Raw genomic sequence first — 143690 nt, forward strand, 5'->3', positions numbered from 1 at the left:
AGAGAGAAGGACAGCGCATGCTGGGCGGGGCGGGCACTGAGGGCGCCGGGCAAGGAAGTGTCAGCAGGGAGCGGAGCTGAGACGACAGTGGGAGAGAGGAGGGAGCAAGGGAGAAAGATCAGCCCCTCAAAAGCTTTAAAGGCGCAAATGTATTCACAGAGTTTGAATTTCTATGGGAGAGCAGAATATCTTTTTTAAAGTAGCTTAATATTTCCTAGCCAAGATTCCAAAGAGCAGTGGTTCCTAAATAAAATAAATTCTGACTCAAAGAAGGAAGTAAGTTTATAAGGAGAATTAACAATATAGCAGTGTTACATGCCGCATAGCGATATGTTTATTCCCTCCTTTTATGGCCTGTTGAGAAGCTTCTGAAATCTTTGAGGCCTCAAATCCATATATCAATGAAATAAATCATTCAGTAGAATGTAAGATTTTAATAAAAGTATGATACCATGTCCACTGAAAACCATCGGTTATTGCTCCACCCAAGGTGGATAACTAAAAATGGATTAAATTCTGGTCTTTCAGAGGAATTCAGGTTTTATTGATAATAATAAACATACACATGCATGTCTGAGCAAACACAGTGCACACATACACACAGTCTGAATAATTCACGTAGCCAGAAGCCTGGAAAAATGTCAGAATTACATGAGTTAGCTAACTGTCATAATAAAACATTTTTTAACCAAACTTCCAAAACACTTCATTAAGATTCAGTTAGGTATGTAAGGAGGTAATGACCCAGTTCTCCTGTGGTCATAATCAGTAAATGACTTGTGATAATTTAGAACTCACAGAAGTTCTCAATGTAATCTGGTAGCATTTCCTGACACACTATCTTTGACATCACTCTTTTCCTGAAAATGTGCAAAAACTATGAACTGTGTGGTTTCACTGGAAATGTGCCAAATCTAAAAATTCCCTTTCCTTTTCTGACACTTCTCTAAAAAGAAACAAGCATCACACATTTTATTAGTGTTCTATATCTTTCCTGCTTTCCTATTAGGTTGTGATTATAGGTATTTGGTAAATTGTCTTACCTATATTAATCCTGAGAGAGGATTTTTGGTGTGGTGTAATAAAGAATGAGTATTTAAAAAATTATATCTAAAACCTATACCAATATTTGTGAGGAGAGAAGTAACTATTCCCACCGCCCTCTGAGAGCATGTAGTGATGAGAAGCAAGAAGCCCCTGTGTGGCCACAGTGTGGTTGGCACTAGAGGGAATAATGTCATGGCTGATTCCCCACTGAAAAGCCATCCCAAGAGAGTCGATTTTTGGAACACTGAGAGAATTGAAAACAACACAGCACTTTCCCTACCCATTGCTTCTGATGTATTTCCTTAGACCTGGCAGTAGATCTTGTGAGGGATTTAAATGCACCTGTTTCCTTTTCACAGAAGATTGTTAAATTATCATCAATTTTTTTTCATACCAAATCTATATTACTAGTATCCGGTTGAAGAAAGAAGGAACAAAGGAGAAGATGAGAAGAGAGAATGTGCCAGGATTAAAAAGAGGGATTAGGGTTGAGTGAGAAAATGAAAGGATCCTGGACTGGGGTACACCCTAGGCTCTATCATTTAAAGCTTTGGAAGTTAGAATTAGACCATGGAATTTTGTGGTCCCTCCCAGATGCATTTGTCCCCTGATCTGTTACCCCAGATGTGGCAGAAGCCACAAGAGGTTAATGGAACATTTTATTGCCCACCCACTATGTGCAAGAGGTACAGAGAAGGTTGATATGGTCCCATCCTCAGGAGCTCACTGTCACAATCCCCTCCATCACCAGGTGCTTATGTCTTGACTCTGATTACCGCAGAGCCTGTTGGAGCCGCTGGCTGTGAGGGAGGCAAGGCCCACCCTGCAATGCGAACCATCATCTGATCATCTGTGGACATCATGGCTGTTTGGCAGCCTGTTCAACTACTTGCCACTATGAGGCTGGCCCTCCTCCACACAGCATTGTTTTCTGACAAAGCTGGATGAGTTACAGATGCTGGCTCTTATGGGGAAACACTTCCCTCATTGTGCTCAAGAAGGCCTGCCCCACTGCTGGCCTTGGGGACACAGAGTAGCCCTGCCTCTCACCCAATAGTGCCTCGGCCATGAGGACTAGAGGTGGAAATGGGCTCACACAACAGGCTCGCACTGCCCATGTGGGCACTTGTGTGTTCAGCCTACCTGCCTGCCTGCCTCCTTTTCCTCTCCATCTCATTTCTGTCACTTTCATTGCCTTTCTGCCTTGCACTGTCCTTTGAAAGGCATCCACTTTAACACTGTTGATATGTCATAGGCCTTTTGAGGAGTTACCACAAGCTAATGATCTGTGCCTCAAATGCAGCTCTCAAAAAGAAGCTGATAAAATCTGGCTTTGATGGCACTCTGTTAGGTAGTCATCACAGTGGAAACACAGGGTTTCTGGTCCACCTGCATTCTTGTCATCCACAGCCAGAGCCACTCTCCCAAGCAGGCCACAGGCTGCAACTTCCATAGGTGGTATGGAGTAGCAAAGGCAACTGGAGGTTAGCTAACATGAATGGGAACATGGAGCACTTCACCAAAGGTGGCCCAGTCACGCAGGAAGCTAGAGGGCCCATCACTGGGTGAAGGAGCCCTGCACCCTCTGATTGACCCTGTCCCCCTTTATCAGTTTCTTAATGGCTTATCTTGATATCGAGCAATTTCTGGGGGTGACGCGTGAGTGAAAGAAAAATTGTGAAAGGTGCAACGATGATGTTGGTGGTTCTCATAAGTGTCAAGATTCTTTTGCAGGATAATCACTGGGGTTTCCTAATCCTCATCAGGATGCAGAGGGCTCCTGGTCATGGGGGTTGGCCTCAGGAGCAGCAGATCTCCTATACATCATGGACAAAGGGGCAGCTGTCAGACCCTTGGATCTTTATCCAACCCTATCTTCCCTAATGTCCTTCATGGTACCTGTACTCGGTGCCTGTGGCTGCTGTAAAACTGGGTGGATTAAAACAACAGGGACTTTTTTTCACAGTTCTGGAAGCTAGAAGTCTGAGTTCAAGGTGGTGGCAAGGTTGGTTTCTCCTGAGGCCTCCCTCCTTGGCTTGTAGATGGTCATCTTCTCCCTGTGCCTTCACTTCAACTTCCCTGTCTCCCTGTCTGTGTCCACATTTCCTCCTTACAGAACATCAGTCAATTTGGATTTAGGGCCCACCCTGATGACTTCATTTTAACTTAATTACCTCTTTTAAAGACCCTGTCTCCAAATACAGTCACATTCTGAGGTACTGGGGTTTCGGACTTTAACACGTGAATTTGGGGGAGGGGGATAAAACTCATTGTGTAGGCAGCAGCAACAGAACCCACCGGTAACAATTCATTCTAACAGGTCGTGCATCTCTCAGGTTAATACTGTGTCTTAAGTTATATGAAGTACTTTCACATACATGAACTCATTTAATCCTATAAATTATCTAAGACAGGGATTATCATTCCACCTTTATAAATTATAAAAGCGAGGCTTCAAGAATGACTGACTTGGGGCTGGCCCCGTGGCTGAGTGGTTAAGTTCACGCGCTCCGCTGCAGGCGGCCCAGTGTTTCGTTGGTTCGAATCCTGGGCGCGGACATGGCACTGCTCATCAAACCACGCTGAGGCAGCATCCCACATGCCACAACTAGAAGAACCCACAATGAAGAATATACAACTATGCACTGGGTGGCTTTGGGGAGAAAAAGAAAAAAAATAAAATCTTAAAGAAGAAATGACTGACTTGCCTAAGTTTATAAATTAGTAAAAGCAGTAGAGCAAAGACTTGAACTTACAACTCTTAACTCTATTCTTTTAGTTTCAACCTTGATGTATCCTTATATTTTATATGTATTTCTTGTAATCAGCATACGGTGGAATAGTTTTTCCAGCCTGACAATTTAGTCTTTTAATTAAAACATTTGGTCTACTTATATTTACTGTAATTACTGCTATATTTGAGTTTAAATCTACCATTTTATTTTGTGCTATTAGTTCAACCTATTCAAAACCTAAAATTAATCAATACTTTTACCTCCTTGGACAATACAAGGCCATTTGAGGACTGTCAATCCATCCATTTACTCTCCTCCTGACTCGTTACATATTTTCGTTCTATCTTTTAAAGCCCCCAGATGTTATTATTATTTGTTATGTATCAGTCACAGTTTTAACCTCCTCAAGATTTTATAATTGTTTTATACAATTTAGATTTGCTTGTATATTAACAATTTTCTTCACCCATTTCTTTGCCCTACAGGTCCCTTCAAGGGGAATCACTTTCCTCCTGCTTGAAGCACAGTCTTCAGAATTTCCTTTTGTGAGGGTCTGTTGGTTGCAAAATCTCTCAGTTTTCGTCTGTGTATGCCTTTATTTCTCCCTGATTTTTGAAAGACATTTTCTCTGAATATAGAATTCCTGGTTGACAGTTATTTCTTTGGGCATATCATTGGTTTGTAAACTGGCTGTGTATACAAAGGGCAAGGAGAGACTAAAGAAAGAGGCAGCCACTCTAGATGGGTAAGTGGCAGGTTCAATAAGCAAGGAAACTTACATACAAGGCTTGTCTTGGGTGGCCACAAGACAAGTAGATCTCTGTACCCACCCACCAGAATCTTAAAAGTTTATATAGAGGCCTTAATGGGATTCAGTCACGTATACCGTCCAGATGTTCTCAACACCACCTTACTCTCTCCAGGTTGAGTCCTTGGGGCAGCTTCTAGTGCAGGGAAGGCAAGTGGAACGTAGAGTCCAATCCCTTCAGAGAGCCATTGTTGTTGTTGAGAAGTTAACAGTCTGTCACTTCGAGACAATCTGCATTTCCCTCTCCCCACCTCTCAGCTGTTTTATTTTTAAGATTTTCTCTTCACTTTTGATATTCTGCATTTTTTCTGTGATGTATGTAATTATGGATTTCTTTTTACTTATCTCATTTTGGACTTATGACCTTTTTGAATATGTGTATTGGTGTCTTTCAATAGGTTTGGAAAATTACCAGCCTTTGTTTTTTCAAATACTGCCTTCAGTCCCATTTTTTTCTCCTCTCATTCTGAAGAACTGACAAATTCAGCTTCACCAAATTTAAAATAGCTGCTCATTAAGGGACACCATTAAGAAAATGAATAGTCAAGCCACATACTGGTAGAAAATATTTGCAAACCATATATCTGACAAAAGACTGGTATCTGGGCTATGCAAAGAACCCCCATCATTCAATAACAAGCACATTAAAATGCAGTAAAATGGGCAACATATTTTGAACAGACACTTCACAAAAGAAGATACACAAATGGCCAATAAGATAAGCACATGATCATACTCATTAGGATGGCTATTATCAAAAACAAACCAATAGAACAGAACAGCAAGTGTTGCAAGACTGTGGCAAAATTGGCACACTTGAGCATTGCTGGTGGAAATGTAAAATGGTGCAGCATCTGTGGAAAATGGTATGGCAATTCCTTGAAAAATTAAGGATAGAATTGCCATATGATCCAGCAATTCTACTTCTGGGTATACAACCCAAAGAAATAAAAGCATGGAGTCAAAGAGATATTTGCACACCTGTGTTCACAGCAACATGATTTATAATAGGCAAAAAGTGGAAGCAGTCCAAGTGTCCATTGATGGACGAATGGATAAATAAAATGTGGTATACAATGAAATATTATTTAACCTTAAAGGGGAAGGAAATTCAGAAACATATTACAACGTGGGTGAACTTTGAGGACACACACTAAGTGAAATAAACCAGTACTCCAAAGACAAATACCGTATGATTCCACTTATGTCTCGTATAGGATACCTAGAGTAGTCAAATTCATAGAGACAGAATGTCGAAGGGTGGTTGCCGGGCGGGGGGGGGGGGGGGGGGGAGGATTGAGGAGTTTGTGTTTAATGGGTCAGAGTTTCAGTTGGAGAAGATGAAAATATCCTGGAAATGGATGGTAGTTATGGTTGGACAACAATGGGAATGTGAATATACTTAATGCCATAGAACTATACACTTACAGATGGTTAAAATGATAAATTTTATGTTATGTATATTTTACCACAAGTAAAAAAAAGATAAGTGCATGAAAACATGCTCAATGTTTTTAGTCATCAGAGAGAGGCAAAATAAAAGAACAATCAGATACTACTATATACCTACTATCCTGGCTAAAATTAAAAAGATTGACAACACTAAATGTTAGCAAGCATGTGGAACAACTGGAACTCTCATACTTTAAGTAGGAATGTAAAATGGTACAACCACTTGGGAAACATTTGGCAGTTTTTTATAAAACTAACCATACACTTACTCAAATACCTGATAATTCTATTCCTGGGAATTTACCCATGAAGATTAAAAACATACATTCACATAAGGACTTGAACAAGAATGCTAGTAGCAGCTTTATTCATAATAGTAAAAACTGGAAGCTACTCGAGTATCCATCAATAGATAAATGGGTAAACAAACTATGTGTAGCCATATAATTGAATACTATTCAGCAATAAAAAGGCACAAACTACAGATACACACAACATGGATGGATCTCAAATACATGCTGAGTGAAAGAAAATTTACGCAGAAGCATATATATTGTAATAAGCCATTTATATGATATTCTAGAACAGGCAGAACTAGTCTATGGGATAGAAAAAAACAGAACAGTGGTTATCTCTGGGGAATAGGGTGGAGATTGAAAAGTAGTATGAGGAAACTTTTTGTGGTAATGGAAATGTTCTATATCTTGATAAAAGATTTTGTTACACAGATCAAATTCAGTGACTGCACACTTAAGTTTAGGGCATTTCGTTTTATGTACATTTTAAAAGAAAAATTGCAAGCAAAAAATAGAATGTCAGAATTTCAGATATCCTCTTACATTAAAAAATTTTTTGTATTTTTCATTTTAGGGGGTTCATCTGAATTGCATTGTGAGTAATTTCCCCTAATTGGTCTTCCAACTTACTAATTTTCCCTTTAACTTACTTAATCTATTGTTAAATCCTTTTGTTCAGTTTTAAATTTCTGTTATTGAATTTTTCACTTTTAGAAATTTTTATAAATTCCGTTTCATTCTTTTTCAAGCCAACTAGGTCATGTTTTTATACTTTTCTGTCCCCTGTGCATATTTGTTAGCTTGTCTCTTACTTCTGTAGAAGTAGAGCAAGCATGGTTTTTATAGTATAGATCTAATAATCCAAGTAACTGACGTCTTGGAATTTGCTTCTGTTACCTGTTGTTTTGGTTCTTGCTCATACACCATGTTTCCATGTGTACTTGACAGAGTCATATTCACTGTGCTTGAAAAATTACTTGTAGGACACTTGGAAACCTAGGAAAAAGAGGCTTTCTCCAGAAAGGATTTGTATTTGTTTCTGCCAAGGATCTCCTAGGAAACCACTAATTTTAGACGATGTTAAATGAAATTCACAGCCTGAGGTATCTTGATTCCCCCAGGTGGTATGAATTTGGGCTGGGGATACACGTGAGGACTCAGCTTGTGTTTACAATTTCCCAGAAATCTGCACCCCACATGCTCGGGGCCATGTGAAAGGCATTTTACCTCTCAGATCCTTGAGCTGCAGTGTGGGTAGGGTTTACTTCTGGTTTCCACCTTCAGTCTTACCCTGTGGTGTAGCCCTTCAGGGTCCCAGCTTCATGTGGGGAGGCCCTAAGCTTTACAGAGCTGTCAAACCCCAAGTGCAAGGTAACTGAGATACGCAAGCACTGTAAGGGCTAGCGCACTTTCTAGAATTGCCACACTTCTGGCTTCCCTCAGATTTTGGCCTAGTAATGCCTGACTATCTTCTCAACTCTTCAGTGCTTGTAAGAGTTTTACACTACTTTATTCAGCTTTTTTAGTTGTTTTCAACAGCGGTGTTGACTCTGAGAAGTTAGCCTGCCATATTCTCTAAGACTAGGACTCAACATCTCTTACTTCTCAGGCTTGGCTTTAGCTCCCCCTGAAAAACAGCTCAAATCTCACATACAGGCTTAAGGAATTTTGCCCCAAATTCTGCTGTCTTATATTAGAGCTGTTGTTTTTTCTCTGCCTACCAGTGCACTGGGTCTGAAAAGTTCCACAGGATAACAGGGCACCCGCTGGGAGGCAGAGGTGCCTGGAGCCCTCGCAGCTCAATGCTAATGTGCCATGTGTCAACAGGGATCTGCTGAACCATGAAAACAAGAAGAGTGAAAGGCCAACGGGACAAAGGAACTAGGTCAAAGTGATCAATCACCACGACAGCTTCTGTGGGTGGGATGATGGGGGATTTTCTTCTGCCTTTTTATACTTCAATATTTCTTCTAACTTTATCTTTTTTTCAAGAAATGTGTGTTATGTTAATATTAAAAGTATTTAAGTGAAAAATTAATAAAATAAACAGAACAGAAAAGGCTCCACTAGCCCAGCAGCCCTGAATGGTATTTCCAGTAACAGAGCCGAGTTTGGGCAGATCCATTTGCAATCCTGCTGGAGACCAGAGGCTGGGTTCCTGAGACAGGTGGAGGAGCTTAGGATTTTGGGCTGGGCAGCGGATCAGACAATGGCTGCGTCATGCATGATCCCAAGGTGGCACCTGCTGGAAGGAGCTAGACTTGCTCCTCTCATTTCTCTGCTCTGAGCTCCAGAGGAGTGCCCAGTGAACTCTGCAGCCAGCAGTGGAAGAGAGCCTCTGGTTCTAGAGGCATTTCTCGTCTGGCTCTGCTGTTGGATTTCCATCTCTGATACGAGGAGGATGACCCGCTTGTTGCTGGTCCCTTGTTCCTCTGACGGTGTGTGAATCTGCCCTACTCACCCTTCCTGGTGGGGACACATGGGAGAGGAAGGAGAGGATGTTCTGAAGCATCTCAGGATGCAGGGCAAGGTGGTGAGCAAGGAGAAGCGGGAATCTCAATGCCACTAAAGAGCTTCTCCACGCCCAAGTTCTCTGCAAAGTTCTGAAAAGCCTCCCGTTTTACACTTTGCCCTTCCTAAACCAGAGTGCTCAAAATTCTCCCCCCTTGCCCTCCCCCCATCCAGTCCATTCATCAACACATATTTATTGACTATCTCTTCCGTTGCAGGCAATGAGGTACTATATGGAATATCTTGACTGTACTTGAACCTCTCCAGTAAATACTTAAAAAATTTGCCTGGTACACTTCATCTCTGTCTCTGGAATCCAGATTTTCCTCTAAGATTTGTTTCAGCCTTCTAGTGCTCGTGCAGAGCAGACAGGTGGAGAGCAGGACCATGAAGCAGAGCCAGGCCCAGGCAGAATGTGAGCTCAGGCCACCAGGGATACTGAGGCTGAACCTGCCAACCTGGGCCGTCTCTCTCGGGAGGAGTGGCGCATTTCTTCCTCTACAACACTGACATTGGAGGCCAGGAGTTTGAAAGCTGAGGATCCGGCACCTCTGAAATTATGGAGAGTCTCTCACTCACATGGAAAGACACACCTTGGTCTGGCTGGGACGAGGTGGTGGCCGTCGTCACACCTGCACTGGACCGCCCTCACAGCGGCTGCTTTCTCAAGTCTCTGCACTCTGGGCACCTCACTTGCTGCACCCCAGCCCCTGCCCTGCGCTGATGGCTCTATTTTTTCCCAAGGGCAATCTAGGTACTGTGAGGCAGACAGATTTGTTCCAGGCCACAGGAGAACACAGGGTCATGGTTCACAGCCAGGGAAGTGTCCTTTTTCCTCCACCCAACTTCCCGGTTATCCAAGGACACAGGAGTGGGAGCTGTCTTTATCCTCAGCCCGAGAAGTCAAGACATCCAAAATCTAGTCTTCTTATTCTTTAACTCATTTTCCAAAAGGATCCAGAACTCTGTCACTCCACTATTGCCCTGCTTATTGGCACACCCTCCAGTCATCAATTAATTGGCTGATTTATTCAACAAACATTTACTGAGCTCCTACTGTGTGCCAGGCCCTGTGCTAGGGGATGAAATATGAGTCAAGAGAGTCAGGGGCTGGACAGTCAGGGAGCTTACAGTGTAGTGGGGGGACAATTATTTATCAAACAACACAAATCAAGAAAGTCTCTAAACTCAGGACATACTACAAAGGAGAGGCATGGCATTTGGCAACATAGGATAGGCCAGGGTGCAGGGACGGGTTCTGTGAGCAAGTGCAGGTCGAGGCACCTTTGAAGAGTCAGTAGGAGTGAGCAGGTGAAGTAGGGAGGGCACAGCTCCTGCAAGGCCAGATGAGGGGTGAAGGTGAAGCATCCCAAGGCCTACAGGGAGGGGGGTGCGGCTGGGAGGGAGTGGGATGGGCTAGGGCGATGTGGGGTGAGGCTGTATTTTTCTTTATTCTAACAGTGATGGAAAGCCATTGAACTATCTTAAGCGGGAAGGACAGAGACAGAGAGAGAGAACCCAGCATCTCTGGGGCAGGAGGGAGATTCCATAAAAACTCCCAGGTCTCTGATTCATATTTGGATGTTCACTGAAACATGGGGTGCCGGGAAGAAGTTTGTGAGCATGCCTAAAGTGTGGAGCCAAGCTGACTAGGAGTGCAGAAAGAGGAGCTGCTGGTGGGGAGGGTAGAGCAGGCCTGTGTCTAACATGCAGCATGTGGGGCCTGGGCCTGAGATGGGGAGTGAGGGGCCTGGGCCTGAGATGGAGGGTTGGGGCCTGGGCCTGAGATGGAGGGTGTGGGACCTAGGCCCTGAGATAGGGAGTGTGGGGCCTGGGCCTGAGATGGGGAGTGTGGGGCCTGGGCCTGAGATGGGGAGTGTGGGGCCTGGGGCTGAGATGGGGAGTGCGAGGCCTGGGCCTGAGATGGGGAGTGTGGGGCCTGGGCCCTAGATGGGGAGTGCGGGGCCTGGGGCTGAGATGGGGAGTGCGAGGCCTGGGCCCTAGATGGGGAGTGTGGGGCCTGGGCCCTAGATGGGGAGTGTGGGGCCTGGGCCTGAGATGGGGAGTGTGGGGCCTGGGCCCTAGATGGGGAGTGCGGGGCCCGGGCCTGAGATGGGGAGTGGGGGCCTGGGCCCTAGATGGGGAGTGCGGGGCCCGGGCCTGAGATGGGGAGTGGGGGCCTGGGCCTGGGATGGGGAGTGTGGGGCCTGGGGCTGAGATGGGGAGTGTGGGGCCTGGGCCTGAGATGGGGAGTGCAGGGCCTGGGGCTGAGATGGAGGGTGTGACTTGGGCTGCAGCCATTTCACTTCCTCTCAGTCCAGTCCAGCATAGGTGCTGGCAGGGAGGGTCATTAGAACTGGAGTGTTCCCTATAGAAAATCAGGAAAGACCACAGGAGAATGAGAGTTTGCGCCATTTTGGCGTTTCCTACCATCTCAGGCACTGGCAGTGGAGTCTTAAGTGGTAAATGAGCCTTGGAGAAAGCTCCCTCAGACAGCATGGCTTTGTCTAGTGTCTGCTCTGAGGACCTGTATTCTGGGTGCTGGGAATGGGAGGGGAGAAAGAGGAAAAGGGAGAGGGGAGGAGGGAATGGGAAAGGGGAGGAGGAGGAGGAGAGAGGGGAGGAGAGGGGAAAGGGGAGGGGAGAGGGGAGGAATTGAAAGGGGAGGGAAGAAGGGGATTGGAGGCAGAGGAGGAGAGGGGAGGGGAGGAGAGGTGAGGGAGTGGAGGGCGCAGCTGTCTGCCCTGCTCTGCTGCCTGCCTGCTGCTTGCTGGTGAGTCACAGTGCCAGCTCCCACCGCCTGCCTCTATTTTTATATCAGTGCCTGCTCATATCTGACTTGTTAAATAAGCCTCCTCACTGGTGGAGGGGAATCTGATGGCAGAGGATGAGGACTAAATAGTCTAAATAGGAATCATAAAGCTATCCCTCTCTCTTATTAGGAGATCTTCACCTTTTTAATAACCAGGTGCTTTAAGCAGCTGCACAGGGGTGTGAAGAGTTGCCAGGCCTCTGGCAGCAACAACGATTCTGGGAAGGGGAGCAGAGAGTCAACCAGAACAACAGCCTGGGCTTTGGCCCAAAGGGCGGTGGCAGCTGCGGGAGGGGTTTGGGGAAGCTGTGCTAATAGGCACTTAAATGTGACACTCGGCATAATAGGGCTCCTCCACAGGCTGTAGGAAGGCCGCTGGCATCATGCGGAGTGGAGCGGATAATAGATATTTAGAAACAAGCGTAAGAGACTGAAGTTGGCAGTCAGATGCCAGGGGCTACCATTCTACAAGCCATTTTACCTTGTGCAAATAGTTCAACGTCAGTGAGCCTAAATTTCCTCGTCTGTGAAAGGGGGTGGTGTGTCCAGGCTTGCAGGGCTGGAAGATTACAGCAAACTGACCAGAGGTGCTCAGTGTCAATGTCAACTGTGGTGAGAGGGAGGCTGGGAGCCTAGTGCTTCCTTTTGCTATGTCTTAAGGAGGGCTCTTCCCCCGCCCCCCCCCCCCCCCCAATGCCTTCTAGAGAATTGGTGTTGCTCTTTCTCTGGTCTGTGATGGGGACACAAACCTTTTTGAGGTCATTGACAGGGGTCAAGGGTAAAAGGTGCTCTGCCATGTGCCTTTGAGCCTCTCTGGGTCTCAGGCCCGCACCTGGGAAAAGAAGACATCTTGGCTAATCTCCCAGATGACATTCCTCCTCCGAGGTTCTATACTTCCAACAACTCGGTTATTTGTGCATCTAAGTCAGGGACTGCTATTTGGGTCCTCACTCCTGAGTAACTGGTTTGCATCAAATCATGGGGTGAATATTATGTCAATGCTGGTGCCTTAGAGGTACTCAGAAGAGGAGAATTAGGGTTTACTCTTGCGGGGAGGAACTGGGTGAGCTGGGAGCATGTGCCCTTTTCTCCATGCTTTGTGGAGGGGTGGACAGCTAGAGCTGATGTGTGCCCTTGTCCCCAGGATGGATGCCAGCCCTGCCATTCTCTCCCCAGCTCTTCAGCCTGGTGGAGAAGAAGCATGAGCATCTCTGATCTGTCCTCTAGAAGAATCCCCATGTTCAGAGCAACATTCTGGTGACCCAGGGCCCAGGGCCTGCCTATGCATTGAGGCTGGGGGCTGGACAGGCTGAGCCCCTGACCCCGGCACAGCTCCCCCTGCCCTGAGGGTCACACTTATAGCAACAGGCACCTGGCCACTGGCACAGGCTTCTCCTTCCTGGGGACTCTCAGGCAGGCAGCTGTCCTCTCCTTCACACACTGCTCGACCCTAGAAGGAAGCAGGGAGACACTGACAAGTGGCCTGTTTTTTTTTCTTTCTCCTTGGGCAAGTAAGCATGGCTTTAAACTCAAACCTTAAAGCCAAGAGTGGCTTTGGTGGGCCCTGGGTGAGAGACAAGAGCATCTAGACCCCACCAGGGAAGCACATGGGGCCAGCCAGGCTCCCTGCACATGCTGCGCTCTCCTGCCCCATCTCCTCCGATCTCCTGCCTCACCTCCTCCCTCAATTGAGCGCTGAGGCTCATTCTCCTGGACACCGCCTCTCAGTGCCTCAGGTGCCCGCCTCCCACATGCCAGGGAGCTCATCCCCCACCATGCGCCTCCACATTTCCAGTCAGGTGTCCAGACTGTTTCTCCTTTCCTGAGCACGTGGGGAGCTCATGTGTGCCTGTCCATGGCCCTGGGCAGATGGCAGTGTGCCCGTCCTAGGGGAAAAGGCAGCTTGGCCTTGAACTGCTGAGACACTCTCCACCACCCAAGCCTGACTTGGGTCTTCTTAATCTTGGGTGCTCCTTAAGAGCGGTGACTAAGCCTCTCTGAGAATGGGGCTCCCAGAGCCATAGTTCCTTCCACTGGGGCTGGTTGAGTGAGTCTCACAGCATCTCTGCCCATCATGAACTGGAATGAGAGGATCTTCCCTCCACAACGAAGGAGCAGCTGGCTCAAGAGGAAAGCTAGAAGTAGACCCATTTTGCAGATTTGAAAAACCAGGCAGAGAGTTGATCATAAAGTCCCAGGCTGCTGTTGCATCAAGAAGCCTGTGTCTCTAGACTGTTACTTTCTCCTGAGTCGTGGAATGGCTGGGGGACGTAGTGAGGGGGTGGGTAAGTCTGGGCAGCCCTGGAAATACGGAGCTATCAGGCTTCTTCCTGGGTGAAATGTAAAAGAGGGCATTGCCCTCTTAGATCCCGTCAGTCAGAGTCAGCATTGAGGACAAAGTCTGCTACCTTCCTTAAGCAGGTTTTTAAATTTTCTCTTTTCAAAGTGGCCTCCACTCGTTCTGTGTACCTGGTTTTCTGCTTCACGGGTTTCATTATTGCGTGAACTGAAAGCGCCCGGAGTGTCCATTGCTGGCCCTGGAGCCTGAAGGCAGGAAGGAGGGTGCTGGCAGAGAGCAGCCTGCCTGGGCTGGGCTCACTGTGACAGCTGGGCCACATGCCTGCCATTCCCCCCTGCACGCTCATCCTCTCAATATAGGGTGCTGCTGGTGTACCCAGGCAGGGGCCTCTGGCTCCAGGGCGGCTGCCTGGCTGCTTTAGGGCCAGGCCAGAGGGGCCAGGCCAGGGCAGGTGTCGGCTTTCTTCCTCTCCTTGCATGGCCAGGGCCTGCAGCCTGCGTTCTGATTTGTGCGTATTATTAGGTCCCTGGGACTCCTGAAGCCGTGGGGGAGCCTCAGAGGGTGGGGCCCAATCCTGTCTGTGGTGGGAATTTATCCCTGAGCCTGAACTTTGTTGGGGGTCCTCCAGACTGGCTGAGAGCAGGCCACTGCCTGCTCCAGGCAAAACGAAGAAGGTACCTCAGGTACTTTTAGTGCCTTTTTCTTGCAGTCCCCCCAACTGCCCCTGAGCCCACAAGTGGGCCGGCCTTGCTCAGCTCCCCCTTCCTACACCCCTCTCCCCCGACCCAGTGGCTCATTTATGTTCTATAAATTAACCGAGTTCATGGCTGAGGGGCTTAATTGCTTTCTCTCAGTGGTAACATATGGGTATGTTTACTAGGGTGATTAATGCCCCAACTCTGCAAGGAGAGTTAATTTTGGAAGTTGGGACCACACTGCTCTGGAGGCATGGGTGGAGGTCCCATTCAGGGCACAGAGCCCTGCCTGGCCCCCAGGGCAGGGCTCTGTACAACTGAGCTCTGGGGAGGGGAGTACACGTCCCCTTCTCTTTCTGCCCCAGCCCCAACGCTCTTTGACAAAGACTGGCGAAGGAGAGAGGCTGTGCAGCTTTGCCACAGAGGTGATGGGAAGTGACAGGTATCTTTAGGCAATTGGAGAAGAGGATGTGGGCCCTTCACTTGCTGTGTTCAGCCAGAGACAGCAAGCCTGCCTTCTGCCTCTGGGGCCTCAGAGCCAAGGCCAGGCCTAGTGAGCAGGTCTGGTTTGATTTTATTATTATTATTTTATTATTATTACATTTTACTGGCAAAGAACTTTATTAACCTTTGTTTCAAATTTTATTCCCAGGCTTCTTCAGCTTAATGAGCTGACAAGAATGAATTTTGCCTAAGGAGAAACTGAAAAGGGCTGCAGTGTCCAAGGGGCTTGGGCATAAAAATATTAGAGATCTAGATTTTACCAGACCCATGAACAGAATTCCTTTTTTGAGGAAGATCAGCCATGAGCTAACCTCTGCTGCCAATCCTCCTGTTTTCGCTGAGGAGATTAGCCCTGAGCTAACATCGTGCCCACCTTCCTCTACTTTATATGTGGGACGCCTGCCCCAGCATGGCTTGATGAGCGGTGCCATGTCCACACCCGGGATCTGAACCAGCCAATTCTGAGCCGCCAAAGCGGAACGCGCGAACGTAACCATTGCGACACGAGGCCGGCCCAAACAGACTTTTATAAAGCAGTCAAGGTATAAAATAGCTGTTCCCAGTAGCTTCAAGTTTTATCTTTCTTCAGAAGTTGACTCAATTCAGTTTCCCTTATTCCTGGAAGCCTCATCAAAATTCTCAAGACCTGGCATTGATCAGCATCGTCTTCACTGAGTCTGAACACACTATGAAGAGCTGACCTGGAGGCCGATGCCTGAGAGGCCGCAGGGGAAGCCACGTCTGTGGGAGGGAACAGCGAGATGTGCACACTGCGATGACCCTTTCCTACCTGGGATACATGGTGTGATGCCATGTCTTTCTTAACAGCCAGCTTTCCCCAAAGCAGCCCCCCAGCGGGTCCATCTCATTTGCTTTCATGCTCTCACAATCCTTGGTGTCCCCACCTTCTCCCAAGTGGTGCCCCCTTCAGCCCCCTCCAGGCTGGGGCATCCTGGATCTGCTGATCTTGCTCTGGGAGAGTCCCTCCTGTGACCTGGTGCTCCCCTCTTGAGACCTTCTGCACCTGTAAAACAAGGACAGAATAGTCATTTCCAGGGCCCTTCTTTGCCCTGAAGCTCTGAAATCCTGCTTCAGTCACTGTTCATAGCTCTGGGACTCAGTGGGCTCCTGGATGCCATCTTGGCCTGTGGCCATCCTGGTGGATCCTCACTGGCCCCACCCCACCCTCAGCCCAGAGAGAAGTTCTGTGTCTCCTGCCTTGCAGTGCCCCGGCCTCTAGAGCGAGTTAATTCAGGGTCTTTCTCGCATGCAGGGCCGTTCCTCTGTACTGTCCAGCTGAGGGACTCCAGTCTCAGGCCAGTCTGTGTACTGTGAAAAAAAGTCAGTTGTGAAAATCTGTTCCCTCTTCCCATGGATTGGGCAGGGGACAGTAAGTAGGAGTGGCTAAATTCCTCAGCATAAGCCCTACCCAGGAATCCGGCTGGGAGGGGAGGAGGGAGGAGGAGAGGGGGCAGAGGGAGAAGCTCTGCATGGTGGAAGTGGCCCAGGCACTGCTTTTAAAGATGAGACCTCTGGGGGCCGGCCCGGTGGTGCAGCGGTTAAGTTTGCAGGTTCTGCTTCTCAGCGGGCTGGGGTTCACCGGTTTGGATCCTGGGTGCGGACCTGGCACTGCTTGGCAAGCCATGCTGTGGTAGGCATCCCACATATAAAGTAGAGGAAGACAGGCACAGATGTTAGCTCAGGGCCAGTCTTCCTCAGCAAAAAGACGAGGATTGGCAGTAGTTAGCTCTGGGCTAATCTTCCTTAAAAAAAAAAAAAAAAAAAAAGATGAGACCTCTGATGCTCAGCTTAGAAAACGTCTTGTGTGAATGGGTTTGTTTGCTTTTGTTTTGGGGAGTTTTTTTGCTGAGAATCCAGGCAGGGCTGAGGCCAGCCTTGGTTGATATGGTGCAGGCCAGGGCCAGCAAGCCGAGCTGAGATGTAAAGTGGTGAGAATGCGCGCTGGAGCCGGACAGCCACGCAGATTAGACGTGATAATAATGATCACATCAGGAGGAGGAGTTTGTATTTGCGCTTCGCTTGGAATAGTGCCGAGTGGGGTGAGTGTGATGTGTGTGTTTGTTGAATGCATTAGGGTGTATTGTTTAAAAACTCAATTAGAGTTTTTTAAAAAATAAGCATTATTTTGAAAAAATTTTAGATTTATAGGAAAGTTGCAATGGGAACACAGAGTTTACCTGTACCCCACCCCCAGAGCCCCTGTTGTTAACATCTGACGCTACCCTGGTACAGTTGCCACGCTGAGGAACCAGCCCTGGTGCATTACTATTAACAAAGCCCCAGGCTCTATTTGGGTTTCAGTCATTTTCCCACTAATGCCCTCCTTCTGTTCCTGGCTCCACTCAGGTATCACACTGCTTTCAGTTGTCGTGTTTTCTTAGTCTCCTCTGGTCTGTGACAGTTTCTCAGTCTTTTGTTGTTTTTCACAACCTTCGCAGTTTTGAGGAGTACTGGTCAGGTATTTTGTAGCAGTTCCTTCAATTGGGATTTTTCTGATGTTTTTCTCCTGATTACACTGGGGTGATTGGGTTTTGGAAAGAATACTAAAGAAGCTCTTCCCATCACATCATACGGGGGGACACAGGAGATCTGCATGACACTCCTGGTGACATTAACCGTCATCATGTGGCTAAGGGGATGTCTGCCAGATTTCTCCACTCTAAGTCACTATTTTCCGCTCTGCCTACAATGTTCTTTGGAGCCCAGGTTTGGAGCTTGGAGGAGCGGGGATTGGGCTCCAGGCCCTGGCGCGGGGCGTGTCTCCATGTGCCGCTTGGAATCTCTTGCAAGGATGAACTGCCCCTTCTCACTCATTTATTTACTTATTCAATCGTAATTCGCTTCAGTGTGGATTTATAGACATGTATTTTATACTTTGGGTTATAATCCAATGCTGCATTTATTTATTTATTTATTATTGTTTTTTGAGGAAGATTAGCCCTGAGCTAACTACTGCCAGTCCTCCTCTTTTTGCTGAGGAAGACTGGCCCTGAGCTAACATCGTGCCCATCTTCCTCTACTTTATACGTGGGATGCCTACCACAGCATGGCTTGCCAAGCAGTGCCATGTCCGCACCCAGGATCCGAACCGGTGAACCCCGGGCCACCGAGAAGCGGAATGTGCACACTTAACCGCTGCACCACCGGGCCTGCCCCAATGCTATGTTTTTTATTTTGTTGCTTGAATCGTTCTGGCTTTAGCCATTAGAAGCTCTTTTGGGTTGTGTGAGATAATAGAAAATATATATATTGGTGTCTGCCTCCAGTTCCTGGCACAAGGCTCCTAAAACCCTGGTCATTTGCTGTCTGATAAGTGCACTAGGAGCATCTCTTGTTCTAATACTGTTCTTTGACCTCTGTTCTTGATGCAGAGCTCCTGAAACCCTTCTAATTTCCTGGGCGACAGGAGAAGACCTCTTTTGTTCTAATGAGGTGGCTCTGGGGGGCGCTCCTGGATGACAGCTGGTCACCGGAAAGACCAGGCTTAGAATTTTCTGCCCCGCACCCTATTCTCCTGAGAAGGGAGAAAGGCTGAAAATGGAGTTAATGATCAGTCATGTCTATATGATGAAACCTCCATAAAAATCCCAAAAGTATGGAGTTCAGAGAGCTTCCAGATTGGCGAATACATTCATATACTGAGAGGATGACACACCCCCAACTCCGTGGGGACAGAAGCTCCTGTGCTCAGGACCCTCCCAGACCTCCCCCTGTATATCTCTTTATCTGGCTGTTCATCTGTAGCCTTTATCATATCCTTTAATAAACCGGTAAATATAAGTGTTACTCTGAGTTCTGTGAGCTGCTCTAGCAAATTACTTGAACCCGAGGAGAGGGTATTTGGATCCTTCCATCTATAGCTGGTCGGTCAGAAGCGCAGGTGATACCCTGGGCTTGTGATTGGCATCTGAAGTTGGGGGGATCGTGTGGGGAGCAGTCTTTTTTTTTCTCCCCAAATCCCCCCAGTATATAGTTGTATATTTTAGTTGTGGGTCCTTCTAGTTGTGGCATGTGGGACACCGCCTCACCATGTCCTGATGAGTGATGCCATATCCGCGCCTAGGATCTGAATCGGCGAAACCCTGGGCCGCCGCAGCAGAGCGCGTGAACTTAACCACTCAGCCGTATGGCTGGCCCCCGGGGAGCAGTCTTGTGGGACTGAGTCCTGAATCTGTGGAACCTGATGCTATCTCCAGGTAGATAGTGTTCAAATTGAGTTAAATGTAGGACACCCTGCTGGTGTCACAGAGAATTGCTTGTTGTGGGGAAACACCTCCACACCTTTGGTGACCAGAAATGTCAGAAGAGAAGTGTTCTGTGTGAATAGTACAGGAGAGAAACATGGTAGGGAAGAATTGGGTTTTTCCCAACACAGGAGGTAGGCAGAACTGAGTTTTTCCTGAGCAGGTTGGTTCCTGTGTTCCTTTGACATGCCCTAATACTTTCGTTTATCAAGCACTTCCTTCTTTGTTGTGTGTATGCTCCAGGCTGGTGTTGTATTTTCCCTGCTCTAGAGTCAACCATTTCTCCAAGGAGCCCTGGTCCCTTTTATCAGAGAATGATATTTAGAAACCAAGATCTAGACACTGGGTGTGCTCTTTGCTACCGGGGTGTTGTTGCTTCTCGGCTCCTTGCAGCAGAGCTAGGAAATAATCGTGTGTATATTAACTGGTGTATATACATATCTATAACTGTTTCTGTATCTATACATCAGCATATATATTGGGTTAAACATGAGTTCATACTGAGATCTCTGACTCTATTCCAATACAACAGAGTTTTGTTGGATACATTTTTAATTGACCCATAAATCAAACTAATCTGGTAGTTGACTAGCACAGAGAAAAATATGAACATGAAAACATAAGAATCTTCATTCCCGAGGTGAGGGGGGAGGATATTGGATTTCCCACAAGGAGGAATGAAGGCCCAAGCTCATCTTCTCTCAACCCTAGGAGACCACGTGACCCTAGCTGACATCTAGGTTACAGAGAAGACATTTGATTACTCTGCGTTTCCACTTTTCACCCAGTTGTCTGCCATCATATAGCTACCAATAGAGACAGACTCAAATGGCACCTCCTCACATAAAGGAAAAAAAAATGCTCCCTCATTCCAGGGCCAGCTCGGTTAAGGTGGGAAGGCAGTGCTGTCTGGGCAGTTGGCCTTGGTCTTCTGGGGCATCTTTCTCTCATCTCTAGGCACTGCCCTTTCCTCCTTACTATGCTTGTGTGGCCTTTAGATGCTAACCCCTGACTCAGCGCCTCCGGCAGAGTTTCCTTGCTCTGAATTTCTGGGTGCCCAGGCTGGGTTGTTAGAGCCTTTGGGGCCCCCTCTCCTGAGCAGGGAAGTGCCTACAAGGTAGGAAACCTGGTCTTTGCTCCTGCGGGGAAAAGGCCAGTCCAGCCCCTGACAGCACAATCCTGCCTCAGCAATGGAGCTCCCCCGGCCCTCACTCTGAAGTGGCCGGTGCTTTACCACGGCGGGTGAGCTCTGCCTTCACCCTTGGGGCAGATGGCAGTGGCTAGCCGGCAGCCACCACGGCCTGTCTGAGGGGACTCTGTGGAGGGTGGTGGGAGCACGCCTGCAGCAGGAGCTCAGCTCCCTTCACCTGCTCCTCATCCTCTGCAGGGGCACAAAAGGGCTGCACTGCCTGAGCTTTAGCTCTCCCTCTTTAAGTCAGGGCAGAGGACACATCTGAGGGACATGTGGAGCTTGTAGATCCTGGAAGTATTTGATTAAAGGGAAAGGAATCTTGGCTTGAAGCACCAAGAGTCTTAAGAGACAAGACAGTTATGAAACAGAGAAAGATGCTGAGACTTTGCCTTCTGCTTTAGATCTTTTACAGGTGGGCCCGGGAGGAGGGCACGCCAGGTGTAGTGCTCAGTGTGTGCTGATCCCACAGGGAACTTGATGCTCTCTGGGGAGAGAAGTAGGATTGAAATCTAAGGCACATAAGGCAAGAAACAGGCACTTATTGGGCACTCACTGTGCACCTAGCACTCTGCTGGACACTAGGGGAGAAAGCAAGGGAAGAGGAGGCATCTCTCCTGTGCTGAAGAGCCCACCATCTCCTAGAGAAAGTAAGATGCACAGGAAACCACACCGGGAGTATAGGTCCTGGCCTGTGACACCTCTGTGGGCCCGCCAGTCATGACTGGGGCTTCCCTGAGGCAGTAGGAGCGGGCAGGGCATGGTGTTTGGGAGCAGACCCCAAGTCTGACAGACATGAATCCTTCCCAGATGTGTGATGTTAGGAGTTCACTTCCCTCCTCCAAACCTCCACTTCCCTGTCCATAAACTGAGAAGAATACTGGCAAGAATATTGTGAGGATCCACGTGATGATGTCTGCACAGCCTCAGCTGGATGTGAGGTGTACAGCAACCATTTAGTTACTGGTAGTAGCTATTGCAGTTATTTAAAAGGGAGGGCCAAGTCCAAGGCCAACTGCCCTGGCTGCTCTGCTCTTGCATGCTCTTAGGGCATCTTCCAGAGTGAGTGGTCATGCTCAGAGGGGTGGGAGATGCCGCAAGGCACTGCCCTGCCCGGCTCCAACAGGCATCCTCTCGATAAGAACACGTGCACGAGCCTGCGCCCTTCTGCTCTTGCCTCAAATTGGAAGAGGCCAGGCAAACTAGGCTCCTTATCTGTCCGCTTGGAAGCAGAAAGGGCTACAATGGCTCAGTGGAGAGAATAGCAGCCTCCAAATTAGTCCACGCTCTAATCCCCAGAACCTCTGACCCTCCGATCTTATGCAGCAGAGGAGATTTGGCAGATGTGACCAAGGTAAGCACCTTGAGATGCGGAAGTTATCATGGATCAGTGGGGTGGACCCAATGGAATCACAAGAGTCCTTATAAGACAGAGACAGGGGGTCAGAGTCAGAGAAGGAGATGTGACATTGGGGGCAGAGGTGGGAGTGACACAATTGAGAAGGGAACCATAAGCCAAGGAATGCAGGCAGCCTCTAGGGAAATGGACTCTCCCACAGAGCCTCCGGAAGGAATGCAGCCTGCCAATACCTTGATTTGAGATCCATTTCAGACTTCTGACATTGAGAAATGTAAGAAGGTAAGTTTGTGTTGTTTAAGCCACTAAGTCTGTGGTAATTTGTTACAGCAGTGATAGGAAACTAATACAAGTATCTTACGAAAAATGACCCTTTCTGGGGCTAACTTCTTTCTTCTTGGCATGACTGAATTTTGTACAGAAGCAATAGAGACCATGCTGTAAAGGGGGCTTGTTTTTCTTTTGATCTGTATTACAAACATACTACCCCAGGGTATTGAACACTGATGCCTGTGCCAAGTTCCCACCCCTCCACATCAAAAGTGAATTTCTTATCTGCATCAACCGTCCTCGGATGGAAGCAAGCTTGCTTTTCTTTCGTCGAGGTTCTTGCTGACTGCTTCTTGGAAAGTAATAATTATCTGCCTTTGCTGTTTAGAGCATCTTCCTTTCCTGAACATCAGGTGACAACGATATCCTGTAGATAGATCTTCTGCAGCCTGAAGACTTATTTTCACACATTACTTTTCCTTTCTAAATAACAAAGTGTCTCGAGGGAAAGGCAGCTTCCCAGAGCTGGGCGTGCAGGACTGGGACATTTCTGTGGGTACGCGTCTGTGAGAGAGTGGGTGCCACGTGTTCTGACCCTCTCCGGAAATGGACTGACTAAACTCTCCATGAGATTGAGGAAGCCTTAAAAACAACAACGAACCCACTCTATGCTTTGTGCATTGTAGCTGATCTAAGATTAAACCAAAAATATGTCTCTTCAGGTAAGGCTCCTCTGCCAGCATGACTCTCCACAAACAGAAGTCCTTGGTCATGTCACAGATGAGGCCAGTGAGAAAACAAGCAGAGCCTAAGTCCTGCATCCTGCAGTTCATGCCTATCCGGAACGGCACTTTAGAGTTCATAAAGACGCCCTTGCACATATACCATCTTAGACCTACTCTCACTTCACAAATAAGAGCTACTTTTTTGTCTTTCTTGAGAGCTTGAGAGATGGCAGGCACTGTGCTGGCTCCTTACCTGGTGTAGTGGTTGGGAGCTCAAGCTTGGAAGCCAAACTGCCCAGGTTTGATTGCTGGCATCCTCCTCTTCCCTGCTGAATGGCCTTGCCCAAAATGCTTAAGCGCTCTGTGTCTCAGTTTCCTCCTCCGTGGGAAAGAATAACAGTATTTACCCTCGGGGATTGCCATGAGGGTGACAAGAGCTGATGTCTGTAAGGGTCTTAGAATGCTGCCTGCACATTAGAGGCCCTCATCGCATCCCTTTGAGGCAGGTATTTGTCCTGAACCCACGTCAGCTGTATCCCTCGCCTCACCTTGGGGCCTAGAACTCTAACTGGATAACTTGTGTCACGTGACTCCTTGATTGATGGGTCCACTGATTTTCAACAACAGTGCCTAGTTAATGGAAGAAAGAATAGGCTTCTCAACAAACGGTGCTGGGACAACTGGATAGCCACACGCAAAAGAATGAAGTTGGACCCCTAACACAATACACTAAAATCAACTCAAAGTTAATCATAAATCTAAATGTAAGACCTAAAATTATAAACCTCTTAGAAGAAACAGAACAGCAAGTCTTGTTGTCCTTGGATTAGGCGTTAATCTCTTGGTTGATGCTCAAAGCACAAGCCACAAAAGCAATAGATAAATTGGACTTCATCAAAATTAAAAACTTTTTTCCCCCAAGTTCTCTGTCTTCTTTCTTTTTTTTTAAATTCAGGTACGGTTGACTTATAACATTATGCTAGTTTCAGGTATATAGCATAGTGATTCAATATTTGTATACATTGCAAAATGATTACCACAAAAAGTCTATCTAGTTAACATCCATCACCACAGATATTTACAATTATTTTTCTTGTGATAAGAGCCTTTAAGATCTACTCTCTTAGCAACTTTCAAATATACAATAGAGTATTATTAACTACAGTCACCATGCTGTACATTGCATCCCCAGGACTTATTTATTTTATAACTGGAAGTTTGCACCTTTCGACCCCTTCACCAATTTGCCCCACCCTCTACCTGCCACCCCCACCCCCAAGCAACCAGCAATCTGTTCTCTGTATCTAGGAGTTCCATTTTTTGTTTTTAGAGTCTATATTTAAGAGAGATCATAGAGTATTTGTCTTTCTCTGTCTGACATTTCATTTAGCATAATGCCCCCAAGGTCCATCCATGTGGTCACAAATGGCAAAATTTCCTTCTTTTTTATAGCTGAATAATATTCCATTATATGTATATGTATATAATACATATACATATATATATTCCATTGTGTATATATATATGTATATATACACACACACACATATATATGAAAACGACTGTGGTTCCGTAAGATTAGTACTATATAGCCTACATGTGTAGCAGGCTATACCATCTAGGTTTGTGTAAGTACACTCTATGATGCTTGCACAACCATGAGATCACCTAACAACACACTTCTCAGAACGTATCCCCTTTGTTAATTGACACATGACTGTGTGTGTGTGTGTAGATATATATGTGTGTGTGTACATATATATTTTTTTATATCACATTTTCTTTATCCATTCATCCATTTATGGACACTTAGGTTGCTTCCATGTCTTGCCTGTTGTAAATAATGCTGCAATGAACATGGGGATGCACGTTCAAGTTAGTGTTTTTGTTTTCTTCAGATAAATACCCAGACTTGGAATGGCTGAATCATATGGTATTTCTAGTTTTAATTTTTTGAAGCACCCCATACTGTTTTCCATAGTGGTTGCACAAATTTGTAGTCCCACCAACAGTGCACAAGGCTTCCTTTGCTCCGCATCCTGTCCAATACTTGTTATTTCTTGTCTCTTTGGTAATAGGTGTGAGGTGGTATCTCACTGTGGTTTTTGATTTGCATTTCCCTGATGATTAGTCATGTTGAGCATTTGTCACGTGCCTATTGGCTATCTGTATGTCTTCTTTGGAAAAATGTCTGCTTAAATCCTCTGCTCATTTTTTAATTGAATTTATTTTCTTGCCATTGAGTTGTATGAGTTTTTTCTGTATTTTGCTTATTAACTCCTTGTCAGATATACGATTTGCAAATATTTTTTCCCATTCAGTAGATTGCCTTTTCGTTTTATTCATGGTTTCCTTTGCTGTGCAGAGGCTTTTTAATTTGTTGTAGATCCATTTGTTGATTTTTGCTTTTGTCGCCTTTGCTTTTGATGTCAAATCCAAAAAATCATCACCAAGGTCGATGTCAAGGAGCTTACCACCTACGTTTTCTTCTAGAAGTTTTGTGGTTTCAGTCTTACATTCAAGTCTTTAATCCATTTTGAGTTAATTTTTGTGTATGCTGTACCATAGCGGTCCGGTTTCATTCTCTTGCAGGTGGCTGTCCAGTTTTCCCAACACCATTTATTGAAGTGTCTTTCCTTTCTCCATTGTATGTTCTTGCTACTTTGTTTTAAATTAATTGACCATATGTATGTGGGTTTATTTCTGGGATCTCTGTTCTTTTCCATTGATCTATGTATCTGTTTTTATGCCGATATCATACTATTTTGATTGCTATAGCTTTGTAATACAGTTTGAAATCAGGGAGCATGATGCCTCCAGCTTTGTTCTTCTTTCTCAAGATTACTTTGGCTATCTGGAGTCCTTTATGGTTCCATACAAGTTTTAGGATTGTTTGTTCTATTTTTGTGAAAAATGTCATTGGAATTTTGATAGAGATTGCATTGAATCTGTAGACTGGTTTGGGTAGTATGGACATTTTAACAATATTAACTCTTCTAATCCATGGAAATGGAAAATCTTTCCATTTATTTGTGTCTTTTTCAATTTCTTCATCAATGTCTTATAGTTTTTAGTGTACAGGACTTTTACCTCCTTGGTTAAATTTATTCCTTAGTATTTGATTGTTTCTGGTGCAATTGGAAATGGGGTTGTTTTCTCTTTTTTTATTATTTTTAAATTTAAAAAAATTTTTAAATTTTTCACTGAGGAAGATTCGCCCTGAGCTAACTCCGTTGCCGACCCTCCTCTCTTTGATTCTTTGATTGAGGAAGATTTGCCCTGAGCTAACATCTAAGCCAATCTCCCTCTACTTTATATGTGGTTTGCCACCACAGTATGGCTGACGAGTGGTATAGGTCTGTGCCTGGGCTCTGAACCTGCAAACCTGGTCAGCTGAAGCAGAGTGCTGCAAACTTAACCACTAGGCCATGGGGCTGGCACCAAGATTGTTTTCTTAATTTCTCTTTCTCATAGTTTGTTCTTAGTGTGTTGTAATGAAAAACTCAAATTTTTCCTTCCTATGTGGGGAAAAACCCAGTTCTTCCCTACAGTGTGCTTCTTCCCTGTAGGTCTTCTTATTACTCACACAGAACGCTTCACTTCTGACACTTCTGGTCACCAAATGTAAGGAGGTTTTTCCCCACACCAAGAAATTCTCTGAGACACCAGCTGAGTGTCCTACAATTTAACTCAATTCTAACACTATCTACCAGAGGATAGTGTCAGATCCCACAGGTAAAGGGCTCAGATCGACAAGACTGCTCCCACCTTACTTCAGATGCCAGTCACAAGTATTAGGTCCTCAGGCAACCCACAACCTCTGTCCAATTTGGCTGCAAATCACTGGTTCCAACAAGCCCCTCCTCAGGTTCAATTAATTTGCTAGAGTGGCTCACAGAACTCAAGGGAACAGTTACTTACACTTACCAGTCTGTTAAAGGACATGATAAAGCATGCAGATGAACAGCCAGATGAAGAGTTACACAGGGTGCTGTACTCAAACAAATACTGGTACATGAGTGTTCCTAGAAGCACTATTCATAATGGTCAAAAAGTGAAAATATCCCAAATGTCCATCAACAGATAAATGCATAAACAAAACGTAGTCTATCCATACAGTGGAATATTATTCAGCCATAAAAATGAATGGAGCACTGATACACGCTATAATGTAGATGAACCTTGAAAACCTTATACTAAATGAAAGAAGGCAGGCACAAAAGGTCACGTATTTTATGATTTTATTTGTATGAAATATACAGAATAAATAAATCCATAGAAACAGAAAGCAGATAGGCGGTTGCCAGGAGCTAGAGGTGCTGGAGTAATGGGGAGTAGCTGCTTAATGGGTATGGGGTTTTATTTTGGAGTGATGATAATGTTTTGGAACTAGGAAGACATGGTGGTTGCACAGCATTGTGAATGTACTAAGTGTGACTGTAGTGTTCACTTTAAATGGTTAATTTCATGTTCTGTCAATTTCACCTTAATAAGAAAAATTAGGATAGTGATTATCCTTGGGGGGTATAGAGACTGAAAGAGAACTCTGAGGGTCTTCCTGGTTGCTGGTAATGTTTGTTTATCAGGCTGTGGAATATACAACTGTGTTCAGCATGTGAAAACTCATTGAACTGTACTCTGAGGATCTGGCACTTTGCTGGATGTATATTATAAATCCATAAAAAGTTAAAATGGAACCAAATGCCCAAGGCAGTGCCTGAAGCATAAGAGGGGCTAACAGCGCCATCTCCACCACCGTCCTCCACACTCCCTCTCCAGGTGCCCCCTCCCTTGCCTTATTGCTTTCAGAAGTACAATTTGGAGAGGGAAGAGAACATAGCTCAGTCTTCTCACGAATAGCGGATTTAATGTTAAGAGAGTTCCATTGCCCACGCTGGAGACCTTACGAATCGTAGTTTAATCCTTAAAGACTGCTCAACTGCCAAATCCTAATGAAGAGTGCAATAGGTAATATGGGCATGTATCACTTAACGAAGGGCACACATTCTGAGAAATGCATCGTCAAGCCATTTAGTCACTGTGTGAACATCAGAGAGTGCACTTACACACACCCAAATGGTATAGCCTACTACACACCTAGGCTACATGGAACTAATCTTATGGGACCACTGTCATGTATGTGGTCCATTGTTGACCAAAATGTCATTATGTGGCTCATGACTGTATACTGAGGGAATATTCTCTGAGAAAACAGATGGCAAGGAAAATGGGCATGAGTGTTTAATATTTGAAAGATTCTTTCTGCCCATGGCTATTAAACACCATGCTAAGTAGTATAAAATGCCCTCTTAAATCATTTTCATGGAAGTTTTTTTTTTTAAAGATTGGCACCTGAGCTAACATCTGCTGCATACCTTCTTTCTTTTTTTCCCTTCTTCTTCTCCCCAAAACCCCCCAATACATAGTTGTATATTCTAGTTGTGAGTGCGTCTAGTTGTGCTATGCGGGACGCCGCTTCAGCATGGCCTGATGAGCGGTGCCATGTCCGCACCCAGGATCCAAACCGGCGAAACCCTAGGCCGCCGAAGCAGAGAGCGCGAACGTAATCACCTGGCCACAGGGCAGGCCCCTATTTTCATGGAAGTTTTAAAAGAATTTCCTGCGGTGTCAGGTTGTGCAGATGGGCTCGTGCAACATCCTGTCCAGGGTGGGAGGCACAGAGATCCTTCCCATCATCACGGTTGTGTGAGGAGCCATGGTGGCCGTAGAGCCCAAGGAGGACCTCTATGTGGATTGGTACTGCAGCTCCTCACATCAAGGACTCCAAAAAGGAGCTCTGGGTACCACAGGCATCCCAGATCTCAGACAGAAAGTGCATGTGGAGGATGCACCTCGCTGGATGGCCCCTTCCCCTTGCTCACCGTGTCCTGGCCACTGAGGTCTTTTCCAGACCCTCAAATACGCCAATCTCTTTCTTGCCTTAAGGCCTTTGCACATGCTGTTCTTCCTGCCCACGGGCCCAACCTCCCCAGCGTCTGGGCATGTTGGCTCCCTCATCCTACAGAAAGCAGTAGAAGCATCTCTTTGTAGAGATGTTGTTTTAAGGGGACTCGAGATTTGTTTTAATCACTTATGGTAGAACAATCAGACTTGGAAATGATTGTCACAAAGAAAGACGTTTTTTATACTTACAGTTCTCTAGAAATAGGAGGCATGCCAAGCTATGCAGGGCCACATGGGAAAGTACCAGATTTGGTCAGAAGGCAGAGGGAACAAGGGGAAATTGTGAGCAAGAACCTATGTTATGGTTTCTGTGGGAAGGAAAGGGTGAGGCAGGATAAGCAGACTCCAGGTTGGCTGGTTCGAATCCTTTCAGGGGACTTTGGGCATTGGGGCTGTCCCCAGTTGTCAGCCATGGAGTGATTAGAGGAGGTGGTAGTGATCCGAGTGGGAGAGCCAGATAGAGGTGGTGGTGGGGGCTCTGGGTTGGTTGGCGTGCATTTGAAAAGCACACTCCTGGGGCAAGTTGTTTGTTCTCTCTAGGCATTAGCTAACCCTGGGAGGGTCAGGCCCTCGAGGGTCAGCAAGGCCCCAGATGTCAAAACATCAGATTATGGAAAATAAAAGGCATGGTTACTACAGAAGCCTTCCCAGAAACAATAATGTTTATTGTATTTTCTATCTCTCCTCTAGTTCTATCTGTTTCCTTTGCTGGAATGCAAGCTCTGGGGGAAGGGGCCATGTCTGTTTTCTTTACCCATGTATCCCTAGTGTCTATAACTTAGGCGATGCCCAATAAATAGTGAATTAATGAATAAGTGAATGAAATTATGTTTGCTTTAGCAAACTCTGAAATTTTAAGATCTACCCCGCTAGTGCCCTAATTGTGCTTAAGTGTGCAATTCTTTTTTTAAGTTGGACACAATGTCTCAGTTGCTGACAGTTCTGAAATGAAGTGTGTTCTTCCTCTGTTGTCCTGACCTGCCTGCTGTCAGATCTCCCAAACACTTTGACAAGTGTTTGCATCCGTGACGTCAGCAATACAGTGCTGCCTAGAGGGAAAAGTGTGGGATGAAGTAGGCTGCGCACCTATAGCCCATGTCCTATTTTCTTACCAACTCTTTTTTTTTCAATTGGAATTTCTTGCTTTGAAAATGACAGGAGACCGGGAAGGTTGCACTTTTACTGAAAGGATGTGTCGTCTCCAGATGAATTTTTTTCTAGACTAAGTCTCTACCAGGCAATGATATTTGTGCTAATTCCTGTAGAATTAACTCCCTGACCACATCGTTTTCCAAATTGGTCTAACGTGCAGCTGGCAGGTCCCCAAGCATGGATGAGTTCCCTTTGGCTGTGGAGCCAAATCAGTGACTTCTGGGGCTAGAAGAAAATGAAGACTCAAGATAGGTAGGCTGCCAACCCCTAGCTGCATAAAAAGAGAAGAAAAGAACAAAAAAAGTGAAGAGAAAAGGTGGGTGGAGACGTGTGGGGCCAGCAGGGGACTGAGTGGGGCCCCTCCCAACACTGAGTATGATTACTTGCTTCTTTAGAAATTTTGTGGGTGAAAAAAGGCATTAATTATTGAATTCATTTGTATTTCTTTGTTTAGTAGTGAAGTTGAACTTGAATTTTTGTGGAGTATGTGTGGATTATGCTTACTGGCCAAATTTTTCCTCTTTTGACTGGCCTATTCATATCCTTTGCCCATTTATTGAACAGCACATGCATCTTTCTTGTTCGTTTGTAAGGACTCTGCATTTCAACTTCTGGGTTGGTTTATACGTTGCCGTCATTTTTACGGCTCCTCACTGAGAGCAGCTTCTTTCTGCACAGCAAAGTGGGGATGGATTTGAAGTGATTTACGCATTATCAGTTAGCACGTCTACGGTTGGAGACTAGTTTTGAATTTCACACTGGTAAGAAAAACTCTTGTCACTGGGGGTGATAAACTTCCTTCCCTAAGTATCTCCCATTGAAAAGGGCTGAAGGTACTTCACGACTTCAACAGCTCTACAACACCCTTGTTGGATGGCTGCAGACAGGCAAAAAGCAGGCAGTCGGAGCCCTGGGTGACGGGGAGAACAGTGAGGGGGACTTGACTGCAGGACAGAGGCCTCCTAACCTGCAGGGAGATCTTGGCAAGAATGTGAATTCTCCTTTGATATCAGCATTAAAAGGATTTTTTGGACAACATGTCTTCTCAGGCAAGGGAAACAATAGAAAGAGTAAACAAATGGGACTTCATCAGACTAAAGAGCTTCTTCAAGGCAAGGGAAAACAGGATTGAAACAAAAAACCAACCCACTAATTGGGAAAAAATATTTGCAAGTCATATATCCAACAATGGATTAATCTCCATAACATGTAAAGAACTCACACAACTCAACAACAAAAAATCAAACAACCTGATCAAAAAATGGGCAGGAGACATGAACAGACATTTCTCCAAAGAAGATATACGGATGGCCAATAGGCACATGAAAAGATGTTCATCACTGATCATCAGGGAAATGCAAATCAAAACTACACTAAAATATCATCTTACATACTAATTTGGCAAAAATAACTGAAACAAAAAGTAACAAATGTTGGAGAGGTTGTGGAGAAAAAGGAACCCTCATACACTGCTGGTGGGAATGCAAACTGGGCAGCCACTATGGAAAACAGTACGGAGATTTTTCAAAAAATTAAAAATAGGGATACCATAAGACCCAGCTATCCCAAAGAACTTGAAATCAGCCATTCCAAAAGACCCATGTACCCTACATTCATTGCAGCATTATTTACAATAGCCAAGACGTGGAAGCAACCTAACTGCCCATCAACTGATGATTGGATAAAGAAGATATGGTATACACACACACACACACACACACACACACACACACACACAATGGAATACTACTCAGCCATAAAAAGGAATAAAATCGTCCCATTCACAACAACGTGGATGGACCTTGAGGGAATTATGTTAAGTAAAATAAGCCAGATAGAGAAAGACAAACTCTGTATGACTCCACTCCTAGGTGGAATTTAAACATGTAGACAAAGAGAACAGTTTAGTGGCTACCAGGGGAAAGGGGGGTGGGGGGTGGGCACAAAGGGTGAAGAGGTGCACCTACAATACGACTGACAAACAATAATGTACAACTGAAATTTCACAAGGTTGTAAACTATCATAATCTCAATAAAATTTAAAAAAAGAAAGAATGTGAGTCTCTCTTTGCCTCTGTGACCTCATCTAAAAAGTGAAAGAAGATATTTGTGGGGTCATGTTACAAGTGTACAGAGGCCACCTGTGGGGAGAGGCGGGAATGAAGAGTAGATGGAAAGGGAACTTTTACTTTTTTCTCCATCTGATTCTGCTTGAGCTTTGAGAACCTCCTTGTTTTCATGAATTTCCCCAACATTTTATTATGAAACACACCAAGCATAGAGAACATTGCAAAGATTGCACATGAGCACCTGTATACTCGCCACCTAAAGTCCACTGCCGACATTTGACTGCACTCGCTTTACCGCCCGTCCACTCATCCAGCCATCCCACTACCCACCCTTCAATCTACCTGAGTTTGGGATGCATTTCAAAGTAAGCTGCAAAAAGATATTCATAGAATATTCTTGTAATTACTTTTTTAATCTGTTCGTAGAGAAATGTCTAAATTAAGTGATCCTAAGGTTATATCTAGCTTCAAAGATTACCACGTGGCACTCTTTCCAAAATGTCTCTGTCTAACAAAAAGATTTCAGGCCCCTCACTGAGGACTGTATTTTCCCTTAATTTCTTTGGCATGAGTAATATGTTGTAGTGCAAGAGCCTGTCGGTAGGGTTTTTTATTGTAATACAAGTGCCCGACATCAAGCTTTTGATTGCTGAGGTGTCACTTCAAAGACATCCATCTGGAATAAACACAATGCCTGCTAACAACTAGACAGAGAGCCAGGCTGCCTCACCTGTGAAGTTCCCTTTTTTGGAAAGCTCTAGTTGACCTAGATAACTGACCATTTGACAGCTTGCTTTTCCCTTCCCGTGCTTTAGTTCCCACTCTTATGTTTTAAATTCACTAATAAAGAGCAAACCTGTGAAACCCTATGCTCCCTACCCTTGACCAGAATAAAGACAGAACCCCAGGTCTGCTCTCTCTCCCCCCAAGATCTCACTATGTGGCCCGAGGTGTGCTGTGTATCCTCCAAGACCTGCACATAGTAACCGTTTTTTTCAAAGTTCCCTGATGGTTGTTGCTGAGGGCATCTTGCAATCATAAGAAGAACCACAAGGGACGTTCCAGCCGCAACGTCAGTTCTGAAAGGGGCAACGTCTGCAGGATCACAGAGGGCCCAGGTCAGCACCCACCCTCAGGCATTTCTAGCCAATAGCATCTCTATCAGTAGGCTGAGACTGGCACAAAACATATGTATTTTGTTGAAAAATGAGAAAGCAGAGGTAAAAAGAAAAATGTAAAAATCTCCCAGAGATCCAATTTTGCTGTGTTTAGTTTTTTTCCGGTGCAAATATATATAAGTAGTTAAACAAATGGCATCACACTTTGCAACGTTGTCAGAGATAACTGAGAAGAGTGTGGAGGGATCTCATCTACCACACTGCCTGTGAAACTTGCTTCTCACAGCAGCTGTCGAGGTCAGCATGATTACCACCTCCGTGTTCTCGATGAGGAGACTGAGAAATATGTCCAGCGTCACATGGCAAGTAAGTGGTAGAGCTGAGACTGGAATTCCCGTCGGGCTGGATGCAAAGCACATACACTTAGCTATTATATTTATTTCCAGTCAAAGGAAATGAGCATTCCTGTACCTGTACCGAGAAATGGATGAATGTTTTTGGATTATGAAGATTGTTTTCAGTTCTAAAATTAGTGTTTAGAGGCATTTAGTTACATAGAGAAGGAGATATGTTAGAGGTTTGGTAGCAAGTACGAAGAAAATAGCCCAACTGGCTAAAGCAAAGGTGGAGAGGGGTGTCTGGTATTAGGATGTGGGAGATACAGCCAGGCCTTGGCACCTCTCCCTCTTGCTTGCTGTCCTTCTCCTTGAATGTCTGCTTTGTTCTTCCCTTCCCGCAGGTGGCTTTCTCTGCTTGCCTGGCCTACCACAGAGAACAGACACCCTTCAGCTCCAAATTTACACTTACAGGTCCAGCCATAGGCAAAAGCTCAGATTCTCTCTCAGTTCTACCTGACAATTCCAGGAATAAAAAAGTCGGATTGGCCCAGCTCGAATCAAGGTTCCATCTCTGGCTCAGTAAGCGACGGCTGGAAAAAGGGGTGCCCCATCATTAATGAGGCCAATGGGCATTATCTGTCACTGATAGAGGGAGGGCAAGGAGGGGAAAGTTCCCACAGAAGAGGATCACTGGCTCATGGGTGGGCAGACACCCTACAGATACCCCTTAAAACAACTGGTGGAACAGAAATTCTAGCAGTCCAAAAGCCACTCAACTCCACATCCTGCCTGCCCCATCCACTGCAGGAGACCTCTTCATTTGCAGGGAAGGACGAATGGGACACACAGAGTCTCAGGGGACGCACAGATATTGAAACAAGGACAGACTTTAGTGTGCTTTGGGGCATGAGATGTGTCATGAGACGAAGGGTTTGAAGGGCTTGGTTTGGCTCCTGTATCTGTCTGCTTGGGCTACTGTAGCAAAGTACGACTGACTGGGTAGCTTAAACAACAGAAATTTATCCTCTCACAGTTATGGAAGCTAAAAGTCCACGATCAAGGTGCCAGCGGGGTTGGTTCCCTCTGAGGGCTGTGAGGGAAGGGTCTGCTCCAGGCCTCCCTCCTTAGCCAGTAGACGGCCATCTTCATTTTCACATGGCATTCTCCCTGTGTTGTGTCTGTCTCTAAATTCCCTTCTTATAAGGACACCAGCCATATTGGATTAGGGCCCACCCTGATGACCTTGTTTTAAACTCAATTACCTCTTTAAAAACCTGATCTCCAAATAAAGTCCTATTCTGAGGTACTGGAGGTTAGGACTTCAGCGTATGAATTTTAGATGGACGCAATTCAACCCGTACAGTTCCTCTCTTGGTCTCCCTCCCAGCTGAGTGGAGGCACTGGGGCCAGTTGGCTTGATGGGAGAGTGGACTCCACATCAGCGTCACCCTCAGAGTGAGCTCAGAAACTGCTCTTCACTGTTCCATGGTGCGACCCAAAGCCATCACTGTCTCTGTTGTGGAAGGGACAAAATAGATGTTTCAATAACTGTTTGTTTAATGGATGAATGAAAAAGGCAAGGACTGCTCAGAGGCTGCAGGATAGGAAGGGCAGGGACTACAATCAAAGCGAGTCTTCTCGGCAAAACAGGATCAAGTTCACAACCCAAAAAGGTTTCTCTCTTCTCAGAGTGGTGGGAAAACAGGCTGAGCATGAGCTCTTCTAAATGCGTGTGTGTGTGTACGTGTGTGTGCAAGCGTGTGTGTACAGGTGTGTGTGTGGCCCTTTTGCTCTGAGTCCTTTATGAGACTCCAGTACCCTCATTATTCTTACTCAGAAATCAGTTGCTTGCAAATAAAAGCCTTGACTTTGGATACTGTGTCTCTGGTCTGGGTTTCAGGACCCTGGCTTAGGAGTCAAAGCCAAGGATACTCTGTTCTCTAAGCTCCCTCTCGGAAGCAATAAGCCTCAGCCTCCTTAATGAAGAAAGAGTCACAGGGCGGAAAGGAGTACCAAGAATAATGTTACTGCAAGATATTCCTCTGCTTCATAAGATCAACAGATGTAATGATTCATGTGTCTCAGAGGGTGTTCAGGGAATCAGAAAAAAGCTCAAAGAAATGAAATTAAGCAACCTTGGAACTACTTTGTCTCAACTTCTTTACTGTGAAATGACATTTGTCATTTCTGTCACTTTTCCTTATGGCCCTAGGAACTTCCTGATTGAACAGAAGAAAACAAGACCTCTTAGGATGCTACTGATCTTGCTCACATCTTTGAAGGGCCTGAAATGACCTTCTAAGGAGAGAAACAGATCAAAATGCAAACACAATGCATCACGTGGGACCCCTAGGAAAGGCCCCCATCAATGCGTGTGCAGACCATTTTTCACAGCCAGGGAGAAAAATGCTTTGTACTTTCATACAACATAAAAATAATACAATCACTCTGTCAAGTTTTGGTCTCCAAAGAACAAAATCTTGAGCATTTCCTCTAAGTCTAGACTCAGCAGAAACAACTTCATCCCTGGCTTTTTTAGGGTTGATGTCTGAGGACATAACACATGTGGATGATAAGCATGTGAGAAGTTGATGCTTTTCCACCATGAAAAGACAGAGGTAAACATGGTAATCTTGTGGGTTTTTTTTTTTTAACATTAGCTACTTGGATTTTTTATTGGCTGAGCTAGTTTTACTGAAGTCTGGCTTCCTTGCCCCTTTTTGCACGTTAACTTTTGTTTTCCCTTTTGAAATACTTTTTGCCTCTGAAACTTGCATCGACAGATATAATAAATTAATTTTATTTCACAGTTTGAAAAAGCCATATACACATGTCACTTTTTGTAGAGCCACACAGAACATCTAAGAGGCCCAGAGCCCTGGTGGCTGCTTTGTCACGGCTCCATTTCAGGGCTAGCACCCTCCTTTCCCATCAAACTGTCCTCAGGGTCCTTGTCCACTCAGCCCCACCGGACAGAGAGGGCCTCATCAGAAGCATGGAAACACCATGGGTCTGTGCCACTTGGCCTGTGTGTATTCCTTTCAATCGACAGTTCTCAGCTTAATCTCCTTGCAGGCGTGTCTAACCTTGAGACTGCAGGTGGGCAAGAAGTGTTGTTGTGGGTCCTGGAGGACTTTGGTGACTTTCAAACTAAGTCTTCATCACCTAGGGTCATTTGTAGGACATGCATGTATTTAGAAGAAAATTTGGGATTCATGGCCTGATCCCTGAGCCAGCCATAATGTATTTGAAGCCACCTCTGCACAGAAAATTCAGGGCTGTGGTCACTACAACTGTCTGTCTGATTTCCATCTGGGGCCCTGAAACCCCTGAGGCTGCCTTCACTAAAGGAAGCTGTACCAGGAGGCGTCTTAGCTCTGACGGGGAGCCCTCACGTCAATGTGTCTCTGGTTCAATGTCAAAGCCCTGAGGTTCTATGGGCAACTTCACACGTGCCCATGGTCATCTGGCAGTTGTCTTCGTTATGCCTGTATTACACCTTAATTGAAGAAGCAGTGGTGAGGGTTTGCCAGCAGAGCACCTGCCACGTCCGTTGTTGAGCCTCAGTGACAGAAGCTGAGTGCTGAATTCCCCACATATGGACCCGTCCACTGAGGAGAAAGGGTGACAGTTGTGCAAGACTTGGGAAGGTGTGGGCGCAGGTGCCTCTCCAGTGGAGTGCACTGCTGCGCACGTGGGCCGGGGCTGCTGGGTGGAGGGGTTTTGGTAGTCATCTGTGTTTTAAGTCTGTCGACACCCTTCTTTCTTCCTGGGGACTGGCCCTTGATGCTGCCCTGCACTATCAATCACATTGTTGTGCATGGGCTCCCTGCCACTCCCCCAGCAAAAAAACTGGGACTGGGCACGTGACCCAGGCTGACCTAAGCTGGGAACAGCAGTTGCTCCTGGATGAGCCCGTGATCCAAACCGTCCAGTGAAGGTCCTTGCCCAGACTGGTCTATGGAGTTCAGCAAGGGGGACTCGCTTCTGCTGGGCCTGGGCATGCCCAACTAGGGGGGCTGTGCAGCAGTGGCCTCCCCGCCCCGGGAGGGCCCTAGGAGAGGGAGAGACATGGGGGTTTGAATTGCGTGTAAAGACCCAGCCATGCCTGAATTCATTCCTACTATTTGAGTCTACAAATTCCTTCCCACCTTTGTTTGTTTGGCTTGAGCTAGTTGGATTTGTGTTTCTGTCACTTTCAAGTAAAATAGTCCGGGCTTAGAGTCCCTTATATCGAGTCAGTTACCCTAGTGGTTAAAGACACAGATTTAGGGTCAGACTGCTTAATTTATGATCTTCGTTCCACCTCTCCAAATGCGAGACTCAGGGCAAGGCGCTAACGCTCCCACGTCTGTTTCCTTGGCTGTAAGACAGGCCAGCACCTCCCTAGGAGAGTCTGTTGGTCATGCCTAAGTGACAATGAGTAAGTTAAGCATCCAACATCCCTTGATTACTGTGACTGAGTCCTTTTAAGCCCTCCAAACTGTTGGATGCTCCAAACAAAAGCTTTTGTTTGGAAAGAATGTTCTTATCTTTGAAGCAGCTTTAAGTGTTAACTGTATAAATCTGAAGGCCTCTACTTACTTACAGGGAAACTTATCCAGAGAAAAAGACCACCACCATTCCCATTTCTCCAGACAGCTCTTTAAGAAAGAAATCCTCCTCATCCTAAACTTTCTGCTAAATTCCAAGGTAGAGTTATTTTAAATTAAGTGTGTGATAAGTAAATCCTTAGTGAGGCGGGGACGGAACCATAGGACGTCACCCTCACGGTCCAGCCACAGCGCCTCTTTGCTGAGCTGCAGGACGTGCGCTGTGGCGTCCATGATCGCTTCTTATACAATTACACTAGGCTTTCATTCACAGTGTGCAAATCCTTGTGGGAGGCTGCAGTGTTGTCTTTGTTTATTCATACACTATCTTGTTCCAGAAAGGATTTCTGATAGCTTATATAAGATTATAAAATAAAAACAAATAAGTGAAGAAATTGGGGAATAGAGAGTTGGAAAGCAAATTTAAGAGTGAGGTGGGTTAGACAGGCAGGTATAAAGTGAACCATAAATTTAACTCTGAGCTTTCTGACAGCTTATGGAAAGAGGGAAATACAAGCAGGGGTACGATAACCACGTCTTTGTATTCTGAAGCTTGGATATCTTGGGACCATGATGGCCCTGTGAAGACAGCCCCAGCTAATTCCTAGAGATGGTAAACCACTCACCCTCAAGCATCTTTCACAAACAAACCAACCACTCCCAAACCCACACCCCAACCACCTCCTCCACGGGGCCCTCACACTCCAAGCCACCCTCCCCCTATTCACCCAGGGCCAGGTATCAGACAACTAGGGACAGCCCCTGTGCCCAGGGCCCACTGAGGTTATTCACACTTACCAATCCCAAACCTACTTACCCTGTCTGCCTGCGCCTTTCCCACAGAAAGCACAGGAAAGGCGCGCGGCTGCATCCCCACCGCCCCCCTGCCTCCTAACTGTGCTGGTGCTTCCCTGCAGGGCCTGTGGGATGGCCCCATTTCTCGGGATCTGTGAGTTTACAAAACTTCGTCCTTCATGACAGATCTTTCCATGTCTGTGTGTCTTACCATACCTGAGTAAAACCAACCCCTGGTACGTTCTACAACAGCGATTCCTGGCATCCAGTGAGGAAAACAAGCCAGTCGCTCAGAAGCACAATTATTCACAAAAGTGAGGCAGAGGTCATTCCTCCCATGACCCTCTTAAAGAAGATGTTGTGTCACAGAGTAAGCAAGGTCTTCCAGGGCAAATCCACGGTGGAATGGCTAGTCCTGGGCCAGGATGCTTTCCACGGCAAGTGACCGAAAGCTGAAGGAGGGTTAAACACCACGTTCGGAGGCAGCACGGCTCCACGAATCTACGGCTCCAGGGGAGCTTGGTTTCTTTGTGATTTTGGGGTTTTTCTGCCTCACCTCTGAGCACTTTCTGAGACTCAGTAGATCTGTTTATCTTAACGTTGTAGGAAAACATTTTGAAAAGTTAACTAATCATTTTTATTCTTGGTATTCCTTTCTAGCCCATGGCCCTGCTTTCCAACATTAGAGGACAAGTTCAGAGCCAAAAAATGGAGTCATATTCTTAGCCTTGACTCTAAATAAAATAGGTTTGTGAAAACCACAGCAGAGATAACGTCTTGAAAGCTAAGGATTTCAATTGGCAAAAGCCTGGCTTTTGGTGAGGATCAAAAGGCTAAGAAATAAAGAGCGAAGTGTATGCAGTTTACCTGTGAATTGATGCGGGGTCGCCAAGCCGAAGAGTCAAAAGAAAGATTTCTTGGACTCTCAAGGTCTGGCAGTAGTGCTCTTTTATTTAGAGAATAGTGTGGAATAGCATGGGGACAGGACCCATGGGCAGTAAAGAGCTGCTGCCCTGTGTTGAGGGTTAGGGCTAAATTTATAAGGCATGGGTACGTGACTTATTTTTACTGGAAAAAGAAAAAATGATGTAAAAAGTCATTAAATGGTTTCACTGCAGATGGGGTCTGGTTATCGTGTGGTCGTATAACTTTAGATATGAACCTGGTCATACAGATGGGCATGTAGGGGAGGATGCCGTGGGCTTCTCTCCCTGGGGCAGCCCTAATCCACACCATAGAATCCATCGGGTCATATAGGTCGGCATGTAGGCCAGGTCACCTTGGGCTTCTCTCTCTGGGGCAGCCTTGATCCACATCATGAACGACTGGTTGGAAGAATACTCGCCTAGCCCATTCTCTTCACCATCGAGTGAAGGGAGGAAAATTCTTTCTGGGCTGCAGGGAGGAGGGTAAGGTAGTAAGCAAGGCCACTGGTGCTGTGAGTCTCTGAGAAGGAACTCTGTGTCGGGCACACTCAGGCCAAATGAGCCACAAGAATGATAAGCTGGGGGACCCCTGAGCATCGGAGCCCTGCACTGGGGTGTGGCCCACACAGGCCAGAGCTTGGAGCAGCACCTAAGGGGGTCCTGGGTGGCCAAGGCTATGGTGCTCAAGATGGATCTTGGGAAGATGGATGGATGGATCAGGGAAATGGATAGATCAGGGAAAAGTCCTAAGACCCCAGGAGATCTTAAAACTGCTGAGAGGGTGGGGGGTGGGGGGTGCCTGGAAGAGCCTCATGGTTTTGGTGAGGAGGACATAGCTACTCGTAGAGTGGTGGACCTGGTGTCCAGGGCTATGGAAAAGCCGTGGAGGGTGCAGAGGCATGGCAATGAGGACCGCACAGAGGGGCCACGTGGGCAGAGATGGACTGAGGCCCATACTTCCTCCCCACAAGTGTGGCACTCCCGAGTCCCCCAGAGCCTTGATGCACCCCCAGGGCAGAGCAGGGAGAAACATCAGAACTTAAGTCCTGAAATGACTTCATAGTCATTAACAGAGTTTATTTGGAAACAACAAGATTATTTCTGCTCTTGGGAGAAGATATGGGCTCACGACAAAAGCAAAACATGATTATAGAAAATACTTTGGAAGAAAGTAGTCAAAATGTGCAAACTTCCAATTACAAGAAAATTAAGTACTGGGGATGCAATCAATGTACAACATGATGTTAACAGAGGTAACGCTGCTGCATGGTATGTTTGAAAGTCGTTAAGAGAGAAGATCTTCAGAGACCCCATCACAAGGAGAAAGACATTGTTTTCTTTTTTTTTGGTATCTATATGAGATGGTGGTCGTTAATTAAACCTGTGGTAATCATTTCACAATACATGTAAGTCAGATCATTATGCTGTACACGTTCCAGTTATACAGTGTTGTATGTCAATTATAGCTCAATAAAACCGCAAAAATATAAAATAAGATAAATAAAAATTTTAAAAAAGAAAAACGTTGTTTCCTTTTTGCCTGGCTCAGCTCACGGGCTGTGGGGAGCTCGGTGTGAGGCACTTTGGTATTTAGTGGAGAAACAGTTGTTTCACTCCGGCTTATACCTAGTTATTGATTATTAGCTCTAGGCAGGATAGAGCATGAGTCTCAAACTCTCTTTTATCTTTACAGGAAAATATTTTGTCTATATTTCCTCATTTTTATTATTTTTCAATAATAAACATTACTGCTGTGGCATTTATTCATTCAGCAAACAGTACTGAGGACTTCTTGGCACCCAGAGGCATGGATTAGGGTCATTTGTGAGTAAAAGACACAAAATATCAGTGACTTACACAAGATAGAAATATATTTCTCTTTCTCATAAAAGTCTGAGGACAGACAATTCAGGACTGGTGTTGTGGCTCTACTCCGCAAAGTCCTCAGACACCCAGGACTATCTATCTTGCTGTGCATGGCCTCAAGTCACACAATCACTTCCTGGTCCAATATGGCTGCTCAGGTCCAGTCATCACACATACATATTCCAGCTAGCAGGAAGGAGGAAGACAAAGGACATGACTAGCTGTCTTTTATGGAAAGCTCCTGGAAGCTTTCATGTGATACTGCTATTAACATATCATTGGTCCAAACTTGGTCAAAATATGTTGCTTCAAGGGTGACTCAGAAAAGTAATTTTTATACTGAGTGGCCCTGTGCTCAACTAAAAAGTGGGAGCTCTATAGAGATATAAAAAAGGAGACTGGTTTGGGGGGCTAACTAGCAATCTCTGACAAACACAGTACTTTAGGGATGTTTTATTTATGTCAATTTAATTCAATAGACATTTATTGGGCATCAGTGTGTGCCAGGCATTGGCAAGATGAGGTTTGGGGGTGCCCTCCTCACAGCCTTCATCCTATCATGCCGCTCTCCCTCTGAAGAGGCCACCACTTCCTCATCTCCTGATCTGACTTGGTTTTGCAGACAGATTTCTTTAAAAAATATCTCCCTTTAGCGATGTTGCCTGAGGCTGAACTCTGAGGGTAAACAATTCTGTTTTACCTACTTGATACTTTGATTCATTATGAGGAATCACCTAGCTCCAATTACCTCTAGGCCTTGAGTGTGAATCATCAATCAATATTCAATTTCTCAGACTCAGCATCACAGACTCTTCAAGCTGGAATGGTCCCAGAGAGCACTGAGACCAACGCCTCATTATGCACAAGTGGACACTTAAACCCCCAGTGGGGTGCAGAGGCTTGTCAGCACTCCCGGGTGTCTGGGGTTGGCGGCCCTCCCCAGCCCCCTCTGCCTCCCTCCACCATGGGAATGCCAGCACCCTGGCAGAGGTCTGTTACACATCACCAGGCAATGCCCAGGGAGGTTGTGACTGATGCTTCATCCTGTTGCTTAGTCCCCACGTGACTCGTCCCAATTCTGCAGACACACATTTCTGAGCCCTGCTTGAGGCGAAACTCAGGCTTGGATTTGTGTTGTCTTGCTCCCTGTGCCTCTCCCCTTCCTCCTCTCAGCTTCTCCTCTTTCCTTCCTACCCCATTCTCACTCCTCCAGCACTTGCCCACCTTTTTACCTGTCGCTGGGTGTAGGGAAAGGGGGCAGGTCTCCCGTGCACTTGGGCAGTCAGCGTGTCCTGGGTAGGCCAGGTGCATATAATCTTTCACCCTGATAGTGAACTTCTGAAGAGATACATGATTGGGTGGGTGTGTGAAGAGTTCAGATTATTCCTCTACTATGCCACTCTTACCTCTATGCAATGACCTTTCTTGAGGGAGGGAATGGCTGAAGTTACAACCAGGGGGCTGGGGATTGGCTGGGCCCTGGCACACATGAGGAGGCTGTCAGAGGTACTCTTGGCCTCTCACCTGAGCCCTTCCAGGAGGCAGGGTGCCAACCCCTGGTCACAGCCTCCAGCCTTCATGGAATCATGTGGAGCCCCATGCCGGGCAGAGGGTGGACCCTGCTGGGATCTGGAGGGGCCAGGCCCTCCTGAGAAGTTCCTCTCCTCCAGCTCCTGCAGCCCCTGTGCCCAGCCGCCGCCTGCCATGGGCCTCGCTGCCTCCAGTGTCCCAAGGTCCTGGGTGGTGTCCTCCAGCGGGGCCCGCTCTGGGAAGCAGGCTGCAGAAGCGTGGCCTTTCCAGGTCCAGGGCACTCGGGAACCATCTACCCTCCTGTCCTGAATCTCTGGGCGTTGCAGCTGGGTGGCAAGAGTTTACTCCTCCTGTGTGTGAGTAACTGAGATGTGTAAACAAGGTAGCGGAAAAAGTACAGAAAGAAAAAGAATCTGGGACCATCTTACCTCGATGGATACAAAATGAGCTCCCTTCTGGCCCACCCTTGGGGAAAGTGAAGATCAGATGTCTCTTGATCCAGGAATCATCTGAGTCAAGGTCCCAATCGGCACATGGCAGGGGGGTGGTCAGGGCCGTCAACACCCTGGTTTTGAACCATCCTTTAATGCACTGAGGTGGGTTATGTTTAGTGTCAGGGAAGGATTGTGTCCATTCTGATCCACAATGAGAGTGGAAGCTTTGCCCGATATGATAGAAGATCTTGTTTTTCACATGCTTTGTTGCTCTGCGTGTGTGTCTCCAGCGCATTTCAGAATTCCTCACAGAGAGAAGCAAATATTCAATCCTGAAAAAGAAAGGTGCTTCCCAGAAGTTCTGATGTCATTGCATCTGAAGTTAGTGCTGTCCTTATGACGTGAAGAAAAAGAATGGTTATTATTTGTGTTAGATACAGACTGGTGGGTGGCCTATTTCTTTGCAAGTCATCCCAAATGGAAGGGCTAACTGCTTCTCTGTCAAGCTATTTTCCTTGAATTCATTTCCAAAAACTTGCTCCTAGAGTTCCCCATCAGAAAAAGAACACACCATATTATTTCATAGAAGGGCAAGCATGGACCGAGAATTCCTGGTCCCCTAAACCTTGTCTACCACACTCTTCCCCGTCCCTGGCCACGTGCCTGCCAGGGTGGTGCACAGTGGTCCATGCTCACCATCACAGGAAGGCTGGGGCAGGGGAGGGCATTCTCCCTTCCAGACCCCATGCTCGCTTACAGGTCTCTGATAGGGCGCAGATGAAAGAGGGAGGAATTGTGGTCCGAGATCCCCCCTCCCCAACACACAGGTCCCAATCTAGTGCATTTTGGGTGTGGCTATGAGTGACATCATAACTATGTTTACAAAAGTGGCCCCTGGTCACCAACAGACAGAGCCCAGGGAGGCCCTTGAGATGGGGGTCCATTTGGCCACCCGTGAGATCTGCCCTTAAGGCCACACACACACGGCTTCCGTGGGACCCACTGAAGCCTGTTCTCCCACTTTTTCTTCTTCTGTCCTCCACTTCCTATAAGAGACTCCATGTTTAAGGTGTGGGGAGGGAGGTGGAGAGGAGGAATTAGACTTGGTTAGTGATTCTTCATTTTAGTCTGAGAAATAAACGAGGATTTATTTCAGTTCATCCTATCCTGCCTTCAGGCTTCACAAGAACTGGCCCTCTTATTGCCACAAGTGGAAGAGATGTTATTTGCCAGAAGCTCTCTTAGGGAAAGCACAGTTATGCATGTGGAAGCACATGTCCATAAGCTGCTTGGCCCAAGAGTGAAATCCCAAGGGTACAATCAACTCCAGAAGCAGATTTCAAAACTGATATAAGACCACAGGTACTTGTTTTGCTGCTGGTCTATGGACCACAGTTTGAGTGGAGACTCTCTGGACCCCAATTCAAACCACTCAAGTGAGTAAGGGCAGTGTCTCCCAAAGTGTGGTCCTCAGGCCATCTGCATCAGAGTCCCTTGAGGTGCTTGTGAAAATGCAGATCCCTGGGCTCCAACCCAGTCAGAATCTAGGGCAGGACACCTGGCATCTGCAGTTAAATAAAGTCCCAGATGACACTCGTGCAGACGGACATTGGTGAGCAGCTGTTCCAGGAACAGAAATGCTTGCAGCCCACCCCAGGAAAAGTCTAGGTTGCGATGGCTTGTGGGCTTGTGCTGCTGCTGTGTGCATGGTCTCCTCCTTCTGTGCCCCCAGGTTTTGGCCTTCCGACTCCTGGAAATAGGAGATTTGTATCATGGAATGGCTACAATAGTTAGCACTTCAGATCTTGGCATGAGGAAGTCCTAGAGGGAACTCCACCTAAAGGAAAAATACTCAGGAGGGCATTGGAAGGGGCAGGTGGCGAAGGACCCTCGCTCTTTGTTTCACGGAGCCTCCCTTGCACCTCCAGCTCTCGGCACAGAGCCCTCACCTGAGGGAGCCACAAGGCCGGGAGGCTGGGGAACCATGCAAAGCTGGACTGGCAGGAACCTGGACGCCCCACAGGAGCAGCCTCAGGCAGCAGCAGCGCCCTCTGTGGTGAGTCAGCAGGGCCTCCCAGCAGATCCACTGTCACGCGTGGCAGAGAAATGCGACTTAGCACAGCACACGCTGCTTCTGGCCTAGTCGCCAGTGGAGCGTACACTGGATCCTATGCCTGAAAAAGGCAGGTGACAAATCACGTACAGATCTAATCACATGAGCAGATGGTGTGGTCCCCTTGACATTCACACCTGGTGGCTGCTGAAGCCCTAGAAAGGGAGTGTAATTAGAAAATAAACCACCCTTGCTTCATATATTCATTTCTCTTGCCAAGTGAGAAATTTCACCTTTAAGCAATGATTTTATCTTCCATGAAGGCTGTCTGCCTGCTCAGTGTGAGCTGCAGATGGTTTCCAACTTCATTTTCATGTGGACAATAATGCGGACCCTAATGTCACCCATACCTCCATTAGCAGCTATGATGTCCTTCATGTGCGAAGGGACTTGGACTTTGCAAAGCCCTTTTCTATGGTGCCAAATCTACAGAGTCATGGAACCGCCCCCTCCCTCTTCCTCTCTTCCTTCCTCCCACGAACAAGCAGTGTGTGGAGTGGGCGTTACAGAGAAAAGAGATAGCTCCTGGTACCAGGGAGGTCACAGAGCATTGGCAGAGACAGACAGACAGACAAGCAGTTGGAATCACTGTGATGAGTGAAACAAGAGTGTGACGGGGGCGGACCCTGTGGCCGAGTGTTTAAGTTCGCGAGCTCTGCTTTGGCTACCTGGGGTTCGCTGGTTTGGATCCTGGGCGTGGTCCTACACACTGCTCATCAAGCCATGCTGTGGCAGCTTCCCACATAGAAGAATTAGAATGACCTACAACCAGGATATACAACTATGTCCTGGGGCTTTGGGGAGGAAAAACAAGAGGAAGATTGGCAACAGATGTTAGCTCAGGGCCAATCAAAAAAAAAAAAGAAAATGTGAGGACGAGCCTGGCGATGCAGACGGAGGGAGGCTTCTGGAAGTGGCAGCGCCTAGAGCAAGCCCTGAAGTTGAGCAGGAGTTTCACAGCAACATCTACTGAGGCGAGGTCTTTCCCACTCAGGGAACTGCAGGCACACGGCTTTGCTGGTGCTAGGATAAGTATGGGCCGGGGGAGATGAGGATAGAAAGGCAGGCAGGGGCCAGATTGGGAAAGGCTTTCTAAGCCCTGCCAAGGGGTTTGACCCCCTCTCCCCTGCTCCCTGGCAGGAGCCCCCTGTAAGGTCTTAAGCAGAGGAGGCTTTAGTAGGATCCCTGAGGCAGCCGTGAGGAGGAGGGGCTGGAGGAGGCATGGGGAGGGCAGGCCATGCACAGCTGCCCGCCTGGGAAGAAAGGCCTTGTGGATGAACTGGCTCTGTGCTTGAACCAGTAGAGAGACTCTTGCAAACTTAAGTGCCCATCGTGGGTCTGTTCTCCCAAAGCTCTTCAAGCTCCACTTGATGAAAGATCTCGGTGCCCTGGATAGATCTAGTCAACGGAGACAGAGAGGCTGTCGGTCCAGCACATGCCTGAGCTGGAGGTGGGAGACTGATGAAAGCCAGCCATCACACTCATTTTCAAACAATGGATGGGGAAAATACTCACCAAAATCAGAGAGAGAAATGGTTAACATAGTCATACCTAAAGAAAACAGAATAGTGACCTTAAAAAAAAAAAGTAGAAAAGCAGGCAAAAAAGTATAAACAAATAATAATTTAAGATAAATAATATATAAAAGCACAAAGAACATAAAATAAATACACAAACCAACACACATGAAAAATATTTAACACTGTTAATGATCAAAGTAATGACCGTTTAAGCAATGAGAGTTGCCACTTTTCAGGTATCAAATTGGCAATATTTAAGGGCCAAACACACCTTAGTGCTGAGAACGCTGGTGAGGTGGGCTCCCCAACACTGCTGGGGGCATGGAAATGGGAAACTTTTCTAAAAGTAATTTGAAAATTAAAACCAAAAGCCATAAAATATGTCTCGTTCTCTAATTTTCCTTTCAGGAATCTATCTTAAGAAAATAATACACGAGGCAGCAGGATGTATACACCAGAACATGCTGGGCTATTTCTGCTATGTCTCGCTTGGAAGCGACGAGTCATGGAACGAAGCTAGCCCCCTTTGACAAGCTGCGGCTCGTGGTGTGAGGTGGCCTGCCGAGCGACCGCTAGAAGTATGTACGCAAAGATTCTGAAAATCCTGGGGAACATGAACATGATACAGTATCACATAAAAAAGCAGATGAGTAAACCGTAAAATTGACATGGTCCCAGTTTCATTTTTTAAAATGAGTATGCACTTAAATAAATGCTGGAGGGCTGTGCATCCAAACGGGGAGGTTGTGAATATTTCCTTTTAATGTAATTTCTCTGTTTCCCTGTATTTTGCCAGTTTTCTACAATGAATACTACTTTTATAATAATTCTTTTTAAAAAATTAGCCTAAAAAGCATGCTTGGCCCACGCAAGTGACTCTGTTCCTGAAGGTGCTGCCCACAGCTGTGGTTGGGGCAGATGGAATGGCAGGAGGCCCTTTGTCGGCCAGGTGCTGGGAACACCCTGTGTCACTGTCTCATCCGTGCCTGCAGAGGGCCTGGCTAGAGGTAGCCCCTCCAGGGTCACCTCGGGGTAGGGGAGAGACTGCCCTTCTCCAGGAGAGGAAGGTAGGGGCTCAGGTGCAGTTGGGCAGCACGTGAAAGGACCTCTGAGGCCCTCTTGCCTCCCTGTCTCCGTGTACTGTCCTACCGCACCCTCTGGCCATGGGACGTTTGAGACGCCGCCTGGCTGAAGAGCACCCTCCAGGCTGTATGGGTGTACCCCATTTGCCCCAGTGGGCTGATCTCAACCTCTAATCACAGAGAATAGGGAGCTGATTGTACTAGTTCATGCTAAGACACGAGAAATTAACAGACTGACTTTACCTGCCAGGGATCTTTATGTTTTAAAGTTGAGCGTTTGAAAAAAAACCCGACACACACACAAAGTCATCTGTATGGAAGCAGTTTGGGCTTTGGGACAGGCCAAAGGGGAGTGCAGGCCATGGGCTACCAGCGTACGCCTGGAGGGAAGCACTTCTCCACCTGTGCACCTTGCAGAGGGAGGATCAGCTGATGTCAGCCTGGCCGTATACATGTCTGAAGGTGTAGGGGCTGGTTCTGAGACCTGTCTCAGTGACCCTGGGTGCCATCGGGGTCAGCCCTGGGCCTCTCTGAGTCGCTGACTCCTTCTAGGGTGCAACTGGGTTTAGGGGTTTAGGTCAGTGTTTATGAAGTGCTTGCCAAGTGCAGGCACTGTCCTGGGCACTGGGCAAACCTGCAGGGCGGGCATCTTTCTGTTCTGCTCACTGCCGTACTCCCAGTGCCTGGAGAGTGTTTGCGTCAGCGCTGGGTTCCACGGGCCTGAAGCTTATATGATTTAGGAGGGCCGCTTTTTAGGAAAAGCATAAAAAATTTTTAAAAAACTGGTTCCAAATAAGTTATTTATTTAGAATGAGAAAACATAATAAATTACAAGATTTACAAAGCCTGCAAATATCACAAGATATAGGTTATAAGTTTACAGGGTAAGGATTTTTGTAGTTAGAATCAATTCTGCTGGCCACTCTTCAAATAAATTCCCCAATCAAGTCCACTCCTGTTTCTTCCAAGAATCTGGGTCTGGACCTTCAGGCCGCGTCACTGAGATTCAGACCTCCCAGCTGAGGCGCCTGGAGGCACCTGCCTTACTTTCTTATATTCTTTTCAGCCTCTTGGTCCTTTACACATCCCCCAAGACTTAGTTCTCCAACCTCTAAGAAATTTTCCGGTCAACCGCTGACCACTTTGTCATCAAATCCCAAGTCTAACTCTAAAGGAAGTCCGTCTGAAAATGCTTGCTTCTTCAGTGGGCTTGGTTTGATGCTTTCACTTCATGCAAAGCAACCGCTGGAGAAGAACTTTAAAAATTCCCCCTTTCTCATCCCAGCTGTGCCCTTTATGCCCAGGGGCCCCGAGCCCTTCCAGAGATGTTTGACACATGATGATGCCTGCCTTGGCAAGCGGATTAGACAGAACTCAAAGTTTTGGGAAGAGTCTGAATCTGGCCATGATAGCATTTTCCTTCTAAAGGACGGTTGCCTGCTGCCCAGGGAACCATGGCCCCACTGGAAAGTTGAGTCCCTGAGGACCCCCGCTGGCAGGTTTGGAAATGTCTGGACCTGTAACATTCACTGGGGTTGCAGCAGGCTCCAGCACTCAGTTTTCTTTGTCAATTTATGCCCCAGAGAGATTCTCACATGTTCTAAGAGAAATGAGAGTTTCTCTTTGCCTCGCCAGCCTCTGCATTGTCCTTTTAGGCAACAGCATAATCCAGGACAGAGCAGGATGCTTTAACTGAGTGTCAGACTCCAGACCCAGATCATCTACAACTGGGCATTCTGAAGATGCTGCTGGATATAACTGAAACCTTATTTTGGTGATTGTTAAGGAATCACAGAGAATGGTAGAAATATCAGAAAAATTGGAATTAGGCAGGCATTTCATTTTTTTAAAAAAAGAAAAATGTAGTAGATCTTAAAAAATTTTAGGTCTGCTTGACATTGCTTCCCAGAATACTCCTGGAATTGATGGTTGAATATATGATTTGTAACCGTAAGAAAAGGATTCAGAGATCAGCAGGACTCTGCGCTAGTTTGGCAGGGGCAGGTCATGCCACACCCACACCACTCCTTGTTCAATTGTGGTACTCGGTTAACAGCTCAGTGGAATTCTGCAGAGAGTACTTTTTTTTTTTTAATTTCATAAGGCATCTGACATAAAATCCTATGTATGAAATAGAGAAATAGGGGTCAGGCAGTAGTTCAATTGGACAGAAGAAAGATGAGTTGATTGAAGAATTATATTAAAAATCGGACTGATATCATAGAGGAGAGTTGAGCATTCTATTCTTGCTTTTCAGTGCTCAGAAAGGGACAATGTGCCTGCCCAGTCTCTAGATACTGCAAAACTGGTAGGGAACGCTGGTGTGTAGGCGACCAAACTCAACATATAAGCTTGACAGCCTGGAATGGTGGGCTCAGATCAATGAGTAAAATGCCAACCGGGATGAATGTCAGGTTTGGATTTAGATTTTTAAATATGGGAGAAACATCTTGGCAGTTCATATGAAAAATAATTGGGCAATTAAATAGAGCACAGTGTGATGTGATTTACAAATATACACAGTCCTGCACTGCCTTCCTGGAGCGCCCATATCGGGATCAGTCTAGGCCATCAGACATGAAAATTAGTTTTCACCTAGTTTCTCTTAAGCCACATCTCAGTTCGATTGTGGGATCTGCATTGTAAGATGCAGAAACAGTGACAAACCAGAGAACATTGAGGGAGGCGCCTGGAAGCATGTCATACAAAGAAATGAAGGAAACTTTTTAATGTTTTAAACATGTACGTTTTTAGTCTTTTACTGTTAAAAAACCCCAAAGAAATGCACATTTTAAAAGTTGGAAAAAACTAAGGAGCAGTGGAGGAAAAAACCACCTATATTGCCTTGAAGGAGCAGTCATTTTTAACCATGAGAAGGTGAGGCTGGGGGAGAGAGGAGTACGCTTGGTTAGGGCTCAGGAGTACGGACTGGGCCTCTGAGGAGCGGTTTCCTTATCCCCAAAATGAAGGGCTTGACCAGAGATCCTTCAGGCCACGCCACTGTTACGAGCAGCCTCCTGATAGGGCTGACTGTCTCCAAATGGCTCAAAGGCTGTCAGGTGACCACAGGGAGCAGATTGATCACCGCTGTCCCAGGTTCCAGAAGATAAAACCAGAATCAGTGCATGGAGTGACAGCTAAATAAACTAAGAAAACTTTACTAAGAAAAGCTTACTAATAATTAGAACTACCCAAAACTAGAGAGGACTACTTGTCAAGCACAGAGTAGCCTGCTGTGGGCTAAACTGATGTCTGTCAGTCTTAGCTTGGCCAGCAGCAGAGATCTCTACATTTTCCTCTAAGTTCCACAAGCCCCAGCCCGGACACAAGCCCCAGCCCCGACACAAGCCCCAGCCCCGACACAAGCCTCCTTCATCCAGATCCCATTTATGAAGAAGCATTTACACAACTAAAATATACCACTGTGTCCTGGGGGGATCTGGGAGAAGAAGCAAAAAAGAAAAGAAAAAGAAAAACTGCATTATTGAGAAAGGAAATTCTTACCGGCTAGAACTGTTGAAACAACTTCTTCCTCTGCATTTTCAGAATCTTAAACATACAAAAGGAAAAAGTTATCAAATTGCAAGACCTTTTAGAAAGGTGAGCCTAATGAATTGAAGATCTTTGCCACACAGCTTCAAGTTGCTGTTTAAGCTACAAATGTGCACACATGGAAGGTTTTCTGTTTTTCTAGCATATCAGAGCATAAAGCAGTCTAATTATGAAATCTTGGTAATGGTCATTAACCACATACCTAGCTGTACCTGGATGCATTTTATTTTGCAGAATTTAATTTAATTGGCAGAAAATTATAGCTCTTTAAAAACTCTGTAATTCGACAACTTTCATAACATTTCCCCTCTTTTGCTGTCCTCCTTCTTGCTCCTTCCTTTCTGCTTTTAACTTTCCAGTGAAAAGGGACTTAGTATATTTCGAAATCTAGCATGACTTATGAGGGCGCTTGACACTGCACTGCTGGCGTAGCTGCAGGGTTGGGCGTGAAGAACTCCTCAGTGAGGCCCAGGGAGAATGACTGCGTGGGGTCACCGGGCTTGGTCCCCGCTCTCAATGAATCACAGGCTGGTGGGGAGCAGGCAGCCCATCAGAGCTGCCCTCCTGGACCTTCCTGGCCCGTCCTCGCCCGTCCTCAGCCATCTGTGGCCTTTTCTTCCTCAGGCTTTTCACTCCTGTCATCTCTGCCTGGGGCACATTTCCTCAAAATATTTGTGCAGCTTCAGTTTCTTCTCAAACGTCCCCTTTGCAAAGAAATCTTCCTTGCAGTTTATATTTTCTTCCATAGCAGAAATTATCCTATCGACTTGGCTACTTGTTTGTTCTCTGTGTCCTTCTTGAGGGCAGGTTTTGTTCCCATTGTAACATCTGTTCCTATACCAGTGCCAGGGTTCAGTCTGTATCTGCTGAGTGAAAGTGTCTGGTTCCTGCCTCAGGGACTTCGTGGTCAAGCAGGGAGAGGAGACAGCTCCACAGGGTAATTCCTGAAACGCAGGTGCATGCTGCGCATCCCGGAGGAGGAGTGCTTGTGGTCTCCTGTGAGCGGCAGTGCAGTGGTCTGGAGGACTGAACACCTGAACTGAGTTGAAGGACAAATCGGAGCTTGCCCAAGTGACAACAGGAGGAGGGGCTCCAGGTGGAGCAGTGGGTCCACAGTCTCAGCAATGTGCAGACGGTTGACCTTGGCAGACGCAGTGCTCAGGGCATACTCAGGTGCTCCCATACATTTTTCTTTGCTGTCGGTTGAGTTCATGTGACCAGATCTAAAAAGGATGTGTGTTACTTCATGGCCATAAGATGTTAAAAGCTGGTAGGTCTCCTCCATCCCTGTGAAATAATAAATGTATATATATTGGCCTTTGTCCCTGGTTCCTGGCACAGAACTCCTAAAATTCATGTAATTTTCTAAGTGATGAGAACACTAGGAGTATCTTTTGTTCTAATATTTGGGTCTTTGGCTTTGGTTCCTGACACAGAGCTCCTAAATCCCTTGGAATTTCCTGGGTGATAGGAATGTCTTTTGTCGTAATGAGGTGACTCTTAGTAGGCTGCTGGATAGCTTCGGGATGGAGGCTGGTCACCAGAAAGACCAAGTCATGATTAGAAGCTTGGAAGTTCCAGCCCCTCCCCCGATTCTCCAGGAAGGAGAGAGAGGCTGGAGATTGAGTAAATGATCTATCATGCTTATGCGATAAAGCCTCCATAAAAAATCCCCAAGTTTTGGGGTTCTGAGAGCTTCTAGGTTGATGAACACACATCTATGTGCCAGAAGGGTGGCATAGCCCAACTCCATGGGGACAGAAGCTCCTGTGCTCAGGACCTTTCTGGACCTTGCCGCATGTGTCTCTTCATCCGGCTATTCATTCATATCTTTTATTATATCCTTTTTAATAAACCAGTGAATGTAAGTAAGTTCTGTGAGTCTTTCAAGCAAATGATCGAGTCCAAGGAGAGGGGTCATGGGAACCTCTGATTTGTAGCCAAGTCGGACAGAAGTTGTGGGTATCCTGGGCATGGACTAATTGTGATTGGCCTCTGAAGTAGGGGCAGTCTTGTGGGACTGAGTCCCTAACCCATGGGATCTGATGCTATCTCCAGGTAGATAGCGTTAGAACTGAAGAAAATTGTAGGACACTCAGCTGGTGTCGCAGAATTGCTTGATGTGTGGAAAACCCACACATCTGGTGTCAAGAAGTGTTGTGACTGTGGTAGTAGTGTGAGAGTAAAGGAGAAACACACAGAGTGTTTTTCCCAACTTAATCTCTCTCTTCCCTTCTTGTGACCTGGAAACTAGGGCTTGGGGTGGCCATGACACAGATGAAGGGGTCTTGGATCTCTGACTCATTGCTGGGAGGACAGCCCCCTCTTTGTCTGAGTGAGAAATAGACTTCTATTGCTTTCAGATCCTGAGATTCTGGAATTTGTCTACTGTAGAAGCTCGTGGTTACTTGTCCCAAGTAATACAGTGACCAAGTAGGAAATGCTCACAGGGACTACCACCCTTATCCAGAGGAGATGAACAGAAAGTAAAAACTTATCAGATTTCCCTACTTTCCTAGAAAGCGAAGATTGTCATCTTGGCTTCAGTTAAAAGAGCTCTTTCTCTGTTTCACTTCTTTAAGTTCCTTTGACCAGATTTTTTTTAATGAAAGGCTTCCATTGGTTTTTTTTTTAAGGCATAAAATAAAAAAATATAATTTTCTAGCATTTATGGAGTGCTTGTGAAGCCCTCAGTGTGCATCTCGCTTAACCCTCACAACTCTCTGACATAGGTGCTGTTACTATCCCTATTCTTCAGGTTTGGAACCCGGGGCTTACAGAGGCAGACGGCTAGTGAAGGCACACTGGGAGTAGACGGGGAAGCTGAGTTTCCAGCCCAGGTCTGTCTGATGGCCAAGCCCTGGCTCCCACCTGGGAAGTAACTCCACTGATCTAATTCAGTCCTCCACTAAACAGCTGAATCCGCAACAAGGGTTTCCCACGGTCGACCTGGTGGAGCAGACAACCACATTTCTGGTCCACTTTAATTTGTAAAAAACTTATTCTTTATCTTGAGGTGAAATCTGCCTCCCAGGCCTTCAATAAATGCTTAATGAATCAAGTCATCACTGTCCCCTGTGCTGGAATCACTGTACTATGTGTGCTCCTTTCCGTTTGAAGAAGACAAAGGAGCTGTACGGATAAAAGAAAGAGCTGAGGAAGAGTTTCCCACTAGCCTTCCCCTTCAGAGAGAGGTATTACACAACAGTAGTGATCATTATAAAATAGAACATTTCAACTTCAAGGCAAGAAATAAAGCATGGTGTTGGCCACTGATTTTAGGATCTACAGCTCCCCTTGTGTTGTACTTTTGTTGCTATTTTAACATCCTATAAATTTAAATTATATATTTGAAACATCTTTATTATGAGTCATGGACAATAGTATTTTCCAGAATCATCTCTGGGTTTATATCAGGTGGGCTCTCTCAGAATACGTGGTCTTTCGTGTGAATGAGGAATATGAAGGAGTAAATTCTGGCCTCAGCTCTGTCAATACATGTATGATTTGAGAAGCTCTCCTTGCCTGAAACTTTATAAATGTGTTCGCAGCTTTCAGGACTCCAGGAATGTAGCGTAGCCAATGTCTAAGCAGCCTCTGAATTTCAGGAGACTCACGAAAGAAGGTTTGTTATATCTACTTCTCCCGCCAATAGGGATTCTCATTTAACTTTGTAGCCCAGATCAGATACTTTTTCTTTAGTTTCTATACTTTTAAATCAAGATTTCTTGATAAACTGTGTACTTGTATTTAATCTCTAGTAGTGAAAAGTTAGGGGACACAGTCCACAAGACCACCTTTGTGGACTTTGAACACCAGTTGCAAGTTTGGGACTCCCCAAGTCCACCTTTTGGTTTGATGATTCTCTAGAAGGACTCACAGAACTCATTGAAAGCTGACAGACTCACGGTTACAGTTTATAACAGCAAAAGGATAAAGATTAAAATCAGCCAAGTGAAGAGGTGTGTGGGGCAGAGTCCAGAAGGGTTCCAAATGCAGAGCTTCCAGTTGTCCTCCCTCCATGGACAGCGTTAACTTCTCCCAGCAATGATGTCTGACATGATGCACAGAATATTGCCAAACAGGGAAGTTCACCTAAGTCTTGGTGTCCAGGGTCTTTACTGGGTCTCCATCTTCAATTGCCCATGTGGAGCTTCAGTCTCCAGACCTTCTAGACATTGAGCTGATACTGTGTGACTCAAAAGCCCCCACCAACAACCACATTGTTAGACATTCTGCTTGGTCAAGACCCCCAGGTAAACAAAGACACTTATGGGGGGACATTCCAAGGGTTTAGGGATTACCCATCACGGGCTGAGGGCAAAGGTCACATCTCCTTTTGAGCAAGGTTAAAATCCTTACTACACATGTAGAAATGTTTTCTTTTAGATAAGCTTGCAAAGACTAGTCTTTTTTTTTTTTTTAAATCTTGTTTTCTATTTGAGATAAACCAGAGTCTACTGTATTATCAATAGCAAATGCATTTGAACATCTACTACTGAGCTTGGAAAATCCTGTGTTACTTGTTGACATCTTTTACCCTACAATGGCTTAGCTATGTCTTTCCTATTGGCAGAAGGCCATGGAGTGTGACATGCTTACACGTACCAGGAGCACAGGCTGGATGGAGTTATGACCACACAGTACTAAAGGTTTAACCTGGCTTCTGACCAGTGCCATTATTTTTGTCATAGTTGCCAATCCCCAGGGTTCTGAAAAGAAGGCATGATGAGATGTGGAATAACATCAGTAGCCTCAAAAACTGCAGTTTATTTGTCATTGTCACTCAATTCTCTTTAGTCACCCACTTTCTCCTTCTCTCCAGGCTTAGGAAACGGGTGACTCTCTGAATTCCAAGGCTAAGTCCTCTGCCTGTGCAGGAGGTCCCATTTTGCCCATTTTTAGCATCTTTATCTCTTCAGATTCTTCCCCTTCACCAAATATGGGCAAGCTACTCCTGTCCTTGATAAACATTTTTATTTAAACCAATGATGTCCCAATTTTTCTGTTAGACTCAGTTATTTGTTTGTTTATTAGACTAAACACATGTCAAAGACCTATTTAACTCATGATTGAGGGAATGAGCAAGCTGAGAGAGCTGGTTCAAAGGATTATGGGAGATACAGAAGTATGTATAGTCACAGAAAGAATGCTGGAGTAAGATTACAAAATTCAGTACAAATTGCTTAATGTTCTAGTTTCTTTTCCCATAAAAATAAATCATTTGCATCTCTATAGGACAAAATTCCTTGCATTTCTATTAGATAACAATAATTTGTGACAGATCTTAGCAAAAACTTTTTGTACCTAGTTTCTGTGAAGCCACATACAAAATATCTTTTCTGATTACAATGGAATGAAACTAGAAATCAATAACAAAATGAAAACTGGAAAATACACAAATACGTGGAAATTAAACAATACTTGCAAAAAAACCAATGAGCCAAAGGAAAAATTACAAGAGAAATTAAAAAATATCTTGCAACCAATGAAAATGAAAGCAAAACATACCAAAACTTATGGGATGCAGCAAAAGCAGTGCTAAGAGGGAAATTAATAGCTACAAACACTTGCATTAAAAAAGAAAGATCTCAATTAAACAACCTAACTTTACACCTTAAGAATGAGAAAAAGAAGAAGAAACTAATCCCAAAGCTAACAAAAGGAAGGAAATAATAAAGTTCAGATTGGAGACAAATAAAATAGAGAACAGAAAAACAATAGAAAAAAAATCAATGAAACCAAAAGTTGGTTCTTAAAGAAGATCAATAAAATGGACAAATCTTTAGCTAAATTGCTTTAGAACAAAAGAGAAGTAGAATCAAATGACTAAAGTCAGAAATGAAAGTGGGGATATCACTAGTGATTTTACAGAAATAAAACGAATTATAAGAGAGTAATGGGAACAACTGTATGCAAACAGATTGACTAACTTATATGAAATTTACAAATTCCTAGAAACACACAATCTACCAAGACTGAATCATGAAGAAATAGAACATCTGAATACCCCAAAACTAGGAGGGAGATTGTATCAGTAATCAAAAATCTCTCTATGAAGAAAAGCCCTAGATCAGATCACTTCTTTGGTGAATTCTACCAAACATTTAAAGAGGAATTAACACCAATCCTCCCCAAACTCTGCCAAAATATTGAAGAGGATGGAACACTTCCTAACTTATTCTATGAAGCCAGCATTACTCCGATACAAAGCCAGATGAAGACACTACAAGAAAACTACACACATTTACTTATTAATATTATGCAAAAATCCTCAACAAAATACTAGCAAACTTGATTCAGCAGCATATTATAAGGATTATAAACCATGACAAAGTGAGATTTATTCTCAGAATGCAAGGATAGTTAAACACATGAAAATCAATCAACATAATACAGCACATTAACAGAATGAAGGAAATAAACCACATGATCACCTTAACTGATTTAGAAAAAACCTTTGGACAAAATTCAACACCTTTTTATGATAAAAACACTCAACAAAATAGGCATGGAAAAACAGCTCTTCAACATAATAAAGATCATATGTGAAAACCCATAGTTACCATCATATTCAGTGGTGAAAAATTGAAAGCTTTTCCCCCAAGATCAGGAACAAGACAAGAATGTCCACTTTCACCATTTCTACTCAGCATAGTGTTGGAAGTTCCAGCCAGAGTAATTAAGCAAAAAGAAAAGAAAAAAAAAGAATGAAAGAAAGAAAAAAAAGAAAAAGAAATAACAGATGTCTGAATTAGAAAGGAAGAAGCAAAATTATCGCTGTTCACAGGTGGCATGATCTGATATATAGAAAACCCTAAAGGTTACACAAAAAACCTGTCAGAACTAATAAACAAATTCAGAAAAGTTGCAGGATACAAAATCAACATGCAAAAATCAGTTGCATTTCTAGACAACAACAATCAGCAACCCCAAAAGGAAATTAGGAAAACAATTCCATCTACAATAGCATCAAAAAGAATAAAACACTTAGTAGTAAATTTAATCAAGGAGGCAAATTTTGTATGCTTAAAATTATAAAACATTGATGAAAAAAATGAAGGAAGACATAAATAAATGGAAAGACATCCCGTGTTCACCGATTGGAAAGACGTAATATTTTTAAAATGCCAATATTACCCAAAGTGATCTACAGATTCAACGTAATTCTTATCAAAATCCCAAAGATATTTTTTGCAGAAATAAAAAAAACTCAACTTAAAATTCATATGGAATCTCAATGGACTCTGAATAGCCAAAGCAATCTGACAAGGAAGAACAAAGTTGGAGCACTCATAATTTCTGATTTCAAAACCTATTACAAAGCTACAGTAATCAAAACAGTACGATACTGTCATAAAGACAGATGCATATACCAATGGAATATAATAGAGGACCCAGAAACAAACTCTCACACATAAATAAACCTTGGCACAAGGGTGCCAAGACCATTCAATAGGAAAAGACAGTCTTCTCAACAAATGGTGCTGGGAAAGTGGGACATCCTCAGGGAAAAGAATGATGTTGGACCCTTGCCTAACACCATATACAAAAATTAACTCAAAATGGATTAAAGACCTGAGTGTAAGAGCTAAAACTCTAAAATTCCTAGAAGAAAACGAGGAAAGCTTCATAACCTTGGTTTTGACAACAATTTCTTGTTGTCACCAAAGCACAAGCAACAAAAGAAAACATAGATAAATTGAACTTCACCAAAATTAAAAACTTTTGTGCATCAAAATACACTGTCAACAGAGGGAAAAGGCAACCCACAGATCAGGAGAAAATATTTGCAAATCATACATCTGATAAAGGGTTAATATCCAGAATATATAAAGAATTCCTGCAATTTAAAAACAACAATAAAAACAACTCAATTAAAAAATGGGCCAAAGATTTAAATAGACACTTTTCCAAAGAAAATATGCAAAGACCAATAAGCACACAAAAAGATGCTTTACATTCTACTTCACTCATCATTTGGGAAATATAAGTCAAAACCATTATGAGATACCACTTCACTCCCATTAGGAGTGTTGGCAGGGAAATGGAGAAATTGGAATCTTTGCGCATCACTGGTGGAATTGTAAAATGGAGAAGCTGCTATATAAAAAATTGAACAGAGAATTACCACATGATACAGCAATTCCACTTCTAGGTATACACCCCAAAGAACTGAAAGCAGGGACTAGAACAGATATTTTTATACCCGTGTTCATAGCAGCATTATTCACAGTAGCCAAAAGGTGATAACAACTCAAATGTCCAAGACGGATGAATGGATAAACAAAATGTATTATATTTTCAGCATTAAAAAGGAAATTCTGACACATGCTATGACATGAATGAACTTTGAAGACATTATGCTAAGTGATATAAGCCAGTCACAAAAGGACAAATACTGTATGATTCCACTTATATGAAGTGCCTAGAATAGCCAAATTCATAGAGACAGAAAGTACAATGGTGGTTGCCAGGAGCAGTGGGGAAGGGGAGAAAAAGGATTTACTGTTTAACAGGTATTTAGTTTTGGTTTAGGAAGATGAAAAAGTTCTGGAGATAAGTAGTGGTGATGGTTGCACAACAATGTGAATGCACTTAACGTCACTGAATTGTACACTTAAAAATGGCTAAAATGGTAGATTTTAGGTTGTTTATATTTTACCACAACAAAAAATCATTTGCACTTTTACAAGTTAACACCAATCTTTACAGAATTCAAATTTTTCTAATCAACAGAGAAGCAAAGATACATACTTCAGAGCAGGTTTTCCCAACCGTGGCACTACTGATATTTGGGGCCAGATAATTCTTTGCGATGGGCACTGTCCTGTGCACTGTAGGGTGTTTAGCAGCATCTCTTCCCGCTTCCCACTAGATGCCAGTAGCACCCTTCTCCCCAGTTGTGTCAACCAAAAATTTCTCTAGACATTGCCAAATGCCCCTTGGGATGCCAAATCTCTACCAGTTTAGAACCACTAATAAGGGTTCTGGAAATTCCGACTCAATCCCTGATACTGACAGTTGTCTAAGCAGCATCAGCTTGGAAATCTATAGCCATGAATTTATTCCTTGAGGTATCAATATTTAGAAGCCTCTGGTACAGTGCTTTCCACCAACACCCTGAGATCATCATTATCTGTTGCGATCAATTTCAAGAATCTGTAACTTAGAGCAGAGTCAGTCAGTACCTCAAAGAACTGTTATCCTTCATGGTGTGCATGAAATATTTTCTTAATTGACTTGAGTTCATAAATAGACAGACAAACAAAAAAACAGGACTATTAACCCAATTCTCTATTGTATTTCATGTGGCAGAGAGTAGATCCTCATCATCCTGATGTACATCACAAAATGATTAGACCATAAAATCAGATTGCTAATAATTGCTGCCACTAATGGGGAATAAATTATTGGCCACGTGCAAATCAGAACTGGAAACAAGCTTGTGCAAGGACTAGAAACAGAAACAAAAATCATGGGGCAGGGTGGAGGGCAGATGAACAGAGAGTCAAAGATAAAATCTATTACCATGGGGCTGGCCCCGTGGCCAAGCGTTTGGGTTCGCGCTCTCCGCTTCAGCGGCCCAGGGTTTTGCCGGTTAGAATCCTGGGCGCGGACATGGCACTGCTTGTCAGGCCACCCTGAGGCGGCATCCCACACGCTACAACTAGAAGGACCCACAACTAAAAATATACAACTACGTATGGGGGGTCTTTGGGGAGAAAAAGGAAAAATAAAATCTTAAAAAAAAAATCTATTACCACTTGGGATTCACTCCAGGTGCCAAGAAAATATGTTCCTGGACTTAACTGGCCTAGAAGGTGCACTTTTTTGGGCAATGATATTTAACTGGTTCTGAAAGCTGTGTCCACTTGGATATCACAATAGGATCTCCAAAACTGTCAAAGTATATGCCATGGACTGAATTTTGTCCCCTCCAAATTCATATATTGAAGCTCTAACCTCCAACATGACTGTTTTTGGAGATGGGGCCTGTGAAGAGATGATGAAAGGTCAATGAGGTCATAAGGGTGGGGCCCTAATCCAACAGAGCTGGTGCTCTTAGAAGAAGAGGAGGAGCCGTCAGAGCTCTCTCTCCACACAGTGAGAAGGTGGCCCTCTGCAAGTCAGGAAGAGAGACCTCACCAGAAGTTGATCATGCTGGACCTTGATCTTGGACTTACGGCCTCCAGAACTGTGAGAAATAAGTTTCTGTTGTTTAAGCCGTGCAATCTGTGGTATTTTGTTATGGCAGCCTGAGCAGACTAATATAATATAGTTGCCCAAAAGCTGTCAGCATGACTTTTTTACAAATACAGAAAAAGCATGCATCAAAGCTTTATTTAGCCCATCAATGAGGGAACCAGCATGATGGTAAAACTGATTTTCCGTTAAACTTTTAAAATGAGTGACTTACATTGGTTATACTCATTTTCTCACTACTCATACACTTCTGAACTTCCCAAGATTTGGCTTTTATCCCATCACTTCATTGAAACCTCATTCTTTTTTTTTTTGCTTGAGAAAAATTCTTCCTGAGCTAACATCTGTGCCAATCTTCCTCCACTTTATATGTGGGTTACTGCCACAGCATGGCTGACGAATGGTGTACGTCCACGCCCAGGATCTGAACCTGCAAACCAGGTCTGCTGAAATGGAGTGTGCCAAATTTTTACCACTACCCCATTGGGCCACCCAGAAACCTTGATCTTGAAGCTGACCATTAAACCCTTCCATTGCAAGTCCAGTTATTTTTTCATCCCTCACTATTCTAAATTACTTGATACTGGTCCCCACTGTTCATTTGCAGTTTGAAGACATTAAGGTGGTTCTCTGCCTGCCTCTTTGCCCACATCTATTCTTTGTCATTCTTCCTCTGACCTTGACTCATCCCCAAGGCAGAGGATCATCCTGCTGCACTGCTTTCTAATTACAAGTGCTACCATCTATTGATTGCTTATTAAATGCAGGCACAGTTCCATCTACTTCACAAACTGTAACTTTATCCAATCTTCACAAGAACTGCTATTATGCCTATTTTGTATCTAGGAACACTGAAACACAAAGAAGTTAAGTTTCTCGATCAAAGTCACATCGCGGCAAAGCCAAGATTCAAACTTAGGCACTCTGGCCCCAGTGCTTGGCATACTTACCCCCTACACCACATCGTCTCCATCCTCTCTATTCTCTGCCTCACAGTGCCTAGCTGATTGTCCTTAGCCAAATTCCTTTTGCCTTAATCATCTCTCCTAGCAACATGAGTATTAACTCTGGTGTCAGTCATACGTGGGTTCCAGTTCTATCTTCGCTACTTACCCACTGTGTAACCTTGGTCAAGTTATTAGGTCTAGTCCTCAGTTTCATCACCTGTAAAATGGGCAGAATAGTAGATTCTATTTCACAGAGTTGCCGTGAGAATTAATTGAGATAATGTGAGTAAAATGCCTGATATATAGCAGATATTAGATATCTAATCATATATTGTTTGTCTCTTGAATAAAGGATAGGGGTTCTTTTCCTGGGATCCACAAGCCAGCATGGGGAAAAGGTGACAGGCAAATGTCCTGTGTGTACATTTATTTTTTCTGGGGAGAGAGTTGATAACTTTTATCACATTCTCAAAAGAGTATATGTGATCCCTCCAAAAGTTGGGGTCCACTCAACTTTAAATGAGCCTGGAGATTGAGACCTGAGTCCTTTACACTTCCTGCCCTCAGCACAGCTGTGCACACGGCAGGACCTGGGTCTTTTAGGCTTCCTCCCCTGAGCACAGTGTTGGGCATATAGCAAGCTCTCAGGGATGAGGATTGAATTGAATTTCACTGGAATTTAGCAGCTATGTCAAAGCCTTGGATGGTGGGTCCCTGAGGTTGCCAGCCTGTCTTCATCCCATACAAAGATGCCCCAGTGAAAAGATTTCCAAAATCACTTCTTTTGTCCAAAAACAATATGTGAAAGCTGAGTATTTCAAATGTTGCACTGGAAAAGGATGCTGATTACATCACTCAAGCTGCACTATGACATCCACTGCTGGCTAACTAGTCTGCAGGTGGAGGGATGACTGTTTATATGGCAAATCTGTATTAGCTCTCTTTGCCCTGCCTTCACTCAAGTACCTTAAAATAATAGCAGCTGCCTTGTAAAGAACGGAAACACAAACTCTTCATTTTTATTTTACCCATATACTCATGGTTTGTCACACCAATCTTCAATTCAAAAAGTACCTAAGTCTATTTAGATATTGAATTCCAGTTAAGATATTTAATATATCTTGCTTTCCTATGTGAGATCTGTGTAGTTTCATATTACATTCTCCCGCAAGTCTCATTGAATTAAAAATATGTTTATACATAATTCTGGAGAATTAATAACAATTTTCAAACACTTAAAAAAAGATTTAAGTAAGCTTCCAAAATGCATGTAATACAAGAGGATAAGATCAATGAGAGAGGAAATCAGAGCAAGAATAGAACAAAGTTGTGATAGGTTGGTGCACAAAAGGGGGCCAGAAATTTGACTCTATCCTTTATAGCAGGTGAAGCAAAGAAAAAAACACAGAATGTTCAGTGTCCAAAAGGTGAAAAATCAGTCAATCTAGGACCGACAAATTTCTCCTCTGGGTTTTCACAAGGGGATAATGGGTGATGTGGGAGACCACGTCATTGCACCTCCCTTGCATAGATTTAGCAGAGAGCTTCGCCCAGCTGTTTCTTGTAGAGTGCCTCAATGAAGCCAATGCTCTGACACCAAGTGCAATTCAGAAAAAGCAAGGCTGTGAGGCGCCAGAGCCATGCTCTTGAAGGATATTGTTTCTAATGGATTGGCTAGAAGACAAGGGGAAAAAATTAGCATTTGGAATCCCTAGAGCCATGGAGTGAGTGCACATCCATTAGGCAATCCTCCATGAAAGGAATTTTCCTGCTCCCCAGCCTATAGAGTCAGGAGCTCTATTCTCTGGGGGGGAAACCTGAAGTGTGGATATTCTATGCTGCTTAACTAAGTGGACAGTAGAATGTCCATCCTTTCTTGAGAATTATGAAGCCTCAGAAAAAGATTGGTATCCTGATCTGCCTTGTGGTGGGCTGATGGAGTATATGCAGATAGGGCCAAGAACTTCTTCAGAAATGCACACAAATAGGCAACCCATGGCCCAGCATTCCACACCACAGAGCAAGACAGCAAGAACTGCAGTGTGGGCACACTTTCCAAGAAGGCTTTACAATGCAGCCAGAGGGGACTGCACAGAGAATTCCATGTTCTGACAAACTGCCAGGGTAATCACGTGTTTCTGGATTTGATGGCTTATTATCTAGTAGTCAAGGTAATTGGGGATATTTTTGCTTCTTTATTAGACGGAACCAAGAGTGGGAACATCAGGGAAGGAGGACTGTTCTGGAGGGTGATAGAGGCACTGTGGGGGAAATGACGGTGTGCAGTTATATGAAAAATGCAGAACACAACCTGTTTCCGTTAGCTTTGGTGCATGGTTAACCACCCCAAAACTTAGTGGTTTAAAACAACTAACATTTATTATTTCTCCCGATTCTGTGAGCTAGCCAGGCAGTTCCTCTGCTGGTTTCACTTTGCTGGTTTTGACTCACTTGTCCAGATGCATTCAGCTGGAGGAAGAGTTGGCCTCAGAGGTTCAAGACAGCCTCACTCACAGGCGGCAGCGGGGCTGGCTGTGGGCTGGGCTGTCTTGGTCTCTTCCCTGTGGCCTCATCCTTCAGGAGGTTGGCCTGGCTTCTTCACATGGCCCTCTCTTTCAAGAGGGTAATAACAGAAGCTGGAAGGCCTCTGAAAGTCACAGACACCTAACACTCAAGTAAGACACAAGGCTAGCTCAGACTCAGGGAGAGAGAAATAAACTCCACCTCTGCCTGAGGAGCAGCGGCAAACTTGCACTGCAAAGGGGCATGCATGCTGCATGAAAAATGGGCGGCCACACTTGACAGTCACACAACCACACACACAAAAGAATATAAGGTATGAGACTGTTTTTTGTATAACTGAAAAATAGGATTAGGAATGATTCATTTGTTTGTTTTACTTTTCCCTATTTTAAACAAGTATATTACTTTCATTCTAATTTTTAACAGTGTTATTATTAGTCAGGGCTCATCCACTAGGGAGTGACAAAACCCCAGTTCAAGCAGCTTAAACAGAAGGAATATTTATTGGCTCTGGTAGAGCTGGACCCAGGGATCCAATCAACGTCGTTGGGACTCTATTTCTTTCTGTCTGTGAGCTCTGCTTTCCTCCTGGGGGCTGGCCTGTTATTCTCCTACTGCAAACGGACTTCCTCTACACAGCTGGAGAAAGTGCCACTTCTAGCCCCAAGCTTATGTTGTCATAGCTGAGGACCACTAGCAAAAGAGAACTTCTTGGTATGCCAATTATAGAGAAAGATTTTTCAGTCATATGCTTAGCTGTTGCCACGGGTAGGAGGTGATGTGATTGGCCAAGCCTGGGTCACATGCCCATCCCTGTAAATGGGGATAGGGTGGGAGGCTGAGATTGACAGCTCCACGGGTACCACACGGAAAAGGAAGGCATGGCTCCTCAGCAAGACAATGTATGCAGACAAAACAACATATGCCATCTATATATTTGTCTTTTGTGTTTAAATAAGAACAGGATGCAAAGGATCTAATTTGACAGCAGTTGTGTGTAGGGAGGAACGTTCTGGGATGTCGTTGGCCGTAGTAAGTAAACTGCCAAGGAAACTGGGAAGCTGTGGCCACAGTGCTTAGGGAAACTCTGAGGCCAACTCTCCCTCCAGCTGAATGCAACTGGACAAGTGAGTCAAAACCAGCAAAGTGAAACCAGCAGAGGAACTGCCTGGCTAACTCACAGAATCGGGAGAAATAATAAATGTTAGTTGTTTTAAACCACTAAGTTTTGAGGTGGTTAACTATGCACCAAAGCTAACCGAAACAGGTTGTGTTCTGCATTTTTCATATAACTGCACATCGTCATTTCCCCCACATGATTAATATATTTATTAAGTTTCTTTTGGTTGCAACCATCAGAAACCAACCTTGGCCAGGTTAAACAAAAAGGAAATGCAGTAGAAAGTTCCTGGGGGTATCTCAAGGAACACAAGGTAAAGCTGAGGGGAGGGGAGAAGTCAGGGCCTCTGTGGGGCCGTCAACAACAGGGGGTCACGTAGTGTCTCTCCAGAAAACTGCCATTAACAATCCAGTGCTAATGACTCCTGGACTACAGACTTCAAGTTCTCAGAAGATCTGACCTGTCCCAGCTGGGCAGTGTCCACCTCAGGGTCATTTGGCTATGGTGGGGGCGGGGGCAGGACGAGGCGACAGAAGCAGTGGAAATCCCTATGAAAGCTGGAACAGGGTAACTCACTCATGGCCCAGGCCTGCTTTTCAGCTGCTGTTTCGATTTTCAGTAACTTCTTTTCTTTCACATCTTTTTGTAACGCATGTATCAAGTCTCCTTTTAAAAGGGGGGAAGAATCTGTATGCGGCCACTTTTGAAACTGTAACGACAACCAGGGTAACATTGTATACTTTCGCACAATACAACTGACTATCAAGGTTTTAGGTGCACTCTGAGAGGGTGGGTTGGCGGATTTAATCAAGTTTAAAAAATATTTGGGGTGTGGACAAGAAAGGAACTGTACTAAAAAGGAAAAAGGGGTTAAAGCCAGAGTAACGGCTGTTGTGAACGGAGAGAGGAAAGCAGCAAGAGCCAACGTGTGGACTTGGGGTTGTTTCCAGCAAACAAGACCAGCTCAAGGGTGTCGGGAAGGGATCAGACTGTGCCTGGCGTGGGGGCTGCCTAGTTCACCGGACTGGGGAACGACTCCAGACCCTAAGTGACGCCGCTTGCAGTGCCGGGTGCCGCGGACAGCGCCTACTGGGACATGGGTGGCTGGCGCCTCGCACGGACGGGCGGGCCCGGGACCTAGGCCTGGGGCCCCGGCCTGGCCGACTCCCCCGCCTCCCCGCACCTTGCGGTCTCACGGAAGCGGCCGCCCCCGGAGCGGGGCGGAGGGCCGGGGGCCGGCAGCGCGCGGGGAGGCGTCTGCTCCCGGGACTGAGGCGGCGCCTTCGCGTGCCGGCTGCCGCAGGAACGCAGGCCGCCGCGCCATCGGCGACATCTTGCTCGGGAGGAAAGCGCGGGCGGGCGCCGAGCTGCTGCGCCAGGCGCGGGGACGGGCGGGCGCCGCGGGGCTGGGGCGCAGGCAGGCCGGCGCGGCGGGAAGCAGGTAAGCCGGGCCGCCCTCCTGCGCACACGCCTCGCTCGGCAAGGCGCTCCGGCGACCCGAGGCCACCCGCTCGCGAGCCCCGCGCCTCCTCCCCGCGCTCCTCCCTCCGCCCGTCCCCGCCTCCCGCCGCTCGGGCTCCGACCTCCGGACCGCTCTCTGGGGACGCCCTCCCGCCCGCGCAGCCAGGCCGCCCCGCCCTCCCCCGGAGCCGCGCGCCCGAACCCCGCCCCGCTTCTCGGGACCGCGTCGCAGGGAGAGCCGCCTCCGGGCGGGCCTGCCCGGGACCCCGCCCCTCCCCTGGGCCTGGCCGCCCGCGCCCTCCGCCCCCTCGTCCCCGCCCGCGCCCGCCCCGTCCGGGCGGGGCTCCGGGTTTAAACGTCGCGGCGGGTCGGGCAGGCAGAGGGGACGGGCGGGGAGGGGAGGGGCGGGGCGGGCTTCTGTGTCGTGTCCCGGTTCCGTAGGCGGCGGCGGCGCGGAGCGGAGGGCGCTCGGGCCGGCGGGCGGCACCATGTCCCCGGGGAGCGGGGTGAAGAGCGAGTACATGAAGCGCTACCGGGAGCCGCGCTGGGACGAGTACGGGCCGTGCTACCGCGAGCTGCTGCACTACCGCCTGGGCCGCCGGCTGCTCGAGCAGGCGCACGCGCCCTGGCTCTGGGACGACTGGGGCCCGGCCGGCGCCTCGGACGACTCGGCGTCGTCGGCGTCGTCGGGCGCCGGGGGCCCCTCGCCCCAATGCACCCCAGCCTCGCCGCCCCTGCCCGCCGAGCCCACGGCGCAGGAGGGTCCCGATCCGGCGGCGCGCGGGGCCCCGGAGGAGCAGGGCGCGGAGGCCGCGGAGGCCGCGGATGTGGAGGCCGCCGAGGCCACGGCTCTGCCAGGTACCGGGCCCGGGAGGGGGGCTGCTCGGAGGACTGGATTTACTCTTGGCGTCTTTTTCTCCTAGCGCTCCGGACAAGCGCTTCCCTTTTTTTTCGTAGACCGAGAATACGCCTCCCTCGACCACGTAAGGAAGGTGTCAGCCCCGCCTCTGCCCTCCTCCCCTTTATTTCCATCATTAGGTGGCTCTGGGTTAAGCCAGCTGTGAACTTAATTGAAGTGTCGCTGATGAAGTCCTGGTCTTTACCCGAGGGCAGTGGTGGCCTTAGTGAGTCACTGAACCCCCGTCTATTTATTTCTAAGCACCCATTTTTTAATGAGAGGAACCCAGCTTTCATGAGATTCTTCATCAATGGTGACACCAAGAGGTTACGAACCACTGAGCTAAGCTTTCTGTCTCGTGAATGGGGCCCTTGTTTTCTGTATCAATTCTCTGACCTCGCTGCGCTCTCTCTAAAGAATATTTTGCATTTGTTTACGCAGGCTGTTGTGTAATTCCTGGCTGCTGGGGGAATATTCCTTGTAAATGCTAGGTCCTTGCCGTTTCTGCCCACCCACTCATCGAAAAGCGCCCATTCTCAGGCTGTCGCTGTCTGCAGGAGGAGCAGAAAATGCTGGAAAATGGCTCTTGGGTGCTGTGCGTCTGCTGTTTTGGCCATGGCCTTACACTTTCTTTCCTGCCCAGAGGGTGCGGAGCTGGGGACTCTCAGCAGGAGGGGCCGAGGGGATGGTGCTCGCGCTGAAGGCCAAGCCGAATGCCTCGGTACAGCCTTCAGGAGCCCACGGTTCCTTCTGTGACTCTCTAACGTTGGACCGACACCACCACGAGGTCACTTGATTTTAAAGAAGAGCTAGTGAGAAAAATAACTAAAATTTATTGAGAGCTTATTATACATCCAGTCACTGATCTTAGAATGTGTATTTTCTTATTCAATGTTTAAAACAATTTTAAGAGGTAGGGTCATCATTTTTATCTCAATTTTACAAAGAAATGGAAGCTCAGGATAAATGATCAGCGGCTTTATTTTCGTTTCTAGCATTGTATGCAGTGATCAACCAAACTCCCCTCAGATGTCACCCTGCCTCTCGGTGAGAGGCTGAAGAGAGGAAACGTAGCTATGAGCCAGGCTGTTTTGCCCTTGTTCTACTGTCTGCAGCTATTCTCAGGTCCTTATCTGTGGCAGAGCTGCCTCTCCATCCTGGTGTTACTTGTGAATTCCCACAGATTCCTGAATATCTAGAAGCTGGATTCCTAGCTTCAGTGATCATTGCTAGAAATGTGACTAACAGAAGGTAGGGAACTTGTCTTCCAGTTTGTTCCTGTGGGCACTGAGCTACCAGCCAAATTAGGAGATGCGCTTTATCAGACTGAATGGGCTTTTCTTCTCCGGGCTCTTCCCCTTCATTGTTTGTGAAAGAGTTGTCAGTTATTTCCATGCATATGTATATCAGTGCAGTTTTTAGACAGCATTGTAGTATGGATGGTGCCTGTGTTTGCCCGACTTCATGATTATTTTGGTTTCCTTAGAGATGCTGAGTCCGCTCAGTGGCTAAAGTAGTTATTTCTTCTCTGCTACTATTTCTGGTTTAGGCGTCAGGGAGAAGAAAGGATGTTTCTGCTTTCAGGACTCCCAGTCACAGAATCTTTTGCTTTGTTCCTGCCTGTCACAGCCCCTGCTGGTTCTTGTGTCGGGCAGGATTGAAAATCCCTGTTTTCAAATGGACGGTTTCATATACTAGAATCACGAGCACTCTTTTGAATTTCTATAGAACATTTCTTCCTTGTTTTTACTGAAGCCATATACACACATAGAATCATATAGGTCTGTACTGCATGTTACAGAAGTACGGCAGTTCCCCTGCCACACGCACACACCAGCTCCCTATCCCTTAAGTGACCACTTCCCATTCCTCTGGTGTTTCCTCTGGTGTTTATTTCCCTTTCTCAAAGTAACATGGCTTTTATTGACGCCTGATTTTCTTCAGTTTTTAGCATTATCTATTGGCTTTAATTCTTTCTACGGCTCTCCTAACCCATACACATGGCTCATCCCCACACCCTCTCAATACAGTCATCATAGATTTGTTAGATTCACAATTAGTATCTACAATATTGTGCCTTTGGAAAATGTTGCTCACAGCTGTCCTATATTGTTTGCCATGATTCCCTTTTCCTTCTTTCACAATACAACCAACACATCAGGTTCACTGTTACTCTTGACATCTTCAGACAGCCCTCCCAGGCCTCTGACCCACTTTTACCTGGCCTGGTTACTGCTCTTGTGGCCTGCTGCCTGGTTGCACTGGTTGCATCTTGGGAGGGCCCTTCCACCACCCCAGGGACTCCCTGGGGCTCTCATGTCATCTTCTTCCTTGGTTTACGCCCTCTTGCTGGAGCTTATCTTCTAGTAGCGTTCTGAGAAAGGGTGTTTGAGAGGTTAATTTTCTGAGACCTCGCATGTCAAAAGATGGCTTTATTCTGCCTTTACAATTCAGTGAGTTTGTGGCTGGGCCTGGACTTCTAGGTTGGAAGTAACTAATTGTCTCTAAAACATCTGGAGGCATTGCTGTATTGTGCTGTACTTGTGATGTTGCTGTTACAGTTCCGTGTCATTCTGATTCTTGATCCTTTGTACCTAACAAGTTCCCTGCCTAGGAAGCTTTTAGGGTCCTCTCTTTGTCCTTTAGGTTCTGAAGTTTCTCATTGATCCAGGTCTGTTTTCCTCTGGTGTGTTTGGTGGGTCCTTGCAGTCGAACTCATGTTTTGTAATTCTGGGACGTTTCCTTGAATTGTTTTCTCATTTCTATTTTTTTCCCCCATTCCTTTCTTTCTAAACTCCTTAGTTGGATGTTAGACATCATGAATTTATCCTCTAATTTTGTGACCCTGCCCTTCCCCCAGTTCCCATTATTTTTTTTCTTCTATTTTTCTGGGGGATATTCTCAATCTTATCTTCCAGCTCTTCTCTTACATCTTTCATTTGTGGGATCCTATTTATTCTTTAATTTTAGAGCTCTTGAATTGTTTTCTGAGCCAGCATTCCTTCTCCCTCGCTTTCTTTCTTCCTTCCTTCCTTGCTTTCCTCCTTCCCTTGCTCTTTTTATTCCTTTATTAAAAATCGTATTCTATTCCTGATCCATGCATATAGTATCTTATCTTGCTGAGATTCTTGCTATGAAAGTTTTTTGTGCATTTTCTTCTTGTATGTTTCTTTAGCATAGTCTTTCCCCCCACCCCCTTCCTTTTGGTTCTTTTTGTTTGTAATCCTGTATTTCATGTTAGCGACTTTTCTCAAATATCTAATGATCCTCAGCTTCTCATTCTTAAGAGATGGGTACTGAAAAGCTGTTTGGACGTTCCCTGTGGCAGTGGGGTGGGAGTGCTTGTTCACTGTGGGACTCCTTCCCTCCAGAGCCAGCATGCTTTGAGGGGTGGTCTAGACTGTCTCCAATTCCTTTCTTCATAGTCATATTTCTTTTTAAATTAAATTTTATTATTTTTTTAAGCAAAGGTATATACATGCATAATTTAAAAAAATGTGCTTAACATGAAAAAAGTAATTCTGACCATGTCCCACCCATGTCCCTTGCTCTGTAGGGCGCTCCTTCCAACTCTTTTTAGCTTTCCTTTCAGCATTGGGTCCCCTCTTCTCTGTTAGACTTATCTGTTGGCTCTGTTAGTTTAAACATTACATATTGACTTCCATTATGGGAGATGAAGATTTAGCTCAAGATCTTACCTCTGCCTTCTCCCTGCCCAGACATACTCCAGCACCCATTTTGTCCCAGTGTTAACTGTATGACTCTTTTGCTCAGCCACTATTCTGTGTTTGAATTATCCTGGCTATGTAAATATTTGCAGGTGAGCCATGTAGTAAATTCTCATTATATTTTCTTTATCATTTGTTTTTGCTGAAGTTAATCATTGCTTCATTTTTTTACACTCCCATCACTAATTCAGCCTGAAATAGTCTGGTACTACTGTAAAACTTGTCACATGCTTGACACGTTAGATGTTCTATTCATTTAATTTTTTTCCTTGGAGATACTTTTTTGGGAATTTTGATTCTCCTGTTCCAATTTAGACCTTATGCTGTCCAGATCTGACGCTGCTGCCAGACTGGGGCTTCTCTCCACTGTTTGCTGAGTAGTATTCCCATCACTTACCTCCTTCATCTGACCCCTGTCTTATAAATCTCAGGTCTTCCTTTGCGTGGCTTATCCCTTCCTTTTGGTGGAGCACATCCTCTGTGAATCCTGAGAAATGTTGCATGGGAAGTAAAAATTTTGTGAACTTGCAAGTCTGAAAATTCCATTATTATATCCAAAGACTGGACTGATATGTTGGCAAGGTAGAGAATTCTAGATTAGAAATTTCAGTGTTTGAAGATATTATTATATTGAATTTGAGATTTTGGTCTTGCTGTTAGAAGTACTATGCCATTCTAACACCTATCTTGTGTATGTGACCTGTTTGTTGTTTTGGAAGTTTTTAGGAGACTGTCTTTATCCTAGGTGTTTTAAAAGTCTGTGTGCTTCTTTTTTCATTCATTGGGCTGAAAACTTGGCGGGCCTTTTCAATCTGGGTGGGCGTTTTCTTTCAGTTCAGGGATATCTTCTAGTACTACTAGCTGTTTAAAATAATTTGCTCTATTCATTTCTTCTTTCTACAATTATTTTTAACTGGATGGATGAAACTTCTAACATTTTTATATAAAAACGTTTTGATGTTGGGATTTTTGGGTTCTATTTTGTGGGAGAACTCTTCAATTTTACCTTCAAAACTTTCTATTGACATTTTTAATTCTATCAGCCTAGTTTTAAATTTTGAAGAGATTACCTTTTTTTGTCCCAAGTGTTCTTTTTAAAAAAAAAAACTCCTTTTTTGAATAGCATGCTGTTCTTGGATTTCTTTTCACTCCCTGCAGAAAGCCATAAATATCCTTTGAGAGCTCTCTTATATCCCGGCCTAGTTTTTTTCTGTGTATTTTGGTCTCTTATTAGAGGATGCACTCAAATGTCTGCTCTGAGCCTGTGTGCTCATATGTAAGTGAGGCTTGCTTTTACTGTGCTTGGTGCCCCAAGTCCATACCCCCTCTGGCTCTTCCTCTCCAGAGAGTAATCCATGTGCCTTCTGCGGTCAGAGAGGGGCGGTCGCCTGGATATGGACCAGAGGAAAGACTATGCAAGAAGTATGTATTGCTGCATAACAGAATTACACTGAAAACTAGTGACTTACACCTCTGGTACTCATTTATTTTTGCACATGGTTTCTGCGGTTGGAATTTGGCCCAGGTGCAGGTTCTGCCTTGCCTCTGCTCTATCTATGGCCTCTGCTGGAAGGCTCCAGGGCTGGAGCCTGCTCTGCTAGGACATTCACATATGATATCCTGGTGTGCCTGGCCCTCCCTCTAACATGCTGGCTGGTCTCCCTGAGAGAGATGTGGGCAGATGCTGTATTACCCTTTACAACTTATCGCTGGGAGACACGAAGCACCTCTTTCACCCCATCCCACACTTACAAAAGTCTGCCCAGGGTCAAAGGGGAGAAGCATGGACCCCAGTGCTCAACAGAGTTCCGTTCATATTACATTGTCAGGAGAGCATGTGGGCTGGGCACTGATTGATGCCGGACCTTTGGAAAGGGCAGCCCACTGCACTAGCCTTTTGGGGAATCTGGTGCCTCCAATTCTAGTTCTTTCTGGTGTTCAGCTTGTGTCCTGTGGGCCTTTCTCCTTCAGGGAGTGAGGATTCGCCTTACTCAGTTCTGTGAGGTCACTTCTACCTCTTCATTTCTTTCCATCTTCCAAAATTTTATTGACCCCTTTGACTGATGTCATCACCTCCCTTGCTGTTTGTACTGTGGGTTTCTACCTTTTTTCCTTCACTTTAGTGGGGTTTTGGGAGAAAGGGGCTACACGTACCTGTCGTCAGTGCACGTTTAACCTCAATTCCTGCATTTGCTCTATTTTTACTTAGTTTACTTTTCACCACATTTTCCTCATTCTTAATCAATCTTGCCAGAGGTTTGTGAATTCTGTTAGTGTTTTTCCAGGCTAACTCTTGGTTTTCTTTATGATATGTTTTCATTAATTCATGATCTTCTTTTCCTTACTCTAATTTTCTTTGAGCTTATTTTTCTAACTTTTTAAGATGGACGCTTATCATTGATTTTTTCCCTTGCCTTTTTTGATATATACCTGTCATTTCAAATGATTTATATTCCCTCTCCTCTCCATGCTCTCTATGCCTCTGAACAAGTCACTCTGTCCTCCTGGATTCTCTTTCCCATTCTCCTCCTGGCTACCTTCAGCTTGTCCTTTAAATTACATCGTTATTACCTTCTCTAGGCAGGCCTCCCTGGAAGCTCTGGTTAGACATACATGGGATGAGAGAGGGAGAGAAGGAAGGGAAATGAATCAGGGCAGTTGGTTAGGGTGATTTTCCTCCCTTTCTCAGTATTGTAACTACACAAGCCTTGCCTCGTTTCCCTTTGTCTTGGCCCTCATGGGCTCCTTTCTGCCTCCTCCTCTATCCAGGGGAGAGAAGAGGACAAGGTGTGGACACATCACTCAGAGAAATGTTTGAGCAATGAATGGATTTAGGTTCTCATGATAAAATGGGAGGTTGTCATCCCACGTCGTCCTAAACAGCTCCAGTGCTGGCTTCAAAGTTACCGTGCATGGTGATGCAGAGCATTAAACACAGGGTTGGGTGTGGATTGTCTGTTCCTTAAAATGTTTAGTAGTAAATGAAACAATTTGGTAGAGTCAAGGTCATTGCTGAAGACAGAACTGACAAATGGTCTATCAAGTCTTCTCGCGCACATGTGCCACTGTGTCTGGACTGCCTGTGCAGGGGCTCACTCGACTCTAAAGGGGACCTGGACACAGGCAAAAAAGAAGCACAGTTGGAAGTAGTCAGGGACAAGAGCCGGTCCTAAAGAGGTGACAAGGTTTTGGAAGAGCAATCTAGAAAATCATCACCAGAGCCAAATTGTGAATCTTCTGAAGCGAGGGGTGTCCTTAAGGCCTAACAATGGGGGTGAGTGTAATGGGGCTCTCGATGCATCAGGGGCTTTTATTCAAATGGAAGTTTAGGCTGAAATGAAACATGGGCTCACACACGATTCAAGCAAAATAGTATAACTTTTACAAAAAATAAAGGGGGTATACAAAATAACGAATGGCAAAATCATAAAAGGTATTTAGGGGAAACAGTTATGTTTGGGAGGTATCCTTAAGCTTCTGTTCACTTCAGGTCGGCAGCCCCATTCCCCGTTTCCCCAGCTCTGCTGATGGGATTTGGGACGTGTGGACCGTGGGCCCTGGTTCAGGTAGTCATTTCTGTTGTGAGTGTTGGGGAAGCTCTCCTAACACAGGAGCCCCCATCTCCAGCTCTTCCTACAGGAATGCACAGCTGTGCACCCAGGTGAGTAACTATGGAAACCACTCCCTATTATGACTGAGGGCCTGCAAATTAAGGTTGCCTGCTCTTTCCAGGAGCAGGTCAGAGCCATAGGGAGCATTTCCTATAATCAGGAGCATCAAAAAGAAATGGAACCCTGGAACTCGAGTGAGTAACTTAAACACGGACCTTTTGCAGCTGCTGCTGATTACCACAAACCCAGATCTCTCCCTGAAGCAAGGCATTAAGATGAGCGGACTTATCTTGGGGATTGTGGAGAGAGCCATTAGGCCGTGGTGCCTTCGTAATTTTAATATTTAATTGAGATGCTTAATCTCAGAATATGAGTGACAGTCGTTGCTTTTGAACAGGCTTGTTTTAATCTTGGTGTATTTGTTGATTTAAAAATGGGATAGACTGAAAATTATTATACTAACTTGTTTCTGTATTTTTGCTTTAAGTGAAACTTGTGAATTGAACTATAAGTGAAAATGGTACTGACATTATGGATTTTTCTATCCAAATATTTAAAGTAATTATATGCAAACCTGATTTTAAAGCATTTTCATCTTGTTTTATCTCTTTTTTAAAAAGCACTGCCAGTGAAAGATGTAAAAGAAAAACCTGAACAACAGATTGGAACAAAAGAGACTGACAAAGTACCCGACAGTATCGGACCTCGACAAAACCAAAGTGCCTTATTTGCTAGAGGAAATAGGAAAGCAGTCAAAAGTCCTCAAAGATCCTCAAGTAAAATAAAAGAAAATAAACATCCATTTGCTCTTTATGGGTGGGGAGAAAAACAGACAGATACAGGAAGCCAAAAAACACACAATGTCTGTGCTTCTGCCCCAGTGCATGAGGTGGGTTCGTATGCAACCTGTTCTCTGCTGTCCCTGGTAGGGTGGGATTGGGCTGCGTTCCTGTCACTGGGTATCATATCCTGTGTCACTGGGAAACTTTGAGGTTGTGGTAGATCTTGGGGGATTTTAGGTGGACCAAGGGAAGCCCAGAACTGGGCATCTGGTTAGCAAACAGGAGGATTCTGGATGTTGGCTGCCTGGAGATCAAGGGGTTTTGCTGGGAGTTAGCTGGTACATACATGGAAGGGTTTACCAACAGAGAGCCAGGTGAAGGAGTAGATGGAGTCAGGGTTCTCGAGTTCCTGGGGGGCCAGGAGGTGCACAGGAGGGGCACAACCAGGGCTGGCAGCTGCCCATCTAGATTTGCTGTGGGCCTCTTGAGAGGTTTCCAGTTCCTTTGGCTTTGATAACTGGTGTTTCCTTGACTCCTTTGTTATTGGTTGGTCATTAGACTGCTTCTCCTGTAGTTCTTGATATCTACCATGGACTTCCTTTTGCTCTCCGGATTAAATTCGAATGAATATGTTTTCCCCTGCTCATCCATAGTGGTGGCTTTTACTCCCAGGAGTTTCAGTTGTCCCCTGAGTTAGCCCTGGCTGGTCCCTGTGCAAAGTCCTTAGAACATGTCAGACAGGAGGGTCCTCATGTAGAGCCAAAAAACAATTATGTATGTTAGCGCTAATACTATTACTATAGCCTGAAGCAAAGAGGGAATGAAAAGAAGGAGAAAGTGCAAACTGGTTGAATTCTGGTTAAATACCATAATCAAATTTTTACTGAACAAACTTCTGAACCCTAGCAGATGGTGTTATTTGGAGTGATATTTGAGACAACAAAGCTGTAGTTTAACAAAAGACCTCTGGCAACGCCATGGGATTAAGTTTAACAGGGTTCATCTGTGGTGTGAAACGTCTAGGTAGTAAAATCCCTTGAGATTGTTCTTTTAGTAATTTGCTGTAAAACATTTAAAGTCCTTTAATGGAATACTTATCCATGCTTTAATACTAAGCAGATCCAGTAATTTTCCACAGCCGATTTCTAGAGGCACATGCAAATTAGTCGCTTAACATTTATAGCTGAAATTTAGTCCGTGGACATTTTCTGTTGCTTTGTTTCTTTATCACTGATGGTGGTAAACCACAGAATCCAGGGGGAATGGCTTTTCCAGAGAAGCTTTTATACACAGAAGAACTGAATATTATGAGGTTGGGCCTGCTTCTGCCTTGCTGCAGGTGACCTGGAAGTAGTATCCACATTGCAAATATTCTTGAAAATTAGAACAAAAGCCACTTAAGTTATACTTTTATTTTTTAACTCTCCTTAGATTCACGAATCAGCATTACGAGCCAAGAACAGAAGACAGGTGGAAAAAAGGAAACTGGTTGCTCAAAGGCAGCGTGCTCACTCTGTGGACGTGGAGAAGAACAGAAAGATAAAGGCTTCTTCCTCAGAGAATCCATGGATGACAGAATATATGAGATGCTATTCGGCAAGAGCCTAAAGGAAGAAACGGTTGCTTGGACAGCCTCTCTTAAAAAGTGCAAATGAAAGAAAGAAAAAACAGAGCAAAAACTATCAAAAGAAATCGGACGCAGGTTTAAGAAACAAAGTGATTATGCAAGGTTTTTCCTAGGGAATTTCTAAAAGATTGTTCTATTTTGATGAATCTTGGTCACCTACCTCAGCAGTAGGGCGACAGCTGAAGCCATAGACATTTGGTTATTTATGAAGATAATTCCCTAAATCTTTGATATTCTTATAAGGGTTTTGTTTTAAAGCATCTTAATCTTTTAAGATACTGACACCAAATGCCTTTAAGTGGCTATAGATGCTTAATATTCAGTCTTCTTTTCGTAAGTTTAGGTGGAGCCAATTTTCATCCTGTTCTGAATAACTTTTCAGATTCCATAGTGAGGAAGAGCATTCCAACTTGCAGCAGCAGACTCATTTTCTGTATGTGGTTTTCTTTGTGAAAGAATATCAAGTCAAAAGTGAGTTTCGACGTTAATCTTGATTCCGTGTATAGTGACACTAGACCTTTGGTAGTTCCTGAAAGATTAAACTTACTGTGTTTTGGTTCAGCACCACTTCATGTAGACTAACATTTAAGAATTATCTGGGCTGGGTGAGGGTCATCTTGTTAAATGACCATCTGGGCACTTAAGAGTTTAATAGTTGAAATGCATTCCGATAAATGAAGTGCCAGTACAGTGTGTTTAGAGTAGTACTGAAGTTTCTTTTGAGTCAAAGACTCACTTTTTTTATTGTGAGGTATTTTTTAGAACACATGGGGTATCAGTCACTGGCTGCAGTCTGGCCTTTTGGTGCATACCCACTGTGGACTTTTGCCTCTTCTATAGTAGTTGGCAATGACATTTAGAACTTAAAATCTGAAATTCCATTTAATAAAATTGAGATTGTCTTGCTTACTGTGGATGGGGGACAAATATTAAGATACCCATTAGAGATGTGGCCTACCCTTAATTTCTCTACTTTTTCCTTTACAGAACTAAGAACAAAGCCTTGATGATGTACATTATTCAGACTTTTGGTTGAAATACATTATTCCTAGATTCCCAGCCAGTAGCTCTTATATAGAACTTAATGAGAGAGAATGGTGGTGTGTGTATAGGCACAAATGTAATTCTGTAAATGAAGTGCTCATTCTATTTAGTGCATTTGCTTTTGGGGTAGAAAAATGGTTTAAGCATCACTGGTTTCCATCCAGCAGAGAAAGGAATATCCAGGAAGATGAGTGCTAAGTTCTCTGTAAGAGAGAAGGTGGTACTTTGCCGATTCCAACCTAGCCCTGGAGATACGTGAGTGAAAATTTGGTCTTTGATGTGAGGTTGAGCGTTTCCTTGATATTTTTACTCTGGGTCTTTGAAGTATTATGGTCAATTTTTAGAACACAAATATGTTTTATTCCAAATAAAATCTTTACACAGTGTCATCTTAAAACTGTATTAAGCTTTGAAAACATCCTGAAGAACCATGAGCTTTCTCTGTTTTTTAAAAAAGACTTTTTAAATATTTTGCATCATTTTGAGGTGAATTGTCTTACATAGAGAGCTCTCCTAACCATTCAGATGTATATTTAATAAGAGGCAGTTCTATGTGTTGTCCAAAACAACCTTGCTAGTAATTCTGGTGAATTTTGCTGTTATTAAAGTACTTAAACATCGCAGGTACCTAAAGATCAAATTACTGTGGCATCGTGATTGTGTAGCTGATTGTGAAAACAGTTCCTTTAGAGCCACTTCTTGCATGTTCAGTTTTAACCATCCAGCTCAAGCGATCGTGTTGCATCTGACAATCTTAGGGAAGATAGCCTTGGGGAGTAGGTTGGGCCCCAGACCAATGGACTGCCTTAGAAACCCGACCTCCTCTAGGCTTTGAAGGAGCCAGACTTTCTCTCTAGAAAACAGACTTATATTTAATGTGCTTACTACGGAAAATTCCAGGTGGAGATAAAACCTAGAAGGCAATATTGACCAATTTTCCCCCTTTTTAAGTAGAGGACAAATGAACTGGGTTTTAAAGTACCCTTATGTGCATGAATGACGGGTGAATCAACAGGAAGTAAGCCCTCTTCTTATGTCCGCGTCATTAGTCAGCTAAGTTTTCTTTTCTTTTTTTCTCTTTAGGGATGAAAATTACCTTTTGAGCCTATGAAATTTTTTAAGTTGTAACAATTTGATGGTTTTACCTTTTCCTTCTCATTCTGGAAACTAATGTGGTTGTAATCATGTTCCTAATTCTTGGGACAACTTGCAGGACAGCAAGATAGTTTAAAATTACCTTTCACGTTGAAAAGTTTGAAACTGTTTGAGAATCCAGTGATATTTAAATATAGAATAAAATACTTACTATATAAGACTGTCTTTTTAAAATTTTGGTTTTAAGTTCTTAATTAAAACAATTTGTCATACACATGTTTTCTGTATTGCTTTTATTGAAAGCAGTAATAGAATATTGAATAACATCTAGCCCTCTGCTGGACCAAGGTGAAGGAGAAAAAAACAGGAATCTATTCTTTTTTTTTGAAACCTAAAGACTGTTCTTAATTAGGAGGCATCAGAATACTTGGTACCTCTGGTTATATGTATACTGCCCCACTGCCATAAAATCTCTCAGCACATAGATACATTTCTTAAGTTTACTAAAAGTATAATAGGGTATAGGTTATCTTAATTGCTCATAATGTGGCAGACATATTTATGGGACTTCATATGTAATAGCTTTGTCATTGTTTCATCAAATGTCAATTGCTAGTAATTTGAAAGGTGTGTGTGCTAGGTCACTCAAACTCAGCTAACTAAATTGCACGAAAGAAAGGTGGCTGTTGAGTTATTGGAAGTCAACTTCCGAAACAGAATTCTGCACAATTGGCAGGTTTAAAAAAAATCTTTAGTGTATTCCTTTCCTCCTCTAACTTGACAATGCTATACTGGGCATAAACTTTATAAATGGAATGTTATAGTACTTGATATTTAAAATGTTCAGAAGTGTTACTGGCAAAGAGGGAGAGAGGCAGAGCATATGTTAGAAGTAAAAACAACTTTTCTTGTTGGCTGCTTCAGTAAAAAATAGTTTAGTGGATAGTTTTACATTTCACTGGACTAGATAAAAACGGTGCTAATATTTATATAGCCTGAGTCTGTAGTTGGTTTGGTATCAGACTGCTAATGCCTGACTCATAAGGTCCTGTGATCAGTTAAATAATATTTAAAAAGTGATCCTAAAAATGTGACCTTGTCATTTCAAAATGTTTGCATCTGAAATGGATTTCTGTACAATAGGACGCATGGGGAGTTATGTCGTGGAAGTGTATGCTTAATACCAAATTCTATTGAAGGGGCTATTGTCTAAATTTTTGGCCCAGATTTGGTCCCTTCGAGCCTGCTAGTATGAGATGGGAAAAAGTTGCTCCTTTAATACTTACTTCCATTTTGAAAGTCAGGACACCTGAATGAAGATATTAGAAGCCTCTTTTTAAATTTCTTTTATAATTAGCAAAATTGTATTTAAGAAGAGTCTTCCCATATTATAAGTTTATTTTGAGTATTGCATTCACTTTAATATACTGAAGGAACAAAGGCTGGGCACTTATAATCACAAAGCTCAGGCAATGGGAATTTTGGGTTGTATTTTCTAAAAGCTATGTATTGCTTTTAGCTTATATTTAATATTGCAGTTACTTGGAAAAATGTGAGTAAAGTTAATTAATATTACAGGCTGAAACTTCTGTTTTGTGGGAAACAATTCTGATTAGTACATCAATGGTTGAAGAAAACATATGATCACACTGACTCCTAAATGGATCTTTCATTAAATGTTTAGCAAGATACATTAGGTACATTCAGCAAAAGATACTTTCTGTATATATACTTTCAGTTGAACTATAACATTTTCCCAGTCATTTCCGTCACACCTTCCTATTGTTTTGAAAATTACAAAAGTAATAGTGCATGGTTAAAATAATTCAGAAAGAGGTATGAAAAGTGAAAGTTTCTTTCAATACCATCCCCTCACCAAAATTCTCCACCCCTCTTAGAGGATACCAGTGTTAAGTTTGTTGTGTAAACTTCCAGACCTTTTTTTCTAAGCACTTTTCTGTGGAGGTACATAGACACATTTTTTTTTTTTTTTCAAAAATATAGAATAACACTATACACATTCTATAACTTTTTTTCACTTAATATCTTAGGGAAGGTTCGAGTTCCAGGTCAGATGGAGTTGACACACACCCTCCTTTTGTTCTCACTGAACACAACTATAAAACCTGGGTAGAACATATGGCCTGGCTATTGGAGGACTCAGAAGTAAACAGCAACACACAGAGTGGGGAGGAACACCAGAATTCTAAGTATAACTGAAGTGGTGAGTTTACCATTTTTTTATTCCTCTGGTATCTCCCGGCCTGAACACAACATGGCCCCACATGCAGAAGTGAGCAGTGGTACACAGATCCTAGAGAAGCCTGGCTTGAGGAACAGGAAAGGAATGGCTGAAACAGAGAGAATGAGGGAAATGCCTTTTGTTTCCTCTCTTTTCATTTTTCATGCTGGAGCCCCCAGGTAATCCCCTGGCTGCCAATGGGAGCCTGCAGGAGCCAAGAGTCTGAGGGAGGAGGGCTTAATCTCCATTTGGTAGAGCTGAGGCACCAAGAGGGTGAGGCTGAGTCTGTGTGCTTTTTTCATCTCTGAAGGACAGGCCTCAGTTACAGAAATGGGCAGTTTCAGGCTGGTGGGCCAAACAAGGGAGCCCCAAGGAACCAGAAAGTACTGGTGAGACAGCAGAGAGGGAAGAGCTCAAGGAAGTAGTTCCACAAAGTTATTGAACTCTGGCTCACCCTTGACTTGTGCACCTCACTCACACTGTTTACCTGTGGAGCTGATCCTAATTAGCATACCAAACACTTGTGAGATCTGAGCTGACAGACCCCTCCTGGGATCTCAGCCTGACCGCAAGATGGTGTATACATAGGCCAGGTCCCAAAAGCACTGCAGAGGCTTTGAAAACTGAACTGACATTGGAACCAACACCCGGAGAACTCGTGGCCTGAACCTGACCAGATCGATTATTAAAACAAAAATATCAACATTCTCCAGGGGATTTGCTTCATCTTATCACGTAATATTCACAATGTCTAGCATACAATCCCAAATTACTCAGCATATGAAGAATCATGAAAATAGCTCTGATGGAAAAAGACAATCAACAGATGCCATTATAGACTTTAAGGAAGCTATTATTAAAAACTTCAACTGAGCAATCACACACACTCTCAAAATAAGTATCAAAATAGAAATTGTCAGTAAAGAAATAGAAGAACCACATGAAAATATTAGAATTGAAAAATACCATAACTGAAATTAAAAAACCCTCACTGGATAGACTCAATAGCAGAATGGAGAGGAGGAAAGCTCTAGATCGGCACAAATCATCCAATCTAAACAACAGAGAAGAAGGAAAAAAGAGTTTCAGGGTCACATCATAGGAGTCACAGAATGATAAAAGAGTGTAGTGCTTTAAAAACACCTGCAGAAATGATGGCTAAAAACTTCCCAAATCAAGCTGAGTGAACCCCAAGGATAAACCCAAAGAGATCCTAGCCCGGATACATCATAAAATGTTGAAAACTAAAAGATATCTTGAAAGCAGCCAGAGAAAAATGAAAGATTGCCTATAGGGGAACAATTCAAGTGACAGTGAATTTTTTCATCAGAAATTGTGGAGGCCAGAACGAAGTGGCATATTTGTTAAAGTGCTGAAAGAAAATAAATGTCAACTCAGAATTCTATAACCAGTGAAATATCCCTCAGGAATGAAGGTGAAATAAAGAACATTCTCAGATAAAGGAAAACTAAGAGAATTGATAGCCAGCAGACCTGCTTTAAAGGAACAGCTAAAGGATGTTCTTCAGAAAGTAGAGAAATAATACCAAAAGGAAACTTGGAACATTGGGAATGAAGAAAAAGCAAGTTATAGTATTTGGTCTTTGGTCCTTGGTTCCTGAAATGGTTCCAGAGCCATAAAGGCAAAAGGAGTGTTTTATTTATAACAAGCCCCTTTGAACCACATCTGAGTTTGTTAATGAGGTGACTTTGGAAAGCCCCTAAGGATAGGGGCTGGTTGCCAGGGGAACCACCCTTGAGATCAGAGGGCTGAAATTTTCAGTCTCTTCCCACCCCAGTTTCTGACCTCTGGGGCAGGGAGAGGGGCTGGAGATTGAGTTCGATCACCAGTGGCCAATGGCTTTCATCAATCATGCCTACATAGTGAAGCCTCCATAAAAACTCAAAAGGATGGGGTTCAGAGAACTTCAGGTTGGTGAACACATGGAAATGTAGGGAGAGTGCTGCGCCCAGGGAGCAAGAAAACTCCACACTTCTTCCCACATACATCTACCCTATACCTCTCTTCCATCTGGCTATTCCTGAGTTACATCCTTTTATAATAAACTGGTAATCTAGTAAGTAAACTGTTTTTCTGATTTCTGTGAGCTGCTCTAGCAATTAATAGAACCCAAGGAGGGGATCATGGGAACCTCAAATTTATAGCTGGACAGTCAGAAGCACAGGTAACAGCAGGACTTGCGACTGGCAGCTGAAGTGGGGAGAGGGAGCAGTCTTTTGGGACTGAGCCCTTAACCTGTGGGATTTGATGCTAACTAGGTAGACTGTCAGAATTGAGTTGAATTGTAGGACACCTAGCTGGTATCATGGAATTGCTTGACGTGTGGAATACCCATACATCTGGTGTTAGAAGTGAAGTAGTATTGTAATAGAGTGTTGAGAGTAGAGGAGACACACAAGGGGAGTGAGTTTCTCCTCAGAACCTAAGATCGGAGCTTCAAAATATATGAGCTTCTGTGCTAACAGTGCTCTTGTGAACATGGTGAATGGTCCTAAAACCTGGTGGACTTCTATAACAAGTATGGCAAGCATCATCCCTACCAAATGACAGAATGCAAGAAGAACAAGCTTCTCTGAATGCCCAGGGAAAGCAGCATTATGACAGGAAACAGAGTGGCGATGATGGACAGACTAAACTGATCTTCCAGAAAAAGGCTAAACTGCAAAGAAGATTGGGCTAAGGGACCAGGTATGAAGGAAAATCTGACAGAATTGAAAGGAGAACTACACAAATTTACACTCACAGTTGGAGACTTCAACACTTCTATCAGTAATAGAACTGGCAGACAGAAAATAGTGAAAATACAGAAGAGCTAAAGAACATAGTTAATCAAATAACTTTAACTGACATTCACAGAACACTCCGCCCAGCGGCAGCAGAAGAGCACATGTTTTCACGTGCACATGAAACGTTAATCAAAACAGCCCATCTCCCAGTTTATAAAATAAACATTAACAAACGAAAAACAATTGAAATCATACAGGGCATGTTTCTGGCTATAATGGAATTAAACTAGAAAAAAGTCTCAAGAGAAATTAGGAAATATTTTAAACGGAAGAAAAAAATTACAACATAGCAAAATTTGCGGGCACAGCTGAAGCAAGGCTTAGAAGAAAACTTATAGCTTCGAGGGCTTATATTAGGAAGGAAGGTCTCAGATCAATAATCTAAGCTTCCATGTTAAGAAACTAGAAAAGGGTGAGCAAAATAAACCCACATCTAGAAGAATGAAGAAAAAAAATAAAGAGCAGAATCAATGACACTGAAAACAAAAACAGAAAACAAATGTGGCCAAAAGCTGGTTCTTTGAAAAGATCAATAAAATAGACAAACCTCTAGAAAGCCTGACAAAAGAGAAAAAGTTATATACATACATAAAATCAGGAATAAAATGTGGTTATTTTATTTTCATTTCAATGAGTATTAGTGAGATTAGCATCTTTTTCATGTTTATCAATCATCTATTTCTTTGATGAATGGCCTATTTATGTGCTTTCCCAACCTTTTAAAATTATTTTGGAAAAACGAGAAAAGCACGCTGCCTTTTATTTTAGCGGCTTTCTGTCTAACTTGTTAAGATCTCTACGTATCTGGTACCAATCTTCTGTTAACTATATTGCAAATGAGTGGTCATAGCCCATTACTAAACTTTATGCTTTCTTTTGTCTTAGAGAAAATATTAATTTGCAGAATCAAATTTCAAACCCTTCTTTACAGATGGAGGATTCTGTGTCACCTTTAGAAAGATTTACTCTTCGATCATAAAAACAAATTCTACATGTTCTTCCAATGCCTTAAAAAAAATCTTGCCTTTTGCTTTTAGATCTTTATTCCAACCAGAATTAATTTTTTAGTGAATATGAAGTAGAGATCAACCCTTTATTTTCCCCAATTAAATGGGTAGTAAATGGACTTAACATTCAGTGAAGAGCCCTTACAGATATAAAATGGTCATGTCATATGTTTTTCATAAATTGCCACAGATACAAGGGATGGTTTCTAGATTCTCCTGTGGATCAATTTGTCTATACCTGAGTTCATAGCATTGTTTTAATTTTGCAGTATATTTTAGTTTCTGGTATGGTAAGTCTCCTAACCGCTACCTTGTTCTTTGCTTTTCTTGGCAATTTTCTTTTTAATATGAACTTGAGAATGAGCTTTTCAAATTCTATTTTAAAATTCCATTTGGCAGTTTTATTAAATTGCATTGAATTTACTAATTTTGAAGGACTTGCATCTTAATAACATTGAGTCTTTCTGTCCCCAAATATAGCATGTCTCCATTTAAGTTGGTCTTCTTATATTTATTGTAGTAGTTGCCATCAAAAAAGTCTTGCATATTTCTTGCTGGATTTTTCCCCCTTCTATCAAATTTTCTATATGGTTCTTGTATGTATAGGAAAGGGGCTAAACTGAAAGAAATGCTATTACTTTTTTGATAAATGAGGGAAGGAGAATGCAGGTGAAGACTGAGAGATTAACAATGCTGTCATTAATCAAATAGTTTGGAATTACACCAAAAGAACTAGAGAATTGGTAATGACATGATTGTTTACCAATAAGGAACTGGCTAAAGAAAACAGTATACCCACACAATGGAATATTATGGAGCCTTTAATAAGAAAGTTCTCAATGTATTAAGATATGCAGAGAGCTCCAAGATTTAGTATAGATGGAAAAAAGTGTATCTAATAAGTTACCTTTTGTTTAAGAAAAGGAAGAGTAATAAAAATATCTGTTATCTACATCAAGAAACTCTGGAAGGATGCACAAACTAACAAGTGGTTACCTGTAGTGGTAGGAAAAGGAATGGAGTGATGGCGAGGGAAGGAATCTCCTCTATTTACCTTTGGCTTTTGAACCATAAGAATGTATTCGCTATTAAAAAAAAAATCCTAGAGAAAACACAAAAACAAAAACTAAATACTACCCCCTCTTCAAAAATATGTCCTCCCCCTAAAGATTCTAAGCTATGTGACTTGTAAGCCAGGCTGGTATTAGAACCACCTGGGGGCCTCCATGGGCCCATCTGCTGCAGGCAAAGTCGAGGGCAGCCCAGCTGCCCGCCGCCTCCTGGTCCTGAACCGGGCTGGGAGGTTGTTTGAGCATTACCGTATTTAGAACACTGAGATTTTTGCATAGTAAGGTATAAAGCCTGAATTTTCACTAAAAAGACTAACCTTCTCCAGGAATAAAATTTTAACATGAGGCTCTTAGACCAACAATAAAAGTAGCTGAAGCTTATCAAGTTTTTAAGAAGGACCAGGGCTTGCTTAAGTAGGCCAGGGCTATCCGCCTTTCCGCGTGTTCTGATTCGGACGCACGGAGTCTGCTCCTCTCCTCCAAGCAGGGACTGGTGTTCCGGGGATTCCCGTGGTGTATATTTTCTAACAGCAGTGCTCCAGTAGCCTGTGTGACTGCTGTCTGTAGAATCTTCCGGACTACCACAGTATTTACGGCAAAAGTTAAAATTTAATAAAGACAAAACATAAACTTCAATTAAAAAAAAGTGTGTGGATTTAAGTTTGGGCCTCCTGCTCTATTAGTGGGAGTGTTAATTGGCACAAGTTCTCTGGAGGGCAATCTGGCTTTCTGTATCTTAAAAGGAACATTTCTTTGACTTGGCAATTCCACTCCTAAGCATTTCCTGATATACCCACCCGTACAGATGTCCATGCCGAGGGAGTTCACAGCAGTGTGGCATACTGGGCAGACTGGCACAACCACACGGCCTGCCTCCGATAAGGAGCTAGACTTACGGGAGAGGAATAAGAAAAGCAAAGTGTGGAACAGTCTCGAAGCATACGGAAAACACAAGTGGAAGCACGTCTGCTCCCAGTGTGCTAACTGTGCTCATCTACACACAGGGTTTCACGAAGCTAACTGTGTGGCGGGAGGTGAGACAATGCCTGCTGCTTGGAATCTTGCTACGTGTGTATGGTTTCCATTTAAACTTAAAACACTGGCTGTGTTTACTATGAAAGATAGTCTGAAATAGCTGAGTGACTCCTTGTGAAAACTGACATTGCCATTAATTTTTCTTTGTTTCTGTGACTTAGGTGTTGACTAATACATGTGATGACTACCATATCAGTTTCTCTTTCACTATTTTATGACATGAGGATTTCAGGAGAACTGGGGAGTTCGTTCATCTCTGTGCTGCCTTCTGGTCACTGAGAGGAACCCTGGGGTGTTGGAACCACATCCTTGCTTCCTTCCACAAGCCCCCTTGGGTAACTCACCTCACTGGGGCCACTCAGGCTACCACCTCCTCCTTGGGCAGGGCACTGTAGCTTAGCTTAGCCCCGGGGGCCTTTGCCCCAGGCTCACTTGTGGATGATTCACGACACTCACCCTTCCTGTTTGCCTTCTGTGCTTTCTACACTGCCCACTGAACTAGACTTTTACTTTACACCCAGTGGAGTACTCTGCTGTGCAGTGTCACCCAATGACAGAACAGACCTGACAACTGGGTAAGAGAAGAACCCTATGAACAGGCACCAAACTTGGCCTAAAGTTGAGGCCACTAATGGGTCCCAAAATGTAACTACTTCCATTAAAAGTCTGAAGCAACAGGCTAGCGTTTAAAGCCAAAATTACTCCTGGAAATAGAGGAAAAGAGGATGGCCAGAGTAGAATAATCTGATAGTTACAGGTAAGTAAAAAAAATCCTGAGTAAGTAATGAAATTTTTCTTCTACTCTTGCTCACGGACTAAGTTAAACAAATAGAGATGAGAAACAGTGCAGGTAAGGGCTAGCCTGAGTCAACAGTTTATTGGCATACAGCAGAGGAATGTGGCCACAATAAACACATTAAATGTTGCCAGCGAGGGATGCAAACTCCAGTGTGTAAGGTGGAGAACAACCTCCCCACCGAGGGGAGGGCAACAGTCATCAGCACAGGCCTCACAGGCACGTTCGTACCTTTACAGAGAAACACTGAACTCACGCGCAACTTCAGTACCGGACAGCGTTAACCGCGAAGGACAAGGAGATTGTGACAAGCATTCTGAAGATCAGTTAGCATGCATTTCCAGTGATGTGCTTTAAATTTACATTTTCAATTTACTGAAGGCAGGGACAAAAAAGTAAGTTATCAAATTTGCAAGTTTTTTTAGTTAAAACTCAAAACATGGTTTCATGGTGATGAAATCAACTTTTATTCCCTACTGCTAACAGTTCAGCACTAAAGGTATTTTAAAAATGGAAAATACTATTACCAGTTAAAGTGAGAACTGTTTATAGTTTTTAAAATTCCAGTAAACATGTGGGTTTAAAATTTTCATAAGAAATTTTGAGAGAAAAAAGATTCCGGTCAACAGAAATCCCAGTGCCTTGCCCAACTGTGCAGGGCCTGCTGCTCACCTCGTAGGGGGACCAGCCTCAGGCGGTGCAATTCAGCCCCCAGTGGTGAGATGGGCCTAATATCTGCTCTGTACCACTGAAAAGGGTGGTTTTGAAGGCTAAATCAGATGTGAAATGTGAGAATACTTTTAAGTTGTAAAAAATGCTATGCCCCTTCAAGGTCTTATGATTATAGACATTTCAATTGACAGTATTAAAAATGTAGAGCTTATTAAATTAAAAACTTTTTAGTAATTTCTCCAATAAAATTTTTTTTAAAGAAGAAAATAAAAGTGGGCATGAAATCCTGTACTTTGATCAGAGACACAGTGAACAACGAAGGAGCACTTGGCAACTGGGTTTCTCCATGCCCACGTCTAGTTCTCAAGGCTCAGATAGGGCTGAAGGTGGAAAGATCAGGTAAAAACACATAAAACCACCCAAATAGAAAACAAAATGTAAACGTTTCAGATGAAATCATTTAATCTTAAAATTACAGTAGGAAAACTATTGTTTGCTATTCCTCTACTGCTCCTTTGAAAGGGTGGCAGGTACTAAGTTTTCAAGATCTAACTACAGCTCTGGCTTCTGCTTCAACATGGGGATTTGTCAACTGTAGCAGAGTGGGTCTAAGTAACAGAATTGAGAGACCTGACACATTTCACCCCCAAGCATTTATGACCCATCATACATGATACGATACTTAGACAGCTGAGCATGCCTAGCCCACAGAGCAAAGGTTTACCAACAATTACATCCTCAATCCCTTCTCACAGCCCTTAAACCTAAAGCTCTGTTCTTACAGGGACAGAGCAGTGAAGATGCAGAACACAGCAGTCTGGACGCCTGCTTGCCCACAGGCTGTACTGAGGTACCGACTAAGAGTACACAGGGAGAACTTCCAAAAAATACTAATCCAAACAATGAAACCTGCAGCCTAAACCTTAAAGCTCTTACCCCTAGCATGTAAAATAAGACAACTGGGTAACTATGTACTGAAGTCAACATTCAGAAAGGGAGCAGGCTGCTCTAGGAGATAGGACTTTAGACAGTGTAATTATAATGTGTCTTGGAGAAGATAGTTTTGGATTAAAATTTTGGAGTGACCTATTAGTTTCATGAACTTGGATGTCCAGATGTCTTCCCAGGTTTGGAAAGTTCTCAGCCATTATTTCTTTTCAATAAGCTTTTTCCTCTCTTCTCTTTCTGGGACTCCGTTGATTCATAGATTGTCTCTTAATAGTATCTCACATTCCATAGGCTTTCATCATTCCTTTCCATTCTTTTTTCTTTTTGTTTTTCTGACTGGATAATTTCAAATGATCTGTTTTGATTCTTTCTTCTGCTCAATCCACTCTGCTACTGAGGCTATCAAATTCTTCAGTTCAGTCATTGTATTTTTTCAGCTTCAAAATCTTAGTTCTTTTTTATATTTTCTCTGTTGAGCTTCTTCTTTTCTTCTTGTATTGTTTTCCTGATTTTGTTAAATTGCTTGTGTTCTCTTTAGCTCTCTGAGCATCTTTAGAACAATTATTTTGAATTTTTTATCGGGCAATTCCTGTATCTCCGTTTCTTTGGAGTTACTGGAAGTTTACTGTGTTCCTTTGGTGATGTCATGTTTCCCTGCTTCTTCATGATCCCTGTTGCCTTGTGTCTGCGCATTTGAAGCAGCAGTCCCCACTTCCAGACTTCATGGACTGACTTTGGTAAGGAAAAACCTTCACCTGTGGGTGGGGCATGCTGTGACCCCAGGACTAATAATGCAGGGTGCCAAGTGCAGGGGTATGTGGCGGCTCCAGGTCTGGGAGGAGCATGGTGTTTCATCAGTCCACAGTGGCTGCAAGGGCTATTGGGGTCCTCAATGGCACCTCCAGGTCCAGTGGCTAGAGACCACAGCAGGCAGCAGTGGTGGCCAAAGCTGATGGTATGCACATACTTGTCTGTGGAGACCAGCTGCAAGTGCCTGTGTAGTGGCAGGGGCTGGTCACAGACACATGCCTAGTAGTGGGGGCCAGGGCCAGCAACAAGGGCCTAGGCCAACTGCAGGCCCAGAGCAGCTGTGGGGCCCTTGCTGTTGGTGTGCTCTCCCATGGCTGCAGTCTCCCTACAAGTGCATGCATGAAAGTGGAAGCTAGTGATGGGGACAGGGCTGGGGACATGCAGGTGCACAGGTGGCGGGGCAGGCTGCAAGTCAGCCCAGTGGCACAGGCCAGTGATTGGAGACGGGACCTAATCTGGGCCCACAAGCAGGTTTGGGGGCCTTGGCTGTTAGTGTGCACTTCCACGGCTGTGGGACTGGCTGGAAATGAGAGTCAGGCTGGCAGCCTCCACGTGCATAGCTTGAGGGGCTAGCCACAAGTGCGCACGAGGCAATGGGGGTCAGCTCTGGGGGTTGTCTAGGCTGGCATGCGCTTGTGTAGCTGCAGAGGACTAGGCAGGCTGCAAGTGCAGATCCTGGGCTCTGCCAGGGTCAGGGAGGAATGAGGAGGGACTCAGATGGCTGGCACCTGAGAATGGGAATACCTGTGGGGCAAAAACTGGTTGAAATCTGCAGGGAGTCCACAGCAGCTGTGCTGGTCACTGATTTCTTCAGTGCTCAAAGCTGCTGTGGTCCTCTGCTGAGCAGATCAACGGGAACCGTGGTCACTCCCACTCTGTGGCTGATACTGGGAGCCCCTGCTCTTCTTCCTTGTTCCTAGCTGTCTCTGTATGTCTCAGCTTTGCTGGTCTCTGGATGGGGTGAAACCGAAGCAGGTCCCTCGTGTGGTGCACTGAAAAGGTGGTGGAAGCTGGCCGCTGCCCTGCTCTCCCCTTTCCTGGTGAGGGGAGCTCTTCCTGGCTGGGACGTTTCCTCTTGGTGCTGAGTGGCGCTGGCCTGGAGAATGGGAGGATGCAGCAAAATGAAGCTGTTTCCCTTCCCTTTTGTTGTGATTACTTTTGTTCCACTCTGCTGCTGAAGTTTCTTAGGTGGACTCCCAAGCCCTCCCAGAGCTGTTTTTGTTTGTTGATAGCTGTCTAACTGTTGATCTTTGTGGGGGGATGAAGGCTGGGGTCTCCTACTTTGCCATCTTGGTGACATTATCTGAAAAAGGGCCCTAGGAGTTGAGAAACTCCCTCCTAGAAAGGAAGGAATTTAGCAGGATCACATGAACACCTTTTGGAGATTTTGCAAAAAGGAATCTTACAGTGGACAGGCTGGATATCCAGGTATTTTAGAAAGACTTGGGGACACAATAGACTCTGATCTGTCCTTTCCACAAGCACTGGAGTCCTTCCTATGTACCAGGCACACAGAAGACTGCCCTGTCCTAGGGAGGTCTTAGCCCAACAGAGAAGACAAAGAAGGACAATGTATTGATCAATGTGATCAATACCAAAAGAAAGCTTAGGACAGCAAATGACAGGAGCAGAGTGTGTCTGCATATATCCAGGGGTGGGAGGGGGTTCGAGAAGGCTCCCAGCAGAGACGTTCCATGTTGTACCCTACAGGACAACAGGGCTGCAGCCTGACAGAACCGGAGAGCCAGCAGGGTGCACCACAGGTGATGGAAACAGCAAAAGCACAAGGGCGATGAGAAAGCAAGGGACATTCAGAGAACAGCACGAGTGGCCTATAAAACACCATTTACCCCAGGAAATGGGTGCAGTACTAGGGCGTGCGGCCTACATGTATGACCACGGAAACCAACATGATGAGTTTTCTGGAAAAGAGAATGATGTGGTAGATTTGCCTAGAATTAATCATATTACCAAATTTCCTATTCAATGGAAAATGATTTGAGGGCTCCCTACCAAACATACAGAAATTAGCATTTGCTTTCATATATAGTTGGTCCTTAAATATTTAGTGAACATAATTATTTCCATGATATTTGGGAATGTAAAATATTCAGAAATTTAGCAAGTTTGTTTTCTTAACTCTAGTCTTCCTCAAAATGAAACTGACAGGTTACATCAAGAAGTTAGAGAAAGGAGCTGTCAGAGCACAGGCTTGTTTTTCATTCAGTCCCAGCAGAAGTTCAAGGACACTGTCCTCCAGCAGGAACAAGCAGGCTGAGGTGACTGCAAGATCATGATGTGGCTCAACCCACCTCGTACTTGGTTAGCCTAAGTCCCAGAGACGCATGTGTCAGAGTTAAATACATTTTTCGTCATGGGATATGGACAGGTTAAAATGATTTAAACTAAGTGTGCCCCACGTGGTTATACTGGCAGGGGTGACAGTGAAAACATGTAACCACCCGCACAGCAAGGGCACCAACCACACTGAAGTGGTGCTGGCTGTGGGTAGCAGGCAGCTGTCCTGGTGTCCCTGCTGAAGGTACAACTGTTCCCTGGGCCAGGGGACAGAACTACTGGTACAACTAGCCACATGATGGGAAATCACCTCTGAATAATACTGTATAGAAGACACACATTTTGCTTTTTCAATAAATGCCAGAAAACCTACTTTATATAATTGCAAGGTAAGAAAAAACATAACCATTCTTGGCTTTGTAACAGTATCTTTTAAGAATTTACCAGAGGGACAGTGACTATATAAAATTAAAAACTACAGATTCTTGTCAGAGACGTATAGTAAACAATTTTGGGGAAAATGATAATGTCTTGGATGTTTCCAAATACTCCAGCATAAAGAAAGTGGAGTGAAGGTAGACAGAACAGGACTGGCAAAATGTAGACAACTGTTGAATCTTGCTGATATAGTGGTTCATTATGCTATTTTTTCCATACTTGTGTATGTTTGCAAACCGCCATAATAAAAAATTGAAAAGAACATAAATGTATTTTAAAAGAAAAAACAAAGATCCCCTGATTAAATTATTTTCTAGCAGTAAGCAGTATTTTCTAACCTTAGAGGGTGATGGCTGACAACTTAGTCACTCGTCTTCCTGAAACTGGTAAGTCAAGTGTTCTCAGATAAATTCCTCTAAAATTCTCAAAACAACTCCTTAAAGAAGTTAATAAAATCAGAAAGTAACTGAGCAACAGCTGAAACAAACCCAGATTGTACGGACAAGACAAGTGACTGACCAGTGAAGAGACTCACTTTATAAATGGCACAAAAAATTATTAAAAATTTACAGGTGTTTTTAAATCCCTCTAATTCTCCCCTCCAAAAAGAAAAAAAAGGACAAAACTGACAGAAAATGAAGAACCATCTACTATGTCATACTATGTAATTACAAATCATTTAAGTTTCTAATTTTAGCATCAGATTCTTCACTCTGAATATTGCTGATCTGTTAGGAATTAATGTTCTTAAAGATTTCAAAAACTCTTACGTAAGTCATAAGTAATATGTTTTCAAGGAAACCACTGCAGATTCCCAAATTCTGATGTTCTCATTTTCACTTAAATGCTGGACTGTGAAAGAATAAGTTACAATCTCAAGTCTGAATGGAGTTCAGAATCTTTTTCTGAGAAGACTGAAAAAATACTTTTCTAGAAATGTAAATTAAGTGTTCTAAAAACTGAAGCTGTGGGAAATGTATACATAACATTTGTTACTAGGCTGACCATGGTTTAGTAAAAGACACATTTAGTCTTCGTCCCTTCCTGGCTCAGAGCTCCTAAAAGCCTGGAAATTTCCTGACTGATAGAGTGTCTTTTGGTACTCATAAGGATCATAAGGAGCCCCTTTTGAGCACACAGGAGTTTATGCTAATGAGATGACTTAGGGTGGGGCCCCTGGAGCACCTCAGGATGGGGGAGGGGAGCTGGAGATTAAGCTCTATAAAAACTCTGAATGTAGATATTTGATGAGCTTCTGGACTGGTGAACAAGAACACATCTTTGTGCTGGGAGTTAGTACACCCCAAACTCCAAGGGACAGTAGCTCTGGCACTCGGGGCCCTTCCAGACCTGGCCATGCGTACCTTTTCATCTGGCTGATCACTGTATCCTTTGACATCCTTGGTAATTAGCCAGTAATCTAGTAACTAAATTGTTGTTCTTAGTTCTATGAGCGGCTCTAGCAAATTAATTGAACCCAAGGAGGGAGTCGTGGGAACGTCTGAATTACAGCAGGTTGGTCAGAAGCCAGGTAACAACCTGGACTTGCAATTGGCATCTGAAGTGTGTATGTGTGGGTTGGGGGAAAAAGGGGCAGACTAAGCCCTTAACCTGTGGGATCTGATGCTATTTCCAGGTGGACAGTGTTAGAAATGAATTGTAGGACACCCAGTTGCATCTGGAGAATCAGAGAATTGGGTGGTGGTGTTGGAAAACACTGATCATCACCTAATTATCTCCCCTCTTCATTTTCCCTAAAAGCCTTTAAGAACCACCATGGCTTGATTCTCCAGCAACTTTTATTGGTCGAAGGATGTGGAATGATATGCAGTACCTCTGGTTTAATTCACAGGCTCATTTATAAACCAACTTAACATTTATCTTATTTAAAAAATTCTTGCTTTTGAATAAACCGATGTGTTAGAATGGACATGCTTCTATCCCATGCAAAAAGCTGTTGGAAAATGAGCAGCCTACAAAATTATCATACATGAGACACTGAATGAAAAATTCTTCCAGCGAGGTCCAAGAAGTAGCTCAGTCTGAGAATTTGCTTCATATTCTGACTTTCAAAATAAAATATTGAAGGCATAAAAAAAGCAAAGTTAAAATATCTAAAACAGATACATTCTGATATTTTTATCCAAGTCATTTCCCAGAGTGTGTAGTGCTGCTGTGCTCTGTTGATTAAAATAAAACAACAAAAGCAGTATAGGCAACTTCTAACTAAAAGGTAATAAAATTCACCAGTCTGCAGCTAAAAAGTCACAGTGGAAGAACACATAGAAGGTGAAGAATGCTTTTTAACCATTCAGCCTTAAATAATACTGCATTTCAACTTTAAAGAAAAGTTCTATATATTTTTTGCTTTGACATTTTAAAATATTAGAACAAGTCTTTGTAATACAATATATATTATACTTCAACATACCTTATGTGAATTAAAAACATGTCAACTTAACTTTAGTAAGGCATTAAGTATTCAGCAAAAGCTATACAGAAATTTCTTCATGAGTGGTATCCCTTTAATAGTAACTTGATTTAGTGGGTTTCCTTAAAACGAACACAAAACAAAAAGAGACTTAAAAAAGAGGCAGTGATGCTCTAACACTGAATCCCAGAAAAAGCACAGTAGCAAACAATGTGTTTTTTAGCAGGGAGATAGATAGGTCAGCAAATTGGGAACAGATGAGCAGCCCTAGGTTACACGGTCCGTCAAATTCACCAAGAGCTGAGAGTAGAATCCGCTGCCTAGTACATTCGGTTAAAAGTACCGGAATCCTTAGTGCTGATCATGGCGCCTAAAACAGAGCAGGTACTCAGGCTAGACTTCCTGAACTGACCTGGATGAAGATGCTTTAAATCAAGAGAGAGGTGGACAGTGTTCAAGTTCATGGAAAACTCCATTTGTGATTTTATTTTGGTATGTGAGTAACTACTAATCTAGTATTTCAAGTGTGGATCAGTAAACACCTTGTGGACTGTGGTAAAGAGAATTAAATAAGCACTGCACTGGCCGTCAATGCCAGAGTAGTTGAATATCAGGTCATAAATATAATCCACTCTGCAATATAACTGACATGATGATCAAAGCACACCTCACAATTGACAGATTTTAGTTCATATGATTAAAAAAAATAAAATATTAGACTGCATTTAGTACCACATTCTACCATATCATACATCAGATACCATGCTGTGGAGATGTACTGGGCTAGCGCATGTACAGTCCATGGTCAGGATTTATCTGAAGATGAAAGGGGAAATACGGAGAGAAAACTTTCACATACATGGATACATCTAATGGTGGTGTCCACTGACTTAGATTTAATATATGGTTTGCTGTGCCACATCTACTAGTTTGTGTAACATCCCAAATAATTTTTTTTGCACAAAGATCTACTTCTGTTTAAAGTAGAAAAAGACGGTGGTAAAAAAACTTCTTCTTCAAGCTCCAACAATTGTGTCCCAAATACCACTGTATGAACACCTAAAAAATATTAAGAACAATTTAGAAATATACATAACTATAAATATACAAACAAATATGACTTAAAGTCTCAAAGGGAATTAGTGAATACTCCCAACTTTTATTTAAACTAACCTACTGCTATTAGATAATGCTGACTACACATAAAAAGTCTATTATGGTAAATGAGAAAGAGGAAGCTTTAAAAAATTAAAATCCCCACTTGCAAATTTTATAAATGAGCCTTCTGTTTTAGCAACAGGCACATTCGTTTAGACTTCAATTAACCCAAGAAAGTTTCCTCATTGACATAAAGGCAGAAGGATCTCTATCTCAATCTCTCCCATCAGCTTTCTCTCAATCCCTTCCTTTCTTTCTGAGAAAGAACACAAAGATTTCCTATAGAGTTTCAATTCTTTCACGCAGAAATCTAACTTTTTTTTTAATAGGTTAAGTTAGGTTTAATCTACCATTTTGCTATGTTTTCTATTTGTCCTGTCTGATCTTTACTCCCCCTTTTTCTGCCGCCTTTTGGATTTTTAGATTGATTATGTGTTTATTCCATTTTAATTCCCATGTTGGCTTATCAGCCCAACCTCTTTGTCATGTTATTTTAGTGGTTGCTTTAGGATTTTCTTCTTATAAAGACTATTTTTTCGTGCAGTTTCAGGTTCACAGCACAATTGAGAGGAAAGTACACAGATTTCCCATATACCCTCTGGCCTCACACATGCACAGCTACTGCCCCCATTATCAACATCCCCCACCAGAGTGGTACTTTTGTTACAATTGATGAACCTACAATGACATCTTATAATCACCCAAAGTCCATTGTTTACGTTACAGTTCCCTCTTGGTGTTGTACATTGTATGGGTTTGGACAAATATATAATGTCATGTTATCCAATAGTATGGTATTATACAGAGTCTTTTCACTACCCTAAAAATCCTCTTTGCTCCATCTATTCATCCCTCCCATCCTCGACTCACTGATCTTTTTACTGTCTCCATTCCAGAATGTCATTTTTTGGAATCATACAATATGTAGCCTTTTCAGATTGCCTTCTTTCATTTAGTAATATGCATTGAAGGTTCCTTCATGTCTTTTTATGGCTTGATAGCTTTTTCTTTTTAATGCTGAATAATACTCCATTGTCTGGATGTACAACAGTTTATTTATCCAACTGCTGAAGGACATCTTGGTTTTTTCCAAGTTTTGGCAATTATAAATAAAGTTGCTATAAACATCCATGTGCAGGTTTTTGTGTGGACATAAGTTTTCAACTCCTTTGGGCTTATCAATACCAAGGAGTGAGACTGCTGGATGACATAGTAAGAATATGTTTAGCTTTGTAAGAAACTGCCCAACTGTTTTCCAAAGTGGCTGCACCATTTTGCGTCCCCACCAGCAATGAATCAGAGTTCCTACTGCTCCACATCCTTGCTCACATTTGGTGTGGTCAGAGTTTCGGATTTTGGCCATTTTAGTAGGTTTGCTGTAGTGGGATCTTATTTTAATTTGCATTTCCCTGATGACATATGATGTGGAGCGGCCTTTAAATGCTCATTGCCATCTGTGTATCTTCTTTGGTAAGGTGTCTGTTAAGGTCTTTGGCCCATTTTTAAACTGGGGTGTTCTCTTACTGTTGAGTTCTAAGAGTTCTGTGTATATTTTGGATAACAGTCCTTTATTAGAAATGTCTTTAGGAAATATTTTCTCCCAGTCTGTGGCTTGTCTTATTCTCTTGATGTTGTCTTTCACAGAGCTGAAGTTTTTAATTGTAATGCAGTCTAGCCTATCAATTATTTCATGGATCATGCCTTTGGTGTTGTATTTAAAGTCATCATCATACCCAAGGTCTCTAGGTTTTCTGCTATAGTATCTTGCAGGAGTTTTATAGTTTTATGTTTTACTTTAGGTCTATGATCCATTTTGAGTTAATTTTTGTGAAGGGTGTTAAGGTCTGTGTCTAGATTCATCTCTTTTTTTGCATCTGGATGGCCAGTTGTTCCAACACCATTTGCTGAACAGACTATCTTTGCTCTACTCTATTGCCTTTGCTCCTTTATCAAAGATTAGTTGACTATATTTATGACAGTGTATTTCTGGGCTCTCTATTCTGTTCCAGTCTATTTGTCTGTTCTTTCACATACCACACTGTCTTGACTACTGTAGCTTTATTGTGTCTTGATGTTGGGTAGTGACAGTCCTCCAACTTGTTCTTCTCCTTTAATATTGCATTGGCTATGGTCTTTTGCCACTCCAAATAAGCTTAGAATCAGCTTGGTTTTCCTCATATAGACTTTGTACATATTTTTTTAGCATTATATCTAAGTATTTCCTTTCTTTGGATGCTAATGTAAATAGTACTGTGTTTTTAATTTCAAATGGCACCTGTTCATTGCTGATATATAGAAAAGTGACTGATTTTTGTATATTAACCTTGTATCTTGCAACCTTATTATATAATAGTGTATTTAAAAGTCTGTGGATTCTTTTGGATGTTCTACATAGATAATCATGTCATCTGCAAAGATAGTTATTTCTTCCTTCCCAATCTGTATATCTTTTATTTCCTTTTCTTGTCTTACTGCATTAGGTAGAACTTCCAATATGACGTCGAAAAGGAGTTTTGAGAGGGGACATCCTTGCTTTGTACCAGATATTAGTGGTACAGCTACAAGTTTCTCACCATTAATTTTATGATTTTAGCAGGCTTTTTGCAGATATTCTTTATCAAGTTGAGAAAATTCCCCTCTGTTTCTAGTTTACTGAGAGTTTTCATCATGAATGGGTGTTGGATTTTGTCAAATGATTCTTCTCCATCTCTTCATATGATCATGTGATTTTTCTTCTTTAGCCTGTTCATGTGACAGATTACATTAATTGACTTTTGAATGCTGAACCAGTCTTGCATACATGGGATAAAGCCCACTTGGAAGTGGTATATAATTCTTTATATACATTGTTGGATTTGATCTGCTAATATTTTGTTGATGATTTTTGCATCTATATTCATAAGAGATATTGGTCTGTCGTTTCCTTTTCTTATAATGTTTCTATCTGGTTTTGGAATTAGGGTAATGCTGGCCTCACAGAATGAATTAGGAAATATTCCATCTGCTTCTCTCCTGTGAAAGACATTCTAGAAAACTGGTAAAATTTCTTCCTTAAATGTTTGGTAGGATTCACCAGTAAACCATATGGGCCTAGGGATTTCTGTTTTGGAAGGTTATTAATTATTGGTTTGATTTCATTAATAGATATAGGCCTATTCAGATTGTGTATTTCTTCTTGTGTGAATTTTGGCATCTATTCCATCTAGGTTATCAAATTTGTGGGCAGAGAGTTGTTCACAGTGCTCCTTTATTATTCTTTTAATATCCGTGGGATCTACAGTGATGTCCACTCTTTCATTTCTGATATTAGTGATTTGTGTCCCCTTTTTTCCTTAGTTGGCCTGGCTAGAGGCTTATCAATTTTATCGATCTCTTCAAAGAATCAGCTTTAATTTCACTGACTGCTTTCTGTTCTAATTCTTATTATTTCTTTTCTTCTGCCTACTTTGGATTTAATTTGCTCTTCTTTTTCTAGTTTCCTATGGTGGATACTTAGATGAGCGATTTTAGATCTTTCTTCTTTTCTAACGTATGTATTCAATGCTATACATTTCCCTCTAAGAACTGATTTCACTGCATCCCCCAAATTTTGCTAAGTTGTGTTTTGGTTTCATTTAGTTCAAAATATTTTTAAATTTCTCTTGAGATTTTTTCTTTGACCCATGTGTTACTTAGAAGTGTGTTGTTTAATCTTGGATTTTCCAGTTTTCTTTCTGTTATTGATTTCTAGTTTAATTCCATTGTGGTCTGAGGGCAGACACTGTATGATTTCTATTCTTTTAAATTTGTTAAGGTGTGTTTTACAGCCCAGAATGTGGTCTCTGTTAGTGAATGTTCTATGTGAGCTTGAGAAGAATGTGTATTCTACTGTTGCTGAGAATATCTAACTATTAATTAAGCAATCACCTCTCCTTTTCATAATGTAGCTGCAAAAAGCAATACCAACCTCTACAGTTAAGTATGCATGGAACTCTGGGTAGTGAACAGAGTACAAGGTCAAAAAGACAACAGAAATGATGCTGTGATGTGAGCACCCACCTGTGTGCTCCTGTGCTGCTTCTAACAACCACACTCCTGAGCATTTGGGGCCTGCGTGCGACGTGGCGACCGCAACTGTCTCAAGGCAGCATCTCCATACTGAATACCTGAGCCCATTCTTTCTGGGTCCAGCTCACCTGAGGACCAAGCAAGACTTCCTTTAAAAAAGCTTTTATGGTTTCTGTGTTCCCCAAAATATATTAAGTGAAAAAAGCAAAGTGCAGAACACTATGTATGTATGCCACTGTTTTGTTTTTTTTTTAAGATTTTATTTTCCTTTTTCTCCCAAAAACAATACAAAGGGATGAAGTGTCACTCTTCCTGTTGAGACTCAGCCCTTCCATCTGGGCCCCTGACCCTCTTTCTGTCCTACTTCACCCAGCACTCTGTTTTCTCTCTGTCATCTCCTCTCCGATCCTTCTCTCCTTTACCTTCCACCTTTCCCTCTCTCTCAGCATTTACACATGCTAAAAGTTCTTCTATCACCAAAACCTCTTACTTTAAATTAACCCTTTGTGCCCTGCTGTACCAGTTTCCTCTTCCTCAAGAGGAGAGTCAAAACTCTGTGCTTTCTCACCTCCTATTTGTTTCTCAATTGCTGTCTTCTACCTTCATAATTCTAGAATTGTTCTGGATAAAGATGAATAATGACTTCCTATTGCCTATCCCAATGGATATTTTTTAACTCAGTTCTTAGCTTATGATACTTTTCTCTATTGCATTTGATAATGAACAATCCTTCAACTGAATTTTGGCTGACATGATATCCACTTTCCCTGGATCTCTTCATCCATCTCTGACCATCTCCTTCTTTCTCTCTTTCAGAGGCTCCTCCTTCTCTGTTCGCCCTTTAGTCTCCAGGGTTTTGCTCTTGATCACTGCTCTTCTCACTATCCACTGCTCTCTGGGTGATCACATTCCTTCCAGAGTTTCAACTACTCCTATATATTGATGGCTCCCAAATGTATACTGCCAGCCCAGATTTTCCCCAAACCTTACTAGATACCTCCATGTGTTTGTGCCAGTGGCAGTGCAAAGGGAACAGATCCAAAACATAATGATCTTTATTTCAGTGAACCTGCTTATCCTCTGGCTTAACACTGTCTCTTTACTGAGTTACTCAAGGGAGCCAGTTAGTTATCTTTGGCTCCTCCTCCCTTCCTGACTCCCTTCCTCACTCCCCACCCAAAATCAATTGCCCTGCCTTAATATTTAGCATGTGCTACTCCCACAGTATTTCTTAGATTCCTCTATATCTCTTCATCCCTACTTCTACATCCTTGTTAAAGCTTTAATCAGTCACCTTTTACCCAGATTACTCAAAAACATGTTAACTGGTATCCTGGCCGCCAGCGCTGTTCTTCCTTCAATCTGTCCTCAATATGGCCATCTACTTATATATCTCAAGTCACAACCTGACCACATCTCTCACTGCTAACCACCCTTGAATGGCTTCCCACTGTTACAGCAGTGGTTCTCAATCCTGGATGAATATTAGAATAATCATATGAGAGAGCTTTTAAAAATGCTGATGCCTAGGCCATACTACAGCCCAACTGATTCACCATCTCCAGACGTGGGGCCTGGGATTCAAATTTTCATGCATCCCAGGTGACTCTAGTGTACAGCCAGGGTTGTGACTCAGTAACCCACCAGATAATGTTCCAGACCCTTGACGGTCATCACTGGCCTGGCTGCTGCCTCTCTTCAACTTTCTCTCCTGCCATTCCCTACTGTAGTCTTTCTGTTCTAGTAACTTCAACTTTCCATCATTTTCTGCCAGTCTCAACTCATGCTGTCCCCTCTGCTGGACTAGCTTCCTCATTCCCTTGGCCGGCTCACCCGTCCTCATATTTTGAAAGACTGAGCTCAGTGGTCACCTCCTCTTGGAAGCCCTCCCTGACACCACTCCCCTGGTTCTGTAGGTTCCCCTCTTCTGTGTGACCCCAAGATCCTGCGTACCTGTCAATTACTGTATTAACCACATGATTTTATAATTATCTTTTAACTGTCTCCCACAAAAGACCGTTTCTTGAGGGTAAGGGCTGTGATCTACTCATTTTTGTATCCGAATACCTCACAAAGAATAGGCAAATAGATATCTGAATGAATCAATTCAAAGGTGAATGTCCACATAGAATTTTGGTTGATATTTAAATAAAAATCAACTTTAATAAATGACAACTACATAGTATTCTGTCACTGGGCTCTCACCTCAGCCACACGGACAAGACCTTTAAACCCATGAGTACAATTTTAGGTTGGCAGGTGTAGAGAGAATACTCTTTGACCACGTCACTGCTGGAAATATTAAAAAGTGACACTGTTGAGCTAGAGAGTAATAATATGCTAAGAAAAGTCTATTAATGGAAAGCCTTTTACCTGATTCAATTTTGTTAAGTATTTTTCTTGCACATTGTACAAAGGCCTCTTCTACATTCTCCCCTGTTAGTGCACTTGTTTCCAAAAACATCAGCTCTAAAATTGACATGAAACAAAATATGAAGCCATGTTTACAAGATGATCATAATCATTTAATTACTAACAGCTTGTTTTCTATTATCTTAGAATGGCAGGAGGAATGTAATTTATTACTTAAAACCATGTGTTTATGCAAATATAAAAGCAACAAATGTCAATGTAGTTTTTAAATGTTAGAAGAATTCTAACCTTTTCTGAAAAGTAACTAGTACCTTGTGCTAGCACTTAAGTCTGTTGCAGAGACTGAGTAATCACCAATGCTGGGTAAGAAGCAGGCTGGTTGAAAGGGCCCACTGTCGCTACAAGACCAAGCAGCCATTTCCTTCTCCAAATAATTTTCATGTCACCACAAATACAACCCACAGGTGTTTAAATTTTTGGGGGGGACAACACTGCAGTTTGTTATTTTGACGCTGAAGAGGTCTCAGATGAGTTAATACTCTTGCTATCCACCAGAGCAGTGACAAGCCCAGCAAGAGGCCTGTCTTCCGCGCTGCCGGCAGGCAAACCACAGCCTCTCCAGCTGCCTGTTCCCTTACTTTAAAAAGCAGGCTCATTTAAACGACACTTAAATTCTTTTTGAACTTTAACATTCTAAGCCTTTCTGTTTCTAAATAGCTTCTTTACAAAAATATAATGGCTTATCTTTTTCTCTCATGTTTATTTTCTTAGCAGAAAATCAGCCCGTTTGTAAGAGTATAATTTGGTAGTCCTAGAGTCCAACTGAAAATTGCTATTAGGATATTTTACTTCTTGATTGGTTCTAAAAATCAAAGTTATTTAAAATATCTGAATTCTTATCAGTCTGTTATCTATAAGCAACCATTAATTTTATGTGTCATTCCATGTATTCTATATGGAAATTCAGAGAATTTTCAAAGGCATCTATAACCAAATGACTAAATTTAATGTAAGTAAAGTAAAGCCAATAAGTTCAGTATTTCTTATACAGATTCCCTTTCTGTTTAGATCTAATATTTCACCAAGTTAGCTTCAAATTACGTTAAAAAAATGACATCATCTGATTAGGGCCTTTAAAAATTGTTATAAATTTCACTTTATAGTGAAATGAAAGAGAGACCTATAACATTCAAAGATCCTAAACTGGAAAGTCATTACAAATATTAATTAATTTGCTTTATCATTATAGTAACTTTTGTAGGCAGAATGCAAATAGTGAAAATATGCTAAATAAGTCTAAATTTATAGTAAAAACAATTGGAAGTTCCACATTTCCTAAATATAGTTTAATCTTAAAACTCCAGTAGATGTTTTAAAGTTGCTTTCAGCAATGTTATTACCCTCAATCTGCCATTTGAAAAGCAATAATAGGTAAAAGGTCACTTGCCATTTTCTTGAGCAAATCTGGAGGCTTCTAAGAAAGTAACTTCACGATCTGCATCCAGGTCCTTCTTGTTCCCACAGAGGATGATCACAATGTTCTGACTCGCTAGCATTCTGGCATCTGTTAACCAATTAGTAAGCGCATTGTAGGTTTCTCGGCTGCATAATATAAGATTGTGAAAATAATACATGTATTTTATAAAACTAGCAACTCTTTCCAGTCATTCACACTACTCACACTGCTTTTAAACATGTCAGGGTAATGCCAACAACCTTTAGGGTAACTCAGAAAATCTGAAAGCCCCAAGTATACACCATACCCACAGGGCTTGTTTCATTTTATTTCTAGGAAAATGAGACAGCAAGTCAGACATTTTGTTGTTTTTTGTTTGCCCAATCAGGGTGTAAAAGGAAAGAGAAGTTCCTTCCTTCATTGTACAAATACTCACTGAGCTCTTTCTTAGTATGTGCCACACTCTGCTAACAGCTAACTGCTGCCATTGAACAGAATCGGGCAATATGCTGGAACTTTGTTTTATAGGAAGTTATCACAGTGATTCTTTATAACGACTCTCTCACACAGACTCTGTCATTATCTCCCTTTTCCATGAGAAACCTGAGGCCCAGAGAGATTCATTAAGTTGCCCAAAGTCACCCAGCAGCAAGTGGCAGAGCCAGGACTTGACCAGGTCTGTCAGACCCCAGGACCAACTCTCAGACCTGCTGTTTTCAGCCCTCATATAGCTAAGGACAATTTCCTCTACTGGTACACTTTGACAGCCTTCTGACTTCACACTTGAGCAAGCCGAGCCTTTCACCACCTGGGGAAGTGCAGTTGGGCTGGGCCAGGAGCTGCCTGCTGCCTCGCCAGAGCACCTCATTCCCAACACAGATTGGGTGTGCGTCACAGCAGTAGGGTGACACCCTCTCACTGGACAAGTTCCTACCCAGAAAGAGCCCCCAGATGATACGGTTTAGATGGCACAATTCTAAGGTGGTGCTAGCAAACACTGAGATCAACACCGTCTGATGGGATTTCTGTGAGGACAGGAATGTGCTACAATCTGCACTGTCTAATACAGCAGTCACCAGCCGCATGTGGCTGCTGAGAACTTGAAATGGGGCAAGTGAGACCAAGGAACTGAATTTTTAATTTAACTGTGATATGTGGGTGATAGCTTCACACAGGACAGTGCACTCAGATCCTTATGATGTGCCAAGAGCTTTATATTAACCAATTTAACTGCCCAATAACCTCACGAGTATTACACAATCATCATTACTTTATATAACAGACAAGGAAACTAAAATCCAGACAGTGAGAGCACCTTGCCTGAGGATGTCACATGGCTGATAACCCAGAACTGGGATTGGACCCCAGGCCGTCTAAGCCCACAGCCTGTGCCCTCAACCTTGATCAATGTCAATTCCTTCTAATAATTTACCACACATAAAGCTTCACTAGGTGAACCTTAAGGAAAGTGTCAAAGCATCGTGTTAAAAAACAATGAAACACTGGGGATGCTGTATCTAAAACCTTACCAACATTTTTTTTTTTTTGAGGAAGATTAGCCCTGAGCTAACTACTGCCACTCCTCCTCTTTTTGCTGAGGAAGCCTGGCCCTGAGCTAACATCCATGCCCATTTTCCTCTATTTTATACGTGGGATGCCTACCACAGCATGGCGTGCCAAGTGGTGCCATGTCCGCACCCAGGATCCGAACCGGTGAACCTCGGGCTGCTGAAGCGGAACGTGTGCACTTAACCGCTGCACCACTGGGCTGGCCCCACAACATATTTCTTTATGTGGTAAAGTAGTGGTAGGGGCTGCTTCAAAAATGTTTAAGACCCCAAATGAAAGGGCTGAGGGGCTTCCTGAGTCCCAGCCAGGCTGCCTGCCGGACACACAGCACACACTGCCCCAGATGCACCTGCACAGGACCGGCATCGGGAGCAGATCGCCCAGCTGCCCTCCCTGGGGTCTGCATTACCTGGTGATGTCATAGACGAGGAGAGCCCCTGCGGCACCTCTGTAATAGCTTCTTGTCACAGACCTGGAAGAGATACGCTGCTTTTACTTTCAACTAGCCAACACCCTTCAGTACTGAGCACCAGCTTCCCACGCAAAAGCACCCATTTTTGCTTTGTAAACCACAACACAGAAACAGATGTTGCTTTAAAAAGAAACAATTCAGAGATCTGAATATACTTATGAGGAGCTACTCTGTCTGAAACCATGTCACACGAACAATGGGGAGTCAATGGATGTCAAGCTGGGACCACTCTCCAACAGAACTGCAGCCAACTTTGAGAACTTCCTACGAGGGCGGAGGTGCCTTGGGGCAGACAGGAGCCATCACAAATGCCAGGGGGCACTAAGCGCTCAGCATCCGGCTCGGGTTCCTCTGCGGGTTCTCTCTTCCCCACTCGCCTACACAGCTGCCCGCCTTCTTCCTGGGGAAAAGGAAACTCCTCAGATGGGAGCACCCTCATCTTCCAACACGAATCCCCAGCCTCCATGCCCTGGACTCCCCTCCTGCCCTCCCCATCACTGACAAGGAGACTGTACTATCCCTTATCCCTTCTCCTATTCATGAGGATTTTTTCCTTCAGTAATATACTGTCTCCTCTGCATTACCAATCTCTGCCTCTTTGTCAGATTTTTCCCATTAGCAAAATAAAATTTGCTCTGGTGCCTCCATCTAAAAAAAACAAGACCACACGCCGCACAACCCTGTCAGCTACTATCCCATTGTTGGCTCTTTCCTGCATCCCTATTTCTCAAGAGCCATCTTTACCAGACCCCTCCTTTTCATGTCCTCCAATGTGGCATCCACCTCTGCTGCACCACTGAAACAGCCTGTTAGGTCAGGCGAGCTTCACATATGTGAATCCAGTGGCATTCTCTGTCCTGTCCCTCTGCCTTGTTTTGCTACTCCAGAACCCGTTCCTCGTTCTGCCTCTGCAGGCCCATCTCCCCCTCCCCCCCACCCCCCCACCAGCTGCTGCTGCTTTTCCATCTCTGGAGCATCCTTCTGACTCTGCCCAGTCTGTACTGCAGTTCCCCAGGGCTGGGTCCTGGTTTCCCTTTTCAAATTTAATCCTCAGCACAGACTACATCTGTAAGATCCAACTGTTGCCCTAACATCTCCATGTGACTGCCTAATCCTAATGAACATGTCACACTAACATTTATAAGACAGAACTCTGGTTCCCACTCTCCAGGTCCACCTGGCTGGGGCCAGGTGGGACAACGGGACACATCACTACGTGTCTTGTTTGTACAGCCAGGAACCTGCATTCATCCTCCACTCCTCTTCTTCTCTCTCTCCATGTTTGAACCACAACATGTGAACCATCAGGTCCTATCTCACTAACTGAACATAACCTATATGTGCATGTCTTTGCATCTTCACCTGCACCATTCTAATCCACACCACCAGGCCTCTGCCTGGACCCCTGCAGTCCTACGGCTAGTGTCCCCACTGCCACACAGGCACCACTCACGTCCCTCTGTCCATTCTCCAGAGCAAATGAACCCTTCATCAAGGTCTACAAGGCCCAGTATGCTTAGGGGCTGGAGACTGAGCTCAATCACCAAAGGTCAAAGATCTAATCAACCATGCCTAAACACTGAAATCCCCATAAGAACCCATAAACAATGGGGCTCAGAGAGCTCCCCAGTTCATGAACACATGGAGGTGCTGGGAGGGTAGTGCAGCCAGAGAGGGTGTGGGAGCACAGGACTCGATTCCCAGACACCTTGTCCTGTGTCTCTTCCATTTGGCTGTTGCTGGGTTGTACCTTTCTATTAAATTGTTAACAGTTAATACAGTGCTTTCCTGAGTTCAGTGAGTTGTTCTGGAGAACTGTCGAACCTGGGAGAGGGGTCATAGGAACCCCCAAATTTGTATTCTGCTGGACAGAGTGAGGGTGGCCTAAATATCCCATTTGTGACTTGTGTCTTAAGTAGGGGCAGGCTAGTGGGATCAGACCCTTAACCTGTGGGGTCTGACGCTAACTCCAGAGTGAGAGAATTGAATTGAATTGTTGGGCACACAGTTGGTGTTGGAAACCTGGATAACTGGTGTGGAAAAACCCCACTCATTTGGTCAGAAAACAGACACCACAGAAACAAAGAGTGCCTACCTCTGGGGAAAAAACAAAACCGTGGAACTTGAAAAAGAAGCCAAAACCAATCATTATCACTCTGATGCTTCGAAAACGGCAGCTATTTTTTAAATTTACTTTTTAGCTCTTAAAACTCCAAAGGCAGGTATGCAGCTTGAAGCTTCCCCTTTTCACGTTTTGACCATGACCATAGAGGGGCACACACTTTAAGAAATGGCAGACAGGCGCCGGAGAAGGAGCGGATTGTCAGCTCCTCCCCAGGCAGCCTCCTGTATCAGGGGGAAGGCCTCTTTCCACGTATATTAAGAGGCAACTCTTTTCTATTTTAGCTGCAGCAGACATCTAGTTTCTAGAAAAAGAGGTACCTAAGAGTTCTCTTCAAGATCAACTAAATTACATCTATTTCTTAATTTATTTTACATTCTACACCACCATACTTTGACATATGGCTTCTTACATAAATTATTCAAATATACAAATTTAAGCATTTTTTGAGGTATTATATTTTTTTTCAAAAGTAATTTAACCCGAAGTAATACATGTATATAGCTTTAAACTAAAACACTGCTCAAAGGCTGGACGTGAACCCCCACTGTCTCCTGCCTCACTGGGCCATGTGAACCCTGGCCCCAGGCAAGGACTCTCCTTCAGGATCAGCTTTCTCCTTGGATTCATGAAGTCACTAAAGAACACATGTTGACCACCAACATGTTAGACATGATTCTGGGCTCTGGAGAAACAAAAAATACAACAATCCTTACTTTCATGGATCTGACAGCTCCATTCTTCTGGCATTTGTGTCCATATTTCTATAAAATGCTTATGAAAACACTGGACTATTAATTCCAGAGCTTCTTGCTTCCCTGCTTTGATAAGAATCTTCAGCTCACTTACTTCACAACCCCCCTTCCTGTCATTCTCCTAGTCAGGCAGCATCATCGCATAACAACACCTCATGACACTACCTTGTTCCTGCGGCTGGGGCCCCTGTTGGCTTCATCTTCCTCTTTCTGCATTTACTCCCTTGTACTGGTGAAGTATATCTTCCTGAAGTTTCTATGAACACATGAAAGATAACCTTTGTTTCCCTGCACACTTGCATATCTGAAGGTATTCTGATTTTACTCACATTTAATTGATAGTTTGGCTAATTTTAGAATTTTAGGTTAAAAAGAATTTTTCAGGCTGAGTTTTGAAGGCCTCCAAATGTTGCTGTTGAACGGTCCAATGCAATTCCCATTTCTAATCCTTTATATGTGACTGTTTTTTCCTCTTGGAATATTTTTGTTATCTTCATTTCATTCCCGGTGTTCTGAAATTTCACATGACATGCCCTGGTCTGGATTTTTCCCCACTCATTTGTCGTAAGCATAATATGGGCCAATAATTCTGGAATCTCATTGCTTCAGTGGAAAATTTTCTGTTTCCTCTGCTCTTCTCTCTTCTGGAACTCCTAAAAGTCAGGCATTGGACCGACTGGATTGATTCTTCATGTTGTCTCTCCCCTTTCAACTCAAGTTTCTTTTTTAACTTTCTGGAAGATCTCTACTCTATTTGCTATTTTGACTGCTCTTTTCCAAATATAATTTTGTTCTCATTACTTGAATATAATTTCTGCTCTTATTTCTGAAAAGACAGTAGTTTTAGTGTTTTTTTCCTATTCCCTCAAAGTTCCTATTTTCTTGATTTTGGGCTCGCTTTTATTTTAGAAACTTTCTTCAAATGCCTGGTGATCCTTGGTTGGTTATTTATATTCAACAGCAAAGAATGAAAAAATCTAAAGCAGCACTTTACGTGTGGGCTGCAGGCTCACTGTGGGATGGCTGGACAGAGATTGGGGTTTTTATGGGGGGAAACCAAAATGGTAAACTCTTCAGGCATTTCCTTTGGGGCTACTCATTTTTCCATAGAGAAGAAGCATTTCTCCTGCCTGAGACATCACACCTGGCTGCCAGCAACCAGGGAGGAGGTGGGGGAAGTGGGTTAGATTTGCAGACAGTGAGGGCAGTCCTTGCCTCACTCCTGCGCTCTGCCCGGCCTATGGCCCTGGGTCTAGAGCCCGTTTCAACTCAGACACTGAACCCCCTCATCGTGTGTGTGTGTGTGTGCGCAAGCGTCTGCACACATGATATGAACACTTTAACCCCTCCCTTCCGTAGAGCCTGATCCTTCCAAATCCTGCCCTTTTCTGGGATTCAGAGGAAAACATGGCTTCCTGCTCACTGGCCTCCCCCATTACAAGCACTTACGACATAGCATCCTCTGCTTTAAGTCAGTCATTACACCATCCACTCCCTATCTTTAATATTTTTTTGAAATCTCTCAATCATAATTATGCATTCTCCTTTTTTCAGTCTTTTTGAGTTAACGCTATTTCAGTTATTTTATAGTCATTGCAGTGTGGTTCTAGGGGTAAGAAGACATAAATGTCAGTATTGAATCCACTGTGATTAACCAGTGCTTCTTGAAGAATGATTGTGATTAAAAATGGTTATATTTTTTAAGCAATTAGTGAACATTTAAAATATAATACATATCTGACTTTAATTAAGTGAAATGCTTGCAGTGGGAGTGAGTTTTATTTAAATGAACTCTGAAACTGAATATCTGTTCTGTTTTGACTTCGTGTATCTGTTCAAAAAACACAACTAAAATATTAATCTACTTTCTTGCTTTAGTAGTTACAGAATATTAAACACGTAATCTTATCTGCAGTGCTCTGGGGTCGTCATTCTGAACATCAACTAGGACTGCAGTGTAACAGAAGTGTGGAGGAGAGAATATTTTGTTGAATGTACATCAACCATCAGAACATGCTCTAGTTAATGTAAAACAAAACAAAACCCCTAAAGAAGTTTTTGAAAACTCTCCTTTGAAAGTGAAATACAGAGAAAACTTATTTGTGCTATGACTTTGCCTTGATTTTAATCTAAAAGTTCACTGTAGAACACACCATGCCGCGTCCTGCTGAAGTGCTCGCTGGTTCCCAAGAAGAAGTTAGCCTCTAAATTAGGATGTATTCACTCCAAAGAGATTCTAATGTATTCTTTAGTAAATCGGTGCTGCATGGAGAAAAACTGACTTTTAGTTTGTCTTAAAGCTTCCAGAGGTAAACTTTCTGAAATCTATGTGGGGGAGGAGGGGCCTCACATATATTAAGAGAATATAACTGATCATTTCAAATCTGATTTTCAAATATTTTTATTAAGTTAGAGAAAAAGCTACCTGAATCGTTCTTGGCCTGCTGTATCCCATATCTGTAACTTTACATATTTACCACCAACATTTATTATCTTTGAACCAAATTCCACTCCTATTGTATGATTTGAGTCGTCTTTGACTGAAAAAGAAAAAGAACAAGATATTTAATTTTAGAACATTCAGCAAACAAGCTTACAGAGTTAAACAAGTAACACCAAAATCAAGGGTTAAGTCAATGGAAAAATGTCATTTACTTTAGCCATTCATTTCTCCAACAGTCAGTCGATAAGAAGCACTCAATGTTTTAAACAAAATACACACAGTTCCTATTCTCAAAGAGACAATAAAGCTTTTTCTCAAAACCCCTGAAACAAACCATACATTTTAAAGCCTGGGCTTGGAGATGGCCACACCAGAGGAGAACCACGTCCACCCACCCACTGTTAAGGTACTCAAAAATGGTGAGTAAATCCCTGGGCACCATCTTGAAGGACTTACTGCCCAGTGACAAATTGGCAACTCGGTCAACGTGAGGCGGTGATAGTTTCAACTACCTGAATGGGTAAATACTCTAAAGAAAGGAAAGGAAAGGAAAGGAAAAGCACTACAGCCCAAAAAGAAACTTGATGGACACCAAAGGTTAAGGGAAAAAGTGGAAAAGATAGAGTAAAAAAAAACAATCAACCAACAAACATACCCCTAAACCGAAACCTCTATGCATATTATAGCTGTTCAATTTTCATGAATTTTAGTATTATGTGGCAATAATTTGTAACGAATTTCTTAGAGAAATCAATACTGTCTGTTTGAAAGGACAGACAGGCAGGCAAACTAAGTAGCGTGCTACCCCAACTGGAATAAGCTGTCTGTAAAAGAAAATTTCTGTGCTGATGAAAGGATAAGCTAAAAACAAACATCGTGACTATAGAGTCCATTGACTGGCTTATACTTCATAACCACAGAACAGAATATAATAGTACTAGGAATCAGGGATGCCATTTGACAGCTGCACTTATCCCTCCTGGGGGGAACAGGACATGACAGGTTAACACTGACTACACCAGCCTGTCTCATGTCTGGGCAGTGCAGAACTGGTATGGATGCCCAACAGAAGTAAGCCACCGGGCAAATCTCAGAGTAAAAGCCTTCAAAGGCCAAGGGCATCCTGATTACAATATCGCTACAAGAGAAATAAAGTGAAGCCTTATTATATCATTACTGTAGATCACGCAGATTAACCAAACATGCCTCCCGGGCTCGGATGTGAAGAGTTAGGGGAGGACTGTGAGGGAGAATTCTCCACAGAGGAGAGGGACTGAGCGAGCTGGGTTCTCGGCCCAGCGTCTTCTGGGTGTTCTTTTCTGAGACGATACAATGCAAAACCTTGGCAACTTATAAAGAAACCTGGACCATGTAGTGAATGAATACCCGTTAAATTCAGCAAGGACTGGTTCTGTGACTAAACTATGCAGGCTCCATGTCACCAAACAGAGAGGTTCCAACAAGCTCTTGGTTGACAAAAATGGAAGTAGCAGAATACATTTCAAGAATTTTATTATTCAAAGCTCTTTGCCAAGACACCCTGTGCTGTCTCTTTCTCCATTTCACCCACCACAGAAGGTATCTCATGCATTCCTATTTAAGATGCTCTTCATTAAATGAAATTCTATTTTCGTGCCTTCACCTGACTGCTACTAAATAGACAAGTCATTCTCCACAATTCTTTCCATTACTAGAAAAGCACTGTTTATTTTAAGGGCCTTTCAAACCCTATAGTCTTTCACAATAGTTTGGAATAAAAAAAATTGAACCTTCCTTACCAAAACAGTGCAAGTCAGTAGCAAAAGATGAGTTCTGTGGTCAAAAGGCCTAGGCTAACCAATTACTAGGTGACCATCCCAAGAGCACGCACCAACTTCTCTAAACCTATTGGTTTACCTGTAAAATAGAATTGATGACAATAGCGGCCTTAACTAGAACACAAGGCCACTGAAGACCAAATGTTATTATTCCACCCAAAGTGTACTCCCAGGGCTTCTCGGATGACTCCCTGTCAGGAAATGGAATTCCTGTGATGTCTTCTATATCATCATATTGTATTTCAGTATCTGGAAAATGTTCAGCATGATTTACTACATACTGAACGATGAACCACTATAAAACTGAAATGCTAACTCAATAAAAACTCAACCATATTACTAAAAGTTTAATAACAAATTTTTAATGTTACTTTAAAATATTTTTAAACTACAACTTTTTTCCTGAAAAAAATATTTGGGAGTTTTGCTGTACACAAATCTGAGCCAGAGAACACTCTCAGAGGAAGACATGCATAAAACACTGACTATTTGAGGTCACTTACATTTTTTTTCAATAAACTGATGAAGTAAGCAAGACTTGCCAGTTCCTGCATTTCCAATGACCAAGAACTTAAACAAAAAATCTGAAAAACAAAAAGAGACTGTGAAAAATAACTTTAAAACAGGTGCTATGAATTTATTCTTAGACTATGATCATAAAAAGAAATATTAGTTTGTTAATATACCAGAAAAAAGAGGTAACAATATTTTGTGAAAATGACAAAAACATGTTAACTTACCTTTTCACCTTTTTGATATTTGGCTTACTAACTAAGTCAGCGTTTTTTCAAACACTCTTGGGACCATTTCCTGTGCTTTTGGAAATTTGAAAACTGCTCTTATAATGGATAAAATTTGTCCCTTTACTAGCCACTATTCAAAGAAATATGAATACGCAGTGATAAGCAAAAATAGCCTAGAAATTTCAAGTGTTTTCTGTACAAAAGAAAAAACCTAGTAGACTTATAGGTCTTGAGAAGTTCACTCTTTTCTTTTTTTTAAAAATAGGTCTAAGTTTCCCCTGCACGTGCAGGTTTTTGTGGTCTTGTTTCTATTCCCTCATCTGTAACCTGCAGCTCAAGCTGAGCGCCGGTCAGTGTTCCAAGTGTGAAATCCGTCTCCTTCAATGTAGAACAGAGCTCTTTGCATCTTCTTCACGGAGGGTAACATATTTAATTTGGGATATTATTTTCTATAAAATGGAAACAGAGGCTCTCCAGAACAGAATTTGTAACTTAGCATGACGGAGCATCAGTAGCCCCACAATGCCTTGGTGACCCATTTTGCTTTTTCTGTTAGCAAAGAACTTGAGGTCTGCTCAGCCTAGGAGCAGCAGAGCACCAATGCCCTCTCCCACCCCTCACACTCTGTTCCGGACCCACCACTGCTAAACCTCACGCTGCCAGACGTATTTTGTGGCCCTGAAGGCCCTGCTCTGTATTCCTGATTCCCTGTTTGCCCCCTCACACTCCTTTTCCAGACACACACCAAGCACTCTCTACCCTGGCTTCTTCTCTCCCCTAATTAAGCCCAAATAGTCTATTTCTTTATTGATGTTTGGTCTACCCCTGGTTTTTAAGAACTATATTCATCATCACTCAAAGATTAATTCTATTCAACCTCTCATGATTTTCAAATGGTTATAGGCAATTAAACTTACAGAACAGTGCTATTAGAATTGTCAGCATTTAAAAATACCAACAGGGGCTGGCCCAGTGGCACAGCAGTTAAGTTTGCATGTTCCGCTGTGGCGGCCCGGGGTTTGCTGGTTCGGATCCCAGGTGCAGACATGGCACCGCTTGGCAAGCCATGCTGTAGTGGGCGTCCCACATATAAAGTAGAGGAAGATGGGCACGGATGTGAGCTCGGGGCCAGTCTTCCTCAGCAAAAAGAGGAGGATTGGCAGCAGTTAGCTCAGGGCTAAACTTCCTCAAAAAAATAAATAAAATAAAAATACCAACAGTTTTATGTTTCTCATTGCATGTTTCAAAAGCATGCTCCATCCATGCTCATAGCAGCATTATTCACAGTAGCCAAAAGATGGAAGCAATCCAAGTATTCACTGATGGATAAACAGATAAACGAAATACGGTATTTACATATAACAGAATATTATTCAGCCTTAAAAAGGAAGGAAATTCTGACACATGCTACAACATGGATGAATCTTGAGGACATTATGCTGAATGAAATGAGCCAGTCACAAAAGGACGAATGCTGTATGATTCCACTTACATGAGATACCTAGAGTCACCAAACTCATAGAGACAGAAAGTAGAATGGTGGTTGCCAGGGGCTGGGGGGAGAGGAAATGGAGATTTATTGTTTAATGGATACGAGTATCAGTTTGGAAAAATTAAAAAGTTCTGGAGATGGATGGTGGTGATAGTTACCCAACAATGTGAATGTACTTAACACTAGTGAACTGTAGACTTAAAAATGGTTAAAATGACAAATCTTATGTATATTTTACCACACACACAAAAAATAAAACATGCCAAGTCTAATCAATGTCACTGAACAGCTTTTACAACCCAAGAAATTAAAGGGAAGATTGTTAAGATTTCCAGGTTAAAACGAAAATATTGGAATTTCTCAATCTTACTCAATACCCTCTTTATTGAAGAAATAAACCCAATACACCACATAAGTTGTAAACAGCAGAAGATGAGAACAGGAAAAGATGCTGCCAATATGTAGGCAATAGTAAATCTTGAGAGAGAAAAGAGATTGTGTATACACAAATTCAAATGTTTCTTTTATTTTATATGTAATAGAAAAATGAATTGCATAAATCCACGTACTCCTAGAATTTAAACTCATATATCTAAGCCTCGACTTTGGCTTGATGCTTGTTCCCTCATTATTTCTGCTTTGGAAGTTTTGCTTAAATGTACTCTACTATAGTAGTTGCTATCCAGATTGCACCATTGCCTCAACAGGTAAAAAGGTAACATTACCAATTGAATTGCACTTTGCTGGACAAAAGACAAGTAAGATGTGTAATTTCCATATGTAAAAATATTTAATTCCTTCAACAAACTCTTCATACTCTGAATCTTATAGCTCAAAAAGGTAAGTATTCATACTTAAATAGAAAATCTTTTTGTTTGAAAACTCTTTGAATCAAACACCTAGAAATGCTGGATAAAATATATCGCATTTTGAAAAAACACACAGCCAAGCTTTTAGGAAAGAAAAGAAAATCTCTACATGCTTGGAATAGAGAGGAAACTGAAAAAAGCAGTACAGCCCTAGATGGAGGACTGTTAATACTGAGTTTTGATACCTGTGTAGGACAGGGTACAAGAGCTGTGCCCACATGAAGGAGGGAGTGCAGAGCCAAATCTGAGTTCTCTTCAGGGAAAGGCCTGAAGCGGGAGGGTAGGCTGGGGAAAAAACCCACTCACTAGCTCAGGAAGAGTAGGTGCCTTCTCTGACTCTGCCTGGCTCTCAGCAGAATGGGAAAAGCATCCCCTTTTAAGATGAATCATGGGCTAGTACCAGTGGTAGGTTTGAAATTAAATTTAAATAACCATGTGGATGTGAGGCATCAGAACTGGCCCGCCCAAAATGTGTCTCTTTGGCTTGATTATTTTTAAGAACAAAAGACTCTGAAAGAAACTCTGACCTCCCTACCTCCTTCTCAGTGGCCTAAAAGAATCTGAAATAGAAGGGCCTGTTCCAGGAAGGAGCTAATACCATAAGATAACTTTAATGTGATGTAAAATATCTCTCTCAGGTCACATTGTCTGTATTTGGCCCATTTGCATTTCCATCTCCATATAAATTGCCTTCCTCCCCCTTGAAGTCCCAAACCACTACCCCCAGACACCCTCCTCTATCTTTAGCTAAAAATAGTATTTAGGGTGGCAACTTCAGCCATTTGGCGAGTTACCCAGTTTTCCTGGGTTTCTCCCATGTATACATGTTATAAAGCCTTGTTTGATTTTCTCCTGTTATTCTGTCTCATGCGAATTTAATTCATATATCAGCCAGAAGGACCTAGAGAGGGCAGAGGAATTCTCTTCCTCCCCTACATGCTCCAGGAAACTCCAAGTCAATTTACAACAATAAAAATGGCTTTGGAAAGTATTATCACCTGGATCTGTGGAAGAAGCAACTCAGATCACTCTGGAAAGACAGACCCTCAACCCAAGATATCTAAGTTTCCCACACATACAGCTCCTCTGAAGATAGGTTCACAACCTAAAATTATAAAACACTCAAGGAAACAACCCACCATGAATGAGTCAGCAATCTACAGATAGATTACACTTAAAGGAATTTGATGAAGAAAAAAAACCACATGATAAAGTATATTCAGGATGATTAATACCATTTAAAAAAAGGAATTGAGTTCGTAAGAAAGAATAAGATGATAGGAAAGAATAGGCAGATTTCTAGAGTGTGTCTAGAAATAAAAATTGCAGTCATTAAAATTAGTCAATGGAAGCGTTAAAGAGAAGAATGAACAAAACTGAGGAGAAAATTAGTGAACCGGAATAGAGAATGGAGAAAATTACCAGGAGGCAGAACAGAGAGTTGAAGAGCGAGAAAATATGACAGTTTAAGAAACATGGAAGATTTAAGGAGAAGGTCCAACATAGGTCTAATAAGTATTTTGGAATGAAAAAACAGAGAATGAGGTGGAGAGCCAATATTAAAAGAAATAATGGCTGAGGATTTTATAGAATTAAAATTAAAGAGATTGTCAGAATAAAAAATAACTATGAAGCATGAGCAGGATAACTAAGAATAAATCCACACTTCAATAGATCATCATAGTGAAACTACGAGAACAACGACAAAGACTGTAAAAGCAATTAGAAACAAAAGAAAAATTCCCTATAATGAAACTAGGTTCCTTAACCCCAAAGGTCAGAAGGCAATGGAATCCTATCTTTACAGTACTGGGGGCAGGAACACAAAAACAAAAACTGTCTAATGCAGAATTCCATACGCAACAAATTATCCTTAATGCCAAGGTGGACTTGTGCTTCCAAGAAGATGGAGTAGAAGTACTTTTCCTATTCCACCTGTTCAGTACAACTTAAACCTGTAGACATAATAGATAAAAGAAACATAGGAAGACTGAAAAGTATAGAGAAGAAAGTAGACTGGCCAGGGACTTTGTGGTCTGAGGAAGGATGTAGTGGTGAGTTCCTTAGATTTTCCTTTTGCCTCATATATCCCAGACTTGGAGCTGAACAAGCTGGCAACCTGGAAATGCCAATGGGTGCAGATTTTAAAAAGCTCCAACAAAAGTCTGCTTTCTCTAGCCACAGGACCAGGAAAGGGCAACACAGCAAGAGAGGAAACTCTTACACAATAACTGTTTGACTCCAGTCAAACACCACAGAAGAAACTGGCCCCACCAGACATACCAGCAAAGGCTGAGTGGGAAGCCTAGATTTCTACCCTTTCAAGGCTGTAATAAGGTTCCCCAACACCCTTAGCAGGGTGGTGTCACAGAAGACCAAGTACAGAAGTGGGACTCTCATCTCTCATAACAAGTAGACAGTTATGAGCTGCCCCATGCCCCACCACAGTGTCAGCAGAGACCATGGTGGTGATGGTGGTGGGAGGTACAGGACACTGGAGCTCTCCTCCTCACTGAGCAGTAACAAGGAACACCCCCTTCACCTAAGTGTCAATGGAAGCTGAGCAGAGAATCTGGACTTCTACCTCCACCTGGTTGTAACGAGGCAGTGCCCAAGAGTGGAAACCAGTTAAACACAAGATTTAGATAAAGATCTAAGGTCTCATAACATAATACAGACATGCCTAGGTTTCAGCTGAAAATCCCTTGTCTTACAAAGAACAAGGAAGATCTCAAACTGGAAGAAAAAAGATAATCAACAGACTCCAACACCAAGATGACAGAAATGTCAGAAATATCTGACGAAGACTTTAAAGCAGCCATCATAAAAATGCTTCAACAAACATGAAAATGCTTGAAACAAATGAAAAATAGAAACCTTCAGCAAAGAGAAAGTCTCATCAAAGAAGCAGAATATACAAAGAAGAACCAAATGGAAATTTTAGAATTGAAAAATACAATAACTGAAATAGAAAGCTCAGTGGATGGGCTCAACAGCAACATGGAAGGTTCAGAGACAACCAGTGAACTGGAATGACAAAATGATAGAAAATATCTAATCTGAACAACAAAGGAAAAACTGACTGAAAATACAGGAATAGAGCCTCATGGACCTTTGAGACAATAAAAAAAGATCTAGCATTCGTGTCATTGGAGTCCCGGAAGGAGAGAAAAAAGAGGATGGGGTTGAAAAAGTACTCAAAGAAATAATGGCTGTACAAGAAGTAAGGTTTTTATATTTCACTTGAACTGGTAAAACGATGACACCAGTAGTCTATGATAGATATATATATAATGTAATACCTAATATAAACACTAAAACAGCTATATGAAGAGATATACTCAAAGACATTATAGGTAAATCAAATGCAATTCTAAAAAATGTTTATATAATCCACAGGAAGATTGGAAAAAGAAAAGAGAGAAATAAAAAACAGAACAGAAAAAAATATGGAAGGGCAAAGATAAATCCTAACATACCAATAATTACATTAAATGTAAACTGTGTAAATATGCCAATTAAAAGACAAAGATCGGCAGATTCGATTAAAAAACATGACTCAATTTTATGCTCTCCACAAGAACTACTTCAATTATAATCATATAGGCAGGCTGAAAATAAAAGGATGGGAAAAGGTATAGCATGCAAATATAAATCAAAGAAAAGCATTATTAATATCAGATAAAGCAGACTTCAGAGCAAAGAAAATTACCAGAGACAAAAAGGATCACTATATAATGATAAAATGGTAACTCCACCAATAAGACGTAGGAATCCTAAATGTGCACATACCAAATAACAAAATTATAAAACATCTCAAGGAAAAACTGACAGAACTAAATGGAAAAACAGACAAACCCATGATTATGGCTGCAGACTTCAATACCCCTCTCTCAACAATTGATAGAACAACTAGACACAAAATCAGCGAGGATAAACAAGAACTCAACGTAGTCAACGAACAGGATGGAGTCGACATTCACAGAATACTCCACCACTAAGAGCAGAGCACATTCTTTCAAGGGCCTGTGGAACATACATCAAGATAGACAATACCCTAGGCTGTAAAACAAACCTCAACAAATCAAACAGAAAACTGAACTCACATAGAATGTGTTCTCCAACCACAATGGAATCAAACTAGAAATCAGTAACACCAAGACAACAGAAAAATCTCCAAATACTTGGATACTAACCAACACACTTCTAAAGAATCCACTTCTAAATAATCCATGATTTAAAGAGGAAGTTTCATAGGAAATCAAAAAATACACTGAGCTGAATGGAAAAGAAAATGCAACTTATCAAAATTTGTGGGACACAACTGAGGCAGTGCTGAGAGGAAAATTTAGAGCATTAAATGCATACATCAGAAAAGAGGAAAGCCTCAATCAATTATCTGAGCTCCTACCCTCAGGAATCTAGAAAAAGAGGAGCAAAATAAACTTAAAGTAAGCAGAAGGAAGGAAATAATACAGAGCAGAAATCAATGAAACTGAAGACAGAAAAACAAAAAAGAAAAATCCATGAAACAAAGCTCGTTCCTTGAAAAGATCAATAAAACTGACAAACCTCTAGCAAAACCATGGTGAGTTCAAGGATTTGGGGGCTGATCAAGGAAACAGTCATGACGGTGAGATGGCCATACCATGCAACAAATTTTATTCGGGCAGCACTTTGACAGGCTGCATGGGAGTGGAAGACCCTCACAGGAGGACCTTCCAGACAAGGTGCCCAGAAGGCAGGGAACTCCTGGAGGAGAAGGAGATTGGAGAAGGGACTTGACACCTTTTATAGCCCCTGAATTTGTCTTATCAAAAGTTAGCAGATGGTGAGGGCAATTTCATAGGATATGAAATGCAGGCAGTCTCTAAATGGCTAAAAATATGCTTATTTGGGCTATATTTAAAGCAACTGAGTAAGAATTTGAGTGTGGTGCTGACAGGCTTTGAACCAATGTCCCAGCTTGCTGTGGAGAAGGAAACAACACAGGGGCCATCTTTAATCCATTTATACAAGGACTGATAAAGGAAAACAAGAGGAGAAACAAATATCCAGTTTCAGGAATGAAACAGTGCATATCCCTACAGACCTGCAGACATCAAAAGGATAAGGAAGGAACGACAAGAACAACTCTAGACACATACATTTGACAACTTAGATGAGACCGACCAACTCTTCAAAAACACAAAGTGCCACAACTCACTCAACATAAAACAGATAATTTAAATAGCCCTATAACTATGAAGAAAATTGAATTTGTAATTTTAAAACTCACAAAAAGAAACGTTCAAGCCAAGACGGCTTCACTAGAGAATTCTATCAAACATTTAAAAAAGAATCAATACCAATTCTACACAACCTCTTTGAGAAAATAAGAGTGAAGGGAACCCTTTCTGAGTCATTTTATAAAGCTATTATTATCCTGACACCAAAATCAGAAAAGGACAATATTAAAACAAAACAAACTACAGAACAATATCTCTCAAGAATACTTAATAAAGTATTAGCAAACAGAATTCAGTAATACATATATGTATGTATATAAAATTATACACTGTGAGCAATTAGGCTTTATTTCAGGGATAAACGGATCGTTCAATATTTGAAAATCAACTGATGTAATTACTTTATTAACAGGCCAAAAAAATTCATGTAAGCATATCAACTGATGCAGAAAAAGCATTTCACAAAAGTCAACATTCATTCATGATAACAATTCTCTAAAAAAAAAGAATAGAGAGGAACTTCCTCAACTTGATAAAGAGCATTTAAAAAATTCTACAGCTAACCTTATACTTAATGGTGAAAGACTGCTTTCCCCCTAAGATCAGGAACAAAGTAAGGATGTCCACTTTCACCACTCTTAGTCAATATCACACAGGAAGTTCTTGCCAGTGCAATAAGACATGAAAAGGAAACAAAGGCATACAGATAAAAAAGGGAGAAGTAAAATTGTTCCTATTGGCAAATGATATTGTCTACATAGAAAATCCAAGGAATCTCAAAAAAACTACAAAAAACAAAAAACCCTTGTACAACCAATAGGTGAGTTTAGCAAGGTCAAGATTGTAGAATATAAAAATTAATTGTATTCTACCTACTAACAACAAACATGTAGGCATAAAAATTAAAAATATGATACCACTTATAATCACTCAAAAAGAAATAGGTGTAAATCTAACAAAACATGTAAAGGACTTCTATGCTAAAAACTACACAATGTTGATGAAAGAAACAAAAGAAAATCTAAATAAATGGAGAAATATACTATGTTCATGGATCAGAAGACTGGACATGGTAAAGATATTAGTTCTCCCCAAACTGATATATATGTTTAATAAAATTCCTATCATAACAGTAATAAGACTTTTTGGTAGATATAGACGAGCTTATTCTAAAATTTATATGGAAAGATAAAGGAACTAGAACAATTCTGCAAAAGAATAATGTGGAAGGAATCACTTTACCTGATTTGAAGACATTATGTAGCTACAGTAATCATGACTGTGTGGTAATGACAGGGGGAGAGACACAAAGATTGATGGAATAGAATAGAGAGCCCAGAAATAGACCTACACTAATATGTCCAACTGATTTTGAAAGTGCAAAAACAACTTAATGACAGAAAGTTAGCCTTTTCAACAAATGGTGCTGAAGAAACTGGACATCCACAGGAGAAAAAAATGAGCCTTGACCTAAGTCTCATACTTTACACAAAATTAATTCAAAATAGATCACTGACTGAAAGGTAAAATATAATACTATAAAACTTTTAGGAAAAAACTAGGAGAAAATCTTTAGGATCTATAGCTAAGCACAAAGTTCTTAAGACTTAACGTCAAAAAAAAATCCAGGAAAGGAAAAATTAATAAATTGGATTTCATCAAAATTGAAAACTTTTGCTTTGCAGAAAACTTTGTTAAGAAAATAAAGAGGGGCCGGCCTGGTGGCACAGCAATTGTGTGTGCACATTCTGCTTTGGCGGCCCAGGGTTCGCTGGTTCAGATCCCGGGTGCAGACACGGCACCACTTGGCAAGCCATGCTGTGGTAGGCATCCCACATATGAAGTAGAGGAAGATGGGCACAGTTGTTAGCTCAGGGCTAGTCTTCCACCAAAAAAAAAAAAAGAAAGAAAGAAAAGAAAAAGAAAAGCTACAGGTTGGGACAAGAGATTTGCAAAACACGTATCCAACAAAGGACTAGCATCCAGAATACGTATATTAAAAAAACCTCTCAAAAATCCACAGTAAAAAATCAAACAATCCAATTAGAAAATGGGCATAAGACATGAAGAGACATTTCACCAAAAAAGATACACGAATGGCAAATAAGCATGTGAAAACATGTGTAACATCATTAGCCAATAATTAGAGAAATGCAAATTAAAACCATAATGCAATATCACTACATATGTATCAGAATGGCTAAAATAAAAAACAGTGACAACACCAAATGCTGACGAGGATACACAAAAACTGGATCACTCATACACTGCTGGTAGAAATATAAAATAGTATAGCTATTCTGGAAAATAGTTTGAAAATTTCTTTACAAACTAAGCATGCAGCTATCATATGACTCAGCAACTACACTCCTAGGCATTTATCCCAGAAAAATGAAGACTTATGTTCACATAAAACCTTGTAGGGGAATGTTTATAGTAGCTTCATTCATAATAGCCAAAAATGAAACAATCAAGATGTTCTTCAACAGGTAAATAATTAAACAAACTGTAGTATATTCATACCAAGGAATACTACTCAGCAATAAAAAAGAATTAACTATTGATATATGCAATAACCTGGATGACTCTCCAGAGAATTATACTGACTAAAAAAGTCAATCCCAGAAGATTATACCTTGCATGATTTCCCTAATATCACATTCTTGAAATGACAAAATTATAGCAAGGAAGAAGAGATTAGTGGTTGCCAGGTGCTAAGGAGGGTGTGGGGGCAGGCAGGAAGAGCGTACACCTGTAAAAGGGCAACAGGAGAGAGCTTTGTGGGGATGGAAATGTTCTGAATGTGCAGCTGTGGAGCATCAGTATCCTGGTTGTGAGAGCTTACTATAGTTTTGCAAGATGTTAAAACTGGAGAAAACAGGTAAAGGTAACATGAGATCTCTCTTTATTTTTTTCTTAAAACTGTATGTGAATCTATGACTATCTCAAAATAAAAAGTTTTATAAAAAAATATAATAAGAGATATTACCAGACAACCACTCTGGAAGTTACTATGCACAGTCCTAAACTGAAAGAATTACCAAAGAATGTACTTCAAGCAGGATGTGGTACCCAGAAGGAAGGCACAGCAGGTGAGATGCCATGCTGTCCAGTATGGTATTCTCCGCCTGGAGATGTATGTGTTTGGATAACACAGATAAAACCAAGCACTACAATGGGCAATGAATTACTCCTTATAGGTGACAAGAATCCCACTTTATGAGGAGTTTCAGTTAATATCCCTCCTGTTTACGAGAGCATTTTGACATCACACACCTCTTTGTAGCTGAGAGCCAGGAGACAGGAGCCCCACACAGTCATCTACAAAACCAGGGGTTGGGGGATGGATGGCTTGATGTTCTCTCCTCAGTGCTCAAGGTTTGCTGATTTCCAGCAGGGAGGCCCTCACGCATCAGACCCCACATCCCTGGGTATGGTAGAATTTGCATTGGTTTTACTGACTTATTTTGTTTTTATAATTTGTGGAGTTTTTCTTTCTTCTTCTCTTTCTTTGCTTGAAGTTAAATGACACAGACACATTGCATATCACGGAAATGTTTTATATGTCAGTGTACGATGCTTAACAGGAGCAGGTAAACAGCCATATTACAGAGTAATTAATGAAGGAAAAATGCCCAGTTAGGTTGTATAAGATAACCAAATGTGAACTAGTTAAATAATCATGTCTACTTTAATTAGATTTGGTGTTTTGTTATAATGAGCGTTAATTTGCAGACTCAAAATCACAAAGAAATATTTTGCATCCAATTTACGATAATCACATTCACCTGATGAGCATTTCCCCAGGAATGAACTAAGCTTGCAGGTGAGGAAAGACCATCTCTCCAAACAGAAAATCTAAAGGGAGATATGCTACTAACATACTTTTAATTTTTCATGGGAAATGTTAAATGAGATAATAGGAAAGGCATCAATTAGAAGTCGGTCTTGGGCAAAAGTCAGCCACTCAAGAACACAGACAAAATGCAGATCAGGCAAAAATGGCCTCCAAGCACTGAAGCAGTTAACACAGAGCCGAAGGATGAACTCTCCGGGAGAAGCCTCATCTGGAACCATTCATTCCAAGCAACCTCTACTACCTAATTTCCCAGACCACAGCAGATGAGAGGCACATACTAGTGCAGGGCTGTCAGCTACACACGCAACGACAATCAAATGCTGACACTGACGGCAAAGGCAGTCACTGAAAGGCAGGCACAGAGCCAGAAGGTGACCAAGCTAACACAGCACGTTTGTTCAACAACTGGTAGTCAATGAGGACCTTAAGTCTTCAAGAAAATGAAGCCATAGTACACAAGATGACCTCGGCCTTCCTAGTTTCTCCCATAAGTAGTGATATTGCTTTTAAGATTTCCAGAGGTGAGAAAGGAAGCAAAGACAATGGCTTTGACTGCAGGATTCATTTCATGTGTTTCATTTCCTGGCAGAAGAGGCTAGTGCAGGGACAATGGGGTCACCTGAGAAGGGTTCCTTGGTTTCTGGCTTAGGGAACCAGCGGTTTGTGATACAAAGATCTGAGATAAGAACTACTGAAGGTTCTGAGGAGGAAGCCATTTTGCGGCAAAACAATGAGTACAGACTTAGAGATACTAAACTTAAAATCCTTGTGAGCCAACATGGTGGAGATGTGGGGAGGCAGTTCTCATAAGGGCTGACTGTGAAAAGAGAAGCTAAGTAAGATAAAGGCTGCCAAGTGTCTGCTGGGTCTGACCACCATGCCCAAAGTGAAATCTCCACTTGAGGTGGAGCAGAATTGTCAGCTGAAGTGACATGCTGCAGATGAAAAGTGCTGACAATTAACTCTTACAAGAAGCTTGGCTGTGACCGAAAGAAGAGATGAGACGGGGGAATTAAAGGAGCGTGCAGAGTGGAAGGGAAAGGACAGGAAGTTACCAGTAGAAAAAGAAAGGGATGATTGGTGATGCCAGTCCTTGAAACTCGAGGGACGAGGTCCAAAGTGGACGGCAGGGATTAGTCTCAGACACACAGAGAGACCTCCTTTCTTCTGTGACAACAGGAAAAGGGTTAAGGATAAGTATGGAGGTAAATAAAGTTATAGGTTGAGAAGAGAAGGGGAGGAGAGGGAGTTCCCTTAGCATGGCATCTTGTTCTTCCCTGTCATCCACTGGAGGTGAGATAAAGAGATTAGTGGGGGATTAAAACAGCTGATGTAGAGAAAGGGCAAGATGGCCAGGATGAGAAAAAGATTGCTAGGCACTACTGAGTACCCAGCTGGAAGCAGAAACCATAAATCTATAGTGATCTCAATCTAAAAAGAGCTTTGGCTGTATAGCAGCAGGCAAGGCGGATGGTTGGTTAGCCAGGGTTGGGAACTGCAAAGCATGGCTAATTAAAGGATGAAGGAGGAAGAGGGGGAAGGAAAGGCTTTGGGTGTCATCTCTGGAGAGGGAGCAGCTCATCACCTGAAAAGAAGCAGGGTGGGAGTGGGTGGAGGGGGAGGGTGACAACGACCAGGAGCCTAGAGCTCTTAAAGTGAAGGCTGGATGGGAGTGATAAGAATTTAACATGTGACAATGTCCAGTGAGAAGCCAGGGAAGTGAGCACCTCAAGCGGGAGCAGAAAAGAAGGTGATTAGAGATGAAGTCAAGAAACTGTGACACAAAGTTGTTGAGCGACCCCTCTGCAGGGATTCTGCAGTCACCCAGGACCAGGGAGCAGGTGGAGAGGAGAGCGAGACTGTACGCCAGATGATCCTGGAGAATAACCCTGAGGTCATTGGACAACACAATGAGAAGGAGCTAGAGCACAGAAGGTAAGATGACATGTACTTCAAAGAACAAAAAGTTTTGGTACACAGGTCAGGGAGGAATTGAGCAGCAGAAACCTCGGTGAGATGGTGGCTTGGGAGAGGGAGAAGGTCTGGACAGCAGGAGGACATGTGACCTGTGGAGGGCAGGTAAAATAAGAAGGACAAGGAGGTGGAAAAGTCAGCAACGGCTAACTCTGGGACTCTGCTGCTCTGCCTGGGGTAGTGGTGGTGTGCCTGAACCTGAATTAAATGTCAGCAGGGAGGAATGGTGACATTTGTGGATTTAACATTTGCAGCACACACTCTGCAATGATTGCTCAAGGTCTGTGTGTGACAGGATCTGTGATTTTGCTAAGTGCCCATTTGGATCAAGCCCACTGTGGGCCTGGTGTGTGGACACAAGTCAGTTAGCAGGCGAGTGAGCCCAGCCAGACACCCTGCATGGAAACTGCAAGCTCTTGGTTGCTTTCTACTTGATGTAACAACATAAAAAAAGAAATTATTCTCCAAAGGGGAGCACTGTCCAGAAAAGGTAGTCAGCAGCCAGTGCAGTAGACAAAAATGAAGATACCTAAGAAAAACAATTATTCTTAACCAGGAAACAAGTTTTGGATACTTTAAAGAGTAGAGTGTAAAGTTTGATTTAGAATATATGAGAGGACAAATTCTGTAAAGAAATAAGGACAAGAGTGTGTCAAAATGTTTCAGAGAACACTCCACCTAGTGTAATAAAAAGATAAAAGATGAAGAGTTAACTTTTTATTTGAGGATACATAAGGAAAACATGCCTTTCTGAACTGCAACTTTGGAGCAAGCCTTAAGTACCACGATAATATTTGCAATTTTAGAAATGACACAGATCTGTGACAGGACCCCTTATGAATGTTGAAGGTCTTCTGCACTAGTTTAGAAGGTACAAGCTTCAGGCCCCAACTCCCAGTTGTGCTCTGAGTTCAGGGGCAGATTTTAACTCATAGTAAACATCCAGTGCTTGTTCAGAACACACACTAGAGTAATGAGGTCCGGAGGCAGTGCTGAATCAGGGTCACCACTGATCAGAGATTTTATGGAGGAGCTCTCTATATGGGAAAGAAGAGTAAGAACTCGACTACTCTTGAGAACGTGAGGCAAGACAAATTTGAGTTCAAAGGCCAGTTCTACCAATCCTAGCTCTGGGGTCTCTGGCGGAGCACCCAACCTCTCAGCTTCCTCACCCATAAGCGAGTGAAACAGTTTCCTCACCCACCAGTGTTTACTCTACACTGTCATTGTGAGGACTGAGACACTGGATACAACGTACTCTGTGCAGATTATTCTAACTCCACCCTTTATCTAGAGGTTGGGATTATAATTCAGCCTAGACACACCAACAGTTTTTCAATAAGGAAAGGTTTCCTGGCACAACAATGGAAATAGGTTAATACCAGAAGAATCTTTGATGAGTACATATTCAAGGACATTGACTCGAAAGCTTCTTTAGTCGCAATAGCTAGAAATAACACTATTCTTGGGAACACTAACTAGAGAAAATTACCTTTATTACTAAGTAATACTTACCAGAAGTACAGACATGGGTCACTTGTAACAATGTTTTTACAGTTGTGAACATTTAAAGGAACTTGTTTATATAATAATAAAATACATTTTATTTTTTATTTTATTTTTTTTTTTGAGGAAGATTAGCCCTGAGCTAACTGCTGCCAACACTCCTCCTTTTTCTGAGGAAGACTGGCCCTGAGCTAACATTCATGTCCACCTTCCTCTACTTTATATGTGGGACGCCTACCACAGCATGGCGTGCCAAGCACTGCCATGTCCGCACCCGGGATCTGAACCGGCGAACCCTGGGCCGCCAAAGCAGAATGTGTGCACTTAACCGCTGCATCACCGGGCCAGCCCCTGAAATACATTTTAATACCAATTTTACCAATATAGTTTCACCAGTGTGTAGACTATGAAGGTCTCCACGGATTTTAATATTGAAAAGATAATCCAAAATACAGACTTCATTCTTACAAAGCTTTGTGACAAGCGTAGTAGTCTAGTTTAGGCACATACCTATGACAAAATTCCTCAAGGTGCTAATATATGAAAAGTGGGGAAATAGCAACGGCCACCAAATTGCCAACTTCCATTTTTTCCTCCAAAGTATTTTCACAGTCAAAGTGGCTCTAAAGAGGAACACGAGTCTTCAAAACACCAAATATTTTTAGCAGGTTCACAAAGACAGTAAGATCTAAAGTCAAATGCAATTATATTGTGTTTGCAAAATGACAAGAGAATGTTTGATCTTTCTAAGATGACAAGGGATTCTAATCTGTGTGAATCCAGCTTTGAAGCCTGTGCTCTTTCCACAACTGTGCTGCTTTCTCTGACTACCTCCCCATTGCAAGAGGGGAAGCATGAAAGAATGTTTAAGTTCATCACCTACTTCAGGAAGATCATTAACTGGAACAAACTTGAGACTGAACTGTAGCTGACATTTTTTGGAGACTATAGTACACGCTGTCATAGTAGTCTACCTAAAAGCCATTCCCCCAAGGAGCCAAAGTAACCTAGGGAAACATGGCCTTGAAGCTCCAGGACAGGTGTTAGCTATTTTAAGCCAATCACAGTCATTCCTAGCCCCCTCTGCCTTGCTAATCAGTGTGAGGCATTACCCTGGCTGTGTAATTGGTCCAGGGCTGGCACTTGACCTAACATGGCCCAATCAGATAAAGAGGAAGGACTTTTATGTTAAAAATGCAGGGAAGGACTCCTCTTTCTTGCATTTAGGAAAGGATGTAAACAAGGAAGCATACACAGATTACAAAGAGTAGCCATTTTATGACTCTGAGGGGATGAGGGATGTGGATAATACTGCCAGAGGAGAGAGATGGGAAGCATTTAGGTCTTTGCTGACACAGTTGAGCTGCTGAATCAACCAGCCCTGAAACCTCATCTATAGTTATTTGAAAAAACACATTATCATATTACCTATGGTGTTTTGAACTGGGTTTTCTGCCACATGTAGTTGGAAGCACTCCACCTGATAAAATGACCAAAAGAGCCACTAATCTGTTACCTATTAAATGGAAATTTTCTGTTAAGCTTTATTTTTAAAAAAATTTTTATTTTTGGTCATATAGAGTCAACTTATAATCAGAAGGTTGTTAAGTAAGCATGGATTTATAGAACTCGGGAAGTTCATTCAACTAATATTTACTTAATAAATACCAAATGCCAGGCATTTGAATGTATAGTGACCACAGATTCAGATCACCTGATACATGTGTCACCACAATAGGGATATGTCTATCCTGGGGTGCCCCCAGGATACGTTCTGGGCACAGCGCCAGTCGTAGTGCTCCAAGGACGCACCAAAGCCTGCCTTCGTGGCTCTTTCACCTCCACGGCTGACCACTTCCATTTGATCAACATGTTCTCTCTACAGGTACAAAGTTACATTCAACCGGGCAGCAGTCAAGCCCTGCAGCTCCAGAAAGAAAGAACCACTGCAACTCTTGGCTCTGATGCATTGTGGATTGATTTCAGATTGGAATTCTCAGGAGGGAAATCTATTTTCTTAAAGGATACCTTATGTGATCTCTTTAATTCAGACCGTGGTCTGTGGAAAAGGTTTTAATTAGAGTTGAATTTATATTATATACAATGTAAAAACTTAGACTTCTGCCATAAAGAAAAGAATTAAACTATATCTTAAAGTTGGGTTTTCAATTTATCCTGGCCTTTTACTTCATATTCTGTAACTGAGAGACGAATACGCCACCTCTCAAGGGAATCAAAGCAGGCTCCTTCAGCATTCCTTGAAGTCTGTGTTCAGGAACGACCCACTGCTCCAGGGACAGAAAGTCACAGAGGCGGTCCCCTGCTTTCAACAAGCTTACCATCTAGTTTTGAAAGAAAGATGTGCTTTGTCACAATCAAGAGTTGACAGAATTGCAAAACAGATCTGCAAAGTCACCAGAGGCAGTGCATGTGGTGAGGACTCCTGAAATAACCAGTGTAAGCAAATGAGCTAGAGAACCAGTGCTGTCACTGAGTGCACTGTGTACAATAATATTTTTAATTATAACAAAGGAGAGAGATGTTTTGTTTTTAAGCCCCCAAGTTTTTTGCACAATTAAAAATTCATATTTGAAGAATGATAAACCTCCCTCTAAAATACATCTTCTCATTCACAATTTATTACCACTTTATGAATAGTGTCCCTTCCCCCATATCTAAATATTGTTAGCTGCTTTTTAAGACTTCTTAAATGCAAAACAAACAAACAAACAAACAAACAAAAAACCCAACACACAAGAAAAACGGAAAGAATTAAAAGACTGGGGTCATTAAGTATTATCATATAAGAGTTTACCATACTTAGTAGTGTAGGATTGCACTTGGCTGTGACAGAGCTACAAGGCCTTATTTTTTTTAGGTGTCACAGCTATCATTATCTGGGATTCATTGGTATTGGCCAAATCTCTCTCAATATAACCTTATTTTTGTTTGGAAAGCTTAGAGGGGAATTACAAAGGAAGACAATCTGCAGACAGTGTTAATTTGACTTCTGTGTTGTGCTGCAGTATGATAGCCTTTATATTTGCCTCGCTTTGACCATCTTTTAAACAACTGTTCTCTGTACATCATTTTACTTTTTAACCCATACTCACAGCTATAGAGAAGCAAAAGTCAAGTATTCTTCAAACACATGGAACATGGCCCATAACCAAGATGAGGCTGGCAGAGAAAGCAGTGACATTCAAAGACAAATGTTACAGGATGCAGAGGGTTCAAAGGTTTTCCCTTGAACTATTTTCACTGGCAAGTATTCTAATAGAGTTATTAAGAATGAGGGGAAAAATCTACTACATCAGTCTGACCAATCTCTAGAGGATGGTTTAAGAGAAGAAATTCAAGAAACAGTGTCAGCTTTCTTCTCATTCCAAAGAAATATTCAGAGCATAGATCATCAATACACTTGCCTGGCTCTCTATGATAAGAGTGATTACTCTAGGATTGAACCTCGCAAAAGAATCGTTATAGCTAATTCTATACAAAAGGGCCCAAAGAATGAGATATGTCTAAAAGAATGTTGGAGACACGGTCCTTAACAGAAGAGATACTACATCATAGTTAGACGTAAGACTGACATTTATGCTTACATGAAATTGTTTTCCAAGAAGCTCAAAAAGCTTTGGAAATACCATTAACTCATGATCATGATTTTCCTGTGAAGCTGTGGTATAAGTTACCAGAAGTCTAGGCCTTGAAATAAATTTTACCAAGGCTCCTTCCAGCTTACCCCTACCAGAAACCACCTCATCCTTGCCCAAGGAATTCTCTCATCTTCTCACACACAGGAGCCTCAAACTGCTCAAGCTGCTGTGACGAAGAACTTGGGGATGATGAGTTTCCGTGCCATATAATCTATTAAACTAGCCCACACTTAACCTTCCCCTGCCTCTTCTAGGGTAAAGAGTAGCTGGAAGTAGATTAAGAAGTCAATCTAAAAGACTTGGAAACCAACCAAACTTCGGAGATAAACATGAAGAATTAAAAACGGGTTCTAACTTGGGTCTCTTAAGCAAATGGATACATGGGGAAAACAGAAGATTCGGGAGTATGAATGGGTAATTAGTTGGTTTAGGACATGCGTTAGGCTTCTCCTAGGCCATCCAAGTAGGATAGGTAGGGAAGGAGTTGAAAATCAGATCTTTAGCTTCAGTGAATGACGTGACTGGAAGTAGAGATTTAGGAGTCTTCAGAGGAAGGCAAGTCATGGGCAAGGACTGGATTGATTTATAGTTCAAATGATGGTGAAAAACTACCAGAAACTTTTGTTTTTCCAAAGAACAATGTTTTCAAAGTTCCATGGCAGGGAGGCATTATGGAGTATTTACAGTGACTTGATACTCAATCATGGTCCCTGGACCAACCACACCTGCACGGTCTGGAAGCTGGTCAGGTTTAGAACCTCCATCCACCCCACATCCGCTGAATCAGAATCTGCATCTTAACAATGGAACTGGGGGGCACGTTAATGTAAGAACTGGTGTAGTGTTCCCAAACTTTGGTCCTTGAAATGTTCGCTAATTTTCAGCGAAGGAGAAAAAGAAAAATATAAACATTTAATGATAAATTTATTCAATTTAGAGAAATGTCCTTTATTCTGGTGTTATATGCTTCCTTTGTTGACACTGTTTACATCCCCTGTCTTTTATGAAATAAAGTAATGGTAATTTAGGTGATTTCCCCAACAGCAAGTTATTTTATACTTTCCTGGCACCAGGTGACTTTGAAGATGCTATTTCCTTTACGTAGAATATCTTCCTGACTCTGCCTTGCCTTATCAAGCCTAAATTTCTCCATGAATCATATTTTGAACACCAATGCCTATGTATCAGTTTCCTACAGCTGCTATAACAAAATACCACAAACTGGATGGCTTAAAAAAGAAATCTACTGTCTTACTGTTCCAGAGGCTAGAAGCCTGAAGTCAAGGTGTGAGCAAGGCCATGCTCTCTCTGAAGGCTCTGGGCAAGGATCTTTCCTTGCCTCTTCCTAGCCTATAGTGGTTGCCAGCCATCCTTGGTTTGTAGATACATCACTCCAATCTCAGCCTGTCTTCACATCACAATCTCCCAGCACATGTCTGTGTCCAAATTCCTCTCATCTTCTAAGGATACTACTCACTGAATTATGGCCCACCCTAATCCAATATGACCTCATCTTGACCCGATTAGAAAGACCCTATTTCCAAGTAAGGTCATATTCACAGGTATCTGGGATTAGGACCTGAGCATATCTTTTGGGGGACACAATTCAACCCACAACAGCCTACAGTGATACATTTTTAAAAGAAAATATCCTGATAATTCTCAAAATTCAAGCACACAATAAAAATATTAAGAGTATATTGTGGGGCCAGCCCCACAGCCGAGTGGTTAATTAAGTTTGCAAGCTCCGCTTTGGCAGCCCAGGGTTTCGCCGGTTCTAATCCTGGGCGCAGACATGGCACCGCTCATCAGGCCATGCTGAGGTGATTTCCCACACAGCACAACTAGAAGGACCACAACTACAATATACAACTATGTACTGGGGGGCTCTGGGGAGAAGAAGAAGAAGAAAGAAAAGAAAAAAACACCGGCAACAGATGTTAGCTCAGGTGCCAATCTTTAAAAACAAAAGAAGGGTATATTGTAATAAAATTAGCATAGGACCAACAATTTGTGTTCTTGTTTCATAACCTGTTTTCACTGCAGAAGGCATAAACTACAATGTGATGAGATTTGTCTCAGACTTTTCTTCACGCTCAAACTCCCTCAGCTTTTAAAAAAATTTTTGTTTCAGCATTTTCCACACCACTTACACTTTTTAGCTCCTTTTTGAACAGCATTGCTTAGTACTACCTATTTAACTTGTCAGTTTTGTCTCACAAATCTTGGTATGAGAAATTACTTAAGGCCTATTTGTGATCTCCCAAGTCTCCGATGGCTGGAGCTCCTTGGAAGTCCCAAGCCACACTAACTGGCCAGAGCTTTAAGAAGGTTGTGAACCTAATAATATCTGAGAAACCATGGTTCACTTTAGGGATATTCAGATTGAGGGTTTCAATCTGAAACCTATGTGTTTAAGATTTCAATTTTGTATTACAACATTATATAAAGTATAGTATTCATGTGGTTAGTGGTTTCCAAGCAGCAAAATGTTGAACACTACTCAGTCTATGGAAGGTGAAATATTGCTTTAATGCGCTAAAAAGCAGGTAGATACAGCTCATTAACAGCACACTGAAGGGGCCAGCCCAGTAGCATAGCAGTTAAGTTTGCATGCTCCACTTCAGCAGCCCGGGGTTTGCTGGTTCGGATCCCTGGCATGGAGCTAGCATAGCTTATTACGCCATGCTGTGGTGGGTGTCCCACATATAAAGTAGAGGGAGATGGTCATGGATGTTAGCTTAGGGCCAGTCTTCCTCAGTTAAAAAAGGGGAAGATGGGTGGGAGATGTTAGCTCAGAGCTAATCTTCCTCAAAAAAACCCAAAGAACAGTACCTTGGAAGTACTCTTCATTTTTCATCATATCCCTGTCAAGCTACACAGAGCCTCCTTTTCCAGAAGAGAACAGGAGCACAGAGTACAAAGGAGTTTAAAGGTTAGGCAAACACTCCTTTCCCAGCTGTCTAAGAGGCAAACGTCTGGAAGGAGGGAAGCTGATTGTTTTACTTTGGGAGAACAATGCTATGCAAATATGGTCAATGATAAGTTAAGGTGACAGCCTAGGACTTGGTTTGGGTGATTTTTATTTTAGGTTGGCACTTTCAGCTGCCACACTTGCTCTTTCTAAAACTAATTTTCTATTAATTTCCTCTATTAGAAGAAAAGATTAAATTCAGTTAGTAAAAAGGAAAAACATTTGGAAGATACCACGAAATAACAGTACTAATGGCCAAGGCCTTATGATCAGAATTTAAACAGTTCATCTGTGATGCTAACACGTTCACGTAACTCTGTCTGAAGTGGGGAAGCCAAAGGTATGCTATATTTTATCAAGTTATCACCTCATAGAATACAGATGAAATGGAAAAGCACTAGCTCCTGAACTCTTCCAGTCCTTTCGTACTAATACATAACCCTCACCTGATTTTCTTATTTGGACTTCCCACCCCTCCCAAGTGCTCCTTATCCAGGTTAAAGAAAAAAAGTGCAGGGAAAGGAGCACTTGAAAAGACAGAAAAGCATAACCAAAAATTGCTCGAGAAACATTTTCTTTATGAAATCTGACTGTAGTTCTCCATAGAGAGAACCAGACTATGTGGATGCAATGTACTGCAGCATTTGCAGCTCTGACAACATTGGTCCCTATGAAACCGGTGACTTCCTGGAGGATTTCCTAAGCCTTCTAGGAACAGATGTTCTGCCCCCAGTGTCACCAAGAACAGGGCATGGACCAGTCACAGGAGTGGCTGAAGGTGAGGCAAATGCACTATGACCCCACCCCTCACAGGAGAGAGGTTCTCTCTGCCTCACCCTCATCCCTCCCCAGGCCTGTGGGGCCTAAACCACATCCCCTTACAGGAACTGCCTGTCCCTCAGGGCCTGGGCACGTGCTGTTCTGGCACGTGCGCCTCCCTGGCGCCCAGTGTGGTGGGGCTTCTTTCTTACGTTCTTTCTTAGACCACATTCCTGCAGAACTCCTGCCTGGGCTTTAACCATTCATTAGTGTTACACCTGGATTAACACGGGAATCCCCACTAGACTGTAAACTCCAGGAGACCAGAGCCGCTGCCTGCGGTGTTCCTGGTGGTGCTGACGGTGCCGCTCACACCAGGCCAGCTCCGTGAGGCCATTCCACACGTATTTGTTGAAGCAAAGGAGCAGCATATGAGGACCAACGGAGACAACACTGATTTGAGCAGAGGTACATACTTTTGAACTTGCGTCTCTCCCTCAGACTGTAAAACTCCAAAGTCTTAATCTGAGAATGTGCGCATCTGAGTGATCGGAGATGGTAAACATCTCCTCGAGCCTGACACAAAGCAGAGATATGCCATAGTGTTTATTTTCACCACGCAGGACTAAAACAAAAACCAAAAACACAGTATATGAACTGGGAAGGTTTTCGTTTATTCAAAGAAATATTTGTTGAGCATCTCCAGGTGTGGGTGCTAAAGAGGGAGCAAAGATGAGGCAGGAAGGGCTCCGCTTCCAAAGTGTCTACGGTCTTAAAAATGACACATTTATAAACAGCCATAAGGGAACCTAGAAGGGGCTAAAAATCCCTGAGAGAGAGGGAGCGAGAGAGAAATAAGGCCAAAGGTCTCCGGAGGAAGAAATGATTAGCCTATCGATAACTCCTCACTGTAATCCCAGTGCGAAGAAAGGAATTCCACACCAGGAAAGGTCAACCTGGAATATTTGAGGAACACACTGAAGCACAGGCGTCGCCCCAAGTCCTTCACACCCCTCGCTGGGGACAATATCGCAGATGAAACCGAGTCTCCAACTGGCTTCCCACACCCAGAGCTCTCGAAATTAGACTAAGAAAGAAAAACCCTGCGGGCGTAAGTGCGGAGAAAAAGCCAGAGCAAACTTGGAAAGCACATCCCGTAAACAGGCTGCACGCAGCCCGGCCCGCACCCCCCGCCCTCCCTGGCCCGCGGCCCCTACACTCCGGGACCCCGCGGCCCAGGCCAGGCCCCCGCGCCCCCGGCCCGCATCCGCCCGCTTCGCCTGGCCGGCCTCGTACCGTAGGTCTCGGACATGGCCGTCTGCGACATCTTGGGAGCGGCACCGCCTCTTGCCAGGTCACGGGCTGCAGCTCGGGCCAGGCCTGCAAGAGGGCAGGGCCGGGGTCGTCTGCCGCGTCTCGGTGGGGGACTGCGTGAGGCGGGGGACCGGAGGAGGGAGGGGCCGCGGTGCCCAAGGCACCCGCCGGCCACCCCGCTGCTGCCGCCCTGCCGGACTGCCGGCTCCGCGCAGGCGCACGGCCCTCCGCCCCTCTCCCGCCCGGCCAAGGACCAGGAGGCGGAGGCGGAGCAGGAGGGGCGGAGCGCGGGCCCGCCCGGCCCGTGGGTGCGCGTGCGCACGCAGCCCGCGGAGGGGACCGGCGAGGCTGGCGCGGACGGAGGGGCGGGGCAGACCTAGCCTGGTCGCAGGGGCGGGGAGGAGACGACGGTCTGCAGGCTGGAGGGTGACGGCGGGCGGGGGACAGTCAGGTCCACCTCTTGGGCAGAGGACGGAAAGTGCCTGCCTTGGGGAGGAAGACGGTCCTTTTGCTAAATTGGCCTGCCTCAGTAAGGACTTTGTCCTCATTTGGGGCTCTCAGCCAGGAAAAGACTTCCTTCAAGCTGTTATGCTCAGCCCCGGGAACGTGGTTACTGTGTAACAAGAAAGCAGTAGCCCCACATGTCCAGCTAGAGGCCAGCCGTGTGGGCGGGGAGGCAGGCTTACCTGCTGGGGAACTGAGCTTTTACTCTGAACCTGCCAGGCCCTCTCCCGGTGGGGCTGAGCTTGTGTCTGGGGTAAACCGACGGAAGCTTAAGGTATACCGGGCTGAAGAGTACCAGGAAGACTGTCGACATTGGCCCCTCTGCATCCCGCTTTAGGGGAATGTGGCTTATGGGCAGGAAGCATTTCTAAGGTTAGGAGTCGTTGGCTGAGTATTTTGCTTTAAGGAGCAAAACTGAATTCAGAATTCCTTTCTGTTGGAAATGTAGAAATAAGCATTTATTGGGAAGAGAATTTTGGTTGGGAGTTTGCTCCATCTGAGCATGTTCAGGGCTACATCGTATCTCATGAGATCCAACCTTGTTCAAAAGGCATAGTAGAATACTAAAAATATAGCTTGGCTAAGCTCCCAAGTGATTTGGACTGTGGGGAAAATGCCAGTAAATACTTTTTTTCCAGTCCGTTTGGCTCTATCCTCCATCAAAATTGGCATCAGACCTTCCCTGAGGCCTTTCCCCCCTTCCGCAATGACTGTTTGGCTCTACATTTTACTCTTCTCTCTAATCCTAGTAGCAAATAGATATCTTTGCTTCTAAATCACAGAGAAGGCCCCGTGCTGAAACATTGTGACAGCTGTAATTTCCTACAATTATTTTGTATACATTTCTTGTTCATTGGCTCAAATACTCTGTTGCTTTCTTGTGTGGGTTTCTGCATGTTAGGTTTGATTTACGCTTCTGAGTATAGCTGACTTATTCTAATTAAAACTATTTCAGAAGAAAGACAGCGGTCCCATTCTTCAGAGCTAAGTTTTCTTCCTGCCAGAAACTTCCGTGGATAAGAAAGGAATTACTAGTTACAGTGATCACCTGGGTTATTGACTGAAACTGGACCTCGAGATCTCTGAAACCTGGACAGGGTGATAGAAATAAAAAGGAAGCTCCTGTGTCAAAGCTGAGAGCAGCTTTCTGTTCTATGGAAAACAAAGACTTCGATAGGCCTTTGGGAAAGACTGTTTGGAAAAACCACCCAAAGAAATCATTTAGTTTGCAAATATGAAGCCAAACATCACAACTGAAAAATGAAACACTCAAGAGCTGAGGTTTGAAGGAGCCAAACCTCCTTGAATATGAAAGGTTCTTTCCATCCAGTAACTTTGGATCTTTGAGAGAAAATAAATTTCTTCTAAATATTCTTGGAGACTGCTTTGATTCTGAAGTACTGTTGATTGTGTGGAAGAGAAACATATTGCAAAATTAATTTGTGTTTTCTCCAGTTATTTTCTCCTTTCCCTTCAGGGGAGGTTTGTGATAGAGTAAAAACCAGGTTTCCAAAAGCCTAAGCACGTTAGAGATTGGTCTAAGGGAGATGGAGAGAGAAGGATTTCTTCCAAAACGGATCCCACCTACTCCTCCTCAGGTCAGTGTGTCCTGCAAGTAGCTGGTACTTTCCTTCTTGCTCCTTGGCAATGCCTCACATTTAATGACTAATGGAGCCTCAGGGGGCTGCCAGTTTCATGAGGATTCCTGTTTCCCAGGACTGGCAGAAGACCAGATGGGTGGGGATAGTGATTTCTCTGCAGGGACCAGTGGGGACAGATGGACAATGACTGAAAGGGCCTTCTGGACTCCTAAGCACAAGGTCAGACCTAGAATAGTGGCCTGGTCCTCTGGAGGTAAGCCCTAAAAAGGCCTACGAATGAGAATCCAGCATGACTCTGACATTCCAGGGAGCCCTGGCGTTGGGAGCAAAGGGACATGGTATCCTTTCAGAGCTAGGCTTGGCTGAGGGCCCTGGTCACAGCCTCTGCAGCATGGTGACATTCTTTGGTAACTGGAGTTGAAGAACATAAGCCAACTTGTGTCTGAGCGCTTGAGGACTCAGAAATACCTGAGTGTTACTTTGAGAAGGAGCCAAGTTCTGCATAGGCAGGTGGAGGCTGGAAAAGATGATCTCAGTTAAATACCTAGGCTGGTGATGCCTGTGACATATAACTCATGTCTTCAAGTTGGAAGAGACCTCAGAGGTCTCTGGACCAGTTTACCTTCTAGTGCCAAACAACACTGCCTTTGTGATTGGACACCTTTGTTGTTAGGGAGTATTCAGTCAGCATGGGCTAAATTAGCTACAGTAACAAAGACCTCCCAACACACTTATGACTAACAGCAAAGTTCATCTCTCACTCAGACTACCTGCCCCACTCATGCTGGCAGAGAGACTCAGTTCCATGTGGGCATGTGTAGACCCAGGCAGATCGAAGTCTCATCTAAACACATGCTCCCACCATCCCTTGGTCAGGAGAAGGAAATAGCACTGATTGTGCTTTAGCTCATGAAGGTCCCATTGGGAATTAATAAAATCACTTTCATTTACATTTTATGGGCCAAAGCAAGTGACACGGCCACACCTAGTTTCTAAGAGACCAGGGAGTGCAACATTATTATGTTCCAGAAGGAAAGGAGAGGGTGTGTGTGGAAAGGCATTATGACTAAACAGGAGACTTTTACCTGTCCAGAAAGCTGATTCGGCTTTTATTTTAGACAGCTTTATTGAAGTGTGACTGATATAGCTTCACATATTTAAAGTATACATGTTGATAATTTTTTATATATGTGTACGCCTGTGCTTGCTGGTACTGGGATGTCACTGCTTCTAGCCCTTTTCAGTGGTCAGAAACATCTTTTATGATTCTGTTTTATCCCCTTTGTTTTTTATTAGGATTAACTTCCTGTGAGGTTATTTTCATGGTTGTTTTAGGGTTTATAGTATAGGTCTTTAACTTATCACAGCCCACCTTCAAGTGAAA

At 43.2% G+C, this 143690-nt stretch overlaps 2 protein-coding genes and 4 long non-coding RNA genes across 14 annotated transcripts; 2 read left to right on the forward strand and 4 right to left on the reverse strand.

The window, feature by feature from the left end:
- Positions 1-14460: 14460 nt before the first annotated feature.
- Positions 14461-18966, forward strand: LOC138923671 (uncharacterized). Of its 2 annotated transcripts, XR_011437652.1 has the most exons (3): positions 14489-14643; positions 15021-15216; positions 15308-18966. It is a non-coding gene; the product is annotated as an uncharacterized lncRNA (long non-coding RNA). The 2 variants fall into 2 exon arrangements; XR_011437653.1 differs by lacking the exon at positions 15021-15216 and having other exon boundaries at positions 14461-14643.
- LOC138923670 (uncharacterized) lies at positions 15668-16516 on the reverse strand. The gene is made up of 3 exons (XR_011437651.1): positions 16378-16516; positions 16065-16183; positions 15668-15900 (listed from the first exon to the last, which is right to left on the reverse strand). It is a non-coding gene; the product is annotated as an uncharacterized lncRNA (long non-coding RNA).
- Positions 18967-42223: 23257 nt separating the features above from the next.
- LOC138916367 (uncharacterized) lies at positions 42224-44570 on the reverse strand. The gene is made up of 3 exons (XR_011423573.1): positions 44446-44570; positions 43744-44142; positions 42224-43665 (listed from the first exon to the last, which is right to left on the reverse strand). It is a non-coding gene; the product is annotated as an uncharacterized lncRNA (long non-coding RNA).
- A 300-nt stretch (positions 44571-44870) lies between these two features.
- On the reverse strand, positions 44871-68132 carry LOC102150161 (uncharacterized). The gene is made up of 7 exons (XR_011423572.1): positions 67996-68132; positions 67389-67521; positions 63336-63386; positions 52219-53303; positions 51969-52013; positions 45699-47413; positions 44871-45499 (listed from the first exon to the last, which is right to left on the reverse strand). It is a non-coding gene; the product is annotated as an uncharacterized lncRNA (long non-coding RNA).
- CCSAP (centriole, cilia and spindle associated protein) lies at positions 68120-81332 on the forward strand. Of its 3 annotated transcripts, XM_023646324.2 has the most exons (4): positions 68120-68253; positions 68715-69131; positions 77131-77399; positions 78724-81332. In XM_023646324.2, exons 2-4 carry the CDS (start codon positions 68762-68764, stop codon positions 78898-78900), a joined length of 816 nt encoding a protein of 271 aa, XP_023502092.1. In that variant the 5' UTR covers positions 68120-68253; positions 68715-68761; the 3' UTR covers positions 78901-81332. The 3 variants fall into 3 exon arrangements, with proteins under 3 accessions (XP_023502092.1, XP_070084479.1, XP_070084478.1); XM_070228378.1 differs by lacking the exons at positions 68120-68253; positions 68715-69131 and adding an exon at positions 74125-74321; XM_070228377.1 differs by lacking the exons at positions 68120-68253; positions 68715-69131 and adding an exon at positions 76450-76704.
- An 8738-nt stretch (positions 81333-90070) lies between these two features.
- RAB4A (RAB4A, member RAS oncogene family) lies at positions 90071-140491 on the reverse strand. 6 transcript variants are annotated; one of them, XM_070228383.1, is made up of 9 exons: positions 140184-140422; positions 116328-116408; positions 113990-114104; positions 111730-111820; positions 108625-108687; positions 106638-106792; positions 105191-105286; positions 102809-102945; positions 92090-93541 (listed from the first exon to the last, which is right to left on the reverse strand). In XM_070228383.1, exons 4-8 carry the CDS (start codon positions 111762-111764, stop codon positions 102830-102832), a joined length of 465 nt encoding a protein of 154 aa, XP_070084484.1. In that variant the 5' UTR covers positions 111765-111820; positions 113990-114104; positions 116328-116408; positions 140184-140422; the 3' UTR covers positions 92090-93541; positions 102809-102829. The 6 variants fall into 6 exon arrangements, with proteins under 6 accessions (XP_023502119.1, XP_070084484.1, XP_070084483.1 ...); XM_070228382.1 differs by lacking the exon at positions 92090-93541 and adding an exon at positions 96963-98671 and having other exon boundaries at positions 140184-140435; XM_023646351.2 differs by lacking the exon at positions 111730-111820 and having other exon boundaries at positions 90071-93541; positions 140184-140435.
- Between the last annotated feature and the right edge of the window lie 3199 nt (positions 140492-143690).

Source organism: Equus caballus, chromosome 1, assembly GCF_041296265.1.
Source record: "Equus caballus isolate H_3958 breed thoroughbred chromosome 1, TB-T2T, whole genome shotgun sequence".
In the NCBI taxonomy this organism is placed as follows: Eukaryota; Metazoa; Chordata; class Mammalia; order Perissodactyla; family Equidae; genus Equus; species Equus caballus.

What these genes read in the sequence shown, in the direction of transcription:
- CCSAP (XM_023646324.2), top strand. Translation starts at nt 68,762, where the DNA reads ATGTCCCCGGGGAGCGGGGTGAAGAGCGAGTACATGAAGCGCTACCGG. An exon ending in CGAGGCCACGGCTCTGCCAG is followed by an intron (nt 69,132 to 77,130) that starts GTACCGGGCCCG and finishes TTTTTTAAAAAG; the next exon opens with CACTGCCAGTGAAAGATGTA. An exon ending in CTTCTGCCCCAGTGCATGAG is followed by an intron (nt 77,400 to 78,723) that starts GTGGGTTCGTAT and finishes AACTCTCCTTAG; the next exon opens with ATTCACGAATCAGCATTACG.
- RAB4A (XM_023646351.2), bottom strand. Translation starts at nt 140,214, where the DNA reads ATGTCGCAGACGGCCATGTCCGAGACCTACG. An exon ending in TCAGTTTATTGAAAAAAAAT is followed by an intron (nt 114,105 to 116,327) that starts GTAAGTGACCTC and finishes TTTCTTTTTCAG; the next exon opens with TCAAAGACGACTCAAATCAT. An exon ending in CAGATTTGCTCAAGAAAATG is followed by an intron (nt 105,287 to 106,637) that starts GCAAGTGACCTT and finishes TGTCAATTTTAG; the next exon opens with AGCTGATGTTTTTGGAAACA.